The 142962-nt window shown below is 38.6% G+C and overlaps 2 protein-coding genes, 2 long non-coding RNA genes, 1 other non-coding gene and 1 pseudogene across 5 annotated transcripts; 3 read left to right on the top strand and 3 right to left on the bottom strand.

Annotated features, from left to right (window-relative positions):
• The first annotated feature begins 208 nt into the window (after positions 1 to 208).
• Positions 209 to 92554, top strand: LOC135074731 (uncharacterized). The gene is made up of 3 exons (XR_010257886.1): positions 209 to 505; positions 90861 to 90932; positions 92527 to 92554. It is a non-coding gene; the product is annotated as an uncharacterized LOC135074731 (long non-coding RNA).
• Positions 53345 to 54419, bottom strand: LOC135075046 (frizzled-like; annotated as a pseudogene).
• Positions 54607 to 57601, bottom strand: LOC135074774 (frizzled-like). Its single transcript, XM_063969157.1, has 3 exons — positions 57475 to 57601; positions 56883 to 57086; positions 54607 to 55838 (listed from the first exon to the last, which is right to left on the bottom strand). The coding sequence occupies exons 1-3, from the start codon at positions 57599 to 57601 to the stop codon at positions 55291 to 55293; spliced, it is 879 nt and encodes a 292-aa protein (XP_063825227.1). The 3' UTR covers positions 54607 to 55290.
• LOC135075047 (probable salivary secreted peptide) lies at positions 82370 to 83762 on the bottom strand. The gene is made up of 2 exons (XM_063969416.1): positions 83390 to 83762; positions 82370 to 82576 (listed from the first exon to the last, which is right to left on the bottom strand). The coding sequence occupies exons 1-2, from the start codon at positions 83576 to 83578 to the stop codon at positions 82436 to 82438; spliced, it is 330 nt and encodes a 109-aa protein (XP_063825486.1). The 5' UTR covers positions 83579 to 83762; the 3' UTR covers positions 82370 to 82435.
• A 24096-nt stretch (positions 92555 to 116650) lies between the features above and the next one.
• On the top strand, positions 116651 to 123583 carry LOC135074705 (uncharacterized). The gene is made up of 2 exons (XR_010257878.1): positions 116651 to 116972; positions 117896 to 123583. It is a non-coding gene; the product is annotated as an uncharacterized LOC135074705 (long non-coding RNA).
• A 4085-nt stretch (positions 123584 to 127668) lies between these two features.
• LOC135075066 (U4 spliceosomal RNA) lies at positions 127669 to 127745 on the top strand. The gene has a single exon (XR_010257960.1). It is a non-coding gene; the product is annotated as a U4 spliceosomal RNA (small nuclear RNA).
• The last annotated feature ends 15217 nt before the right edge of the window (positions 127746 to 142962 follow it).

A 142962-nucleotide genomic window follows, 5' to 3' on the forward strand; every position in this document is an offset into this window, starting at 1 on the left:
CCTATGTATTACTTTTCTCTATGGTCATAAACATTTCTTCTTTGTTATTATTAATATATAAAAAATGATGTTATAATTAATAATTTTCATTGTTTAAAATAATAATAACAAAGACGAAAAACTGGCAGAGCTCATTATAGCTCAGCTCTCACATGTGAGAGACCTTTACAATTTTTGACAGCGCTTGCGCTAAGTACAGTGGCGCCATCATTCGTTTATTTTCTTCAGTTTTGTAAAGATTTTTGTAGTGACGGGTGTGTGGCTGTCGCCGGTTTTTGTATTGGGAAACGCTTCAATATTTCCATTTCTTTTCGAAATAATGAATGTTTTATGACACAATTAGTTCGTGATATATTTTTTGTGTTATTAATTTCATTGTTATAGTGTAAAGCTCGTGCTAGTGTAATTTATTTGCATTCAATTGCAGTTCAGTGGTTGTGCAAGGATTTGTCCCTTCGTTTTCTTGGCTTATCTGCTGCATTTCTCGTTGTACAAGGCTCATAAGGTAAATATAAATGATCACGATACTGTATAATGAGTTTAAATGATGATTTGATATAGTTTTAAGTCAAGGTATACGAATAAACATGTTATGCTTTGGGGCAGTAAATCTCACCATGCGGGTTTACTTAGGGCCCTTCCCTTTCCGTAAAATGTGAGGGTGATGGCCGATTATGTTTTATTTGCAAAACGGCTTAAGTCACTCCACCATTTCCATGACTTTATTTGAAAATAAAACATAACATTTCAAGTTCTCCAGTCTTTATGCTGTGGACTGTATTTCTTGAATCAAGGTTCTATTTTTGTGACTAATGAGTACCTACAGTATTAATTAACATTTAAGCATATTGATTTGGGCTAGTACTAGTTATATTGCACAGTTTAACAATAATACATTATTTAAGACACACATTATCTAAGATTTTGTCTCTAAAAAACTATGGTAACTTAGCTGAAACTTCTACATATTTAACATAGAAATCATTCCTTAAAAGACTGTTTACTAGAACAAATTTTAATACTATTGCTCAAAAAGTAAAGTTTTTAAGCTTAACTTAGCTATTATAAAAAATAAATAAGTAGAACACTTACAATCATTTTACTATCATAACAATAAAATCAGGACTATTATCTTTCAAACTTACAAGTTGGCTCACATCTTTCTTAAGTTCTAATATGAATTACTTTGACAGTATCCCAATACTTAGGACACACAGTCACTAATTCACTATTTTTTTCAAATCAAATCATTTATTGCATTGCATTACATGTGGTTTGATAGTTGGTGAATGGTAGGGCAGCACATCACATGCACCCTGCAAGGGCATAGCAAGCATTAAGTATACATTTTACAAAATAAAAGAAGAAGTTACAATTTTAGATCAGTAGTAACAATTATTAATTATGTTATTTGCTTACATCATGTAAAATTATTCCTGTATTTATCAACAAATATCTAGTAATTGGATTTCAATGGTCAGTTAACAAGGTCAAGTATCCCTACATCGGTGTTAGTTTTCCATATTAGCATTCAAACGTTTGCCACTCCACTCAGTATGTCAAACATGTTTGCTTTGCATTTTACAGTTTGAGAATACTGATTTGTGTAAACTTTGTGATGGAGGCATCTTGTCTATAACGTCATGTTGGCTACACTTAAAATAATACTGTTTTGTTTATTTACTACCTGCTGTTCATACTTCTAGCTAGCTACCCATTTTTTTATTGCAACATTTGCAACAATTAGGTAATAAAAACACTAGTCACATATCAGTTGGGGAAAAACCACTCAGTTGAAGAAATATTGAATGCCTTTTATAAAAACCTGATTCTATAGAGTGAAGCATATTTCATTTAAAATACCTTCAAGAATACAAAAATCAGTCCATCAACTTTATTTATATTTGTTCAAATTAGAATACCCATGAAAATAGCCATGCTCATTGCTCTGATGAATGCACAATACAGTCATTAGTTACACAAAAGGAAGTTTAAATTAATGCACCATATAATTGGCTAGCAAATAGTTCACCTCTGCAACAGTTGGGAAGAGGTGAAATTGCATTAGGGATGGCAAAAATAACAGCCATTCAGCAACCCAATTCGGCGTTAATTACTACGGAACCCCAAGGCCGCGGCTGCCCCTGGTTACATAGGGGTAACTACTACCCCAGGTCACCCCAGTGAGTCACAAGGCGGGGGTGGCGACGGATTACTTTGTTGTATTTCGTATGGTAATATCACGGGATTATATTTCGACGCCATATTAAAAGAATAACTGATAGGCAGCTATTATGTCTAATATTATTAATAGCACTGGTTGATTTATGTGGGCGAAATATTGGAATTCTATTCTGATCCCTTGATTTGGTGAAAATGTCGAGGGAATAGACGGTGTGGGTAGTAGGTAATTTATCTTTTCTTGGTTCTACAAATTCACAGAATATTTAAATCAGATGGATTTAAAGTTTCGTTACGATTTAAGAAAACGGTTATTACAAACCCATTAAAAAGGTAAAGATTTATTCTCTTTTCAGATCTTTAATATTCGACGTAAAAACCTTTCAGAATTCCACCTCTATTTACTAGGTCTTGGTGAGCGTATTTTCTGCGTCGAATAAAATTCCAAATAGAATTTTCCTTTGCTCCAGCAAACCCTGAATCATGTGGATAATATAGGCTAGATATCGGCATCTGTTTGCCTTACGTAACTTAAAGTTCACGATCCCATTTGAAATCGAAAGTTGTGCTGTGCAACACGATTCCAATACGATCATAACGAGCGTTTAAACTAAAACGGGGGATTAGTTTGTAACTCCGCTTGGCCATCAATTAAAGGGCCGGACTAAAAACAGTTGCGACTTGCGCTTAACCTCGCCTCTCGAGCTTCGTGGGCCGTTGCGTAAAAACTAAATGCCGTGTCGGTTATGAAACCGCGGCGCTAATGACGGGGAAAAATGCCGACGGACACCGTCGTCAAATGTTTTGCGGGGTTAAGAAGACAGGGAGTTATTGCAGCTTTTGTGTAGAGACAGCGTTAAATTCTCTAATTATTGATAATAAAGTTTCAGACTTTAATAGTTTTAAACTTATTTCATTGCTTTTCAGTCATATTTCTGGACTGCCACTCTCTTCCAACCTCTTTGGTCTGAAGTAAATTGATGGTCACTGTCCTGATCTTTGAACTTTTATTTTTTATTCCAAAATTGAAATCAGTTTAACAAATTGCGCGCCGTAACTTACACTTATCGCTCCAGTTCCGTCACAAAGACTAGCTGTTCCGGAGTGTCGATTTGGCCATAAATCACAAGTTGCGATTAGTGGGGGATAAGTTATTATTAGACGCGCCGGCTGTGTCTGTTTGTACTGTCCGTGCTAAAGAGGTTAAAATCCAAACAAGGATACTCCTAATGATGGCATTTCCAACATCTTTAGCCTTACACATGTCAGTCCAATAATTGGATATTAATATCGTGTCGGCGATTGATTGATGTAGGTATAACCACAACATTAATCTGTATTTGATAATGATACCCTCTAAAGGTAAGGCGCTCCGTAAACACATTACCGAATATGACTAACGTAAGTCAATAAAAACCTACTAAATATTTGTTTGTTCTTATCTAATTGAATAAGACAATACATAAACATAATCGCCTTTATCATTGCTTAAACGGTAGACCATATTGGATATCCGATTACTGTCATGAGTAAAGATTTCGTCTTAGGCCAAACAGAATTTTTCGGTGCTGAACGCGAACGTTATTTAGTCTAGGCTCGGGGGCTAAATTTAAGAAAACGCCCTGTATTCTACAAGAAGAGAAGTGGTTCTGGCTAAGAACCCCTTGTGCACAGAGATGTAATGTACGCGTGGTTCACTAACGAGCTGTTGGAAACTGGGCTAATGTTACGCCTTGGAATGTACCTAAGTGACGTCTCGAGCACTCTGCTTGCGAATAGCTTAGGCTAAAAGTCTATTAATGGGACTACTCTTACTAAGCGACAGGATTAGTCATCTCCATGGACTTATCCTTACAGTAGGTATCGTCTGTTTTTGAGACGTGACTTGAGTGAGTCACGTGTAACATGTAAATTATACAGTACTCGCATTATGCATAATCCCCTCAATAATAGGTTAATGTTTTGTCATTCTACAAGAAAAATATTTGAATATGAATTTTACAATAACTCTACAAAAGTAGATAATGATGAGCAATAGAAGACTTAAGTTATTTAAATATTATTGCAAAAATTTATTTGCACAGCACTGCAAAACAGCTCGCAGTAAGCAATTCACAATCGAGCACTGTTTCGTGACCTTGCCAGCGTATAAAATCTCTTGTAGTCCCCCTCATAGGTAGATAAGAGTTCCCCACGTTTATAATGTGGGTATATTCCGCACAGGCGGCAGTCATAACCCAAGTAGCGTTCACAACAAGACCCAAAGCAATCGTAATAAAATTTCAAGTCGCATTCTTGCGCTTCGATCCGAGGGTTGGCTGATTGGATTCGCGCCCAGCACACAATAAAACATTAAAGTGAGAGCACAGTCTATGAGGGAAGTCGATAAATACATTTCCACTCGGTAATTGGACTCTTGTTGGATTTTTTCCTAATGTTCTCTAGATTACGATGGAAGAACAAATGGGATGAGAATCTGGGATAACTGAATCACGATGGAATTTGTAGTCAATTTTAATTGCGATTAAAAGAGCTTTGATTCGGAATAAAATTAATGGGTGATGATGATAATCACATGATGATGTTGATGTAATAGGCATAATGCGAATTAATATTTTTCTAAATTTTATCTAAGTGTGGCAACCGAGTGGGTGGGTGTAGCGTCCGGGATGCATATCGCTGAGATAAACAATTCATTGTTTAATGTAATATATTGTTGTATGTTTGTTAGAATGGCATTGTTCATGAACTATCGCTGATAATTTCTAGGAATGTTTCAAACAACGTTTGTGCCCGCCTAATATCATTGTAGCGTGAACAACAATACAATCTTGTTGATGAAATCATCGGGTCTCGTACGAAGGGCGATGTCCTACTTTGTGGTGTGGCTCTAGGGAAATTAGGTATACACAGGGTTAAGGACTTATTTATGATGAATTTCAATTCTGTTAAAACAGTTTTTGCAGTCTCCCTAGCCATTCGGTAAGCTTCTAATCTTAAAATTATATCGTCAGTCCATCGGGTCAGTAGCGGCGTAAGGGGGGGGCGGTGGGGGCGGTCCGCCCCGGGTGCCAAGCATCAGGGGGTGACAAAAGTCGCGCAGATTAGTACTCACTGGCACATCTGCATGGCAAGGACGGTCGTGATGTCATGACAGGGGGGGTGCCATTCTGGGGTGCCTTAGGCTATAATTAATATTATGACGGGGGGGGGGGGGGGGGGGGGGGGGGGTGCCGCCCCGGGTGCCAACCGATGCTACGCCGCCACTGCATCGGGTAGGTAAGCCTCCCACGCTTCTGGTGCGGGCTATAGGAGAAGGTATAAACGGTATCATTTCGAAAGCGAATCTGAAGTGGAGGTTAAACTACCGGCTCGCAAATTAGCTGTGCTTGTGTTACAATATTACCTGCAAAACGCGCGTAAGATGTACCGCCATCGCGATTACACGCTCCACGCTTTTGATTTACGATTCCGCGTATCGATAAACACGGTGATGAATTCCGATTATTATCTCGATGATTAATTCATGTCAAAATTAATTCCGAGAAGTTTTTATTGCTTGCAAAATTGTTAAGTAATTATTGGTTTGTAAGTACCCTAGCTTGGAGCCTTTTGGAGTTCTTAATTAAAAACATTGCCTTTATTTATTTTCATTTTATTGATCTTTGGAGGAAAATTTTCTTATGTATGTTTCATTTGAAAAAGAATTACTTAGGGGTCAGGTAATTTAGCGGTTCCTCTTTTACCGATGAGCTATAGTTGTTGGTTACCTGTCGATATTTTCAAACAATTTCACGTTTTAATACAATCCCTTAAAATGTCAGCATCCTGATTCAAATAATAAAAAGAACCAAGTAGTTATGTAGCTTTTACATCAAGAGACTAATGCACTTAACTAGTCCACGTTTCTTATTGAAAATGTTCGAAATTTCGGAGCAAAACTTTCTTTAGATGTTCGAGATAAATGGACGATTAATTATTTTTAAGGCATAGTCTCTGTCAAAGAGTATCAAGGGACTAATCTCATTGGCTCTAAAAGAATCTAGTACAAAACTCGAGAGACGATGACAAAAAGGTTCTGATAGAGCTTTACGAATATCTTACGAAATCTGACCAGGAGAGGTATTGTTAACAGGGTACAACTGTATTGTTTTTACCGTACCTGTTAAAACTTAATTGACAATTCAAGTATCTTACTTATTACGTTTAAAATAAGACAACCCTATTACACAACAATGTAGTCTCAGAAAGAAGGTGTCCCTTATGCGCAGAACCTTGAAAATAATTTAAGGGGAATTTTCCGATTTCCTACACTTCCCACTACTGCTGCGTAGAAAGCTTTGCCTTTTACTGCATGAACTGCATCTCGATCGCCAAGGAACACTTACAATAGTGTAAGCAACGTTCAATTTTAGAACAGGAAGCAGCGAGGAGTATAGACAATGCCGGTGACCGGATGCGGCCCGATGCGGCGCGGACGGCTGTCCAAATAGGCGCTGATAGCCGGCAATAGGAAGCTCTATGCTGTATTGGGCAGCAGGTGTGGGCTGTGTACTAATCCGGCATTTCCATCTTGAGATTTGGAATGTTCCTGGCTCCGCCTAGGCTGGCTGGCTAAGCTCTATTAGCTAGTCTGATGCCGCAATAAAGAAAAAACATGCAAATTACTTTATGAATAGACAAATGTTCTCAATGGTGGTTCAGTGTGTCAAAGGGTTTGGAAAGAGCTACGTAACAACAAGACAACATGAGAACTAGGAGCGCCGACAAGTCTAATATTGAAGAAACAAGTAGGCTAAAATAACATTATACATATTGGTAAATAACTTGCCAGTATAATAAAATCGTTTAAAACCGGCTCCACAAGGTCTACTCGCGTTATCACCATGTGTATTGGTATCTTCAAACAACGTGACACGCGGAAATGTAATGCCTCGTATCTTTTCTGTTTACATTATTATAACTTCAAAAGGAGGATGCGATAAATATGCAGGAGCTAACCCACTGCTATGAATAAGCCATTGTAACAATATGAATTGTCATCCTTCGACCGTCAATAGAGGTCATGACAGATTTACTCGGTCATTCCACCGACGGAACTATATTATGAAATACCGTATGTAGCTCACGGAAAGCAATCTGTGAAGCAAAAAACAATGCATTGTTTGTCTCAATTGAGTCTTACTTTCAAAATTCAAATCTATACAGTGTGAGTCACGTTAAAGTGTACATATGAAAATAGATGAAACTAGACCTATTTTTATCGACAAAAAAGAGGTCAAAAATTTTTTGAGATTTTTTTTTAATTTTTTATAGAATTTTTTTCTCCCAATTACTTATTGTAAAGAAAACGTAATAACTTTTAAACTAAGCGATATATCCTGATAAAATAAAAACAGTAATAATGCTAAATAACAGGCGATAATAAAAAAATACATAAAATACACAAAAAAGGCCAACAAATAATAAAAAAATGATACTTTTTGAAAAAAATCTGCTTTAAAATTCGTGTTTTTTTGGTTATTTGATAAATTTCTACAAAAAATGCCCCTATAACCGGTAGTTTTTATTACTTTGTATTATTCTCTATCGTATTACCTTCGTAAAACAAAAAATCGTATGTCTCTATCCCTATCACAACGTTTGCAATGATCGTTTGAAGTAAGCCTCTCCGGGCGCGCCATTCAAAGCTTCGTTATCAACGAAACTAAAAATGGCTTTAGATTTGTAATTTTGATAAAGACAAGTTAGATTTCAAATAAAAACAAAAGATTTCGAAGTAAAATAAGCATTTTGGTTAAAATTAAAATTGTCTCTACCTGTAGCGGAGAATAATGTTGTGGCAGGCCTTTGTTCAAACGATCATAGCAAATGTTGTGAAAGGGATAGAGGCATGCGATTTTTGGTTTTACAAAGATAATATGATAGAGAATAATAAAAAGTAATAAAAACCACCTGTTATAGGGGCATTTTTTGGAGAAATTTATCAAATAACCAAAAAAACACGAATTTTAAAACAGATTTTTTTCAAAAATTATAATTTTTTATTATTTGTTGGCATTTTTTGTGTATTTTATGTATTTTTTTAGTATCGCCTGTTATTTAGCATTATTACTGTTTTTATTTTATCAGGATATACCTCTTAGTTTTAAAGTTATTACGTTTTCTTTACAATAAGTAATTGGAAGAAAAAAAATTCTATAAAAAATTAAAAAAAAAAAACAAAAAAATTTTGACCTCTTTTTTGTCGATAAAAATAGGTCTAGTTTCATCTATTTTCATATGTACACTTTAACGTGACTCACACTGTATAATAAAAGAAAGTCGTGTTAGTTACACCACTTATAACTCAAGAACGGCTGAACCGATTCAGCTGAAAATTGTCAGGGAGGTAGTTTAGAGCCAGGAGAAGGACATAGGATACTTTTTATCCCGTTCGAAATTAAAAAAAAAAGTCTGCTTATTTATTGCCATTAAGGCGGAACAAAGTTCGCCGGGTCAGCTAGTCTATCATCTAAAACCAACAATAAAAACTGCATCATTGTCTGTTTGTCCACCCATTATATCGCTGACCTTGACTTCATTGGTAATCACTGCCCGAACTAGGTTTTAAATGACATCATTCATGGTATCGTATGTTTATAGATTTGAGATCCAAAATTTACTAAAGCTGCTTAGTAAAGAAGCAATAACTTTACATGACTTATCGGCCTCATAACGTAAGACAGTGAACATAAACTTTCTTACCAAAAATAAAAAGGAAGGAAACAATAAAGTTCCTTAATATGATACATAATAATTACGTAATGAATAATTCATATTTATTACAATAATTGAGTTGCGGCTGCATTCAGAGCACGGCCGGGTCGTGCGTAAAGCCACAAGTAAAGCGGCGCGTGAGCATCAATTGACTCTGCTCAAAACACGACGCCCACGCTGCTCGATTCTTTATTGTGTCGTGATTTGCTTGCGAAATGCAATTGCATTACTCTACGGTCATAAATAAAACTTTTTTTTGTCATTTTATTTGTTGCCTTCGAACAAAAAACATGTTTTGATGCAGGTCCAATTTTCTATGGCCTTATTTTGCATTCAAACTTTACTTAAGAACTAGTTTTTGTAGGTGTTTGTTAGAGTTGTTTTGAAAACTTATATCACATTATGATATATTAGCTCAAACATGTTTTTGTAAACTTTGAACGCATTTAGCACCACGAGCCATTGTAAAACAGCTTCAAATGTATCGGATATCTTTCATGAGTCAGGTGGAATGATTTACCACAATAAGCTGAACCGGGTGAAGCCAATATTATAAGTGTACTATTTGCTTCATTTATTATTGTTCTAATGGTGTTGTTTATGCTGCCATTTCCATGATTTACGCACTGAGCGCCAAAGGAAAATCCCTTTGTATGTTAGGTTACTGGGAAAACAGTAAAGCTGTAAATCTATTTCGGACATTTTGTAGCTTTTGTATCCAGCTTGTATATTTTTCTGCCAGCACATATTCAACCGAGCTTACAAACACAATGAAATACATCGGAAATTAATTACCAGTTTCTGTGTTGATGTTTCCTTGTCTATTTGGTAAACACAAATCACCTATAAGAAATATTGAATTTGTTTCTTATTTAATTAGTTCTCAGCAATGAGTCATCTGGAAAGCTCTTCAATATTGAAAACGAATCTTTCGCTTTTAACCTCCTTTGCCTGGGTGTGAGAATTGTACAGTTTAAACTTATTCACTGACTGAGTTAAATAAAGCTACTACTACCGGCTTCGAGAGGAGACCTTAAACTAATAAGAGCTAGCAAGAAACTCGGTAAGGTAGAACTTGTTGTAACTCAATACTAAGTGAGCTATGCAAAAGGAAGCGAGCTTCCTCCTGTTTTATTTGACATGTTTTGATTTTTTATTCTTTCTTAGTTTAAAATTATTGTGTATTTTGACTGAGTAAACGATAACGATCCCTTGGATAATGCACATTTTAATAATACATTTTCAAAGAAGAAAAGTAGACGATAAATAATATAATAAATTACTGTACAACGTGTAAATTCAACAAAAACATACCTAGTCGAAAAATTACCTAATTTGTCTAAATAAACTTGTGCCGAATTCTGAATGGGGCAAAAAGTTCATAGTGTACGAGAAATCCACGAGCGAATTTATCACAAAGTCGGGGCTCCGGTCGACCGCTCGCTCCATTGGACTAATCGAATTAATTGGTCCGCGTCATACTCGACGATCCAATTGATGGTTCAATTCATCAAATGTTACAAATTTTCAAAGAAAATCTATGACGTAACCATGTTATAATATACGTTAAAAGTAAGCCCGATCATGCAGGAAACTCCTATCCCATCCGGTGTTAATGCCCAAAATCTATTTCAAACATGCTATAAACAAGCTTGACAGAATCTCAGCATTCCACCCGTTCGATCTTACAAGGCTCATCATGTACCATCCGTCACCTGAGGACAGCCGCCGCGCGCGATCGCTCCAGGAATGTGACGGATGGGCCCCCGACGCCGCATTAGCGCCTCCATCGCAACTGGCGTGACATAATACCTCGTCATACGTCTTTGTGTAAGATGCTACGGTATTTGGATGATTTAATTGTCGGGCGCATATTTATTTGCAATAGCTGCTCATCGTACCGATGAATTAAATCAAATCTCAATCTGTATGTGACCCACAGATTAAGTTTTTATGAGTTTTTTGCTGTCTGTAAAAAAGTACTTGACGTAACGTGAGTAAAATATTATAGACTTAACAACACTTACTTACTACAAGTAAAACCAGAAAGATACGTAAACATTGTATTCCTTTATTTTCTGTTAACGAATTATTTTAATCTTGGTACTCTATCATCCCACCCATCTATTATTTAGTACGTAATCATCAATCATGAAGGTTAATGTCAAAGGTCACCTTCTTGTCAAAAGGTTTTTATGTTGTTTGTTTCGTTTCCTCAAATATAATTACTGCAGTCCCAACCAAATAGGTATCAATTTTATTTGTGTCTCATTAATTCATTAAAAAGTTTCCACAACAGTCTTAAAATTTAAGTTTATCTTCATTCTATCTAACTTCAAAAGAGATTTGTCAAAAAAAAAATTGTTTAAAAATATGATGTTCATTAAATTATCATAAAGTTTAAAAATAGCGAATGGTGTGTTCATACTAGTTGTACAACTCGGCTTAGTTACATTGGGTAGGAACGAATACGACTCAATCGGGGTTTTCATGTACGCCTTTTGTGCTTAAGCCAATATTGGTTCGAGTTTTACTAGCGTTTTCACGATTGATGGTATGATACGATGGAATTTAAAAATGTTATTTATTTTTGTTTCCAACTCAACACGTCTCGATTCCTGATAAATCAAGCATTACTAAATGGATTTCAGATAAAACATTCCGATCGAAAGAGCCTTTTGAACATTGATTCAACGGTAAATGTTATTTATGTGTGTGCGACAAAATTAATTTATGTTCTGCAGAGTTTCGTTACGATCTTAGCAACATGTTGGGTGCCACTTTCTTTCCACTTTTCGAACGTCTGTTTGTTATAGAATGTTTAGACTCAATACAATATTAATTATAATATGCTCAGGGTTAACAATTGGAAAATAAAAATATCTAAGGCTTGCCGGAAAACGGTAAAATGGTGTGAAAACCGCACGTGGTAGTGCACCGGTGAATGAAGCACGTGGTGCGGGCGCGGCCGCTCGATACCGCGGAGGCTGCGCGCTGAGCTCGCCCGGAACTCTCTCTGGACCAGCCTAGTCTGGCCTTCCCTGCCTCTTTTACTCCGTCAAACATTAGGCACCTCTGAGGAAACTTCCGCGGAAACTGTAGCTCCTCTTTATCTGGTTGACTGAGCATTACACCAGTTCTACCAGGCCCCTCACGCTATTACTACGAGTCTGTGACCGTTGCTCAGCGTGGGTTCTAAATTCGATGGGCGTACGATATGCATATTAAAGATTCCTCTATCTCAGTCTGGAACACTGGTACATAGACTATGATTGGTGTTTTTATTACGTTATAATAATGTATGCGACAGTAAAACTTTAATGTCATAATAAGGACAAACCATTAAAACCGGTTTTTTCCTAAGACATTTGAAATGTCAACTGTCGTATATTTAAATGTTAATCCTTTTTGATTAAAAACCATAATGTTAATTACTTACTAATTGCTTGGATACTCAACTTGGAATAGACTAGCGTCTCGCTTAAGTTAATCTTAAAATAGGCACTACTAATACCTTCCATTTCTACCACCATCGATAGCGAGAGTTACGCCGCTGCACAACTGGAGTCTCTTTGTTTATTTAAGTTAAATCGATTGCCAGAATCTATTTTGAGATCCGATACGTATTTGCTGACAGGTTGTGAGATTTACGCGGTAATGTTTTATTGCATCTGTAGATAATCGGATTGTATTGTTCCATTTCCAGTAAATATTACATTTTATTAAAACGCAGACTATCGTATCTCGTTTGTGTTGAGTGGTTTTAAGTCGTTGTTATTATTTTTGCTTTAGACTTTTTGCAATGTTGTCGAGCGATACGAAAACATGTTTGAAAAACTCTTCACTAAATAAACTTGTGTAGTACCTACATGACATTTGATTGCCATTGGTATGGCAAACATAACAATTGATGGCGCATTAAAATTGTTTGTCAATTCGCTCAATTCTCAGTTGGCCAATTGAAGAGATCTAATAAAAACTAATGAGGCCCCAACCACGCGATGAAATAGAACATTACGAATAAGGACGTTCGCAAACGAGTTGATAAATTAACGAAGTTATCGGATTGTCGCTGGCAGCGTATTGTCTCAGATTCCCAGTGTCCCGGTTGGCTCGGGATATTTTTAGGTCGGCTAGTCGGGAGTCCGGACTCCGAGCGAAGGAAGCGACGCTTGGGGGAAGTCCATCCGCGGCTCTAACTGCGTAACAGGATTGGTAATTCGAAAATGATTCAATTATGAGGAACTTGTTTGTCGCTAGGGCGTAGATTTGTTTGTTTATGAATGATTTGTCTCAGTAGTTTTGGCGTTATAGTTTCCTCAATATACTTTAAAAAGGATTTGCGAGTAAAGATTTTAACCTATTGCTCTACCCAATTCTACGACGGTATTGTTGCAATACGGTGCATTGTATAATTCGATTGCGACATATCAACTGAGCTTTTCTCCAAATGTTTAGGCAGGGTCGGATTTCTTTTTAGTGCTTGCCAAAGACTGCAATGCAGAGAAGTTACGCTGCAAATATCGATATCCAGCTACCTTATCCTCTCAATAATTTATTTCCGAAATGTAAATACTGGATTCAATTTCCGTTCACACAACATTGAACCGGAAAGCGGCACAACTACCTCGACCGCCCTAAATCTTATCTAGACAAATATTGGTATCGGTTCTCACATTGTGAATTTTGGCCTCGATATCCACTGCAAATAATCGCGCACTATCTATCTTAATCCAATTGGCAGAAGTTACAGAATCCCCTAATTCTCTAAAGCATTGCTGAAGTCTGAACGCTCGCAGACAAAATATTCTCTATGTACCTGGAAATAAGGTTGGTCTTCTCGTCTACGGGAAATCGATTAAGTTCAGAGGCGTAAGGTAGAGATGTGGATTGTAGATAGATAAAAGTTGGTGTCCGAGATAAGACGGGTCATTGAACCCTCCGCATCGCCCGCCTATTTCTTATGCTGATTTCTTTTCGATTGAATAAAGCTTTTATTGTATGAGGGACGATTTTGGAATCTCTCGAATGTGGATATTGGTTTTTGGCAGCCATTCTAAGTGATTTGTCCCTGCATAATTTTGAGATTGGGATGCCATAGATTTAGTATGGACCTTATTTGCCAAAAACGAGCTTATTATACATTTTTTCTTATTTAGTGGGTGGCTTATAAGAAGTGTTAACTCGAGCATATGCAGAGCCTTTTAATGAAATAATCATGAATTTTCAGAAACTGGCAAAATTAGTGCTAACAGTATGCAAGTTCTGTTGCTATAAATTCATGCTTGATCCCAAAAAGGATTATAAAACAAAGTTAGATTGGATCGAAGTTATTAAAACGACCGTGTAAATAAGATCAGTAAATTGTGTTATGTTAATTGAAGGAAGACCAGACCAGTTTGTCTGGTAAAGGAATGTCGTTTGGTCTGTTTTGACGTGATTTACTTAGACTATACTTTTCCTCTTTAAGGAAGAATATAAATTGGATTATAAATAGCTTGGCAAAGATAAAATGCAATGCAAGTATGAGTAAAATTATCTTTTAGCTATTTGTAATCTGTTATGAAAATTTTGTTTTTGTCTCGACATTTGAAATTGCACAATACTTACATTTTAGATGCCACTAAAGTAGCTTCAAAGATTTGCGGGAATAACATAATTATGTTTAAACTGTATAGGCACTAGATAAATGTTATGTGCACGAAAGAAATATTCATCATTTGGGTAACATTATAAACCTATTACTCATATCCATATCATGTGGAGATATGCCCACAAAGGCCGCTCTAAACATTTTATTAAACATGAAGATAATAAAGTGGGCTGTAAAACATGTTTTATTACGGATATAGGTCAACCTCCGCCCATTTGAACGCTAAGAGGATCGCGTTTAATATTTAAAGAAGTTAAGCATCTCTCCTTTCATTTACAAATTAGGAGCGCTTACGACAAACGTAATGTAATCTTGTTTAAAGTCCTTATTTGCATCATTCGTTTTATTATGATCATCATCATCAGGTCATTTATTTTCCACTGCTGCCCTCTCTATTTTACCAAGAATTTGACTAGACTCCTCCTGGCTGGCCAGACGGATGGCAAGTTGGGAAGGCACAAAGTTTAATATACATGTTGAGAAACGGTAAATAAAATAATAAGTGAGCCGAGAAACGTAAACATCTGGCGTTGAGGATTCTTAGTCCAATTTGGGGTTTTATAAGCGCCTTTGAAGGCACGGAGCGTTTAATGCTTCCACCATTAAACCACTGGCTCGGAAAACAAGCTTTTGCAGTTAGTTCTGGCGAGAATGTTATATTCTTAAAGGTGATTTGTATGGTTTAATTAAAATTAAGGATTAACTGTCTTGGAGTTTGTTGACTTCTTCAAACTTCTGAGTCTTGTTTTATTTATTCAAGGCTTAACTCAATAGTTGTGGGTTTTTTCTCTGAAGTTGAAATGGCTCTTGTTACATGACCAAATTCACAAGTTCTTTTGCTAAGTTCCAACTCTCATCTTTCTTCAAGAGGTCCAACAAGCAAACGTCTCCTGGTTGAACTTATCTATTCTGTGACGAAACTTATTACATTTATTTAAGTCTAACCTTTCGGAATATCTTGAACTTACAGTTGATCATGAAAGTAGTACTATATTCATGAATATGATTATGATAGCGTGTCGTAGAACGCGTTGTAGGCAATATAATTGATGGGCCACCAAGGCTATAGATTCTCGGCCTCGATATTATTAATTCATTCACGATTCCACCCAGCCAAGGTCGTTAGGAATTCATGGAGGCATTTGTGATACTATCTTACTAATCGTGTAGGCTATTACAGAATTTGGTTAATCATATTCTTTAGATCTTGTTGAAATTACTACAACACGTGCCTTCATAGCTGCTCTGGCTTGATACGCTATCTCAGAGCTCAGAGATAGTTAAACCGGTATCTTAAATTCACCAGTGTGCTTATGCTACGGTAAATATTCAAAACGGCGCGGCGAGATACCGAAACTCGCAAAATGTAAAAACAAAACCAAAGCGAGCCTTTGCGGCGCGGAACAAAACAGCCTCATCTATAAACGGCACGGCATTTCATGTCGAACCAAGACTCCTGCACAATATGACACGCGGCCCCATAAAAAACACCTACCATACATCTGCTGATCCCTGTCGTGCCAATACCGACTTTAAGAAGTCATGACAAAAGATGGATTTTGAAAATCCGCCATTATTTAGCGTTGCATTCCAGCTTGAACTCTGACTCCAATGGGCGAACGACCTTTTTTTGGTTTCCATCATCCCCGTCGAAAGTGAACTCAAAACCGCCTAGTTTAGGTCCACTATCGCGAACTCGCGAGGTTTCTTTGTTACAATTTCTTACCAGAAGTCGGCGAAATCTCTTGTACCCACGTGCGTATTCCTTTTGTTGGAATCATGTCGAGGGTCCACAAACAACTTTCGAGGTAGGTATTACTTGACATTTTTGCTTGAATAATGTAGTATTTTTTATTCGTTTAGTCTGCCGTAAGTCGTAGCCCTTAACCTTAGCAAGGGTTTATTTAATCGCAAAGGAGCGATTGTGAGCTTTTACCCCTTTAAGATTTGCTTTACATTTTCCTTTGCGTTTTTTGTTTGCGTGTCCAGAATTCTAATACGCTGGAATATCTTCAAAAGTAGCCTTATAACCATTTCTATTGTAATGGATCTGTAAGAGTAAATATAACGTGTAGAAACCTCGCAGAAACTAGGACTGTAATAGTTAAACAGTAGTGAGCGAAGTGACCTTTAGGTATCTACCGGTAAACACACCATATTCGGCGTATGTCAGCAAATACTCGTCGGGCCGCCGCCGGGGAACAATGGCGCCCAAATATTATTGTTATGAGCACAATAACCGAAGGCTACATTATAACACTGTCTCTATTGACTGTTTTGAATACTCTATTAGGTACTGCGGCTGTTTTGGGAGTACAGAAATGTGCTCTACGCGATGACTACATCTATAATATGTATGAATGTCTTAATCAAAAGACGTTTAAGGAGTAAGAAATATAGTCACTATTTTATTACTTCATGTTAGTAATGAGATCTTAAATAAAGAGTATACTTGATTATAGAGTTTCAGTTTACATTAAATTATATTACTTACATCTTACCTAGACCAGGGGGCTAGGGGGATCCAATTAGCCTTAAAACAATAACGCTAGGCATAAAAATAAAACACAGCATAAAACTGGACCCGAAAATAAAACGAACGAAATTCATCTAGGCGTTGCGTTCGTTGCTCCAGATATGGAATAGAAATGAATTGCATTTTTTGCCCGACAGCTTATTGAAGACCGCTGGGTCGCTGGAGATACCGACGATATCGGGGACGCCACGGTTTTAGAGATCTGTTTAAGTTTTATTTTTATTGGGCGATAGCAAAGGCGTGGTCAGCATACAGCTTTTAATCGACCAGGCTTGTAATCAGGGTTCGAAAATATCCGATATTTATTATAAATATCAAAATATCGGATATTTATGATATATATCCGATAAATATCAACTTTGATATATATCAATTTTGTATGAAAGCCATAGTATTATTTTATTGTATTATTCATGAATACTATTGCATAAGTGTTACATAAACATGTTTTTAATGTTTTTAAAACTTAAAATCAGACAAATAAAGCAAAAACATAAAATATCTTTGAAATACGGCAAAATAAACTAAAAAAATAAAAATCTTATGTCAAAAAGTACAAATACAGTAACAAATTTTAAAAGTTGATATATATCATCAAAACCGGCTTGATATATATCGGATATATATCCGATATATATCCCTTGATATATATCCTCGAACCCTGCTTGTAATACTCCGTTATTTTTATCAGACCCATCATTATCATTGTAGTAGCGCTTCTTATTTTATGTTAGTTAATATCAAATGTTAAGTATTGGTTTGGACAATTTAGCTGGCGGCAATATACGAATTGAAATAAACTAACGATCAAACAATTTGATTACAAAATATTTGAATGGTAATATTAAAATGCTTGAAGCATAATATAAAACGTGGCTTTTATCCAGCGGGGTTAACCGGGTGAAAATAAGGCTTTCTCTTTGATTAATAGCTGTAGTGGTATTGTGTGTTAAACTCTACCAATAGAGCTGACTTGGCAAACGTAATGTAGGACGCCCTTTTAGGGTGGAGTGAGGAGCTATTAATGTATTCGACACTGCCAAGCTGTAACTGTAAAGAAAACCCGAAGTTTTTCTTGGTATTTCCCAAGCTACAGTCCCTTCTTGCTGTGGTAGAAACTAGTCGATCATTGCATTTTTTCAAAACCTTTTACACGAATAGTCCGGCAATTTGCACTTCATAATTAAAAGCAGCATTGCTGAAAAAATAACATGTAGCTGAAAAGCATATTTTCACTGTCGAGAATGTTATAACTCATGTTACGTATGATAAACTCGTCATTGCTTTGGATGGATAGCCTTATAAATTAAACATTAATACATCCTATCTCAATATATCCCGTTTCAAAGTCATGCTGAGGCTTGTTACATTGATGATTGAATCAGAATGCGTTGTACTTTTAAACGAGTGTGAGTAGCAATGAGAAGAATAATCATCGCTGAGTTATCATTAGTTTGACCTTATTTGTGGAAAGGATAGTGAAAACACCTCAAAGATTCACTGACTTATGATGAGTCAGACGTCATCATGATTGGCACGGAGAACATTGAAACAGAGGTCAAAGTTGAAGACTATCAATCGGCTAGCTAGACCATTCACTACTCACATCGAACAGCCAAGTGTGACTTTCTCTTCTCTCTTATTATTATTGCTATTAAGCTACAGGTACGATGGCAAAAATATTATTATAGAGAACTTGTGTTTAGAAATTGCGCTTATTGTTCAATTAGGTCAAATAATAATGGAGTAAACAAAATCATAATTTCACTCTCCTGATAAATAATGCAATCGTCATATTGTGGGCACTAGAGACTTGATGTGATTGAAGAAATGAAATATCTAATTAATTTATTTTGTAAACTGATTGATTCTGCTTTTTATAAATTGTTAAACTTTTGTTCAAGACAGATGTAAATTATTTTACGCTACGATTAGATAATCTTCGAGTAACAAAATGTGCGGCTTTGTTCTAAAGTTGTTTATCGGTTATATCCATGTTCCTCATCCTCATTTATTACAGAATCCACAGGCTAATGTAACATATATCGAAGTCAAATAAGCCCCCATAACAATAGTATCGTGTCGCGTACCCCGTGTGGTGTAATTGATCGGCTGAGGCCGGCGACCGCGCGGCACGCGAACAGAAAATCCATAAACCTAATGTGAGCATGGCACATTATTGAACAACTGGACATTCCCTAGATGTCGTCCACAAGCCTTTCAATTGCAAACTTAGAAGTTTACCTTAGTAATCTGCAATGAGTATATCCCCTTTATCAACTTGAACTCGTGAAATAAAATAAAAATTTTGTCGTTACAAAAAGTCTGGTGCTCGTCATATGTGATAGAATTTGGTACTGAATTGCGTGCCAAAAAGCTGACGACTCATCTTTGATTCTGCCCCTCGTTTTTAAGCAGCTTCTAAAAAGCAAATACCACAGGATATGCCTCTATCCTTTGAATTTACAATTCGTTATGGTCAATTAAAACATGGGGGTTTTTACAAACAATAATATAAAAGTTTAATGATGTCATCAAACAAAACCGAATGCGCTTAACAGCTCTATTGAATGCCTTTTCTCGTAAGAATTGTCGGTTCTTTCTTTGGTTCCATTCATTTGAATTCAATAAGGTTTTTACCGACGTCACTGGAAGGGCTTTGGTGCACTGCGACGATGTCGCCTTTATGAGTCATCGAATTTTAATTTAATATTTTAAACCATGAGCTTATCTGGATTAAGTTAAAAGTTTAAAACCGCTCCGTGGTTATTTGCAATTTAGGTCAGTCCAATTTATAAATTGTATAAATACAATATTAAAGTATTTTCTTTGTTTAGCGTAATTAAAGTTTGATTGTGGCCTCCATTAAAAATCTTGAGAACTGTCTGGGCTTTGTTTACGTAACTAGAGCACGATTTATAAGTGGAGAAATGTGATACTTTTCGGACCGTAAATTCAGATTTTACAGCAAAAAGTATAACAGTAAACTGTGAAATCTAATTAAAACCGGTCCTTTGTTTACAATTGAGGTCATCTGATTTCACGGGTAGACGCTTTGTGCGGCCCGTTGACATTTATAGTCGAAAACAATTGTTTGCCGGAAAAAAACTGTACAAAGCAGGTGACGGAATAACGGGGAAACTAGTGTTCGCTGATGGAAGAAAATGGTCTGAAATAAATTGAGTTTATTGAAGACTCAATGCAAGTAATTGTTTGCGCCCAGTCGTCTAGAAAACGAACGCTCTCAATGGTCTCAATAACAATATCAAAGCGTTTGATATTGTGGAGCGCTGATTGCACTTTTCATCTCGACGGAAAAAGGAACGATTTTATAACGAGCACAATATTATAGCTTATTTTATCTGATACGGGTATAAAGTTTTCTCAATCAACTGATGGTTCGAATGCTATGCTATTATGTGACTGTGCATGCATTAGCTGTCTGCAATACTTCGATTCTGTATGAACATCCCTTTACTCTATCTTTGATCAACGTAATTTAATTCTACTAAAGTTTAATTGATTTTCCTAGAATTTCCTTTAACGTAACAAACACATCACGGGTGACATAACATACAAAACCCTCGTATCTATTAAAGTTCCACGTTATTGTTTACATAGGCTAGGATACGTTCAAGGAAGCGGACCGCACTTACCGCGAATGCGGCTTGCAATCGATACTGCCCAGGCCGGCAGAACCCGAATAACCTTGGCTTGCATTTTAAAAATGCACGATGAGGAGTGAGATCAAACAATTTTGATCTCTCTATCCTCCGTATTCCATATTTTTGGTGATGAGAGTCGATTAAGTTTTTTTCTTAAAGTTTGAAGTGTGTGAGTAGCACAGTTTTAAATGTCGCATCTAATTTGAATCATAAATATCATAATAGTTTATTTTTAGTAGTAAGTATAGTTGTTCTATGTCCACAAAGACATAAGACGTTATGTTTGAGGTTTGCGTAGTAGAGCCACAGAATAAATACTAGATTGAGCGAACTACTTAGATACTAATAAGCCGTTCGTGACTATTGCAAAAATGGGTGTCTCCAATATAATTATAATTGGTTTATTATTTTTAAGTGTGTTACTATCGTCATTTTAAATGTTATTTAATTTTCGTGAAATTATCACAATGTTAGCGGTTATAACTATGTAATTGTAAATGGAAAAAGTGGACACTAGAATATCATATTTTCAGCTCACTGAGCTCACTCCAAAGTGCCATTCTGGCAAAAAATATCCCAGAATTCCCAGATGCCGCCGTCGGAATAGGATCGTAATACGATTACCCTAGCAAAGAGGCATGCATTTTAAACTGAATATTTTAGGCGTAACACTGCTCTCAAGTGCGCGATAGACTTCTGTGCCCCAGTATTGTCTGCACTTTGAATTAATTTCATACCCTTGAATTTCAAACAGACTTTTTAATATAGTTTCCTTTTATTTAAAGAATAGAAACACGATAGAAATGAGGTAATTCTTTTCAAGTCGGTCATCCTTTGTTCGGGCCTTTTGGAATGACACCCTTGAAAAACAAGTATCTTGTTTATCATAGACTACGTATTAACCTATGTTAATTTTAACTTGTATGTGTGAATAAAATGTATTCTTTATTTTTTCAGGTGCGTGTCAAATGCGGTATTTTTGTGGTGAGAAAGCCCATTTAAATTTTGCATTTTACATTTAAATATTCTAAGTTGGTATCTGGTTCCAATCCAGTTCACCCTTTTTTTCAAATGTTTTTGACTATCTGAGATATTCCTTCCTAAAATGAGTAAAATTTGAAGCCACTAAAAGTAAATCCATTCTGAATAAGTCGTTACGTCGAGTGGCCATGAAACGTGAGGCCTCCATAATAATCCTGAAACGAAAAAAGGTAGAGGCTAAACTCTACCTTGGCTATACATAAATTTTCTCTCATGTTTGGCAATTAAGTTAAAATAGTAGGCATTCTGGATTTATTTTAAATAAGAAAATGTTACTTCTTTTTTAGATTAAGTCCCCAAGGTTTGACAAGAAGGTTGTGTAAAATTTGTCATAGCATTTATCTGTTACTAAATAGTGAAGCCCACCGGGGCGGGTATTAATGATTGCATATTACTTCCATAGTTACTAACTTGTCTGTTAATGGTAACTCGTTTTTCTTAGACCCCCATTTGCATACTCTAGTTTTAACCCCAATTTTTTCCGCTCAACCAGATTTCTCGCAAGTCACAATTGACCCCTGCCTGCGGGTCAATATGAACACTGGCAGAGGTTCAAATTTTCTAACTGCTTGGTATTGCACCTAGATATCGGCGATAAGCAAAAATATTCCCATTGACTTCCATTTCCCATGGTGGCCATTGATATTACACGTTTCACCTAGATATAGACGATGAGCAAATATATTTCCCATTGACCTCCATTCCTGATGGTGGCCATATCGGTATCGTTCAGCAACGGTGTCAATGTCACGGGCCGGTGCAAGGCCTCGGCCGTTCACACCGGCTCGGAAATAGACCGGCCGGCTACAGTTCAGGCACAAAATAAGGTTCAGGGTTTAGGGATGAACCAGGGTTAAGCTAATCATGTATTTGCACAGAATAAATTAATACTAATACTATGCGAGTAGGACTGCTATTTTAGAAGTTCTATTTGCCAAACAATCTGTGTAATAACTACACTGGTCATCATAAAAATCGCCGCGACAAGCACTTTCAAACGTATGCATCCCCACTTCCCACCAATATTACTACACTATATTACCATTAAAAGCCTAGTTCTAAACTTCATTTCATTAAAGGAAAGGTTTTTACCCCAAAAATATGTCTGTAGAAGAATCCAGAGTCACTTCTTCAAAAAATAGGTAGTTACGCTTGAGCCAACTTTTATGGCTATAAAACTGTTAAGTTGGGATTAATCGCTATCCATCTGTTAAAGAGGACACGTGAGATCATTATTTGGTTTTATAACCATAAAAATTGGTCTAATTGATCCCAGAGGTGAGCCCAAAGTGAGGTCTTTTTTCAAGTTTTTCAAGTCACATTTATTGTATATGTTAATCGTTTATTAGAAAATTAAATGTGTTTTTCTTTAAGGATATTTATTGGGCTTTCAAATAACACCAATATTGTTGGGGCACCATGATTGTGTCAGGAGAAACGAGTTTTCCTGTAAAACGTACCTAGGTGGGCCGATTTTTGTGATGACCAGTGTAGTTTGATTACGAGTTATTTAAATATTATTGACCAATCATTCGTAGTTCTAGCATTGACAGCGGGGGCGACACAACACTGCCAGAGTAAACATAAGCTCCGTGAACTTCTAAATTTTAAAAATGTTTAAAGCTATCTTTTTGACGAAAAAATGTGAAAAACATGTGAAACATTGACCAAATATTCAGTGACAGTGTTTGTGGCGAAAACTATAATAGTGTTCTTGGGATAAAGACGAAAATACCGAATGTTAAAATAAAACTCTTAAGTGTGTAAAATAGTGCTAAAACAATGATAAATTACTAATTGCTACTCAACAAAGTCAAAATAAATAAAATAAACTGTTATAATCAAGAAAAACTCAACAAGTGTTAATAGTGAAGGTGTACGAAAAATTAACTCCCAATTCAAAACGTACCAGTAAACGTTTGTTTGTAAACAACTACAGACTGATAATTTCACACACTCGCCTAACGGACTCGGTGGCGTATCGTGTACAGCGACGTGCTAAATCCAGGAGTCGGGTGTTCAAATCTACACCGTGCGCAACTAACTCTTTTTGTATCTATTTCAAGATAAATATTTCTACAAAATGAATTTCTTGGATAATATAACGTTTAGACGCAACCGAAGCAACTCGGAAACGTTGAACAAAACAGACGAAACATCAAAATCATCAACACATAATACGTCACAAGAACTGTCTGACGATGACGTAGATGAAATTCACAAGTTAAAGCAGCGAATTGAGGCGCTGGAAGCTGAGTTAAAAGATGCACATAAAGAAATACAGAATTTGACCGTAGAAAACACATATTTAAAACAATGCAATGCTGACTTATTAAAAACGGAACAACATAACGAAAGCATAAATACAAGACACTTGAAGCCTAAATTGCCTAAGAAAACTTCATCTAGTAAAAAGAGAGTTGATTCATCTATAGAACTAAATATAAATCCACACAATCATGACAGCGATACCCAGATTACACAAAAAATGGATTCACAGAGACCACAAAAACATGCAACGCCTACTAATTCACCAAAAAAGATATGCATACTGAGTACCGATAACCATAATAAAATACTTAATATGGCAGAGAACAACCTAGAGAATTATTCAGAGCTTTGTCATTACCTCTCCCCAAATAGTAATATTGAGCAATTATTATATGGAATTGAGAAAAAATTAGAAAAGTTCACAATGCAAGACTACTGCATAATTATGATTGGTGGCGATGATTTCAAAAGTACAAAGGACTATATCTCCATAGTGTATTACATCCGAGAAACTTTAAGGATAATAAAACATACAAATATTATTATTTGTCTTCCAACCTATAAATATGGGCCACTACAGAGCATGTTTAATTGGAGAGTTGAAGGTTTTAACAATCTCCTGCATCTAGACGTAACTACTCATGAGCATGCCTATATACTTGACTCCAATAAAGAAATTAAATATGACTACAGCATGTTTCATAAGCACTACAGCACTATCAACCACCATGGTATGCAAATCATATTTGAAAATCTCCAAAAACTCATTAGTGATATTGAATATTATCATAACTCGAATACTGAACGATCTGAAGACGAAGTAATACCAACCGAAACTGAGTCATTATTTTTTCGACACTAAGTTCGTGCACATTCTCCATCAAAACATAGCAGGATTACTTAATAAATCGGATTACCTTAGAATAAACCTGGAAGAGCTCTTAGACAGGCATATTTGTGTAGATGTACTCTGCATAACCGAACATTTTATAATGGCGGGACAAGAATCTTTGCTGCACATCACGGACTACAGTTTAGCTGATTGTTTCAGTAGAAGCAACAGTAAACGAGGCGGAGCATGCATTCTTATTAGAAAAGAACATAAATGGAGAGAACTTTTAGAAGTAAAAAAAATATCTTTAATAAATGTATTTGAATGTTGTGCTATTGAGCTAATCGATTATAAAATAATTGTTGTTTGCCTTTATCGAGTCCCTGACTCAAGAAATTTGAACATATTTTTTAATAAATTAGAAAAAGTTTTAATTTATGTTTCAAAGCTAAAATGTAATAATGTAATTATAGCTGGTGATTTTAATATTGACATTTTGAAGAATAATAATATAACATTAAATTTACAATGTTTACTGTTGAATTATAATTTTAAGCTAGCTATTAAACAACCAACTAGATTGCCTAGCAATTCATGTATAGATAATTTCGCACACAATTATAAAAAATCCTGTAAGACTGAGGTGTTAGAACTTGGCTTATCTGATCATACTGCACAAATAATCAAAATACCTGTTAAAAAAATAATAAAATTAAAATACTGGCGCAAAACAATACGGGACTATAGCGTAGAAAACATACAAAAATTTAAAAACTGCATAAAAAGTATGTCTTTCTCTGATATGTATAAATGTAAAGACCCCACTCTAGCATATCGTAATTTCATGGAAGACTTCAAGCTTTTTTACTCTCTTTGTTTTCCATTTAAAAAAATAACCATATACGTAAATAGTAGACCAAGATGGATATCTCGCGGACTTAAATTATGTAGTAAAAAAAAAAGAGGACTTCTTTGGAAACTTAGATTAAAACCAACCGAAGCAAATAAAAACAATTACAAAAAATATACCAAACTGTTTAAAAAAATTATATCTTTGACAAAACGTGCACAAAATAATCATAGAATTAAACAATCAATTAATAAATCTAGGACAACTTGGCAAATTATAAACAGTGCTAAACTGAACGTGCCTAAACAATGTATTGCAAAAATTAAAGTAGACAATAATTATATAACTGACCCTAAGCAAATGGCTGAGGCGTTCAATGATTACTTCATTGACAAAGTTAAACCTCTACAAGGATATGGTAAAAACATAACTAGTAATATTGACCATCAACCAAACTCTATGTTCATGGCACCTTGTCTCCCAATACAAATTTTTAAAATTATTCAAGGTTTAAAGGGAACTAACAGTGTGGGTTATGATGGCATTGCCACAAAAATAATTAAAGCCGTTAATGAAGATATATGCCACCACTTATGCTTTATTATTAACCTTAGTATTCAGGAAGGAATTTTCCCAAGTGACCTCAAAGTGACTATTGTGAAACCGTTATTTAAAAAAAACAATAAAGAACTTATGGAATTTTACCGACCTATTGCACTTATATCCATATTCTCCAAAATTTTTGAAAAATATTTGTACAATGAACTAAATAACTATTTAGAGAAAAAATCCATATTATGCGCAGAACAAAAAGGTTTTCGACAAAAAAAAACTATTAATATTGCTATTTTTGATTTTTATAAAAACGTCATTAATCAGGTAGATAAGACAAGGCCAGTATGTGCTCTGTTTTGTGACATGACACAGGCATTTGACTATGTAGATCATAATATTCTGACAAGCAAGCTTGAAGCCTATGGTATCAGAGGTAACGTTTTGGACTTAATAAGTTCTTATCTTGAAAACAGATATCAAAAAACTGAAATATGCAAACTTAATGTAAAAACAAAAAACGAGGAAATATATTCATCTAAAGAGCGCATCATAAAGTACGGAGTACCGCAAGGTAGCGTTTTAGGACCTTTATTATTTATAATATATATTAATGATCTACCCTCTGTGACATATCAACCAATGACATTATTTGCTGACGACAGTACCGTGACTATTAATTGTAATGACATAAATTCCTATCAATTTGACATTAATGAATCTTTGAAATCTATAATTGCATGGTTAAATAATAATAACTTGAAAATTAATATTGACAAAACGCATATAATGCACTTTAATCAAAGACTAGAAACCCATTCTGATATCATAGTATCATACCAAGACCATACAGTCAGTCAGGTAGATTCTATCCGTTTTTTAGGTGTACAAATTGACAAGAAATTGAATTGTAAAAATCATACTGATGAACTATGTAAGAAAATTAGTACGTTAGCTTATGCACTTCATAGATTGTCTACTGTAGTTAACACGGATGCGCTGCTTACTGCTTACTACGGGTTAGTCGAATCTCATTTAAGATACGGCATAATTTTTTGGGGTAACTCGACCAACAAGGAAATAATATTTAAAATTCAAAAACGATGCCTACGCGCTATGTTTGGACTTCAAATCACTGATAGCTGTAAACCAATGTTTGTTAAGCATAAGATTCTGACACTTCCGTCTCTGTACATCATTGAAACAGCCTTATTTGTTAAAAGCAATCCCCATCTATTTCCTCGAATGTCTGATGTAATTGTACGTAATCGCCGCGGTGGGGACCGTCTTTGCTTACATTTGGCCAAAACCACATTATTAAATAAAAGTATTATCTGTATGGCACCAAAAATATATAATAAAATCCCAGAAAACTTGAAACAATTACATAATGCTATGTTTAAAAAGAAACTTAAACATTTTCTAATTGACAAGGCCTATTATACTGTACAAGACTTCTTGAGTGACAAAATTTGACTAATTTTAATTTTACTTTTATTATCAATTATCAGATGTACCTATTGTTATTATGAATTTTAATGTATTATTTGACATTCTTACTTGACATAATTATCATTTACATGCCAATATCTTGGTAAAACATGTTGTACCTATCACCTGTTAAAACTGTAAGACCAAATCATGTTGCTTTGTAATATGTTTTCACACATGTTTATGTAAATAAATATCTTTATCTTTATCTTTATCTTTATCTTTATCTTTATCTTTATCTTTAGCATGGCTTGGATTGATGCTTCTGATGAACAGATTGAATTCTGGAACCGGGCAGTTTGTTACAAGTTTAGACGTTCATTGGAGTTACGGTAGAATGGATAAATAGTAGGTAATTTAGAAGATCATTAACATAATTCAAACGGTAAAGCTAGACTTGACCTAGAGACACTGACCTATTGTGACGTAAAATATAAACAGTTTAACTAATGACATCCAATTACTGTTACGCAAAAATTTTAGCTATATAAATAAAATCATGATGAGTATTTAACTAATGAATAATAAGACATAACAATCATGATTTTCTTCAATCATTACTCAGTCTGAATGTTTCCAACCCTGATGATATTGGGATTAAAAGCTATCCAACTGCAAAAATTGTAATGAGGGCTATCGTTTTAGCGCTCACCAGTTAGCGCCACTGTAGAGTAAGGTCCTGTCACTTGCTAGTAGCGAAGACAGTGGCGCCAACTTGTGAGCGCTAAAGTGGTAGGAGGACTATCGTATTTGCACTCATCAAGATGGCGCCACTGTAGAGTAAGGTCCTGTCAATCGCCAGGGGTGCCAACTGTTAAGTATAAAAACGATAGCCCTCATTGCATCAGGATACCATTTGAACTGTGCACCACGATTGCAGGTCACAGAACATCCCGGCCCGGGAACCACCCGGTTCACCCGGATATTGGCGCGACGGGAGACGGAAGGTTCGTCCGCTATCGGGTTATGGATTCACTACTGAATGTAATCTCCGTTTGGTAATGCAAACGGAGGTGGTCTTACAGGATATTTTTAAAAGTTTACTCAGTGCAATGAATGTTTGGAATCAAATGATATCTGATATTACTAGTAGAATTTTTAAAGCAATAGGATTCTATTTCACATAAGAAATTATGCCCTTAAGATTTGTGAAAATTTGTGATTTGTCTTTGAAAGTGTTTATTGTAATGACTGTTTTTGAAAAACTGATTTGTGAAACGAAATATAAAATTGACTTGATAAAAACTAGACACAGCTAGTTTTCTACACAAAGAGGTCTGTCAAGAAGTCCTAGTTCGTTGTCTTAACCTGTTCTTTGCGGAACAAAATAAAAAAGTTCAAACCAAAAAACAACAATGAACAGGAGCATTGTTTGACCCCATTGCCTCGCGTAGACAATCAAACCGTAGTACGAGCCATGGTGAATCTAAACACCATTGTCAATGTCAGCCACGGGAGTGCCTTCAGCCTTCACAAGGCCGCCGGTAGTCTCTGGTTAGCTAAGGCCGGACGTTCACCCCGCTGACGAAAATGTTAACCACGTTTTTATCAATGGGTTTGTTTATGGTGCGCTATTGTTTATGGATATTGGATAATAACTATTGTAGAGTTAATATGACTTGACAATTTTTGATTGATGATGAGGAAGTTCAATTTGAAGTTCCTATCACGAGATGCTCATAATCGTGTACAGGCAAAATTCGATGTCTTCATAGAGACAAGTGAACAAAAAGTTGATGATAAGGGTTATGGATATCGAAAATTATGGATATTGTGTTTTTATTGGAATCCATCTAAACAATTAACAAAGCACTAGGCTACAAAAGACCGTTCCGAAAGGCGCCGAAAGTTCGTAATCAACATTTTAAAAGCTCTTTTGATCGTTACATACTTCCAAGCAAAAAGTTATCGAAGCCAAAAAGTTTTAAATGCCAAAAGAATTTTAATTTACATCACAAAACGTGTCTGTAATTGGTAATTACAGACGGTCGGACAGTCGGAGTTCCTGTGCAAGGCCGCCGGACGTTCACCCGACAGACAAAAACTGATGACCACGTGCGTTTGCGACTGATAAAGTCGCATTGTAGATAATATCTTTTTTATATTTAGAAAAACTCGTATATGTACCACTTTTTTTGTTGTACAGTGTGGTTAAAAGAGACGATTTTAGTGAGTTTAGTGACGATTGATTGCGGAGAGATGTCAAGTTTCATAGAAGATGCATATTGCATAGTCTTGCGACAATCGCGATGCAGCGTGATGATGAGGCGATGCGATTAATAGAGTTGTCGCATTTCTCGTAGACTGTGACAGTCTAGTCGCAAGGAATTCCGTTCGTCTGGTCGAGCTCGTTACGCTAAATGCGTCGCGATGACGTAGGACACCACGTCAGACATTGAAATTGTGAGTTAAAATTTATCTCTGGATTGCCTTTAGTAAAGTTTGGTGGTCGAGTCCTAATGACTAGGTTCATCATCACAGGTCATTTAGTATTTACTGCAGGAGCACGACCCTCTAATGTACCAGAGCCAAATGGAGAATTAGGCCTATACTCCCCACGCTAGCCAGACGGGTTGGGAAGGCTATAATGACTAGGTTAGGCATCAGTAAAAAAAAATCTGCCCACTCTACCTCACCATAAATTAAGTTCAGTTAAAATATAATTCCTGGAATGATATGTCAGAATTAGGGATTTCTAACAATGCCGCATTCTTGCAAGGGCGGACGTTCAACCACAGACAAAAACTGATGACCACGTGACGTGCGTAAACGCAGCCGGTTCCGTGCGGTCTACGGGTGGTTGTCTGACTGATGGTAGTAAAAAATACTTCGTAATAATACATGTAAGGCGGTTCAGTATAAAAAGGTATCTAAGAGATCTTCTGAATGATTGATCACTAATTTCCTATTTACGGCTCTCTCTTTGAGAAAATGTTAAGAGGTGCTTTAGTTATCTAGAGAGAGCTGTGTCTCATCTTAAAAATGCGAAAATTATATTTTAACTTGTCTTAAACAGTAATAAACAAAGTTACGATTACGTAACCTGAACTTATGGGTTTACTTTGTGATCTAATCAATCTCTTATAACATCATAGGCTAAAAAATCGCTTATTTATACAAGCCATTCATTATATTGTTCCAGCTATCGATAATGAATTTTAATGGATAAATCGAGGCAGTATCCGTAGACAGACCGTACCAGCTCTTACTTTTTACATGAACGCCTAGGAAGTGTTTTTTGTTGCTGTAATGAATATTAATATACTATTACCGACTAACCGACATTTAACTTCAACTTCCCTTATTTTATAGCTACGTAAAACCTGCTGACTTATATTTCCTAAAGACTTATAAACTTTTTGTATTTGTATGCGAAGTAAAGCACTTCATTTGTTTTTTATTATTGTTTCGTAACAAATTTTACGGCATATCTTAAAACAATGATTCGGATGCAATAAATCAATTGTTTGTTTAGTGTACTATTTTAATTTTAAGGAAATTAACTTTTTAGTAGTTCCAACCTACACGCTACTTTAATAAACGATACTGAATTTCATTACTTTCAATTTTACTTCCTAAAACATTCAGCTTCTATTTTCAGTATGGAATACCATGACTGTATCAAGCTTGGCGCCTTAGTTCACACTTAAGGCATACATTAAAGATAAGAACTCTATTTTCCGATTTAAAAGAAATACCACACATCGGAATTTTAATAGCGAAGGCAAATAGGTTGGAAACATTTCCAAGCCCACGATATGACGGATTCCGATAAGGGTTAATAGCTCTTAAATCAAAAGTTTATCAATAAACAGGCCGGGCTATCTGTTGTTGCGTTGACATTAGAGCTGCCGCACACTAGGCTACTAGTGGCGACGAGAAGCCGCCAGGGATAAATAAATAAGTCTTGATCTAACTTATAAGCCACTGCTAGAGTAGAGAATGCCACATTGCACAACGTCTACAGTTTATCGTCTTTTGTAGAGCAGTAATTATTTGAATGTCATTACAATTACAAAGTACTGAAATAAAGTACTTATTGCTAAAAATAAGTTTGTTTTACTACATGGGAAGAACGGCTTTAAAATAATTTACATACCCTCTCCCTCAAAGGCACCAGTTGAAAACGCTGGTGGTAGTCGTAAGAAAGAATATCTGCGAAGGGGGAGCTGGTATGTTACGTTTCAGCTGTAAATGAAAATGGGAACTTTAGTTCGAAGACAAATAAATTTCGTGCACAACTAACTAGTCGCTAGTGGATGCCATTGGTAGTCTCGTGTGAGGTGGCTCTAAGCAGCAACAAAACGCCTACTTACAAATGGTTCAACGGTAACTTTCACCCATATCTTACCACTTGTTGCCCAGCAATAAAGGCACTAATAAAATTTAGAACCATTTGAACTAGTAATAAACCAATTCTGACGATGCCTTCTGACGTAATGTTACTTAGTTCCGCCTTTACTATGATACTTGGCTCAATGTCAATGTTTTCGGTTTTACAACTGGCAGAGGTGGACAACATTTTACATAATATTGTTTGAGTCACTCTTGAGCTTTTAAAAAATATCGTAGCCAGTTAATAGTTTTATGTAATGAACGATACATTCTCACTAATCGCTTAGGCCTTGACATTGGAGTGCTTGTCATGTTGTTGTTATCACTCGGTGACCATTACCCACTTACTTCCAAACGTAATGTGTCTGAGGTAATACAACTTCGTTGTAGGTTTTATTTACTTTTTAACTGTCTGTTAACTTTTAAATTGCCTTTTCCCCCAATTCCCTTTTCTAATAAACTTATTTTTCCCGTTTTCTAAGAATTATTTACGGTGATTCTTCGTAAACTAATCCAAATATTCCAAATTAATCTTCGCAGTAGCAAGTAATCAGAAAGAAGCTCCATAGAGATTTGTCGTTCTGTATCGCCTAATTTACGGCGACAACTTGTGTCGGGCACTTCGGTAATCCGGGAATTTATTATCTTCCCTACATCCAACAGGATTGCGTCACTTGCGTAATATGAAATTCCTAGTGCGATTTATACATTTCGATTCCCTCGTCGTCAGTTCCGGAATGTACTCGTGGCCCCAGTTTGCAAGCACTAGTAAGCATTTGGCAAGGGCGTTGCTATTCCTCCTACCATTGCACCGATTTTCGATTCCAAACGAGTTTCAACTTCCTATAACTGTAAAATAAATAACTGGCTCAAGTTCGAGATTTGAAATAGGAGGTAGTTTTGCACCCCATAAGGTTTAATTGCTTTTGACAAACTTGGGGTCTTGCCAAGAGCAATGGAACTGAGCATATCGAACTTGAAGAGGGCAATATAACCTCTCAAATCCGTCGTACTTATGATACACCTTTAAAGGAAAAAACGTAATAATCTAGCACGAATGGCTCGAAGCAATAAGGATGTAAAATGATGATAATATGTGATTTTATGTACTAAACAACCGCGGGATGTATCGCAGTGACTATAACTTTTAACCTAGCCCACGTTAGCAATCACAGCGAAACCTCGTAACTCGACCAGTGGTAATTTCAACGGTAAATGACTAGTCATTTCACATTAATTCTAGCTGGGGAGTTCTAACGAGGCTTTTTCGTGTCACACGTGCGCCCCTAATTTCTACTTTATTGAACATACAAGTGGTTTCTAAAGGGGATGTTAAACCCCCGAGGCATCTTTTAATTATATGGGGAGTTGCTTATTAAAATTTGTTTTTACTCCTCAAAAGTCATGTTCAAACTTTCACTTTTTATTTCAGGAGTTGGTATTTTCAATTGTAGATTTCTGAAACACAGCATCTCTAAATGAAGCCACAAAACGTTGTATTATTTACAAAGGAATCTTGAGCGCTCTCTAAAAGTTTATACCAAAGGTTACCAACCGCTGTAGTACATCATTTCCACGAGGGCTTCAAGCGAGCTAGGGTAGGGAGCAATGCTTTCATAGGCCATATTTTTGATGCCGTGTCGCACATTGAGGTCGGGCGAAGGGGCAAATTCGTTATCTCCAGTGGTTCGTTAGTCGCGCCCTGCGAAAGGCGAGCGGACAAAGGCCCATCAGGCACCGCGCATTTGCACGGTTGGAACATTTTTGAATCCGTTCGCAGTTTATTGAGGGTGTTTAGGACTTTTGTAAAGAAATTATATTTTATGTAGAGTTAGAAATGGGATGGCAGAGAAATGAAAACTGCATTGCCTACCTAAAGTTCCGACGTTCTCCCGTAGTTCTCCCGTATTTACCATCATAGTTGCTTTACATATTGAGATAGAACTACTACGAATTATTTAGATTTTACGCAAATGTAGTTTCGTGTAGTGCAAGCTATGGTACATTATGTGCGTTGCTCCAGTTCTCTTCAAAGTCTGCCTTTATATTTATGGAAATTAGTCCATTCATTTATTTCCGACTCCGCCCATCCCTGGGTTAGCGGTGGCCAGAACCCTTGAAATTGATTTAATCAAACATTACACTGAAAATATGTTTAAGGCATGGCGCCTTGTTAATGGAATTATCTGGATTGAATTTAGGCAAATGTTTGCTTCAAAAATAAACCTTTTTTGCCCAAAAAGTAGAGTATGTTTGTTTATCATCAGGATTCGTAGCATTTCACTGCATTAGAGTACTCGCTGTATTTTCGTCAGACGTAATAAACCGTAGCAGAAATTCCGTAAGCAATTTAAACTTCGGCACGTTTGAAGTTCGCAACCATCTGAAACCTCATGTATGAAATATTAAGTTTCATATCGCCTGAATGGCATACAGCCCTCCTAGAAATGCTTGATTTCGCTTTGCCTCGTAATAACGCGCGGGCGGCCGCCTGATTTTCCGATATTCCCCTTGCCTTAGGACTTGTGCTGGATTAGAATTTACATTACAGCTTGCTCAATTTAACGCTGACTTTGACGTTTAGTAATAACCAGTACTCATTCAAGGCAAGATTGGTGTTTGGGTCCAACTTCCCTTTGAGAAACAGCCGGGACTTGAAATATGTAGCTGGATGATGTTGTGACTCTAGTCTAGAACGTAAGCTATTAATGTACTGTCTCGGCCATAGCCACAGTCGTCTGGACAAATTCAAGGCTTTGCGTGACAAGTACACATAAACGGACCATTTATTTTAAATTCACGTAAAGTCAGAATTTCTGACAAGTCAGAAATGTCTTTTTACATTTACGTACAAGCTGAACTTCGTACGATTACATAGTTTAATTCGTGAGTAGAATGACGTGACACTTTTTTTACTTTGATAAATATAAACACAGCGAATAGCGATGCTAGACAATTAGAATGAAATAAGTATGCTCATTGTGTCATACCTACTGTTGGGAAACTCTGCTTTGTTCCTGACTCAATGTTCCCGAGTCGAGTGGAGCGCGGGTAAACTGCTCAAAGCAATACAACAGCTTTGAGGAATACAAGTTTTAGATTAAAACGAGACGGGAAAATCAACTCCAAATATCTTTTTACACATTAAGTACGATTTAATTATGTTTTTATACATGGCTAATCCAGACCTAACTTTATCTATTGGCATAATTTAAAGCAAACACAATTTTATATGTAATTAGGAGTCTTCCAGCGATTTGGCCCACTTTTAGCTAGACCACGGGCCAAGTTGCCGTATTGAATTTTTGAATATTTTTTCTTCCGGCAACTGACTTTAAGATTCTAGAGTAGATTTTTGTCCATTTTGCTGGAAGAAAAAAAAATTATTCAATTTTGCGGCTTGGCCCGTGGACCAAGCTAAAAGTGGGCCACGTCGCTAGAAGACTCGTAATTAGTAAAAACCAGTCAGGAAAAGTTGGAAAGCGGAAGGTCGTGGGTTCGAGTCCCGCCTTAGGCAGTTCGATTTGTTCAAGTTGTTTATTTAAAATTCCAGTCAGGAAAAGTCCTACGCTACTTTAATGTATCGAGACTTTGATATGAACTTTCATAATAAAGTAATATTTGATGGCGACTCGACAAAGCAAGGACCCTCAAAGCGGCAGCGCTGTGCGTTTGTTCAGCAGTTTCCGCAACTGAGCAAAGCAAACAGCGCAAAGCAAATGTACGAGTAGGTACGGTTGATTTTCCTCACAAAACATAAATCACGATAATTAATTGAAACAATTTCATTTGTTGTGGTAAATTTTTAATTATTGTTGTGGTAAATTTTTAATTATCCTTCTCATTTATGATTTATTTAGTACTTTATGTTAAGGCATAGTATTTGATAATAAACCACATGAATATATTTTCCTGTATTTCATTAACATTATGCTGAGATATTTAATAAACAATGAAATTGTTTGAGGGATTCTCTTATTAATGATTGTATTGTCCCCGAGGACAATTGCTACGAAACAATAATAATAAACTGTCAATGACAAAATTTATGCAAAAGCTCCCTAGCGCTTTTAAAAGTGAAGCTTTCTCACGAGTGACTCACATATGAGTCAGCCTCAAGTTGAAATGTGGACTTAACAAGAATGTCTCCGATAAAAACCGGCGCCTTTTAAATCCTACATGTACATTTTTAAATTATTGCACTGTCAGTTCAGACTCCCGCGCAGTTTGTAAAATAAAAGCGTAAATAAAAAAAAGAAAAGCGTAAAATAATCCGAGGTTACTACGCGCTGCAAATTAAATATAGGGAAGAGACAAACACCCCCGTTTGTTTTAATGATTAGCATTACAGTGAAATTAAAATTAGTTTCTGTTTATTAAATAACAAAACTACTGGAAGTTTTGGATTGCATTAGTTAGACTAGTGTAATTTCTTGTAAAGAAGTTGTATTAGTTTTGTACATTAAAAATCGCTATACATACAGATTGCATGCAAAGCACGGAGTGCGGTTTGTACTACGAAACTTTTAGTGCGTCTCTACCTAGACTTGATTTCATTCTGTCAATAATTCTTGGATTAAAGATATAATAAGTTAACTAGCTAGTAAAACGAAAGCGCAAATTAATTAATGTAATTTCAGTCAAGTAAATGTAGAGTTCAAGTTGTATAAGTAAATGGCGTTTCAATCACTCCTAATAAACGCTATTTCAGTTTCCACTGCTAAATTAGTACGTCGTTTAAATGGAGCCGAATCAATCGATAAAATGAATATGACATTTATCGAAAGGTGATCTCGATGCAATCGATTGTTTGGGTCGCGCTCCGTGTGGCGGCGTCTCTGCAATAAACTCGTTAGACGTGACGTCCATAACCGAACGCGCACGTTCCCAGCTGGTTTGATATTTTGAATTTAGAGTCGCTCCTCGCAAAATTCGCAAACATCGATTTGAAGCAGGGAAATAAAGTTGCAGTGAATAAATCAATTACGTAATGTTTGGATAGTACTATAGCTCTAGTTCTTTACTAGTCAGTCAGCGGCAAAGGAAGGGTAACATTGACATAATAATATGACGTGACAGAGCATACAAATCTGTGGGTCTAGACAAAGTGCAAATTATAATCGCAAACCAGTCGAAAAGTGGTCGAAAAGCCCCTTTTTTGTATGGAGTTTTGACGGATTCGATTTTCGATTCGATCAAAAAGTGCGTTTTGGCTGAAGCACATTTGAAGTCTTTATGACGTTTGACACCACAAAAACACGCAGCTAACAGCTTCCATAACTCAGGCACTCAGACTGAACGCTAGACCGAACTTAAATATTGTTTTCGCTATCTATTGCATTATTAACGGTTGAATTTCTTTTGGGATCGTGAGAATAGCTTTCGCTCTCCTTTGTATAGTTAACTGCTTGGACCCATTATTTTTCTTTTTATTTTCGACCAGTGTCTTGTATAAAAAGTGATGTCATGTTTTACCGGTCTTTAGATGATAAAAACGGTACAAAGAGTCCCAAACTGTCTGAAGTTAGTCGTGGTTGAGTAAAGTGGCGTTAAAAGAGCTCCCGGGCGAACGTTTGCGCGACTTCGGAACTTGGAAGTGGACGCCATTGTTGGGAAGTTTTTGAGGCAGGTGTGAAGAGGAATTCACAACACCTATTTTTTGCAGTTTTGATTTGATACTAACGAATGTTATTGTAGTATTATATTATTGTTATTTTCATAAAAAGTAGAGACGACAGATGACGAAACTTTTGAAGATAAATGTATTTGTTGACTACCTTGTGTAAATAAAAAGACAACTCAAAGTATTTAAGAGCTGCAGCTTCCATAAAACTTGACAGCTATCTCAATAAAAAGCCTTGATAAATAAAGAACATTCTTGAAATATCATAGACATAATTTAAAAGACGTTTATGTTATATTACGTCAACTAATCGAAGGTAAATGTCGATGAGGCAATCATCATGATGACGTTATGTGAATACCTAAAATAGAACAGATTTATTCACTAGTATTACTAACTTGTAAGTTAGTAATTTATCACTTAGAATAATCTACTACCTAAGATGGGACTTGAATCCAGGAGCTTACACCTTCCGAGGGACTGTTCTGAAAGGGGTGGTTCAAGTTCCACTTTTTAAGCAGTTGTTTTTCTCGTAAAAATAAATTCTTAATAACTAAGTAACTTCATTAACTTGTTTGAGCCGCGTATGTGTTATCATTTCGTTCACACGGACTTTAAAATATATCATTAAACGATACATTATGTAAGCAAAGATAAAAAGATATTTGCACTAAAGCAAATGCACCGACAAAGTAGCTCAGTTTGCATATTCTACGAATTTTTAATTAATAAAACATTTAGGTACTTTTGTTGGTAGAGCCATGAAAGAAAAAAAACCTCGATAAAAATGATATTACTGGCCAGCATTTGTTTATATTAACAAACTTTGAATTTCTTTTCATAAGCCCTATTTGAAATTGTAATTCGAACGGCGGCATCAAAATATTTTTTCAATTTACGGAGGCGGGCGAAGTGAGCGTTACACTGAGCTGGCTGGCGAGATGGATCGCGTCGTAAATAAGATTGCAGGGTCAAATGACTCCATTCCCTTTATTATTACTCCGGCTCCGATGGATTTTTACGAAGATCCGGGATAAAATGATAACAGAACAGGATAAGGGTGGCGTTTATCATCCAACTAGCGGTATATCTGACGTTTGGAATTGATAGTGGCGTATTTGAGCGTATTTTTGCGGATTCGGTCCAAGGAGTTTAGCGCATTGAAAATACACATCCCATCAAAAACAACTTGTCAAAAAAACCAAGTCTCGCAACTCAGTTGTTCTACGGTAAAAAGTTGTGAGATCCATGTAATACCAAGTCCAGGCCAGGAAATCTTTAACGTTTTACATAAATATATTGACTTGGCCATCGCATGAAAACACGTGTAAATTAAATTATTTAGATATATTGACTTGGCCATCGCATGAAAACACGTGTAAATTAAATTATTTAGTGCGATGGCCAAGTCAATAATTTATGTAAAACGTTAAAGATTTCCTGGCCTGGACTTGGTATTACATGGATCTCACAACTTTTTACCGTAGAACAACTGAGTTGCGAGACTTGGTATTTTTGACAAGTTGTTTTTGATGGGATCTCATTTTTTTTTGTATTTTGTAGACAGCAGTTATGTATCTAGAAAACTGGACCGAAATTGAAAAATTTTACTCGACTTGGCGGTTGCACTACCGTGCCCCCAAATATTTTAGTTTTTCCTTGATTCATACACCAAACACTACTTATATTCCAAATTTGAAGCTTCTAGGTCTGCTAGAAGTGCCTTAGAATTTTGATGATCGGTGAGTCAGTCAGTCAGTCAGTCAGTCAGTCAGTCAGTCAGTCAGTCAGTGAGTGACAAAATTAAGAAACTTTGACCCGTTATAATTCTTAAACTACTGGTTCAAATTGAAGGAAATTTGAAATATACCGTGTCTTTACAATGCCTGCATAGCTAATGAAAATTCAGCTTTCTAGTTTTATCCACAACGAAGTTACAGGCGGTCGAAAATGGCCTGAATTGCTTCGAGAAAAAGATGGTACGGCCGTGCCGCTTTTTTGCTCGACTTGGTGCCGTGCCCCCAGATAAAACAAAAAAGTTTTGTTATTACAGATTTTGTCAAATTGGTATTAAAAACATATTAACGAAGCATGTATGTTTCGAATCAATACGTATTTAATTGTATGCATGGACAATAATGGACAAATGTTAAGTATAATTCCGTTACATGCGAATTTACCATTAAAATGCAGCCTTCAATAAACTTTCAGCTTTATGTGACAATTTGAAGTTCCACAGAAAAGTACTTCACTACGTCCGGCAGAATCAACATTGAGCTTAATGAAATTGGTATTTTATCTGCGTTATTTGCTAGTTGCCGGTAGTTTATCTGTTTTAATTAAACGCTTATGATATTAAATTAAGTTCCTGATAGCTATAGATAGTTTAGATAGTGGTTCCATTCGGCTTGTCACGGAAATACGACATCCCGCATGTCGTCGTAAAACTATTTCGCTGTTCGCTCCCGGCAAAGGACATGATAGGTTATGTTCTTTGAGTTTCTTTGAGTCAAATGCTGACGAAAATGTGATAGTAAGTGAAATAAAAGAAATGCAACCTTATTTTAAATTTATACTAACTAGTATGTCATTTCATTGATAAATTAAATCGTGACGACTCTACAAAATTCAGAAAACACTAACGCCCGTATTCACTAACATTACTGTGAGGTTTCACAGTGCGCGTGGACAGCACAGCGACACACGAACCAATCACAGAGCTCTATTCAACGCTGTGCGTTCGATTTTCTGCTTCACTTAAGCAACTATCGTTTGTGAATACGGACGTGATTCAAACTGCTATTCTATCTGCTATAAAAACGGTGACTGGCTGGACACGCGGCATTGTTTCAACACACACTGCCCTATGGTCGCACAGCGCAGATGTTTTAAGGCGATAGCAGTCACTCTCCAGATGAAAAAGCGACCTCATGTTTGCTCTCTCATTCATTCATTAAGCCCATGGTTTTTCCTGCTGCAGGACAAAGGCCGTACCCTTTTTTCTACCCCTAGCGGTCCGCACATGTCTTATATTTAGTTGCATCGTCCCTTTTACAGGCTTATTTTGATGTCACAGTCGGTAAACTACGATGTGTATGCCCCACTTGGCTCGCCACCACAAAATAAACAGTTGAGAGTACTGATATTTGAATTCGCCCAACGTTTGTAAGGTTTAAATGCTAATTTACTACTGCCGACTGTACTCGTACAGCAGCGGGAGGCAAATTGCCTCTCGTACTATTTGATGGACTGCGACTGGGCTATCTTTGTAGCAGTTAAATTATCGGCTTTAGTTGCATGCTCCATAATTCGTTTGATTATTTCTTAGCTGCTGCATTAAGGTATCACGACTTGGTAGTTTCAAGGCTAGAATCTTAACTTCAATAATAGTAGTTACTATAGTTTACCACCTTCGTGCTAGACGTGTCTCTGGTATGTAATAGTAAAAGTATTACTTGTTAATCTATAAATTTTAATACATGTGTCAAAGTATCTTAGATATTTGGTTAACAAATTAAGAGTATATGACGAGTTGGTGGTTCAAAGCGAAAGTTATTTGTTTTTTTTAGGGCTCAACGAGAAAAAGTAAAAGAAATACTATGAATAAATATTCTTACCTCAGGTTAAGCATATTATTTGCGAATTTGTGTGATGAAATAACGCCTCTTTTGTGTAAGTACAATTCAGGGTGTCAGCAAAATCTCTTTTTGAAACATAAAACATTTTCGTGAGTCATGTTCCCTTCGTGTTTTGCTCGCATAGCTGCACCTCGGTCGTAAATAACATAACCTTTGTGGCGTTACTATCGCGCGTTAAAAGGATCTCAATATATTTAGTGTTATGGACGCTGACATTCATGCCCCAGATCCCTTGGTCAGATAGGACGTACCTGATCGTGATTTGTATCATCAATATACATGTCATAAAAGTGTCGAATAAATAAAAAATATGTGTGTCAACGGGCGGAGATCGTATCTGTTAGGTTCCTACTTGGCTGGGAAAACAACGTGACTTGCAAAATGAAAACTAATTTTATGTTATAGCCATTTTCTATTTCCAACTATGAAGAATTTTTTTAAGATAATCATTTTCAGGAGCAATCCCATTTTGTCCTTGTTATAATACTGAAAATTGGGTAATTATACGGGTTTTTTTCTTTAAAATCGTAGTAGTATACAGGGTTAGCACTAAAAAGCAATTAGCATTATTTTACCGCATGGTATCATTGAAATTAGTAGCTCTACGACGACACGACATTTTCATTACCGATTACGACAATCGCGGTTCAATCAGTCACTGCTATCAAGCCGTATTGCATGCTAAATTAATTTGCAGTACAAACAATACGGCCAATTAGTGTAGTAACCGTCGTATTAATTCGCCTAATAAGCGACGACATATCTCGGCACGTAACAGCTATTGTAGAACTAACGATGTCGTACTCAGGTAATGTGCTTAGCGGTTTGTGCTTAACTAACGCTTTGGCAACTAACTCTGTAATGTGCACTGATCGTTGGGGATACTCGAGTTAATTTTAATTGAAAAAGGCTAAATCGATTGTTCTACTTTACTTATTTAGTAATTGAATTCAGAAACTTGTTTGCACTTATTAAATAAAATTTTGTTACGTGACAAAGGAAGTAGTTTGACATGAATAGTTTGATTAATATAAATGAAAAAAATATAATCTGTTCGACGTGCAGTCTTGTCATAATAATGCATGTCATTAATTGATTGATTCAATTAATTAAAATAACGCTAGTGACCTAATTAAAGTTCGTATTTTTTTTAAACACATCACGTGTATGCTCTAAATTCTAAATGTCAAATTAAAACCCAGATGGATAACTGCTATAATGGTAAAAAACACTAACTTTAAAACCCGTTGACACCCTGTATACGGCCCGGAGTTCCGGGCGAGCTCAGCGCGCAGCCTCCGCGGTATCGAGCGGCCGCGCCCGGGCCACGTGCTTCATTCACCGGTGCACTACCACGTGCGGTTTGCACTTACGCGACTCTATGTAACGTACGGTAATGCACGGAAATAGAGCTTAGGATTTATATCGGTCGCTTTGTGCGGTTTGCAATTACGCGACTATTAAAAGACGATCGCGATGTGCGAAATTAAGCAGTTGGGGCTATTTAGACATTATGGATTGTGGGTTGCCATGGGCGGTTTGCAGTTAGGCGTCTCTATTGAAAGAGCGAGTAATTTGCGGAATTACGCAGCTACGATTAGGAAAGTACAGTTTAGTTAAGATGAAGCCGTATTTTAGTTATCTAGATATGTGTAATTTGTACAAATACAATAAAGAACTTAAAGAATATTGACAATGAAGATGGACAGTAATTTTAAAAGACTTGGTAGAGCGAACACCGGTAGTTGACAAAAATTGGCGCCCAACGTGGTGTTTAAAAATAAATAATTAAATAATGATTGCGATTTATTAAAACGTAGTCAGAATCACGACTGGTATTGTTGACTAGATCAAGAAAATGCTTATTGCTTATTCACATTACATGGCTCTAAGAATTAAAACACCAGACAGAAGGTGTATTTTATATGCAGGTTATTTTAGATTTGTATGTTAAAATCTCGCTGTGATTTTAATTAAAGTTTTCCTTACACACACATGAAAACATAATATGTATTAATAACGCAGCCACTTACGTCATTAAATGCTTTGTTGACGTCATTTGTATTCTGTACCGTAATCTTGCTTTTTAAAGCACCTTCAGACTGTCGCGATTGTTCGCGCTCGCTGCGCATGCGCGGGGTGGCTAATTAATTTTAACGCGTCCGATAAAATATTAGCTGGATCTTAATTAGGGTTTAGGAAGGATCGCGTGGATGCTGTGAAATCGTAATGGGGCAACGAACTACCCAAAAAGAAGGGGTTTTGTATTATGGAATTATGTAAACGCGAACAGCGAACTGACTAAAAAGGAGGGTTGTATTATGTAAACATTGCCTGTGCTTTAGGGATTTACATTACATTTGTTTTTTTTTATGTTTAAACTATGTTTTATAATGTTTTTCTAAGTAAGTTAATTGTAGTAATTCTTGATGAGAATTGAGAAATAAAGTTCTTCTTAAACCGTATTTGTATGATCCTTTAAACATTATTTCACAATAAATACATATACATAGTTATTTAATTTTTAGCGTTAAGAGTCGCATCTTAAGAGTTGGAAGAGCAGTCGCCCGGCAAGCGGAAGGTCGTGGGTTCAATTCCCGCCTTAGGCAGTTCGATTTTTTCAAGTTATTTATAATTTACAAATACATATACAATTTTATAAAAGGTGGCAGAAATGTGCCAGATCTTTGGCTTTTGGAAATAAGGGCTACCCTGAATTTTGCCTGGTTACTATGGTTATCATTGGGGGAGGCCTATGTTCAGCAGTGGACGTCCTGTAACTGAAATGATCATGATAAGGATGTCTCTGAATATAATTATTAAAAAATATTTTATTAATATTCTAACAATTTGAATCCCCAGTTCTTTAGTATCTGCCGCAATGTAACTATGATGTGCCGTGGCCCATGAGTCGTGAGGTCCTCGGGATGTTGAATTTAATTTGCGTACTAGGGCACCGACTCCCGCCCACCGCAATCATGCACTAGTCGCAGACAAAGTTATTATTCTGGACTGTTTCAGAAAGTTCTGGTAAGTCAGAATTAATGGGACCTGACAACGAACACTAGGCTGTACGGTTTCGTGCCGTTGCCTGTGGAACCAATAAAAAGAGCCAAGGAAACGACGAGAGGGAATTCAGGACATTAGTATCTGTTACGAGAAGACAATTTAAGACTGTCAGTGTGTATTAAAACCCAAGGTTGTCTTTTTGGACGGTCTAGCTAGAGTCTATCTCTAGAGTAACGGTTTAGCTAAGCAAGTTACTGTACTTAATCAAAATATAATACTTGAATGTGGACAATTTACCTTGTTTATCCACCGAATTATTTGGAGTATATTATTATGTTTATGATTGTTTCGTTTGTACTTATTTACATGAAAAGTGTCACGTTTTTACTTGGGAATAACGTAATTGAAGCAGTTAGTAAAAATAACACGACAGTTGTTAATTAACTTGCATTGCTTGTTTGTAGAGCTAAAACAAGTAACAAAACTCTGTCAACTTTGTTTAGTTCAAAAGCTTAAAGACAAACACTCAGTTTGTCTTCTTAATCAAAACAGGGGTTCAAGTTGTAGTTAGTATAATCCTTTCATTTGGATTATAAAATATTTACATCTAAGGAATCTTTATAAATGTTTAAGATATAAATAAGGTATAAACGTAAGTAAATGAAATGGAATTTCCAAAATGAGCATAAAAGACTCAGATGTTTTGCAACTCGACCAAAAGTGCAATATGACTGCCACACAGATATGACCGCATGGGCAATAATAATGTCGTTCACCCATCAGCTGGTGGCAGCCGGCACTTTGCCGTTGGATAACAGAGAGGATGTATTTTAGCGAAAAGTCCAGTCTCACAGCGAAATGAACTGTTTTTTTTATTATTTTTTTATTTTTATGCATAACAAGGCAGTTATTTGACCACAATCGCACCTGATATTAAGTGGGATGCAGTCTAGGATGGTACATATCTGCCCTGTAAGTGTATATTCACTCTCGTCTTGAAAAGGCCCGGATTATAGTCTTCGGGAAAGACAGCAGCAGGCACCGAGTGCCAGTCAGTTGCCAGAGTCATCGAAACGCTTAGTGCGAGCTGGTGGAATGTCAACAATATAGGGATGGTACGCTAACCTGCGTCTGGTTCCCCGATGTTGGAAGGGGGCTGGTGGTTTAATTGTTGTTTGTCCTATTAAACTGCCTGCCGAAGCTGATACCTTCTGAAGACAATGCCGGGGCGTCTTTTAGGCACTTTCTCTCTACCTTTACTGGTTTGTATAATATTCAGCAACCTAAAATGCATTTATTTTTATCATCTCATCAGAAAGACAAAAATACATCTAATGCTTTTTAAAAATTAGCTTCTCTGTTAAGCGTTCTTTTCCTAATTTTGCAACTCATATTTTATTCGTCTTACCTTCGACTCCCCTTCTCATTCCCTTTATTTGCAGTGCTCATTGTAGACGCTTTAGAGACAGCTCACAAGACACGACCCAATCTAGTTGATTCAATTGTGCTACCTTGAGAACACATTACAATTTTATTGGTGACTTCCCAAGAGTCTGATGTTGCCAACTTAATTTCATTTGAAACCTTATCTTTATCAAAGGAGTCATAGCGCTTGAATTAATCTACTTCAAATTGTGTTTTCTATTGGAGTGTATGTGCATTATTTGGTTCAGTATGCAACTATTAAGAGAGCTTACTTAGATCACAAGCATTCTAAATCATGTTGAGAATTATGTCACCTAGTTTTTAATTAACTCTTACTTCTTTTACCAAAATATCGTTAATAGCTTAATTATTTTTCATCGACTCGTGCATCTCATCTCATTCATTCAACAATACAATTAAAAGAAAGAAATAGGTTTCATGCCATGATCTAAGCGTCTTATAAAATTAATTAATTTGTCAGTCATATTTAGTAACGTCAGGAAGGATACTAAGGTCCAATTTCCCCAGTTCTTAACTTAGTTTACAATAACGTTTTATGAGTGTTTAAAGTTTATCGTTGCCTTTGGCACAATGTTGCCGATATAACAAAACGATTGCAATGCCCCACTTCCCAATACATTGTCACATTGTCAGTAGTTGCATCACCTTAGGTATTCTAGAATGTCTAGTCGGGTGAGACAATTTGAAAGTGATTACTTACCTATTAAAAGTTACGTAAAAACATCGCTATTTCCATTCAAATGTTTTAATTTGTTCTACTTGTTCTATTGTGTTGCATCTTACTAAAGTCCCTCTCTATCGCATGTAAATGTAGTTTAATGATTGTCTACTCACGGACATTGCCCGCGGGCGGCGTGACCGGAGGGAGCGGCGAGCGTTCGGCGAACGAACTAGCAATGTTCGGTTCGCGAGCGAACATCGAAGAAGACGATCCTGATTCCTGACGCACTCTCTTCAACGACTTTTCACTAAACGGTCTCGATAATCTTGTAAATTTATACCGAATAGATAATTAATTTCAGACAGTCCACTCCTTTTCATTTATAACTTCCACTTGGCTCACTATCGAAGTAACAATGATTCTACTATGTTCATCACTCCATTTTAATTTCGTGAAGAATTAATATAGAGTACATATTAACTAAACTTTAAAAGTTTGGTTATTAAAACTCTACGTTACATGTTTCATGCCACCTCTTTTACAGTTTTAAGCTATGCTGTATTATTTTTAAACAGCTCTACTTTATTACTCCCATTAAAACTGTCTCTATACACTCAATATTACCTTGTTGAAACTAGCTTATATTATATTAATCTTGGAGCCCTATCCTGTATAACGTTGTCATAGTTTTATTAAATTCTCACTGCAGTCCGGCCAGCCCCTAGGGGGGTAATACGCCATATCATTAGTTCGCGGGGGACGGGCATCATTATACAGGGTGGAAGTCGAAACTATGCTTGGGTAATAATGGTCGCTCTATTTTTAGAAGTTTACGACTTACTATAGTTTTTTCAGAAAAGTTGCAGAGAAGTTTAATTAAGATCTGAATGGTGGTGTAAGAACCAAACGTTGAGGCCTAGATGTAATTTTGTGTAATTTAACAGATTTTAATTTCTGGTTATTATTTGTTACAGGTACATGATTTCGTTATCTATTTGACTTCGTGATCGCTTCGCTGTCTACCGAAATATGGTAAAATAACAAACGTAAACTGTTTTATTAAATGAAAACGTTAATGTATGTTTCATCGTCTACCCTAGATTTAACACGTAGCTCTAGGTACTCGTAGTCAAAGCTATGTGTAGAGAAAAGTACCGAAATACTCGTACATCTCTCAACTAAACAGAACACAGCTAATTTTCGTTGTTTCATCTCCGTATCGAACTTCTGTAACGGGACAACTGGAGCACGAGAATTCGCGTCGCTCCGTTGTACGCGAGTTTTTGTTTCGCCAGTCACCGGCCCTTTTTGTGTGCAGCGCCCGGAAGGGGCGTGAAAAATGAATTCCTGGCGCCGTGTCTATGTTTTCGCTGTCATGAACTTGGGAAAAAGGTTGATCTGTATTTTGATGAAGTGGCTGTGTAAATGCTGCTGTATGAGCAGTAGAAGAACGAAGTAAATCGAACAGTTAGTTTAAAAAGTATCATGCTTGTGTGAAATTAATTATCTTCTTATTCTGACGTATTTATTATTTGTTACATCTTTTTATCAAGTAGGATATCTATTTATTTTCTCTGCTTGACCTATGATTGACTGGTAGAAAAAGCCACTTGGCATCAAGTCCGCCACTGTACTTTACTTAAGTGCAATAAGTTTAAATAAATAACACCCGTATTTACAAACGATACTTGCTGAAGTGAAGCAGCAAATCGAACGCACAGCGTTGAATAGAGTTCTGTGAATAGTTCGTGTGTGACAGTGTGAGTCCATGCGCACTGTAGTAATGTTTGTGAGTACGGACGTACTTACATATATCTTTCTTAAGAAACGTTTTTCTTGCCCTTATGTTTGTTTACCATTAGTTTCTCTTCACTACCCCACTCTTCTCTCTTCATATACATATAGCTCTAATAACCATGTAAATTATTTAAATCATCACCAGTTTAATTTGATAATAGTAGTACGAGTACATCCATCACGTAGTCCCACTAACCCAGTATTGGACAATATTGATTGCGAGCGCGGGATGTGGTGTGCGGAAACACCTCGCCTCCACGGATATTGGCTGTGGTGAAGTCTGCCTACAACTGCTACAACCTATGTACACGTGTACTGCATACTGCAAATGTTGTTCCTTTTTTAAACTTTCCTGGTCTGCTGGCTGGTAGAGTTGCGAAGGAATATGCCTTTATCGATGAAAATAGAGTTAGACACTTCTACCGGTGATAAAATGATAAGGCAACGTCGTTTTCTTATTAGAAAGAGAATTTTCGTATTTGTACGACTACGATAAACAATAACTTCTATAAGTTATTTCTTTATATGCCTATGCATTAGGTATAGATTTTATATAAAGAAATAGAAAATTACACTTGACGTGTCCCCAACCAATCATTCATTTCATTTTGTGAGAGGCTTTTCAATATTATTAATTTTCGTCAAATAAAAAGAGCGTTGAAGAGTGGCCCTACTTATCTCCACCGAATACTTATAAGAGTACTGAAAATGTTAGTTCCTATTTTGGCTCTTTTTACGTGACGCCAAGTATAATGCCATGCTTATACCGTTCTGCAACAAGGATGCATTTTAAGTATTTTTTATGCCCCAGTTTACAATTTGGCAGCTCCATAAATACCATACAATAGAATAACAGAATTACCTTGACTTTGACTTATATGCTGGAGCTATTTCATCCAGCTTTACGGTTCCCCCGGCAACTGCAGTTCCAACTTCGGTTAGTTCATTCAGGGACTGGGTAGTCAATGCGAAAAACCGCTCAACGGTTGGAATGTGCAGGTGTCAAAATGTCCATACGGACCGGCTGTTAGTGTGGCAAAAAGTATGAACGTCGAAATGAGCAATGGTTAAAATGATCTGAAGTTAAAATGTCTTCGGGTTTATTTGAACAAGCGTCTTATTGTATAATAGCTAACGTGAACACGTGTTTAAATGCATCAAGGTAAAAATGTCCAAAAAAACTTTATTGACTAGACTACAAGAACATTGAACATTTTGACATTTAATTTTATTAATTTATTCATGAGCACAATATATCAGTTGATCATTTTATCTATCACACCTTTTGTTGTACTTGTATTTTGTGATGTGTACCATTTGTCACTAAACCATTGTAACCATGGTAACAATGTACATTTTGGCACTGGGACTTTTTGACGTTCATACTTTCTGCCACACTAACAACCGGTCCGTATGGACATTTTGACACCTGCACATTCCAACCGTTGAGCGTTTTTTCGCATTGACTACCCAGTCCCTGAATGGGTTAGTTGAACTTTGTTGTGTAATATGCAGCGGTTCCGTGTTAGTGAGCGAATTGTATTTTGAATATTGTCGATGTTTAATGTGTTCCTATTAGAATTAGCAAGACCGAGTTTGCAAGCGTTAAATTTAATTAGATAGACTCTATCTAATTAACTGATATCTGATAGAGTATACATGAATGTTTATGGACCTCAGATCATAGAAGGGAATAGATGTGAAACGGGGGCGTGGCGCGTGTCTCCGCGATATGCCCAGAAACGAACATCGCCCGCGACGCCAGGTTAGTCGCGATTCAGTCGTACTGAGGAAATGTTCTCCGATATTGTTGGATAATGCGTCGTAACGTGCAATAACATAAGTGAAACGAAGAACTACAGGAACAATGAAGTCATTTACCACATGTAAGTATTGCAAATCCATTGGTATTTTGCTTATAAATAAAAAAAACTAAACATTTTTACGAACGAATTCAGTGCCGTGACATTTACTGCGATATCGAAATTAGTGGTGATAAAAATTCAAACACGTTGTACATTGACGATTTAGTTAGCAACCACTTTATGTCATGCGTAACTACTGCGCAATGTATTTTATATCTTCCGATATCCACTGACGCGTGAAAATACACAGTACGGCCGCATGTGCCGGTCGTAACATAGTGCAGGGCTCGTGTTCTAATACGGTTTCCTATTATCGATAAATAGAAGTAAATTATTATTTTCTATTTTCTAATTTTGAATGAAAAAATCATGAGTTGCTTGCGATTTTTAAGTTTTTACAAAAACAATAACAATAGTAGAAGGGATTAGTAACTGTCAACTATGTAATTACTATAAGAGCTAGTTGAAAGCCTAATATAGGCATTATTTTTGATAAACATAGGCGGTACGAATTTCGCCATAATTAAAAAGTTAATGCGCGATAGTAGTTAATAATAATTACAGTGATCCTGTTATTATTATTAAAGAAAATAATAATATATTACCAATATTGTAAATACTGGTAAAAATCGCAAGTACCTACTTAACCCATGACTTAAACTTTGTCAGTCTATAACTTCTATACTCCATCGATAACGACATTGAGCTTTGGTTGGGGTAAATTAATATAAGGTAACTTCATTTAGTCCCAATAATTGATTCTGAGTTTTTCGTCCATACAAAATGGAACTGACTCCTTTATGCAAAAATCGTTAAAGAACATAATAATAACGTATAATAATAAAAAGGTTTTCATACAAGCATTTTTTAAACCAATTTCGAGCCTTGCCCCCAGGATTTAAAGTATCGATATCTTATCGACTCCATTTTATCTTTCTTCTCTCTAATTGCTTTTTTCAAAGTGTGCGTCACGTCACGCGGCCATTGATTGGCCATAAGGCACGCCTTCTGGCCAATCACAGCACTTTTAAGCCGGTTGCACATGTTGTCGTAGACTCTCAGTCGCTTTGTTTTTACACAGTTGAATGTGTGTGTGGGAGCTGTGGTGGGGGAAATGTGGGGACACTGGTTCTCGTTGTAGTTACGCGCGACTTCATATCTATTCTCTTTCTATGATCTGAGTTATGGACTAATGACAGAGAGTAATATTTAATATCTTAACTGTAGAGTTATTCATTATTTTCTTAATGGCTCTTGGCATTCTAGTTGTAGTGGATGTCAAATTGACAATAGCTGTCAGTTCTGTTAATTCCTTCACAAAACACTAGCTACTGGCTTAAATACCCAAAACTGGCAAGAATTAGGCATGGGCCTAATAGACCCAAAGGGTCGAATATACTTGAAACTCGAGATAAAATAACTCGTTTTGTTACATTATTTGGTATAGGTTGCAAGTTAATTGAATAATTCAAATTGTCGTTTTGGTTTGACCATTGAAGTCCTAATATTTTGTGCAAGCTATCCCCTGGTTGTCCGAGTTGGACGCTTTGTGATGTTGTGCTTTCTGTTTGTGTAGGTAGTGCTGAGTTGCTTACGTAGATGAAAGTTGGCTGTGCGCAGGACTCTGTCTACCTCCAGGGCGACCTGCGTGATTCTGTGCTCATCGTCACCTGAGAGAAGTAGGTCATCAGCGCAGAACTGCTCCTCGATCGCTGCGGCCGCTGCGGCTGCCACCGGCAACTCGGCTGACGACCGTGCTGCATCTGGAAGTTGTTGCAAAGCAGTGCGAGTTTCTTGTGCCAAATGCAGTAAGCAGCGTGTTGCAATTGCAATGTGCGGCGCAGGTTTCAGCCCAAAGCTGAGTGTTGTTAATTTGAAAGTTTGAAGCTCATGGTGAGGCTCCTCCCTCCACAGAATGCATTGCAGAGGTTGTTGATCAGCATTTATGTGTATGCAACAAACACATAAATCCCACCAAAAACATTCTGTAAAAAACTAGCCAAGTCTCGATGGAGCTGCTTGTTTATCTCTAAAAAGTAATGAAATCTAGACAAAGTCGTGCCAAGTCTATGGTTCCTTACTGCGAATTCTTTATTATTATAGTTAATGTTGTGTGACTTGGCCGTATGGCTTATCGCACGGTAGCACACGCTGCAGCATGTGCTATTGCCGGAACCCCTCCATGGGAGTTGGAGGCTGGGGTCGTGACCGCCTTCTACAAATGGACGGCGGATCAGAGAGCGCGAGATGAACGCCCAGCCCCGGATGAGATAAACGCCGTAAGGCGTGAAGCTCGCGAGGCGATGTTCCGTCTGTGGAGAGAGGACATGGCCACAGCTGAGTTCGGGCGCCGATCATTGGACGCTCTGGGTCCGGTGATCAACCAGTGGGTAGAGCGGCCGCACGGTTTCCTCACTTACCGTATGGTGCAGGTATTATCCGGGCACGGTTGCTTCGGATCGTACCTGCATCGCATCGGGAGAGAGGAGACCCCGTCATGCCACAAGTGTGGCGCGGCGGCGGACACGGTGGAGCACACCCTCGCAGTCTGTCTAGGCTGGGAGGAGCAGCGCCGTGTCCTTTGTGCGGTGGTTGGCCAGGACCTCTCACTCCCGAGAATGGTTACCGCTATGCTCGGTGGCGACGAGGCCTGGGAGGCCGTTGCCTCTTTCTGTGAAGATGTCATTTCGCAGAAGGAGGCGGCGGAGCGGGAACGCGAGGACGACCCCTCTGCACCCCCGCTTCGCAGACGGAGGAGGGAAGTTAGAAGGCGGTTGTATGACCGTTCGCTTCTTCCTCCCCTTGGTGGTGGCCAGCCGGCTGGAGACGCGGGGGCGCCTCCTCCTGCATTGCACAGGCTACCACCGCCGTCGGACGGGATTGGCCTCGTGGTCCCGGCTAATCCTGTCGGCCCCCCATTAAGTGGGGGCGTGTTGGGTCCCGCCGTGTAGGGCGGGACGTCCGCGGAAGGCGCCTTGGTCGTTTCTAGTACCCAAGGCGCCGACCACTATGCGGCAGAGGGAACACCCCAGGTTTTTAGTGGGTTCGAGCCCCACATAACCTGCCGTCCCCCGGCGGTAGGTATGGATAGGCCATTTTCCTGGGTAAAAAAAAAAAAAAATGTATGCAACAAAACATTTTACGTATGTCGGCGTTAATTACATATTTGTGCAATTGAAAACGTAATAAAATGTGATTTAGTGTATCCTGTTTGATTGTGCCCTTGTGCTATGATTGATATGTTTGGTAATCTTGTCCCACTTATTGTTGAGGGAAAAGGCCCTTGACAACTAACACTGTCTCCAGCACTCCATCCCATGATATATGCTGCAGCTACCATCAAGTAACATACGGATAGGAATATAATAGGTCTTTCTGGATATCTAAATCTATCTATGTCAATTAAAAAAGTTAGAACAGTAAATAAACAGCTCACAGTGCATAGTGTTGCCTAAATACCAATCCACAATCTTGAAAAGATTTTTTCATCCTGACTGAAAAACATGCCATTACATGGTGCACCACAATCATGTTCAATCTTATCTCCAACCTTCAGAGAATATTCCAAATCCAAACTCTTGGGTACTTTAAAATGTACAGGACAAACAAATCCATAATCTTTTGCACTATGCAGTTTAGTAGGATCCCTTTCAATATTCGATTTGAAATCTACTTTAGGTAGCTTGGTTTCTGTAGGTTTCTTTGATTTATGTGTAACATTATTATCACCAACACATATGACATTTTCATCTGTAGCAACCGGGAACCTTGAACATTCCAGATTCTCTGGCCATGGGAAGCCGTAGTCTATCATCAGTTGGTCGCAATTGTGTTTCGCGGATTCACATAAATGACGGCATGGCAGTATAGGAGTATCCAAAATTGTGCAAACAGGTGCATACACTGAACACAAGAAGAATTTGAGGTCTGGAGAACAATTTATTTTGATTAATGGTGTGAACTGATGTACTTCAGGTCCAGCATCTTCTTGTTTAGCATGATAAGAATGTTGGGAAATATGGTTTCATTGTATCTCAGTTGCTGGCAAAACTGAATGGTAATTGGCTCGCATTGTCCATGGTGAGGCAAAGTATCTCCTTGATAGACAGTCACGCGTGATGTTTCAGTGTATACAAATAAATAAAGCACTTTCAAAAGCGATATCCACAATCTTCCCATTCTTGAAGTCTACAAAAAATGTTGCTAAAAAAAACAAAATAATAATATGTTTTGTGTTGTGCTTACCTTTACAGTACTTGCAGTGCGAAGAGCGACAATTGCTCACATTGTGATTGTTGCCTAGGCAGTTTGTACACAAATGAAATGATTTTACAGCCCTATAGCGTTCCCTTGCATTCAGAGCCAAGAAATTGTTACATTGGTTAAGATAGTGCCTACCTTTACACTGCAGACACGAAGGATTTACAATTGGCTTTGAGGATGTGGTTACCAAACTTTTCCGTGCCTCCGGGCCCCCAGGTTTAGTGACATTCAAGTTGTCGAGAATGTCAGCTCGCCTCCGTATAAAGTTTTTGAAGTCCTGCAACGAAGGTAGTACATTAATTTGAGCTTTGGTTTTCCTCCCATGATCGTTGCAGCGAGGAAGGTAATTTGTTCGACATAAAATAAATGATAATTAAGTCCCAATCATCAATGGGAATGTTAAGTGTGTGAAGTGATCGCAGATGTTTGTTTATATTATCAATTAATGCTCTAAGTGACTTGGCATTTTCAGATGAAATGGATGGAATTTCAAAGAGAGATCGAAGGTGATTTGAAACTAGTAAGCGAGGGTTGTTGTAGCGTTCACACAACAGCCTCCACGCCATTTGGTAACCATCAGATGTGTATTCTATCGAATTGACAACCTCGAGAGCTCCGTCCTTCAGACAACTGCGAAGATATTTAAACTTTTGTATTGATTTTAATGAACTCTGATTTATTAAGGCATCAAATGTCTCCCTAAATTCAAGCCATTCCCTAAAGTCACCGCTAAAACTGGGTAATGCAATTTCTGGAAATTTAATGGAGTCAATACATTCACTACTATGAGATGGTTTGGCTTCAGGTTCATCATTGTCGTTTCTAAAGGCCAATCCACAATCTTGAAAAGTTTTTTTCATCCTGACTGAAAAACATGCCATTACATGGTGCACCACAATCATGTTCAATCTTATCTCCAACCTTCAGAGAATATTCCAAATCCAAACTCTTGGGTACTTTAAAATGTACAGGACAAACAAATCCATAATCTTTTGCACTATGCAGTTTAGTAGGATCCCTTTCAATATTCGATTTGAAATCTACTTTAGGTAGCTTGGTTTCTGTAGGTTTCTTTGATTTATGTGTAACATTATTATCACCAACACATATGACATTTTCATCTGTAGCAACCGGGAACCTTGAACATTCCAGATTCTCTGGCCATGGGAAGCCGTAGTCTATCATCAGTTGGTCGCAATTGTGTTTCGCGGATTCACATAAATGACGGCATGGCAGTATAGGAGTATCCAAAATTGTGCAAACAGGTGCATACACTGAACACAAGAAGAATTTGAGGTCTGGAGAACAATTTATTTTGATTAATGGTGTGAACTGATGTACTTCAGGTCCAGCATCTTCTTGTTTAGCATGATAAGAATGTTGGGAAATATGGTTTCATTGTATCTCAGTTGCTGGCAAAACTGAATGGTAATTGGCTCGCATTGTCCATGGTGAGGCAAAGTATCTCCTTGATAGACAGTCACGCGTGATGTTTCAGTGTATACAAATAAATAAAGCACTTTCAAAAGCGATATCCACAATCTTCCCATTCTTGAAGTCTACAAAAAATGTTGCTAAAAAAAACAAAATAATAATATGTTTTGTGTTGTGCTTACCTTTACAGTACTTGCAGTGCGAAGAGCGACAATTGCTCACATTGTGATTGTTGCCTAGGCAGTTTGTACACAAATGAAATGATTTTACAGCCCTATAGCGTTCCCTTGCATTCAGTTCAGAGCCAAGAAATTGTTACATTGGTTAAGATAGTGCCTACCTTTACACTGCAGACACGAAGGATTTACAATAGGCTTTGAGGATGTGGTTACCAAACTTTTCCGTGCCTCCGGGCCCCCAGGTTTAGTGACATTCAAGTTGTCGAGAATGTCAGCTCGCCTCCGTATAAAGTTTTTGAAGTCCTGCAACGAAGGTAGTACATTAATTTGAGCTTTGGTTTTCCTCCCATGATCGTTGCAGCGAGGAAGGTAATTTGTTCGACATAAAATAAATGATAATTAAGTCCCAATCATCAATGGGAATGTTAAGTGTGTGAAGTGATCGCAGATGTTTGTTTATATTATCAATTAATGCTCTAAGTGACTTGGCATTTTCAGATGAAATGGATGGAATTTCAAAGAGAGATCGAAGGTGATTTGAAACTAGTAAGCGAGGGTTGTTGTAGCGTTCACACAACAGCCTCCACGCCATTTGGTAACCATCAGATGTGTATTCTATCGAATTGACAACCTCGAGAGCTCCGTCCTTCAGACAACTGCGAAGATATTTAAACTTTTGTATTGATTTTAATGAACTCTGATTTATTAAGGCATCAAATGTCTCCCTAAATTCAAGCCATTCCCTAAAGTCACCGCTAAAACTGGGTAATGCAATTTCTGGAAATTTAATGGAGTCAATACATTCACTACTATGAGATGGTTTGGCTTCAGGTTCATCATTGTCGTTTCTAAAGGCCATAACCAGGCCCTTGGCCTTGGCTAGGCTCTCAAAGTAAAGCTCCTCGAACTTTTCACGTTCGAGGAGTTGAGAACTGGTGTCCTCGGACAGGCACTCTAATTGCATCTGAATTGTGTCAAATTTCTCATAAGTTGATTTAACATTTTCTATGCGAAACTCAAGGTTTAAAATATCATCTGCAGTTAATGGAGTTGCTAAATTATCTATGAAATTGGTGAATTGGGTAAGTTTACCCTTAAATGCTGCTCTACTGCGTGAAAGTTGAACAATGTCGTTGGGAAAAGTTTTGTCTTGTGACGTAATTTTGAAAAATTGTATAAAATTTGGTTAGAAATTGTAAGTAAGTAAGATTGGTGAAGGTGAAGAGAGGGTTTGGTGTGAAATAATAAAAGGAACCAGCTCACTCTCCTTTAGAAGCTCGAAGTCGTCTTGGCGTGGTGTTGGTTGCACGTAGAGGTTATGCACGCTTTATCTTCCGGCGGCGTCGAAAAATTTATGAAAATATCCAAGCGTCGCACGAAGGAACCAGCTCACTCTCCTTCAGAAGCTCGAAGTCGTGTTGGCGTGGTCTTGGTTGCACGTGGTGCACGTGCACGTTTTTTCTTCCGTCGGCGCAATCGGCGGACGGCGGCGTCGAAAATTGGATGAAGTATCCAAGCATCGCCGTCGGGCGTCGCACGCAGGCACCACGTAGAGCACAGGGGTCACCAAAATTTGTTGCGGAGAAAAACTCTGGAGACGGTTTGGTAAAGTTGTATTTGTACTACACGCAGTAGATGTTGCCTTTACATTGGTTCGAGAGAGAATGTTACAATGGTCGCACTCGTGCACAGCACGGACGGACGTGCGCAGCGCCATCTATGATTCCTTATTTAAATCATTTCGTAAACTGTTAATTGTACTGTTAGTTCTTATAAAACATGATGAATTATAGATGGCGCTTTACAAACATTTGTTTTATAATAATATAGGTAGATGGCGCTAACATGGGTTCGGAACAGATTTTTTCTCAATATTTCTATTTTTTTGTATGAAAAGGCAAAAAGTTTGTTCTAGAAATGAATTCGCCATCTTTTAATTATCCGAAAATGACACCACACTTGCCCTAATACCCATAGTTTTGAAGATACTTAAAGTGAAGCGCGGCAGAAGGAAACTTGCCCCCCCTCCTCCTGCTACCACAGGGGGGGCTCCCGATGTCTACCGACGGAAATCGACTCAGGAGCACCCAAAGAACAACTGGTGCAAAAATGAGCCTTCTATACCAAAGTGGAGGGGTTCTTGCACTAAATTCCCTACTATTTCTGGTTATTATTTGTTACAGGTACATGATTTTGTTATCTATTTGATTTCGTGATCGCTTCGCTGTCTACCGAAATATGGTAAAAAAACAAACGTAAACTGTTTTATTAAATGAAAACGTTAATGTAGGTTTCATCGTCTACCCTAGATTTAACACGTAGCTCTAGGTACTCGTAGTCAAAGCCATGTGCAGAGAAAAGTACCAAAATACTCGTAAATCTCTCAACTAAACAGAACACAGCTAATTTTCGTTGTTTCATCTCCGTATCGAACTTCTGTAACGGGACAACTGGAGCACGAGAATTCGCGTCGCTCCGTTGTACGCGAGTTTTAGTTTCGCCAGTCACCGGCCCTTTTTGTGTGCAGCGCCCGGAATGGGCGTGAAAAATGAATTCCTGGCGCCGTGTCTATGTTTTCGCTGTCATGAACTTGGGAAAAAGGTTGATCTGTCTGTATTTCGATGAAGTGGCTGTGTAAATGCCGCTGTATGAGCAGTAGAAGAACGAAGTAAATCTAACAGTTGGTTCAAAAAGTATCATGCTTGTGTGATATTAATTATGTATCTTCATAATCTGACGTATTATTTGTTACATCTTTTTATCAAGTAGGATATCTATGTATTTTCTCTGCTTGACCTATGATTGACTGGTAGAAAAAGCCACTTGGCATCAAGTCCGCCACTGTACTTATGTGCAATAAGTTTAAATAAATAACACCCGTATTCACAAACGATACTTGCTGAAGTGAAGCAGCAAATCGAACGCACAGCGTTGAATAGAGTTCTGTGAATAGTTCGTGTGTGACCGTGTGAGTCCATGCGCACTGTAGTAATGTTTGTGAATACGGACGTACATGTTTCTTTCATAAGAAACGTTTATCTTGCTCTCATGTTTGTTTACCATTAGTTTATCTTCTCTACCCACTCTTCCCTCTTCATATGAAGCTTCTAATAGCCGTGCTAATTATTTAAATCATCACCAGAGTTTAATTTGATAATAGTGAACATCCATCACGTAGTCCCACTAACCCAGTATTGGACAATATTGATTGCGAGCGCGGGATGTGGTGTGCGGAAACACCTCGCCTCCACGGATATTGGCTGCGGTGGGGTTCCTACAAGCCTACAACCTATGTACACGTGTACTGCATGCTGCAAATGTTGTTCCTTTTTTAAACTTTCCTGGTCTGTTGGCTGGTAGAGTTGCGAAGGAATATGCCTTTATCGATGAAAATAGAGTTAGACACTTCTACTGGTGATGAGGGAAGATCGTTTTCTAATAGAAGAAGGAGCATTTAAGGAATTGCTGCTTCCTGCTACTTTTACGATGAATAGCCTCCTAAGTATTAAAGCTTATGACCACAGTCTTTGGACGAACACTATATGTGATCGCGATCGTCATCAGTGAGGAGCCGAGGAAGAAGAAATATTAAAGATTTTATAATAAGCAATAGAAAATTGTACTAGACTTATCCCTAATCAATTAACCATATTGATAGATGATGAGTAACTAATAATAAGTTACATTTTGTAAGAGGCTTCTCAGTATCAATGCCATGCATATACCGTTCAGCAACCGGGTGCATTGTAAGTAATTTTATGCCACAGTTTACACAATATGTCTGCGCCATAAATACCGTACAATACAATAACAGAATTACCTTGACTTTGACTCATATGCTGGAGCTATTTCATCCAGCGGGACGGACGGAACGGTTCCCCCGGGAACTGCAGTCCCAACTTCGGTTAGTTGAACTTTGTTGTGGAATATGCAGCAGTTCCGTGTTCGTGAGCGAATTGCATTTTGAATATTGTCGATGTTTAATGTGTTCCTATTAGAATTAGCAAGACCGCAAGTTTGTAACCGTTAAATTTAATTAGATAGACTATCTAATTAACTGATATCTGATAGAGTATACATGCATGTTTGTGGACCTATGACAGAGATAGTATTTAATATCTTAAAGAGTTATTAACTTTATTATTTTCTGAATGGTAACTACTCTTGGTGTTCTAGTTGTAGTGGCTGTCAATGACTGACAGTAGCTTTCAGTTCTGTTAATTCCAACACAAAGACACTGGTGATTTAAATGGCTAAAGCTAAACCACATTTTCCACACTTATAATGACATAATACTCTACATTCCTCCAAAAACCATAAGCCTATTAAAACGGCTTCTAATGTAAATTACGAATCAGTAGACTCTCGCGCTATCGTGCACTTACGCCTGCTAAGTGTCATTCATAATGTTAAATGTTTGTAACATTTAGAGAAGGAAATTCACTAATACCAAATGCATCCATACGATACGATGCCCTAAATGTTGTCTCTTTAAATGCCATGGATGGGAAAACTTCATTAGACGTCTGAAAAACGTTCGTTCGTCTACGCCGTAGACGTTTTTCAGGCAGCGTTTCAGCGTAGACTCTACTTCATTCATATCATGTCTGCACTTGCTGTTACGCACTTACTCCATTTCCCTCCACTGTGCACTAAACCACCGCCGTCAGCTGTCACCTTTGACACAAGTCACAAACAGTTACGCACGTCACAAGTTGACACCACACGACCCATCTGTTCATTGTGCACTACATTTAATAGTCAAACGAACTTACCTGTACGTGAAGTTCGACTGTAATTATGCGAAGTTGTTGTCTCGTCCGAAGATGATGAAAGATATGAAAGATAACTAGTGTAGTCCCGGCTTACATCCTCTGGCGTCACACAATTTTAAAGCTAAAATAAAATATTTCTGAACGCAGTCGTACCTAGGTCCCACCACGCCATCTATACCTGTCAACTCATTCAAGTTTAAAGTAATTAGGTTTAATTTTACAACTGGGGCGTTTTGTAATTACTTACTCTTAATTATTACAATAACCAAGGGTTTGGGTGGGACTCATCATCTTCGGACGAGACAACAACTTCGCATAATTACAGTCGAACTTCACGTACAGGTAAGTTCGTTTGACTATTAATTATGCTCGTTGTTGTCTCGTCCTCGATGATGAAAGATATGAAAGATAACTAGTGTAGATGTTCAAAGATAAAAGTTGTAAAATTAAACAAACATGTTCAAATTGTAAAATTAAACAAACATGTTCAAGTAAGAAAAAAAGTATTGTTTTATTCAAACTTTCATTAATTAGTAACTATTACCCTTATCACTACTTAATCAGACATATGTTTCTTATGAGCTAAATAGCATTCATATAAAATTATTAATTTCTAAAAATGTTCACTGCAAAGTGACTATTATTTATAATGAGTCTATTGTAACACCTTCAAAATACTGTTTGTGGATTCCCCAGACCAAGCAGCTGTTCTCCGTATAACATCAATATTATCACCTTTTTTAAACATTGCAGATGTTGTAGCGTGCCTAATGCTATGAATGTATGGTAAAGATTGATGTGTCTATACCACTTTCTGTCATGCACTTCTCTATCCAACGGCTGATTGTGCTGGAGGAAACCTTTTTGTGTGGTTTTCTAAGATGTTTTATTGCACCAAACTAATCACTAAGTGCTTGAGCAGGACAGATCTCTACTTTATCCCTAAAGAAAGGTAATGTAAATGGCTGACACTTATCAGACTTGACCAGAGGTCTTGATTAATTTATTAATTTTAATTTAATTTATCAATTTTAATTGTTACACAATCATCCTTATTATTTATAATATATATAATATTTATAATATTTCAATTAAATTTAATGTTCGCATTCTTTGACATGTGGCTAAAATTACAATATAGCAGTCTATTTTCATATTCCATTTCAATACCTATACTTAAGAACTGTGGATACATCCCATGTATCATTATATTTAGGAGCACTAGGTCTTAAAGAATCCTTTAAACAATCTTTTGATATTTTCATCTGTTTCGTCAAGGTGAGTACCTATAAAATTAATGACAATGCTGATCTAATATAATTCAAATTACCTTATGACAATACCTCATGAAACTTTTTATTTAAATAAGTAATAACATCTGGGAAGCTTGGCTTATTTGTTGATAGCCATAATTCTTGTGCATACTTAGTCCATGCTACAATACATGGTTGGTATTGTTTTAATGTATTAACAGATATAGAAGCTGACATGATCTCGGATCTCATAATCCCACTGATTCCAGATTTTATGAAGGCCTGCCTGATAATACTCCTGCCATCAGTCTAGGTTCTTGTGCACAGGGTGTGGTTCTTTGGAATTTTGTAATATAAGTAAATCTTTAGTAAGTTTCAAAATTGATGGTTTGTGAACTAGCTATCTCATGAACATATGGTGTTCCAATATGGAACTACCCCTATGCCCTTTATCTGAAAACTATTTTTTCCACGGTCTTAAGGATCATGTAGGAAATTAATATGAAACTTCAGTTGATATCAACAAAGTGTAAATGCATCAATTGCAAATGCATCCAGGTCTGGACGCGGTGATACAAAACAATGACATTTCTTGTTAGTCTTTGTTGCAAAGAGATCTATGGATGGTGTTCCTAAGGTTGAAGTTATTTTTTCTAATAGTATTCTCAGATTCATTTACACTATTGCTCCGCCATGTCAAGTCCTCTCTACATTAATTGTTAAAAGAAATTTTGTATTCATATTTATCATTATACTTTTTAACTGCAAGAAATTTTAGTCTCTAATTATTTGGTGTATAAAATACCATATTTTATGGCTAGACATATAGCTTCAAGCTTACTTGGCACATGAACTTATTGTGAACATCACCTTTGACTATAACTCTTTAATCAATTTAAAGAATTTACTTTCTTTTAGTTAGATAATGCTTATTAATGTCATTTGTACTGTATTAAAGATGATGAAACCTTTCTGAAGTTAACGTTACTGTTTGAGAATCAGATCACAATTTTCTTTGTTAACAATAAAACTTTATGTGGATAAGATCTAAAATCATGTTCATATTATTAAAACATAATATAGTCTTTACCAATACCCAGATAATTGTCAATTATAAATAATTGAAATGCAACTTTTCTCTCATAGAGCAGCTGTAATTTGCTGTAATTTTAAAGTCCAACAACATTTACCTAGTAATGTTTTCCTTCATAAAATTAAATAAATACTTTACCTTAAATACTTTTTGACAATAGTCATTTATATTAGTCAGGTAATATGCATCTCTGTGATCTAAAGTTACTAAATAGGTAATAATTATTCTGTATAAGCTTACATACTGTGCGATAATCCTCTAGTTTAACATTTTCAGTATTCACAAAAGTGTTAAGTTTTTCAAATTCAAAATGAAACAATAGGCACCATTTGGTTTCTTATAACAAAGACTGGAGAACAGAATCGATCACTTGTAACCATCATGTTTCAATGGCATTCGTACTGAGTAACAATTTAAATTTTAATCTAATCTGCCGTTGGTCTACCAATAGCAAATTATTGTTTAGGGGTAGAGACCCCTGTTGAGGTAATTATTTATAACCCTGGACACAATATAATATCACAGGATCACTAGTGATTTGCTTCCAATTGTTAAGAATAAAATCTGATTCTGCCTACCTTAGCATTTATTTTTACCCTCGTCTCCTTGCTGGCTTGTTTTGACGATTGTATGTCGGCCCGCCTGACCTCTGGAACCACTGTCATCACATCCGAGGAGGGCCCCACCAGTTTGAAGCACGATTGTTCTCATTCTTAGCACTGATTCCAGGTCACCTTATGAAGTTCTTCTTTTTCTCATTCACTATCACCTTTAATTCCTTTCATGATTATTGAACTGCCCTTGCAGTTTTTATTTTTTCAATCAGATTATTACCAACAAATAATCTCCATTCTCAGTTTCAAGTAATGAGTCCTTAGATTGTTATTTTTTATTGTTGAGAGTGCCAAGTTTCTACATCAATTTGTTTCCAGAACATATAGAATCACTTAGCTGCTAACCCGCTTCATTCAGCTTCTTAATACAGTTTTAGTTGTTAATGATCTCCGATACACATCTGTACAGCATGGCCTACACAGGCCAAGGCTGTGGACATTTGTTTCTGTCGGGTTTCAATTACTTGATCCCTTCTCTTAGCCCTGTCATTTAGAGCAGCGGCAACTTCCTTATTATGTTTTTGAGCACACATCTTGATTACATTCTGGAAGGCTGGATTGTCTTTTGTAACTGTTTCTTTTTCATCTTTTTTCAGTCCTTTCTCCAGGATCTCGCACTATCTCTCAGCAATTTGTTTGAGCAGAAGTGCATTCTTAGGGGCTGGAGCGGGAGCCACTCCTAGTATATTCAGTACTTCATCCCCTAATTCCTCCTTTTTGTTGTAATCCTCGTCAAGGATAAGATCCTCAAGGAATTCTGTTTCAGGATGATCATTCTCACTTTCAATTTCACCTTCAATCTCCAAAACTGTAAAAGAAACACTATTGAATGGAAGCTCCCGGTACTGTGCTGCATTGTACCGCGAAATTTACATGCATTCCCTCGGGATGCATCGAGGTTAGTTTGCCGACAACGTGTGCGTCCATCACAGAAAACATAGTTGCATAGCTTGTCATGCATAAAAGTTGCGTGCATTCCCGAAGAATGCCCTTGGTAATTATTGCCAACCGTGTGTGTTCCCACAGAACACCCCAGTGGTTGCATAAATAGACAAGTATTGTTTTGTCGTAGCGTGCCTTGCCGCCATATTGCGTCATGCAACAAATGCGTACATCGCCGCAAAAAAAGTGCTCTACTTATATCGCCAACCTCGTGTGTTCCCACAGAACACCCCCATGGTTGCTATAAGTAAGTTTATTACCAATAAACCAGAGCCTCGAACAGATTCTTCATTTTTTCATAACCTCACCTTCGTCATCGGATTCCGGTAAACTGATTATTTTCTTTTCCAACCGTCGAATCTTTTTCATTAGAGGAAGTTTATCTTCTCCTTTCCTTTTTCTTTCCATTATTTCGAATATTCAGTACAAAAAACACTCTTATTTATCAGATTTTTCACGACCGCAAACGTGACGCCAATAAACACGGAAAACCGAATGAGTTGACAGGTATAGATGGCGTGGTGGGACCTAGGTACGACTGCGTTCAGAAATATTTTATTTTAGCTTTAAAATTGTGTGACGCCAGAGGATGTAAGCCGGGACTACACTAGTTATCTTTCATATCTTTCATCATCGAGGACGAGACAACAACGAGCATAATGGCGTGAATTGTGCGGTCGTTGCTGTGGTACGCTTTTGAATATGATTTGTGATACCTACAAGTAACATGGAATAGTCACAACATTTTGAGCCGTATTTTAGTAGCACAAGGAATGTGTTTGCCATGAATAATTGCGATCCGTCGATGTAACAAAAAGATTGTGTGCGAAGATGAATACAGACGCAAACTGATAATAGATGGCTTACGAACATCTTACTTTAGAATGTACTTTCTTTAACATTTAAAACACAGTATTTGCGTTCCCAGCACATATGTAGTCTATCCAAAGTCACAGTTGTAGTCTTCTTATTGGTAAATCTGCTTCAGATTTTCTCTTGATACTAATCAAGATTATTTATCGCCCAATTCCAAAGTTCCAAATATTATTCATGTTTCTTAAGAATTGGAGCATGAATCAACTTCCTAAGCACTTTCTCTTTCCCAACTATTGACCAATTAACATGACACATCTCAATGGCTCCACCGTCCATTGTGCGTCGACGCATACTATTAATTTGGGATCGTTTCTATGGACAGATGAGCTGGAAGACGTGAAGTAGATAGCCAGAACAATGGCCCGTAATGAGACGTTGCTTGAACAATGCTGATTGATTAGCACGTCTCATGTGATGGACAGGTAAATTTGTCCATTGTATTTTAAAAGGAAATTAACGGATTTTTGACTGCAGCTATTATTTTAATACTTTAGTATAGGTAGGCGAAATGACCCAGAAGTTTTTATTTACATATTTTGAATTGATTATTGCTAGTCAGTAGAAAATAAATAAATTGTTGATAGAATATGTGTTGTGTTCCATGACAATTAATTATGCCATGATCAATTATTTTAGTTTTGGTGAAGGGATTAAATCATTAGTGATAGATAAAAATAAATGACCATTAAATAGCTATAGACTATAGAGCCTAATATTCTGTCAAAATATACAGTTGTAAAGGTGTCACGGTATCATCATCAGATCCTATTTAGATTCTCCGAAACATTCGCGAATGCATTGTAAAACCTGTACGGTGTATCACCTTATCCTGTGATGCTCACGTCTAAATAATAAAGGTGAATCCTACTGGGATTTCTACTATTTTGCATTGTCAAAGTTGGTACAGTATGTAATCTGGCACACCTGTTCGCTGTTTTGCATTTTGTACGGTAAGAGATGCCAGATAGGCGCCAAGTTACCTATCCCTATCTAGTTATTTCTTCCACTTCATCAGCCCATGTTCTTTGTAATCTTGGCTGGCACATATTCGAGGTTCTTAAACTATACAATCAGGAAAACTTTCTTACGAATGGTTTTAGCAAGCTTTTGCTGGTCAGTATTGTGATTATTGTGAAGCTTTTTATAGCGGCACGGTAGTTTATTGATATTTGGTATAAATTACAGACGGCAAGAATCCAACCCAACCCATAATAATAATAATTATTACAAACTATAATAACACTATAATTACTTACCGAATATCAGTTCATTGCACGTATCCGTATAACAATGAATACGGTCAGCAACAACATTTTATTTTGAAACTGATATTATTTTCTGTAGATCCAGGTCTAAAGTTGGATTGTATTTGACCGTAAAATGGATTCGATATAATCATTCATTCACTTTAGCTTGTGACGCGCCCTGCGACGCATCGACAGCCCTAGCACCCAGCGCAGAGATTTTGACAACCCTACGGCTGCGCGGCCGCACGCCGCACGGACCGAGCTAATATAAGAGACGGCGGCGACCGCGGGCGCCTAGCATTCGCTCGGGAGCCATTGCAACAGTCAGACGTTCGCGCGCGCGTCTATTGTTCCCTCGACTGCATTGCACAGAGTCCCTAGCGAATTGCTACCCACACTGTTCCCACTAACCCTAACTGTTCGACTCTGGCTTGATTCGATACTTCGTTAACTCGGTCAGGTGATCTAATTGTCGATTCGAGACGTTCTATCGTTGATAGCCTATCGGTTCTCGTCCTTACCGAGTAGTGCATGTGATACTCATTCCCGACCTGCGGTAGCAATCCCGCTGCCACCCTTCCTGAACTTCATACCCCCTCGCCACGTAGGTCCGACGCCCTTTCCCAGTGGTATCATACTCATCAGAGGACTTTGGTCTCTGGCTCGAGCTATTGAACCACGTCCTACCCCCCTAGTTATAAGTATCCAAACTAACACTCGCTAAACCACGCACAGGGCGCCGCCCCTCTCGCGGATACGTAAACTAGTCTCGGGACGCGAACCGGGCGCGTCGCTATTCCTCTCGTTGTAATAGATTAGTATATTATTATTGTGATATAACTTGTAAAGTACTTGTAAACTTGCTCATTATTAAACGATAGTAATTTAGAGTCAGTGAAACTAGAATAAGTAAACTATTGTGGAACCTGAATTACAAAGTGCCATTGTGTTATTAATTGTGCGTTTCCTTGGTCGAATATCCCTGTAGGCATCCTGGATAGGTACACATCCCTCATCGCAGAAAGCGAACTGGGACTTAGTACTAAACAGCGGGGTGTCAGACTGAGCTAGCTAAGACGCCCCGTTGCAATGGCGCCCAACTAAATAACCCACGGAACCTACAGGGAACACCAGATCGCTAGACACAAGCGAAAGACCAAAAGGAAAGAAAAACTTCGCACCAAATTGATAATAATCACACATGTCAGAACCGACATCTTGGATATACAAACTCAAGAAGACAGAACTTGAGAACGAGTGCAAAAGAAGAAACATAAAAACGGAGAACAGAACCGTACAAGAACTGAGACAGAACCTCACAGAAGTACTCAGAACCAAGCAATCCCGTCAACCCGTCCAGCCCGCCAGTAAATCCTCCGAGGAACAGTCTAACAGTGAGTCAGAAACCGATTTTGAAGACACAGAGATGCAGCAAGAACCAAACATGTCGTACACCGTAGATCAGACTGAAAGCATAACGGCAAGATGGAACATAAGTTTTGACACATGCAACGACCCAGTGGAGTTTTTAGAGCAACTGGACGAACTAATGTCATCAGGCGAGGTCAAGCCAGATAAAGTGCTCAAAGTGCTCCCCAGATTCCTGAAAGGTAAAGCTGTGCTGTGGTATAGAAATAATAAAAACTCGTTTACTACATGGAACGAATTCATAGAACTCTTCAAGTTGACATTTGTGAGCTGTGACAGTGACCTGTTAGCTAAAATAGTGAATTATAGGCAACATCACCGCCAAAAATTCACAGACTACCTCATTGAAATACAAACACTCATGCGCAGATACGCAAAAATGTCAAAAGATGAAGAAATAAATAGAATCTACGAAAACATGAACGCAAAATACAAGTTTTATATCAAGAAATCAGAAGTCGACTCGATAAGCAAATTGATACAACTGGCAAACGACTACGAGAACGTCACAGCAGAACGTCAAACTAGCTTCACAGAAAGAAAACCACGAAATGATCACCATGAAACAAGCATAAATCAAGAACACAAGGAGACGGCATCATACATACACAATTACAACACAAATACTTGCTGCTGGAGCTGTGGAAAACAAGGACACTCAATGAAAGATTGCAGAAGCAAAAAGGTACTATTTTGTAACGGTTGTGGCAAGATCGGCAAAATGAGTAAACAGTGTTGTAAGAAAACAAGTGAGTACACACAGTCCATGACAATAAACACAAGTCCGCAAATTAAAGATAACCGTCCCTTCGTAGATGTATCGATACTAGGCGAAAAATATCAAGCACTCGTAGACACCGGCGCCACAAGATCATACATCAACGACCAAGTGTACAAGAAATTCGTAAAAAGAAACCTGAAACCGAAAACAGTAAGCATAACAGCTAGCATGACAGATGGGCACACAACTCGAATTAAAGAAGCACTAGACTTGCAAATTAATATAAAAGGAAAAACAATTAACCACCAAGTGTTATATCATCCACAAATCACGGCTATACTGATCGGCATGGACATATTAAATAGAATAGGAGCCAAAATAGAATGGCCCAAAGATAGCACCAAGCAAGAGGAACAAGTGGGAACAACGTCAAGCAAAACTACAGATGTCAACATCGTACCTACATACGAAATGGCCGAAACACCGACAAGTAAGAAAAAACACAAGATTAAACTCGAACACGAAAAACCAATCAAGAAAAAAGACTATTCACGGAACCCTAAAAGTCAAGAAGTAATAAATAAACACGTAACATGCTTAAAACAAGAAACAAAAGAAGACTGGATCCAAAAGAACATTCAAGAAATACAAAAAACCGGAAACAAGGACTATAAAATGTCAAACAGCAAATTATACAAGAAAATAATAAATCACGCATACGGACCGAGAACAGAAACATCATCAGACTGGAAATTATGCATAAACAACAATGAAAAAAACCAAATCCTGAAAGAAAACCACGATACACCAACCGCAGGCCATCTGGGAACAGCAAAAACACTGAACAAAATATCACAGAGATATTATTGGCCCGGTATGTACAGAGATGTGTCAACGTACGTCAAGAACTGCAAAACTTGCCAAGTTAACAACGCACAGACACCCTGGAAAGCGAGGGTAGTGTCTACAAACCCGAGTAGACCATTACCCAGATCATCGAACCGGTCCACTGGCTGGACCGAAATCCTCGATGTCGACACCGTCGACTACCCACAAGACCTGGACTGGCGCGAGTCCGGCCCTGGAGAGGAGCCGACCCGAGCTGAGGACCAGACCAGGAGGCGGCCGGGGAGAAAGAAGAGGCGCGGCCAAATCCAGAACCAGCTGAACAAGGCCAGTAACGTTAATTACTCGTAGCTTAACTTTATACCTAAGTCAGGTTTCTAATAGATAGATACAAAGTACATAGTAATTGTCTAGTCAGTTCTCGTTAAAGTAAATTCATCAATATTAAAAACAAGTCAATAATGTAAAAGTATTAATTAACATTACATAGCAACCCTGTATAATCTAGATCATTCAGTTCTTGAATTTAATCTCGCTAAATATCACATATCAATAACCTATAAGTACTAATTATCATTAGATAGTAACCCTGTATAATTTAAATCGTTAAATTGTTCAATTTAATCTCGTTAAATAACTATTGACGCAAATCGCATTGTTATTTATTTACTCATAACTCGCAATCTAAGCTCACATAAATAACAAACCGGTTTGCTACGCGCCAATAGTACTACCAGTTTCTCGATAACTTTTAAATAGTAAACAAACATTCCATGAACGATTCACCGAGCGAACTCATTTGCATATTATCAGCGTAACGCATTTCTTCTATAGGTACGCCACGGGCGACCAACAGCACTCGCTTACTAGATGAATCATAACTAGATTTTACCTGCCTAATGTTTGCGCGCCGCGCCAGGCTGCGTTCCATTTACATTAAGAAATAATATTATTGTAATTAAAACTTAACCCCTTAACTGCCATTGTCTTGTATAACTTTTAATAATTGCAGAAATTATTAACATTAATCAGATGCCTATTCTGAGTATGCTAATTTAAATAAATAAACTAGTAAACTAGAAATAATAATAACAAGTGCCATGCATACTATTTTTGTATTAAATAAATATTTCAAGTAATAATTGAATACTCGTAATAACAAAGTAAACAACAGACTCGTTTAATTAGTTCATTGGTAAATTGTAAACAAAAGGTCAAAGGTATCTTAATAACATTGTTTCAAAACTAAGTTAACTAAAATTAGCGTTTAATTAGTTCATTGCAAACAAAAAAAAAATTACAGGTATCTTAATAACATTGTTTCAAAACTAAGTTAACTAAAATTAGCGTTTAATTAGTTAATTGTAAGCAAAATAAAATTTTAAGGGTATCTTAATAACATTGTTCCAAGACCAAGTTAGCTAATATGGTTATAAGTAAATAAATGTACTGTCATGTTTTAAATAAAGAGTTATTATTGGGCTATTGATCAAACACAAGTTCAGTCATGTTTTATATTTTAATTTTTACTCGTTATGAAGTTACCCAAAAATAACTTATTATTAACATGAATTATAGTTGTTCATGTAGAACCTTTATGTACCAGACTTGTGATTTTTCCAGGTAAAAATCTCCAAAACAAGGGAGGATGTGACGCGCCCTGCGACGCATCGACAGCCCTAGCACCCAGCGCAGAGATTTTGACAACCCTACGGCTGCGCGGCCGCACGCCGCACGGACCGAGCTAATATAAGAGACGGCGGCGACCGCGGGCGCCTAGCATTCGCTCGGGAGCCATTGCAACAGTCAGACGTTCGCGCGCGCGTCTATTGTTCCCTCGACTGCATTGCACAGAGTCCCTAGCGAATTGCTACCCACACTGTTCCCACTAACCCTAACTGTTCGACTCTGGCTTGATTCGATACTTCGTTAACTCGGTCAGGTGATCTAATTGTCGATTCGAGACGTTCTATCGTTGATAGCCTATCGGTTCTCGTCCTTACCGAGTAGTGCATGTGATACTCATTCCCGACCTGCGGTAGCAATCCCGCTGCCACCCTTCCTGAACTTCATACCCCCTCGCCACGTAGGTCCGACGCCCTTTCCCAGTGGTATCATACTCATCAGAGGACTTTGGTCTCTGGCTCGAGCTATTGAACCACGTCCTACCCCCCTAGTTATAAGTATCCAAACTAACACTCGCTAAACCACGCACAGGGCGCCGCCCCTCTCGCGGATACGTAAACTAGTCTCGGGACGCGAACCGGGCGCGTCGCTATTCCTCTCGTTGTAATAGATTAGTATATTATTATTGTGATATAACTTGTAAAGTACTTGTAAACTTGCTCATTATTAAACGATAGTAATTTAGAGTCAGTGAAACTAGAATAAGTAAACTATTGTGGAACCTGAATTACAAAGTGCCATTGTGTTATTAATTGTGCGTTTCCTTGGTCGAATATCCCTGTAGGCATCCTGGATAGGTACACATCCCTCATCGCAGAAAGCGAACTGGGACTTAGTACTAAACAGCGGGGTGTCAGACTGAGCTAGCTAAGACGCCCCGTTGCAAGCTATAAAAATCCATGGGGTTTTGTGAGGAACGAGTTCGGCCAATTATACAAAGTAGAGTCGATTCCTTATACCTTATTTGAACGTAGTTGAAACTCAGCGTTTATTAAAAGCTCTATTTTATGCACTGAAGAAAGTTCTAAAGGTCCAAAGGGCTTAAAAAGGCGTTTTTTTGCTGACTCACATAGATGCAATTGAGATCGTCTAACGGTGCTGCGTTTGCGCAACGCGAACCTTTCTCCTAATAGGGCACGCTCCTATTAGTCGGTAAAAATGTACGTCATGAATCATCAAAACATCTTGCATATTTAGAAACTGCGCATCTGTTTGCTGTATGATCCTTTTAGGTACGATGGTGCACCTGAACGAACACCTGCGAAATGAAATCAGCCACCCATTTTTGACTTGGGAATAAGGTTTAAGGTTATTTTTTAGACTCTAAAATTATTTATCTAAAATTTAGAATTTTAGAGTATACTGGGTGACACTTTCAAGTATGAGTGTACAATGTACAACTCCGAAATAACACTGACTCCTACTCTGAAATAGCAAAAAGCATAGGCGTCGGGGCTAATTATTATGTTAATGAGTAAAATTGCATCACTAGATTTTTGTAAAACATTTCTCTTCCTGATCAGGAATAGAACTGGTCCTGTGAACAAGTGTCCGGATCCAGTAATGACCCTAACACTTATTATATTGTTATTACCCATAATTATGTCATTTCCATAAAACTCCCGGCGTCGCCCATAAAACGCGTCAATATGAAAATTCGTAAAAAGGTCGCGTTTACAACGCACGTACGAAAATTATTACATTGTTTGTCAAGATTTGTCGACACTTATAAAAAGCAAAAAACTCGGCCCGCGATCGGGGGTCCAGATAAAATTTATTTATTGTTGGAGAGTTTACTGCTGCCCGCTCATAGGGTTGTATAGTGTTCATTAAAACGCGTTTAACAGTCCGAATGAGGCGATGAGTTCGCGCAACAAAGCAAAACAATTTACAGGTCAGAAAGCTGATGTTGATGAGATGGCTAACTCTGTAAGTTCGGACATTGAATTGCTCTAAAATGATTTTAGTATTGTAAGTCTTTATAAACCACGCTTAGGTTGGTTAGCCGTGGGTACTGAAAAAAGAAAATCTTTCTTGAATAAAAGTACATATCTTTTAAAGAAGGTAGAGCAGAGGATGTCAACACATGGAATGAAAGTCTCTCATAAAACTAAAACAACGTTAAATCATTGTGCATAGAACTTATATGTTCTTTCCCTGATCACGCTTCACGATCACGCCACTTTAAACTTGTAATTTTAATTAAATTAACTACTATTAATCGATATCGATATCGCGCTAGGCACATCACTATCCACCGACCTGGCCCGCCGAGGTATTTCAGGTCGCACTGATAAAGTTATAACGGCCCGTGACTGGTGACGCGAATTCAGAGTTCTGATTGGCTTTACAAATTGCCAATTTGGTTCTGAACATCGTAACGTTTCTGTAAATTATTGAATTGGAACTAGACGAGTACTCGCTAATGTAATTCCTTTTGTTTGCCAAAGATTTTGCCTGACAAAGAGCAAGAAATACTTTAACTCTATACCCTTCTCTATACCGTTATCCTTCCATATTCTTCAGTGAATAAAATAAAATAGATTACAGGTTCTGTACTGAATATCGTTTATCGGAAGAAAATCTGCCATTCCTATGTGACGGGATTTTTTAATTCCGCGAAAGTACAACAGTTCCTACGGGATTTTATTCGGTCTGCTTTATGTATTATATTATGTCTCGTAGTCTGTCTGCTTGTAGTTAGTATGTTAGTATTTATAAGGAATGATTTAATGTTATGTGATGCATAATGCAATTCAATAATAAATTATGTACTACATAATATAATGATGAATGTACAAAAATATAAAATAATTAGTACTATTTCTGATATGCACATGTAATGTGAAGCTACACATTTTGATTATGAAAACATAGTTAATTAGATCATGTATTATAATTACATGATACTGGCTGCATGGTGCAACACTAATTAGAATAAATTATGATAAATTAATCGCATATTTATAATTATGAATTCAGTAGCTCTGCGCTAGCGCAGCTAAAGCAGCCACCGGCCATTTCTTCTGACAGAAATTATCATTTGACATTTTACGATGCCATTGCGTTCTAGCTTTTATAGCTTGCATAAAGTAAGCTTTTATAGGATGCAGTAGCTTTAATAAGGTTCATATTCATCTATAGGAACGTGCCGGGTGACTGATCTGAACTTGCCCTCGCGCAATTCAATATAAGGAGAATATTGGGAAATTGCAATAATAAGTCACTAAAATTTAAATATTCATAAATTTTACAAATTCAGCAAGCATAAACAGTAGCTGTAGCTAAGTTCTCGTAAGAATCGTCTAGTTGGAGACATATTTTTGAAGAATTCACAAATAGTAAACGAACTGCATGACTTAGGCCTCAGCCTCGAACTTAGCGGGCAGCGGGGCGGGAGCGGCGGCGGCGCTGGAGCGGGGCGGGCAACGCCGACCCGTTCTCGAAACAAGCGGGCAGCTCGCGCGGCGCTTTAGCGGCGAGGTGTTGTGTTCGGGGTTGTGTTGTCGAGATATTTGTTTTTATTCGCAAACGAAATGTCTGAACAACGGCGACAATTTTATTTCGATTCAAATTTATTCCTAACGCTCGATTTATTGTGGGCAAAAGAAGGAGTGCGCTGCCCGCTCGTTGCCCGCTCCCTCGCCGCTGCCCGCTCGTTGCCCGCTGCCGCCCCGCTGCCGCGCCGCTGTTTTCGAGAACCGGTCTATTTGATTTTACGCATAAGATCCTGCCGCTCCCGCGCCGCCGCCGCCGCCGCCCCGCTGCCCGCTAAGTTCGAGGCTGAGGCCTTAGTGCAATATCGTTCCCGATTCGGTATTGAGGAAGATGAGTGTAATTATTTTATAATGTAAAAAGATCAAACATAAAATATAAAAAATATTAGTAAAAGAATTTTTTCGATATCTCAAAAACGGAATTTTCTATGGGCATTCAAAGTTGGATGTTTTAAAAATCAACTCGCACTTGACCGTTTAGCGCGTGACGTCACACCGCCCGTTACCTCCGCCGGGATGGCATTGCTCCTTCGCGCGCTCATAGACTCGTGCCGTGCAGTCATTTCGAGTTTTATAGAATTATGGAGAAAAAAATACCATGCAGATATTGTATAATAACCCTTTTATACTAATACAATGGTTAGTGCCCCAGAAAAATACTTTTAAAGCTAAGAAAAGTTGAGAAATACATAAATGGTGTAAGTTAACGAAAAGGGAGAAAGCGTTATCTACAAAAACCAGTCGATATTATTGCAAAGATCATTTTAATGCGAGTACCTACCTAAAGACAAAACACCTACCATTATATATTTTTCATTACAAATTTTTTATAAAGTATTTTAGTGACATAGAGAACCAAAACACGAGGTACGCACGCAGATGGGTTACTTAAAGTAAATTGAATCCTTTGAAACTTTAAAGACAATAAGACAATATTTAAAAACTCTACCTACTTTATCCCTTGTTATTGACTATGTTTTATGGTGGTAAAATAATGTTGTCGCTTCATCGAGTTATCGATAAAAATCTATACGAACAAAATGTATTAACACATACTTCTCATTCTTGTGACAATCCGCCTGTGGAAGTCAAAGAGATAATAATACTCTAGAATAGAGTTATCGTCATCATCATCGTCATCTCAGCCACAGGACGTCCACTGCTGAACATAGCCTCCTTCAATAACTTCCACATAATATCGCACAGTTGGTAGAGGCCTGCATCCAGCGCCTCCCTGCTATCTTTATCAGGTCGTCGGTCCACCTTGTGGGTGGACGTCCCACGCTGTGTTTTCCGGTACGTGGTCTCCACTCCAGAACCTTTCTGCCTGGGGCAGAGCTGCGGCAGGTTATACAGAAAACTATGGAAGGAGTATAACTTGCCACTATGCTTGACGTTCGTGGAATATGAGAAGAAGGCCTTCTATTCGATCGAAACTTGGGCAGTGCTGCAGTCTCTCCAGCGGTGCCATATTAATTATCGCTACCGTTGCTGACGATATTGTGGTCATGGCACTCATGGCAGAGTTGCTGGAAGACCTCGGCACAATGCTCAAAGTCCTTAATCGAATATATCGGAACAGGTAGGCATTAGGATGAATACGAACAAAATGAAGCTTATGTCGAACTGCGCCCTACTCAGTTTCGTTTCGGAGCTTGATTCTCGAGATTGTTGACAAATAAAGTCACTGACATAGCCCGACGGATTAGCAAGCTGAAATGGCAATGGGCAGCTAGGGCACGTAGCGTAGTACGCCGAATAGAGTTATCTGCAATAGAAATAAAGACGAGAGATACGAAGATTCAAGTAGAACAGAAAAAGAAAGACGTAACAGACTCAAACTATAAAAATCAAGAAAAACGTTGACGACCCTCGATAGAGTTAGAAACCAGTTTTAACTGTGACAAAACTGACTGTACCTTACTTGCGATTCATGATCGTACACTGATTCCATAGAAAGTTACAAAGTGTATACCTACTAATAACTTTTTAAAGTGAACAAAATATCATCAAGCCCGATGGACTGATCTTTTTGTCAGATGGTTATGGTGGTAGTACTACTGACACATATATTTTTATACTGCCTTGTATAGTTCAAATTTTAGCTGAGATCCAACTTGCACAACAGTTTTGGTTTCCTCCAATAGCACGCTACTTCGGTACAAGCGGGATCTTCACTACGTCTATACATATAACCTTAAAACCAATTAATGCCATTGTATGTTTGCATTCTTCATTGCTTGCTGCAAAACCTCCGCATTCCAGATTTTCCAATTTATTCGTTATCTTCAGCACAAACAAATGTACAATGATATGCCGTAGCTCTAACTTTGTGTTCAGGTGTAACTCTTGTTTTTATTGTACACTGCGGATATAGTATTTTCAAATGAACTTACCCTACGAGTATTACATTATGTCCATAATTCGATAGTTGTACAGTTAGTCTATAACACGACTGGACGTGATCGTCCAACTCTGTAAAAATAAAATATTAAGACATAACGTTGCTAAATTATTGATGGGTATTATTTTTTATCGATAACCCACAGCAATCTGACTGACAGCACTAGTACTTTTACTTTTAAACTAGATAGAACTTTTATAATCTACCTCAAATACTACAAAAAGCGTAAATACTAAATACTCAATTATTTATTGCATCCATAATAATAGGTTCACTTACCTTGCAAGTTTTAGCCCTTGGATTTCTGCAATAATAAAGGTACTTTGCATGTTTTCTGAAAGTATCCACAACCATAAGTAAATCTACTTTCGTAAGATTATTTGGTTGGCATCAGATACGGTAAATATAAATAAAAAATGTATCGAAATGAACGAAAATAAGTTTACAGAGCGCAGCTAGCACCCGCGCCGCCCGTCCGTCGTTGCCCAACGAGCGGTGTGACGTCACCGCCCGTATTCCAGGGGTGCTATCAGTTTTCGCGCGTTCCCATATTGATTTGCTTATAAAATATTCAATTTTCGTGATATCAACAAATTTTTTTCACAGTTAGTCTTATTTAAGCTTAAAGTTTTTGTTAGGGCTGAAAAAGGGGAATAAATTTTGATTTACATCTTCCTCTTTCTGATGCACAAAAATGCAACTCCTGGACTCTAAAAACCAACATTAGTGTTGAAAAACCCTAGTTCGTTTCGTTTCTACCTTCGCAACGGGGTTTTTACACCAATAAACGATAAGCTCTCAGTTTACAGCGAACCGTCGCATTTATTGCTTTAACCGTTAACTTTGCTGAATGGACGGTGTTTATTTAATACGGCTTCTGCCGGACATCCGCCCTTTGAAAACCTTTTTGTGATAGGTATTGAATGATAACGCCGTGACAACTTGGTGTTGCTAGCGACAAAAAAACAAATACCTTCTGCCTTTGGTAGGTATTTCTTTTATTTCAAGTATAGAGTCAGACGATATCATATCAATTTATAGCCTGTGTTATTAGCTATACAACAACGACCATGTTAGGAGAGTTTTTTCTTTAATTGAAGCTGGTAAATCTATTTTCTACAAAAAAATTCTCATTGCAAAAGGAGTAAGAGCGCTTTAATCGTCCCTAATTACTTAATAGTCCAGTCATTATAGTAAGTTCACCTCGGAATTCGAGATACCCAGCTGTAAGTCTGTAAATACGTGTATATTGACACCCTAAAAGTTGTCTCAAAACCTATATACGGTAGGGTGTAAGCAACTATTAAATTTCAAGGTCAACGGTCACAAAAATCGGTTTTTTGCGCTTTTTTTTAGAAATATCTCATTTCCTATGGGTTTTTTGCTATTTGTATTTATTATCAAAATTGTAGAATACTAAATTCTCTACAAATTTTGTTTAAAAATTTTTTTTATACGGTGAACCGTTTTCGAGATAGAGGGCGGAGAGCGTGCGGTCACTGCATCACTTCAGGTCAACTTAAGCGGTTTAGATTTTTCATACAAAAGGATTTTCCCGCTAATTCCCGTGGGAATTTCGGGAATTCCTTGTTGTAACTAAGCTTTAAGTTTACTAAGGTACCAAGTTTCAAGCGTCTAACTTCCGTTAAGCGTTTAGATTTTTCATACAAAAGGATTTTCCCGCTAATTCCTGTTCCCGTGGGAATTCCTAAGTATACTATAACCTGCCCAGGAGTATGAAGAATAATTGTACCAACTTTCGTTAAAATCCGTCGAGTAGTTTTTGTTTCTATAAGGAACATACAGACGGACAGACAGACAGACAAAAATTTTACTGATTGCATTTTTGGCATCAGTATCGATCACTAATCACCCCCTGATAGTTATTTTGAAAATATATTTCACGTACAGAATTGACCTCTGTACAGATTTATTATAAGTACTAGCGGCCGCCCTCTATCTCGAAAACGGTTCACCGTGTAAAAAATGTTTTTGAACAAAATTTGTAGAGAATTTTGTATTCCACAATATTGATAATAAATACAAATAGCAAAAAACCCATAGGAAATGAGATATTTCCAAAAAAAGCGCAAAAAACCAATTTTTGTGACCTTTGACCTTAAAATTTAATAGTTGCTTACTCCCTACCATATGTAGGTTTTGAGACAACTTTTAGGGTGTCAATATACAAGTATTTACAGACTTACAGCTGGGTATCTCGAATTCCGAGATTCTTACCTAATTTAAGCTTAAATGACTGGACTATAAACGATTGCTGTCTCGTCCATCAGTCTAGCATTCAGATTTGCATTCAAATGCGGACTGTACACTGCATATGGTTTGATTGAATAAAATTGCTGATGAACAACTTACTCGTAAGTTAAGGATGAATCAGATGTGACCAGTATTAGGTGTGTATTCATAAACTGGTCCTAGTCTTCATCTTTTTGCTCATATTCAATGTCATTTTGAGTTGCTGCTTGTATCAACAAGTAGAAGGTTTTGGGGAGGATTAATATTTTAATGTAGAGCAAAATATTCATAAATTAGGGTCTTAATTCCCATACTTTGATTCCTAACGGGTTCTCGACTTCAATAACATTAAAAATAAAAATTTAGCATTTTCTTAGTAAGAAAAAGAATATTATAAAATTTCAAGGACCCTTTGGGAAAAGAAGAACAATAGAGTCACCATAGAGCCACAACAATAGAGAACCAGAATAAGTCAAATTAGGACTTATGTTGCAATAAATAATTAAATTGATTACACAATTTTCATAAAGATGAAATCAATGCAGCAGAAACAGATTTTTACTTTTTTATGTAGCAATTAAAGATTTGAATAAAATTACGCGAGATGCCCTTAGGAATACAGGTCTAATGATTATAAAAAGTCAGACGCTTTCCACCTCATCTAGCCAGAACGGGTCCGACTGGTCTGACTCACAGCTTTCATGTAATTCCAGCCCATTTGCATGTATTACGTTGAATTGCTAAAACTAGTGCAGATTGACTATTTATAGGATTTCTTTTAGATGCGTAACTAAATTCTTTGCATATTCAAACCGAAATTAGATTTACAAAACAATGCAGTTCTTGATGACTGACTATTTGTTACACACGAGCTTCTTCGAACTACTTTACAACTTCTTCCTGTTTTATGTACTACATTGTAATTGTTAAACTGAACGGTGAAGGATTGTAAGGTTACGTGGAAACTTGATTCATGTTATTTTGTAATTGATTAATGATTTATTTATTTCATACTAGATGTTACATTTTCTAAAACTTAATTATATAAAACGTTGCTATTAACATATTAAACAATAAAAAAGGCCGATTCTGGTATCCATCGATTAGAAGTTAGGCGCTCGATGTTGCAAAGGCGTGAGTGAGTTAAGCGAGTGAGGAGTAGGCGACCAAAAGCTATCGTATTTTTTCTCTACATTTTAAGTGAATCGACCAAACTCATCCAATTGAAATCAATGAATATTGTATGTCGCAGTATGTGGGATGTTAAAACGTCATATAAATCTGGTTCTAAGTTATTAAATCTTGCTCAAAACAAGTTAGTCACCCGTCGATTAAGGTGACGCATCCTATGATCGGAACTGCGCTTGTCATTAGCGTGACTCCTTTATTTTTCAGTTTGTGACGAACAGGGATGAAAAAACTTTGTGGTTACGGATACGGGAAAATATGATTCATTCTTTAACATCCTTTAGTAGGTATGAAGAGAAGAAGACAATTAGGTAGACAGGTATGCGTGTAGAAAGCTAAAAGCTTTGGGCATATAATACGCATCAGACATTGAAACGATTTATTCTTATTTCTCGAATATCCGATTATGATTGGCGGGCTATTCATGTATCTCCGCTAATATTTTATGGCTTTCTACACGTATCAATCAAATGTATCCTAAATTAATGACACAATTGAACTGGTACTTCACCTTACTTTGTATTATAAATTATAATATAAGAGTTTAAATCCAAAAACTCTTCATTTGACAGATTTAACCCAGTCAAGAAGTTAAAAACTTGTTCAAAAACTGAGCTACTTAACGGGCCAGCAAAATTACACCCCTAAAATATTTTGATTCATAAATTATGTAGATCGGCGAAACATACTTAACTTTGTTCATAATTTTCAGTCCTAAACTGGCTTAATTGATATTTCAATGTGAAACTTGCTCGGAGTGTCAAACTGACGAGGGTAGGGCGTGATTTGTGAAGTATGACGTCACGAAAGGTTCAGGGGGCTTACTAAGTAGAACTATGTTATTTCGATTGTCTTTGTCTTTTTCACACATGCTGCCATGAGATGAGAGACAGTAACCAAGTTGCGTAGTAGGCGTTTGAGTTAGGGACCTAAGTTCTGCGGGCTTACTCCGCTCCACCATTAGATCTGTATCACCGGCTTTTTTGAGTCTGGAGTATTTTAGAATGTGTGAAAGAGATGAAGGGATACCAAAAATATTGCTTCGACTTGCGAATAGGGCCAATTTAGTTTTGTTTGACCCGCCCTTTTTGTTTGACACGATATTGTGTGTGTGACATTTAATTTAACAACAAAGCGTACGTGATTTGTTATTGTTACATAATGTGCGTGTGGTCTTTAATAAACATAATTTACCTAAGTGACACGTTCGTAGGCAGTTAAGACGCGACGTCACAAATACATTGTCAATACAATTGGTTAATTAATGATTTGCTTAATGCGTTTTTAAGTCTCCCCCACTTTTCTTTCCCCTCAATCTGCTTGGCAAGCGTGGGGATTCATTTTCCTCAAGTAAATTAAAGAGGGCCGTATTTCTGCAGTGGAGACTGGAGTTGATTTTTATGCCATCAGCCGATGATGCGGTCAGCCAGTCAAAGTTGTTATCGTTTTTTAAAAGAACAAGGTATAATCTTATAAAAATTTAAACATTTTATTTGCTTAATCATTAAACCAGTTGCTGTACCAAACAGAATCACTGGTAAATCTCGATCACGTAGTCCAGCCGGTAGCTGCGTTGGCTCTTCATACGGAGCGTGACGTGGTTTGTGCCTAGACCACCATCGGTGATGTTCACGGACGCGTCGCTGTTCTGGTAGTCGTAGCAGTAGATGGCCTGGAGAATAGAGAGAGAGATAGAGATCATAACACAATATTTTCCTTTCCAACACAGTAAGGGCCCTCGTCCACGGCGACTTTACGAAACGCGCGACAGCATTGCTACTTAAGCGCGTTAGTCGCATTTGCAACGCACTACAGAAGTGATGCCAACGCGCTACAGCAGCGCGTCTGCATCGCTACAAAAAGTCGCCGTGGGCGAGGGCCCTAAGTAAGCTATCCCTTCGGTTGGATCGAAGGTTGAACAATTCAACTGTCTCTGGTTGGATTTCATTGGTTGCATCCTGGCTGTACAGGAGATGCAGTGGTGGAAATATCCAATAAATCGTGTCCAAGGAAATTTACTTACTGTCAGCGACACGACATGGGACTTTAATGACTCATATAGGTAGGTATTTGGATGCCGACATGAATTAGATTAGAATGACATTATTGCGTCGAAAACATCTTCTGTTGATATGGCTTTGTTTATTATGATAATGTAGGGAAAACACCATGTTCAAGTTTGGCTACATTAGTTTAATCGATAGTAAGGTTACATAAACATTGTTGGCAGAGGTCAAAGTCACGATCGTAATTACCACAACATTTTGATAACACAACATTTAATGTGGGTTTTGGTTTCTAACTAAACCTTGTTTTTTTAAAAATAAAAATCGAGAGTTTTAACTGCCGTTTTTTTCAAATTCTTTGTAGAAATGTGGGGCATAAAGACCACCATATCGTGTGTCAATTTGTATATGGACTTTTGCAAATATCTTGACAGTTTTTAGAATTCAGTAATAGTGAAGTAACTTTAGCTTTTTGTTACCTTGATTACCAAGTTGTTCGGTCCGGCGTATTCATGAAACTTCACCCGCTTCATCAACGGTATAGCTTCGTAGAACACTTTGTTTCTTTGCACCAGACGCGTCGTCGGCGTCCTCTCACCGAAGAAGTAATTAGTACCAGAGACGCACACCAAAACACTGGCCACAAAAACGCACGTGAGAGTCCGCATTATTGATATTAATAGTTGTTGTCGATGTTACTCCACTCGCGTCACATCACTGACTGAGATCAAACCGTAAGAAAGGTCATCTGTATACTGTATACGATAACGTTTAACGGACGACTCGATGTGGTGCAGCTGAACTTTTACTGCGTATCTGTGGACACCTTAAAATTAGAGCGGCCTAATTGAGTAAAGTGTGGGAGACCTCTCGGTGTGACGATGGCGCTGACCTATGACGCCAGTACAGATGATGTAGTAGGTTGGCGATACGGTGGAGTGGGTGGACAGATAAGAATATCGTGTCTGTGGTTTCACTTTTGTTAAAACTAGGAGTGCTCTATGGTAATTCGCATTTCAGATATTGTGCAAGTTATCTTTTTAAAAGTAAGTGATATTTTATTGATTAGATTAGTAAAGGACTATAGAAAGGCAGACAGGGAGACAAAGATAAGCTGCTGGAATGTATACAACAATGGTAATCTGATTATAATTAATACAAGTGTGTCTAGCAGTGTAGGTGTGGAGGATTAGTAACAATAGCCTTTAAATGCCATTTAATTCAAAGGTCAACTTCAGGCCAATGCGCTAACGATCTGCTAAGTTACATGTTTTTGTTGCATACCTCATTAATGTTATATTATTAGGAGTAGGTCATTTTTTGTGCTGGAGATAAGTTTTTGGGAAAACAAGTCGATTAGCATGACGCACGATATTGTTGCAAAAGATTGATTTATTACAACGTCGATAATCATGATACACAGTTGAATTAAGTTACCGTTAAGTTAGGAATGCATTATTGAAGTCAAATTATTTAGGACGAAAATTTTAGATTTTGAGAGTGTTTTTTAGCCAAAAGACATTTGATAAGATTTTCTGTGAAACGTTGGAATCAAAGAGATCCACGTTAGTATCAAATAGAGCCACGTTAGTGTGCCAAGATCTTAATGAAACTCAACTAATCCAAGATGGGTTTCGCCTTACGAAATAAACTTCTAACGGCTGTCTATTTCAGCATGTCTGTGGTTTTCGTATGATGTGTTTTAATTTTAATAGAATTTGGTAAATTGACGATGAAACCTATTACAAAACATAATGGCATAACTTGACAATGGCTTTTAAATTGATTTTGGACGTATATCGGAGTTTGGGGCGCCAACATTTGCAAGTGTAATTGATAAAATGGAGTGCTGTCAATAGTTATCAGCGCTGAAAGCTTTTTACGCGTCAGTCTGAGTGATGTGATCAGTTTTTGTCAGCGCTGTCGTGCACACGTCACAACCTTTAGTGATTAAAAGCTTTCAATGAAAATATTTTAATATTTTCTATTGGGATTTATTTGTCACTACATAACGTTTGTAAAGTTCTGTCGCTTGTGCAGATGTAAATAACAGCAAGTCTGTTTGTAGATAAGTACATGTATAGTCACGTATCCTTTACAGGTAGAGTTTAAACACCTTATAATAATAATAATAATAAGCCTTTTATTTCCGAAATATTTTTACATTTTTACATTTGACGCTTTCTGAATTTAGGATAACACTTATATAGAAAAAAATGCTTCACTTAAAATAACTTTCACAAAATGTCTAAGATTTCGGTGTGCCTATTGGCAAAGGCCTCCTCCAACTCCTTCCATTGCCTTCTGTCCTCCGCCACTCTCATCCATAGAGGTCCTGCGGTCAACCTCAATTCATCCTCCCATCTTAAAGCCTTGCGACCTCGGTTTCTGGCGCCATCTCTTGGGTACCACACTGTCAACCGTTTACACCACTTCTCCTTGTTACAGCGTAGCATATGTCCCGCCCATCTCCATTTGAGTTGATCGATGCGTGTCAGGATGTCTGTTAGTTTCGTTTTGCACCTGATATCTGTATTTCTGGTCTTGTCCATTAGTTTCAATCCTAGCATGCTCCTTTCCATTCCTCTCTGACACCTTGCTAGTTTGTCCCTATGGCGTTTTGTCAAGGCCCAGGTTTCGCAGCCATAAGTGATGCAGGGCAAGATACAGGTGTCAAAAGTCTTCCGTTTTATCCTGGTACCCAGTTCCTTACTTTTCATTATTTCTTTTAAAGCCCAGTATTTTTTCCATCCTGTCGCAATTCTTTTGTCTATTTCTTTTGACATTTGGTTATTTGGCGATATTATCTGGCCTAGATAAACATAATCCTCTACGTATTCAAGTTTTTGACCATTGATGGTTATATCAATTTGTTTTGAGTTTGTCATCATTTTAGTCTTGCTTGAATTCATTTCTAGACACCTTAATTTAATCTAAATCGGTTCAGTCAGTTCAGTTTGCAGGAAAAACTAACATTATGACTAGGGGTTGCAAGTCCCGGTACTAAGGAGTGTTACTGCATTCCCGGTACCAGGTCTAAGCCAGTACCGGGAAAACCGGGAAATTCGGGAATTTCGGTACCCACGTGAATGGTTATTATTTATTAAAAGAAATTACCTAATTTGTACGTAATTTTAATAAAAATGTAAATAGGTTAACAAAAATATTAAACTTTTTCTGTTCAGTTCAATTGGTTTGTTACCTTAATAATAAATCAGTCCAAACAGTTACACAAGACGACAAAACTAGTTATAAATGCCTATTAAAAATCATAACCGCCATATTCATAAAAAGCAACAATCGTTTAATCAACCTATTTTAGTTAAAATATGTTTTCTCACTTTCTATCAATGTCAAATACTGGCAGCGACAAGAGTTAGAGTAGGCGCACACCGTTGATTTTTAGTTGGCCGATAGTTGTGCCCGATTTTAATTTGTAATACACTCGCGAGCAAAAGTATGGAATCACTTACATGAAGTTGTTTCCACGCGATCTTGTGTACTAACGAATTTGTTAGTAACAAAAAAAGTGGCACCATTTCAAACATTAAACTTTTATCTTTAAATTGATACCAAATTCATTTAAATCACATCAGTATTTAAAAAGATATCCCGGCTGATGTGAAGAAGTAACGAAAAAGACATGTATCAACTGTTTAATACATCGCGAGTTGCGGCCTGTTTACCCCCTATAAAAGCACGCGTTTTCGGATTTTTGTTTTCACACGTTGATTCATACACATCTCCGCTTCTTTTGACAATTTACCTGGGATTTTACACCTTCAGAAGCAGCACAAATCGTTGCACTATTGCAAGAAGGGCTCAGTCAGCGGACTGTCGCACGTCAGCGCCACATAAGCCAGTCCTGGGTTTCGAAAGTTTTAAGACGCTTTCGGGAGACTGGTGGCTTTATCCCGAGACCAAGTTCTGAACAGCGCCGGTGCACATCGCAGAGAGAAGACCGTTTTTTCATGTCAACCTCTCTATGAAATCGTCATTTGACTGGAATCGACGTCCAGCAAAAGCTCAGAAATGTTCGTAGCATAGCTGTTAGCGAGTGGACAGTTCGTCTAAGCTATAAGCAATAGAATTTGACTCCAAAAAGGCCTGCGACAGGCTCTAAACTGACGGCAGGTCACCGATAAGCACGTTTTCAATTTGCTCGTACACATGTCGATGGGAAGTCAACTGCCCGACTAAACTATCGGCCGACGAAAAATCAACGGTGTGCGCCTACTCTTAGGGACAAAACATAAATTAACTAAATTAGGTTTATAAAAAAACACGCTGTTGAAAGAAATAATAAGTAGTATCTAAGTACAATCAGATAAAACAATCAGTCTTAAAAGGAAGGATAATGAATTAGGAACATAATTATATTTTTTCATTTGTTGATAGTGTGTACGTAAAAATATGATGGCATCTAGTCAAAAAATTGTTATTAAAAATAAATTATTGAAGTCCCGAAAGTACCGAAAGTCCCGGGAATTGCATCGTCAGTACCGGAACTAGATAAAGGATTAGATTATCGGGAATTCCCGGGAAAAATGAGTACCGGGATTTCCCGGGAGCAAACCCTAATTATGACACTCTCAGTGATTCGTTCGTAATCGTAAATCTCAGTTTACCTACAACGGAAAGTTATACACACTTCATAAAGACTTTATTCCAATGATGAAGCATAGAAACTCTAATTAACATTAAAGTGTATCGGTAATCAACAGATTGTACGATTCATCAAATCACTTTACGTGACACCGATTTGTTTGCAAACGCTCGCAGGTTTGTTTGGAAAAAGCCATCGGTAAATTAGCTAATACATACATAGTTAACTGATCCACTTTGTTTCGGCCGTGGTTTCGATCCAGTATTAATTACACATTTTATAACTACGGCTGTACTTACTGTTGTGTTAGTCAAAATTAAATAATGATAAGTATGTACCTATTATTTTTTTAATAGTATAAGTAGTCGTCATTAACGATCTCCAGCTAGAAAACAAATTATGATAGAATTATTTTAGTCAAAACATCGTTAGATGTAGCGTTAATTTAATGGCATTAAATTGCACTCATTAATGTCTATGATTCAATTTTAAAATAGATGCTAATGTAACATGTTAATTAAAACGTTGTCAAAACGTTGAGAGATTCATGTTTTTTGTTTGATTCTTCCGACAAATACAAATGTCACTTTTTTTTCAGCAGATTTAAAGGGGCTTCTAAGAAGATGAAGTTTCAAGTATTGGATTGATATGAGTGGCAATTAATGTATCAACTCCTTTCTTTCAAGTTTAAAAAAAACCTTTTTTTGACCGTTATAATTAATTAATACTGTCGGTTCGGTTCTAATCGAGATTATAACGGTCAAAAAAGGTTTTATTTAAACTTAAAAGAAAGAAAGGAGTTGATACATTAATTGCCACTCATATTATGAGCTTTTTCACACATTGAGACACTATTTCTTCTTCTTTTTTGATGATGTTGGCAATGCACGTCGAGGTCGACTTCATTTGTGCCATTTATTGAGACACTATTTATAGCCTGACCAGGAACATAAAAACCCTGGCATAGAGGCGCTTCAATTGCATTTGATAGTGCAACACTGAGTACAGTCGTACCTGTGTTAAATTAATAGGCTAACTTTATGTTTCAGGATTCAGGATTACGGGCTAATTTGATATTTTCATAAATAACGAAAAAATATTATTATAGGTAACCTGGTTTAAATAAATTAAATGAAACCATCAATCGAACTAGTAGGATTTATTTTATTATTCATCAATAATCAAATTCAGAACTTGAATATTCAACTGCAATGTCTGCTCATGAACGCTTCAAACTCAGTACTTCTTTCCCAATTCCATAAAATTAAACTTTTAGAAAGTGACAAAAAACTTTAAAATAGGTAGTTGAAACAAACCACAGCTAATTTTCATAGTGGACTGTACTATACGATAAACATGTCAGTCAATTTGACAACCTTTATTGGAAACATTTTCAATGAAAATATTGTCCGAACCCTTGGTATTTCTCTTCGACAAATACTTTAACACATTGTGAACCACTTTTCTTTCACGACTATAAAAAGATTTTAGCAATTTCATTCACAAAATCAATTGCGCACATTTAAAATAAAGTTTGTTTACACTTTGACAGCAATAGACTGACATGCAAGGTGACATGTCAATGAAGTTTTTAGTTACTGTTGCCATTAAAAGAAATTAGTACCATTAGTTTTCCGCAACATGGCGAGGGTTTTTATGTTCCTGGTCAGGCTATAACAAAAATATTCACTTTCTTCCAAAAAGTTTTTGTATCAACACGCGCGTCTTTACCAACACTTATCAGCTGCCAGTCACATCGGCACTGTCTAATCTGTGCATTGGATAGGCGGCAGTAGCGCCGCGTTCCCACGCCGCAACTCAATTATAATTAAAAACAATTGTGCCACAGACTGCATCACGGCTCGCGATGATTGCCGCCAATTTGTGCGGCATTATGGTTAGCGGCATGCAACTGTTCATTGCTTTGCATCACAATTTTCCGGCTATGATTTCGTCGCGTGAATTAGTGCACAGTATAAAATGAGATGAAGCAGTATATCGCAATGGAATCGTCTATTGGGTAAAATAGACTATTCCATTGCGATTGCGACTAAGCTAGAAGGATCCTTTCGTAGAATCCTTCATAGCTAAATGTCAATAAAAAAGAATACTAATTTCCGAATCAAAAGTATCATTTTTAATCATCATGAATAAAAGCGAATGTAGTTTGTAACACGATCTACTTAATTTGCTGATGCGTTGTGGTTACCGGCTTGTTCCTAAGCGTTAAATGCAGCTCGACACGTGTCGCACTATGACACGTTGGGTTGGGTTCCCATACTAATAAACAATCTTAAGTTTGAGACCGATTAGGCATTCGCATGTCATAATAATTAGTAATTGAGATCCAACAGTCAGAGAGCTAGAGTCTGAGGTGATAACAGACTGCTGCATTAGAAGTTTACTGATTTCATGTTTCATCTGGACACGACACTTATTTCTTAGTCCAACATTTTTTTTGTTAATTGTTCATTTAAAAAAATGGTATTTGGTTTTTGTGTTGGTAGTGATTGGGTTTTACTCGTATTTCCTCAATATGTATGACATTGGCCTGGCAGTAACAATTTTTATGAACCAATTTTCATCAGGACATCTGTAACAACAGTTCATCAAGTTCCGAATCATTAATGTAGACTGAAATAATGATTATTACACGGTAATTTAACACAACTAGGTATAAATAATGGCCTGTTTAGCGAACAAACCGGGCCACACACGGCGACAGATAATTAACATGCAAATGCGACACTGGCCTCCAAACGCTGCCGATATTATGCTGAATCCATTAAACTACAGCGCCTTGCACGAAACTTGTAAACTAAGCATAACGTGGTAGAGCCTTTTAAGAAAAGATGCATTGATTACACAAAGGGACGTAGTCTACTTAGACCTTAGAGCATCCGCCTGATAAATAGTACCTGCACGAATAGTACTTGGCCAGGTCCACAAAGAGTGTGGGTCCATCTACGTCCTAAAGGGCTATGAACTTGACGATTTAACGTCATCAACGAGCAATAGGTTTCTGCTTTAAAACTGATGTCTGTTGGGGAAAATGAGGTTTAATTACAACATAATTTTAATAATTAGCCCTCAATCGCCGAACTTGATACTTTTGACTAACCAACCGATCCCAGCGCACATAGCGTGTTAACCAAACATGACTCCTATTTTCCTCAATTACAATAATTAACCAAAATTATTAATTATCACCGCAATACTTAATTATCGCTGATATTTTCATGCTCTCGGGTCAACATGATAAGTGAATTTATTCCAGGTCAGTTATACTCGTAAATGTGCGTTTAAACTTGCAGTTTATTAACGAATGTTTCTAATTGTTACAGATGTGTTCACGATGATCCAGCGAATGACGGAGGCAATGGCGTCGTAGGGCCACCACTTATTTGCTCATCGAGGTGAGTACTGCTTTAAGGGTCTAGTTCTAATATGACAACAAACAGAACTACCAAAGAGCTAATGCCCGTTTTCACCATCAATCCCTAATTTTTAAGTGACCCCTTTGAAAATAAAATTCCTTTTATGTGTATCACATGGGGTTCACTTAAAAATTAAGGATTGATAGTGTAAACGGGCATATGAATCGAACTCAACTCCATAACGCACTCGGAAGCTTCTTCTTGACTTAAGTTATCAAACTAGGCTTATAAAATTTTGCTCGTAAATTCAGAACTGTAGAGTCTAATTTTATTGTCACCAACTAAATAACGTCATCTTCCCAAAAATAAGATAATTTATCAACAAGTGCGTATTACAAAATGTTATTTAATTCACACAGATCTTGCATAACCAAACATCTTTCATGAACTTGGTTCTCGTTAAAATAGATTGTAGTGACCCGATTTTTTGTGCGTCATCTGGGTCATTTATTATTAGTAGTTTAAGTTTAGTTCATTTTAATTTAAGTTAGTTATACAATGTATTTTGTTTTTGGACTAAATAAATGTTCAGCAGAGGTTGTCAATCTCATGCGCTATGAGTTAGAAAAAGCCTTTGTTCATTCACAAAACCGTGAAATAACCGTGAAGGCGAGACATTTATTTCATGCCAGCAGCATTTCTAGAATTTCTTACATGAATTATAATTACGGGCACACAAATAAGATTAACTGTGTCTGATGTATCTCGCTTCTTAAGAAACTGTTTATTCGAGTTCAAAGAACTCATTTAAGTAAGCTTACTTGCACCTAAAATGGTAAAAGAATTTTTACCGGTGCGAGAGAGGTTATCATAATCATATCATTCAATGTCAAACAAAACTGCCACTCCGAGGCGAATCGGGTTCAAAAGGAGAAGGCCTAAAATAACATTTTGAAGAATGAGACGTTACAAACAATGTGTAGGCGCATCTGGGGAGCAAAAGCTGTTGCGCCAGATGACGGCGGACGGCTCGATTCATTCGCGATATATGGACGCCTGTAGAACTCATTTGTGACCTTCTTTTTTGTCGCACAGTGCTCGCTCATTAGTATCTCTATAAGAATTTAGGTACATTGCTTTTTGATTAGGTTTTTCTACATTTAACTATTTAATTGAACAGATACTCGTAGCATAATACTAGTATAGAGCCTTGTGAATTTTTATTAATGCTTCCGTGTTGCTAAGCTGTTTTATTCGATACCTGTTCAACGAATATGCGTTCCTAATCAGGAGATTAGGAACGTACTTAGGAAAGTAGCATCTTAATTTTTCTTAACTATTGCTTACAGGTTTTTTGCGTGTCTTTGCACTAAATTACGCTTTGATCCGCGATCAGTGTTACATTGACTTGCCAAAATGTTCAGTATATTGTTTCTAGTGCTGGATTAGTATCTTAGCTGAACCTGAACGTACAAATCTCTAGCAACATTTGTACCTATTGGTAGTCTTATTGCTGCTGCCAGAAAGTGTCTTTTCATGCCCCAAATCAGGTTGTAACTTTTGCCAAGTGCTAAGCAAGACATGTAACAAGAAAGCTTACAGTGTAATACATACGTCACATTGTCCCTTCCAGGTGTAATCGTGTAAGGTCGCGATGGGCGCGTCGGGCGTATCCGACGAGTACACGCCGCCGCGGCTCTCGCGGCTGCTGCACGCGCTGCCGCACGTCAACGTCACGCTGCACCGCGTGAACGACACCTTCGCGCCCAACTCGCCCGTCTACCTCGAGGTGAGGACCTACCATCAACAAGGCGCGCCGGGCGGGTCACGAGTACACGCCGCCGCGGCTCTCGCGGCTGCTGCACGCGCTGCCGCACGTCAACGTCACGCTGCACCGCGTGAACGACACCTTCGCGCCTAACTCGCCCGTCTACCTCGAGGTGAGGACCTACCATCAGCAAGGCGCGCCGGGCGGGTCACGAGTACACGCCGCCGCGGCTCTCGCGGCTGCTGCACGCGCTGCCGCACGTCAACGTCACGCTGCACCGCGTGAACGACACCTTCGCGCCCAACTCGCCCGTCTACCTCGAGGTGAGGACCTACCATCAACAAGGCGCGCCGGGCGTGTCACGAGTACACGCAGCCGCGGTGTTCTGTCTACCTCCAGGTAAAGACCGACCATGTCTGGTGAAGAGACACTGACACTGGTACAATCACCCTGCTATCTTCTAGTCGGTAATGTGATGCTGTAGCGCGTCAACGACATCTTTGCGCCCAACTTTCCCGTCTACTTCAAGGTAAAGACCTACCATCACAAGACCTGGTCGCTGACAGCTGCTGCACGTCAACGTCACGCTGCACCGAGTGAATTACACCTTCGCGCCCAATTCGTCCGTCTACCTCGAGGTACGGACCTAGCGCCATATCTGGCAAAGATAGAAGATATCTGTGGGCGTCATATCATAGACGTGTGACATGCGACGGGAGTAATCATCTGCCGCTGACGACGACGTTGCAGTGCGGTGCTTCATAGAACATTGTGTTTATTCGTACGCTCGACCGATGTACGCGACCGACGTCAGCGTAGGAGGAAATCAAGCCTTACTCGGCAGTTTACTACGAGTTGCGGCAACATTGGCAAATCGAACTCTAGCATTGACGACGCGCTAAACTTAAGGTACAACCATCCTGCTGCCCTAAGGATGCCTACGTCTTGTGTCCAGCAGCATGACGATGCACCGCGAGTCTGAATTAGTGAAAGAAGTCAGTCATTGAAGGCTTGAAGGTTATTTGCTCATTACAACGTGATTTATTTGTCCTTTTTGTGTACTGAAATGATACCGTATTGTTTCCAGAGCTTGGGCATACTCGGCTCCATACCTGGCGCGTGGCTGATCCTGACACTGACGGTGCTGCTCATCTACTTGCTCACGCGATGCTGCGACAGGAAGCCCCGACCACCCAGGAGCATCACAGCTCTCAAGGTAATTTCCACCTTAAATCATCCATGTTAAGGGTTAGACTCCCTTCCACTTGTCGGGTAGTTAGTTTACCATGTCAGGTAACCATCCACCATGACGTCAGGTGCACACGTGCCTTAAAAGCCTTAGGGTTGTAGGCATAATGCATGGTTTTTTACTTTCAGCCTCTGACTCTATTATCTTCTCTTGATATTGCGGAATAAGTCCTTAAATCTTCCGAATGTGTTCAAAAATCTTGTAGACATTTTGGAGTAAAGACCAATCATTAGACTGCTCGAGTCTTAAGTACTTTTGATGTAATAAACTCGGCAGTGTTCATAATCAGTGGTCTGTTAGGTTAGAACCGTTTGTTGGTAACAGCCACTTGACGTTTACATCGTGTGTGATTAGTTGATCACTGACCTCTCTCTTATATCGCTCAACGCTAGCAAATTATTAACCACGATATTATTATATTACCAGTCAGTCGAGTGAAAGATAGAGCTGACCGTTTTATTGGGTGTGAATAAATCATAAAACGCTCGAGAGGGTAAGGCTGCTATAAATAGCGACTGCGAACGGAATCTCGATGTATATCTCACACGGAGTTGTGATATAATCGCCATATGGACTATGGATGTGGCTAATCGTCTATTAAACGATTTTTCATCGATAAATATTGGAATTTTGAAATGCAACATTCTTTCATAATGAGACGAATGATTGCTTGTTAACTAACACACTTGTTTGAAGTGCCATCGTCAAGTGTGTCACCACAACAAAAATAATAAGACCCAACTGTTTTTGCGTGTTTCAAGTTTAGTTAGAGGAGAGGTCTTATGAGATTTTTACGAGTCGTTTAATGTGTCTGTTTTTCTTACGAATTGAATTTTTTTTACTTGTTTTTACCCATCCCTATTATTGAATTTAATGGGCTGCCGAAAGCCAAGTGTGTTTTGATGATCTGAAGTCAAAGTCAAAGTCAAAGTCAAAATTTCTTTATTTGTTTGGACTAATAAATAGTTCTTACAAATCGTCATTTTGCTCTTAAGGAGCCTCTACATGTCTCATAATCTTTTTACCCTACCAGCGCTTCGAGACCAACATTTGGCAAGTGCTGAGAAGAAGCGCCGCAACAAACTCAGTCACCACTGTCTGCCGGTTAATATAAATAAATAGAAATAGCAGTAGTAGGTACATTCGATTCAGGAGCAGTTCACTGAATTTACCATGCATTCTTGTATGGTGTATCTTATAAGAATGGGTATACAAGATTGCGTGGTATATTAAACAAGGTAGTGACGTGCTAATATCTAGACTTACATATTAAGATACTAGTAGAAATGACTCGCATACATAAATTTGAATAACTTGGATTGACCAGTCCCCGAAAGCAGCGCCTGTTCACAGACATGACGAGTTTAGACTGAAGGTTTTATAACGGGGACTATGTCATCGAACCACGGCCACATGTGCGTCTGGACTGCCATGAGGTTTAGATTATTGTCGGAGGATGAGGTCATTGACAAATGATATCATATTTGTAATAATATACCGATATAAGAGTCTGCTTGCAATAAAGATGTGTGTGTGAATAAAAGCTAAACTGATCATAGCTCTATTGATGATTTAACTTGCTTTAGATTTTTGCAAAGGGTTTTGAGAGAAATTCCATGAATATTTTTCCTTTTTGCCATCAGATTGGTCGAGTTATCTGCATCTGATATCAGATCAAGATGACTATCTTTTATCCGCCCCATCTAAGAAGTTGTAACAAGATCTAAAGCCCTCGTTTCACGGTTAATCTGATTCACAATTTGCGATAAAATTCCTTAGAGAAAATGTTTAGTAGACATATTTTATAGGTCGATGTTCAGCACTTTAAATGGTTTGCAGATATCCATTTTGATAGCGGTTTGCAAAAGTGATTGAACATAATCAACACTGAAAGAATTGGAGTAGAAAGAAATCAAATCGAAAATGTAACTTAGAACGCATGGTTTCTTGTGCTGATTTTTCTTCCTTCTGCTCTACATAATAGGGATGTTTCCTGGGTCAAAAAGCAAGAGTTTTAATTATTCCGTCAGTTAACTTTTCAAAAAAATACTCTACACGTATTTTTCACTTTTTCAAACTAATGAAAATTTAAAGAGATAAAGCGCGCCAAAGTTCATAAGAAGAGGCCCGTGACGTCAATGAGTGCATAAAAGTGCTGCACTTTGTGACGTGGCGCGGAACTTCAACGCACCATAACTATGTAATTATTTGTTAGATTGTCAAATAAAAATATATGTGTCCAATATTTTTTGATATTAAACATGACGGACTAAAAATTTTTTTTAGGAAACTAGCCTATTACTGTCCTCAAGCTCTGTAATAATGGAAAGTGCAAAAGAGCTTTTTAAACGCCAAAAAGCTTAAGACGTCTTGGCATGTCTCGCCATGCCAGTGAATAGTTGCTCCTTTCAAAGTTTAAAGTGACATACAAACGCAGATGGTCACGCATTGCTCCAATTTGGTTTGTTACTAATAGTCCAGTAGAATTAGCTTTTAAATCGGAAATAATTCCTACAAAAGATTTTATTGTTTTAATGGCTTCATTGGTTGCCCATTAAGACTCTCCTAAGTTTTCGACTTCGACGGAGTTGTGCTTAAGTGGTGGGGGCCCCCGAAAGGGGCATTTTTTCGGTTTTCCGGTTATACCGCGTAAAGGACTTACCCTATCAAAAAGTGGTCTTCATGACGGTTGAAGGGCACTTAATCCTACATTGAATAAGACCAAATTCATATGTTTTGGACAAACCGTTCTCGCGCTAAAGTTCGGCAAAGTAGAAAATATACGTATAATTAATGACCCTCTCCATGTCCAATAGTTTGTTACCCACAGGCTTCCAAGTCTTGAAAAGGGCTACCTCAACCAGTGTAACCCTATCAAGGCTTACGAGCTTGATGCGCCTATCCTTGTTCGTCCCAGCCGTTCCTTAACTGCGGTTGCTGCACCTCTTCCTGGCACTCACCTGAATGACTCTGTGTTACCTACTGTGGCTGCCCCTCTTCCTTGTATCCTCCTGCATGACTACGTTGCCTAGCCGTATGCCTGGTCTAAGGTTCGACGCCAAAAATCAACAACAACAAGTTCATATTAAAACGCTGAAGAGTTTTTTGTTTGTTTGTTTGAACGCGCTAATCTTAAGAATTACTAGTTTGATTGAAATCATTATTTTTGTGTTGAATAGCTCATACATTGAGGAAGGCTATAGGATATATACAATCACTCTACGACTAATAGAGGCGAAGCAGTAAAGAAAAATGTTGCAAGCACGGGAAATAGTATTTAAACTATTTTCACTCGTACGAAGTTAATTTTGTGGCGTCGAACCTTGGACCAGGCATATGGCTAAGCAATGAAATCGTACAGGAGGGTACAAGGAAGAGGGGCAGCCACATTAGGTAACACAGAGTCGTTCAGGAGAGTGCCAGGAAGAGGTGCAGCAACCGCAGTTAAGGAACGGCTGGGACGAACAAGGATAAGCGAATCAAACTCGTGAGCCTTGTTAGGGTTACACTGGTTAAGGCGACCCTTTACAAGGCTTGGAAGCATGTGGGTAACAAGCCATTGGACGTGGAAAGGGTCATTAATTATACGTATATTTTCTACTTTGCCGAACTTTAGCGCGAGAACGGTTTGTCCAAAACATATGAATTTGGTCTTATTCAATGCAGGATTAAGTGCCCTTTAACCGTCATGAAGACCACTTTTCGATAGGGTAAGTCCTTTACGCGGTATAACCGTAAAACCGAAAAAACGCCCCTTTCGGGGGCCCCCACCACTTAAGCACAACTCCGTCGAAGTCGAAAACTTAGGAGAGTCTTAATGGGCAACCAATGAAGCCATTAAAGCAAAAAAATCTTTTGTAGGAATTATTTCCGATTTAATCAATTTTTGTGTTTAATTCTACTGGCCTATAAGTTGTATTTTACTATTTACAGATTACATTGATGATCCTATCGGTGCTATGTTGCGGCGCCATCGGCGTCGGCCTGTTCGGGAACGATGATCTGCACAACGCGATGCTGCAGAGCATCCAAGCCGGCAACCAGTTGGCGGCCCTCGTCAACACGGTGAAGAATCAGGTAACCTGCCGATTTGAAAGAAAGAAAGAAAAACATTATTTTGGCTCTTACATAAAATGACACTTTTCAGTAAATAGGTACGACGAATATCCTTAGAATCAAAAATGGCAACCGCACAGCTTTATGTCATGCTCTGGAGTGGAACTCAGAAGTTCAGAACACAACGCTGTTACTTGGAGATATGACCTTATTGAGGTGGCTGGAAGCTACTGGATGCGGGAGACCGCTTCCAACTGATGAACTGACCAATCTAGAAATCATCGGGGTAGCAGTCACATCTCCTATGGCTGAAATGACAATGATGAGGATCTTACCAGATGCAAACTCTAGTCCTCTGGACAGTTAGAGACGTCCCATATTTGATGAAGATGATGATGATTTGAATCGCTGGCGCTCTAACTTCTGCTAAGTTTAAAAGCTGATGGTAGAGTGAAAAAAGTATTCCTTTGTACTTGTTTTGTCACTTACTGTTATACTGTTACATAAGGCAGTGCCTTAGTGCCCACAGACAAGTCATTCCGTTGGTTTCCATTACTATTCTTCCCGGCCAGTATTAGTCAGCTTTGAATTATTGGGTTCAACATCTTTTTTATTCATTCCAGTCAAGTATCCTGGAAGAAGCGATGGGTTCTCGCGCCCGCGCTCCCTTAGCGCGATTGGCAGACGCGTTGGACGCGCCGATAGCAAACCAAACAGCGCTTGGTACGCTGCTAAGAGCGTTGTCAGCGCTGCGAAACAATGCCAGCGCTGCAGCCTCCGCCGCTGACAATTTGAGGCGGCCGCTCGCAGCGCTGAATCTGGATGCATTCATGAAGGTATATTTAGTTTTTTTTTCCTATAGGGATATAGGATAGTCACACAAGTCAAGTCCGGTCACGTCATGTAGACCATGATACTGGTGCATGGACAAAAGTTAAAGTTTAAAACCTAGATCAGGCAGTCCATGACTGATCGTTGTGGAAATCTTTGGGGGAGGTATTTATCTAGCACTGGATGGTATTTGGTTGAAACGATAAAGCTTAAATGCGCGATGTCGTCTTATGACAGCTACGGTAGACCTTCGGGTTTCGAGATAAGATTCTGTGCATGCTTCGATTGACAGACAGACTACTTTACCGTGTCCTCTAACCTTTTTTATACTCAGTAGTTGATCTATGACCTTAGTACATGGTCCTTCGAGCCGGATTTAATGCTACTTTTCAATTTCAGCGCGTATGGGTGACTGACTATACTTCACCGTGTCCTCTAACCTTTTTTATACTCAGTAGTTGATCTATGACCTTAGTACATGGTCCTTCGAGCCGGATTTAATGCTACTTTTCAATTTCAGCGCGTATGGGTGACTGACTATACTTCACAGTGTCCTCTAACCTTTTTTATACTCAGTAGTTGATCTATATCCTTAGTACATGGTCCTTCGAGCCAGATTTAATGGTACTTGTCTATTCCAGCGCGTATGGGTATGGGAGGCGGCGCGCTGGGCAGGCGGCATGGCGGGCTGGTGCTGCGGCGGCGCCGTGTGCGTGGCGCTGCTGGCCGCCGCCGCGCGCCGCAGCCGCCGGGCGCTGCTGCTGCTGTGTGTGAGTACATCACTAGCCGTGACGTCACACCGGCGCGGCGGGCTGGTGCTGCGGCGGCGCCGTGTGCGTGGCGCTGCTGGCCGCCGCCGCGCGCCGCAGCCGCCGGGCGCTGCTGCTGCTGTGTGTGAGTACATCACTGGCCGTGACGTCACACCGATGCTTTGGCAGGGAGGTGTGTGAGTAAGTGAGAGGGAGAGTCGCATTTCAGGGCCGGAAGACGCATTATAAGCGGACTACTTGGTGGACCGATGATAATAGGTGTACCTGGATGCAGGCAGCGCAGGACCAGTCGCTGTAGAATTCGGTCCCGATGTCTTTGTCTCCTTTGTCTAGCATTGGACGAGTTTGAGAAATCCTTCTGTAAAGCAGAGTGATCTTAGTTTCTTTCCGTGTCTTTTTTTCAGCCAGTAATATTGGCTTTTTGTAGATACCATGCAGATACGTCACTATTCCCACCTCTCATTTCCACCGCTGCAACTCCTGTGTCGCTGCCTCCAGCTTCATTGCCAATAAAAACCCAACCAGTGAAGGTCAATTCTGTCCCGGGGGAAAGTACCATTCACATAGAAATGTTACTTAATCCACAGAATAATAATAAGTACTACGTACAGAAGTTTTACTTCGCGAAGGTATTTAAAAAAATGTAATTGTCATTAACAATATGGTGTAATATAGCCTGTCTCAAGAGTCAAGCACCATTTTGTTGACAAAAACGTCAGTGATGGGCACTGCGCCGAAGCTATAGGGCTGACTTCGGTAGAATGATGTGACGTGAGGTGCCAAACTGCGGAAAATGGCGGAGGAAATACATGATTTAGCATGAATTATCATGAATAATATTAACTACTTATTTACCTCTCAGTGTCTTGAGGCAACTTAAAAAAGTACATTCTGTGTTTTTATTATTATTTAGGCAGTTAAATACTGCACAGTATTAGTACACCATTTTCTTTATTTTATTTCGTCATACACAAGAATACGCGTGCGTGCGTGCGTGAGTCAATGTTCGCTCGTATGTGAGGCCTTGTCGAATAGTATCCTGTAGGTGGGCCATCGTGCGTGTTTTGTTTTCGATGTAAACTCGCGGAGATGAACAGGCCTGCTTAATCTTACCGTCACTAATCCATTGTTTCTCCACAGGTGGGAGCCTTAGGCGCTTTGGTAGCGTGCTGGGCGGGCAGCGCGCTGGTGACGGCGGGCGCGGTGGCGGCGGCCGACGCCTGCCAGGACCCCGCCGCCGCGCTGGCTGCCCACGCGCCGCACAACCTGCCGCAGGACGTGAGTGGCTGGTGTCTTAGCTGTAGGTGGTGCTAAGGTGCTAATGGGGTTCCCTGACCCAAGCTTTGGGACCTTCATACTAGCGTCTTCCGAGCGTAGTAGTCTTACCAGCGCCTGCGCAGCGCTCTCGGGACACACGCGCCGCACAACCTGCCGCAGGACGTGAGTAGCTGGTGTCGTAGCTATAGGTGGTGCTAAGGTGCTAATGGGGTTCCCAGACCTAAGCTTTGGGACCTTCATACTAGCGACTAGCGTCTTCCGAACGCAGTAGTCTTACCAGTTCCTGCGCAGCGCTCTTGGCGCGTTAGTGTTAGCGTCAGTGGCCGCGCACGCGCCGCACAACCTGCCGCAGGACGTGAGTAGCTTGTGTCATAGCTATAGGTGGTGCTAATGGGGCTTTGAGACCCCCCCCATTAGCGAGTAGTCTTCCGAGCATAGTCTTCTTATCGGCGCCTGCGCAGCGCTTTAGGCGCACAACCTGCCGCAGGACGTGAGTAGCTGGTGTCTTAACTATAGGTGGTGTTAATGAGGCTCCGGAATCCAAGCTTTGGGATCCCCTACACTAGTGACTGGCGTCTTCCGAGCTTAGTAATTTTATCAGCGCCTGCGCAGCACTCTTGGCGCGTTAGTAGCGTTCTGACCGCGCACGCGGCTCACAAGCTACCTCAGGACGTGAGTAGCTTGTATTACATCTGTAGGTGCTAATGAGGCTCCGGAATCCAAGCTTTGGGACCTTCAAACTAGCGACTAGCAACTTACCAGCGCCTGCGCAACGCACTAACGCTCTAGACAGTGCTAATATGGCTCCCAGACCCAAGCTTTGAGCCGCTGGCGACTAGCGTCTTCCGAGCGTAGTCGTCTTGCCAGCGCCTACGAAGCGCTCTTGGCGCTTTAATGGTCGCGCACGCGCCGCACAAGCTACCTCATGACGTGAGAAGATTGCGTCATATCTATAGGCAGCGCTAATGAGGCTCCGAGATCCCTCACACTAGCGTCTAGCGTCTCACCAGCGCTCTGGGCGCGCTGGTGGCGTGCTGGGCGGGCAGCGCGCTGGTGACGGCGGGCGCGGTGGCGGCGGCCGACGCCTGCCAGGACCCCGCCGCCGCGCTGGCTGCCCACGCGCCGCACAACCTGCCGCAGGACGTGAGTGGCTGGTGTCTTAGCTATAGGTGCTAATGGGGCTCCCTGACCCAAGCTTTAGGACCCTTCACTAGTAACTAAAGCCTGGTCCGTGAGCACGTAGAATTTTGTCCAATGACCCCAAGCTAACCATCCTTATCGCTCGCGCGTAATTATTTTGCTGTCGCGCTCGCACACTCACTGCGGGCGCCCGTCACACAGTCGCGACAGCAATATAATTACGCGCGAGCGATAAGGATGGGTAGCTTGGGGTCATTAGACAAAATTCTACGTGCTCACGGACCAGGCTTTAGCGTCTTCCGAGCGTAGTCGTTTTACCAGCGCCTGCGCAGCGCTCTCGGCGCGCTGGCCGCACACGTGCCCCACATCCTGCCGACGTACTACTGTGTGTGTGACTGTGACGTGAGTAGCTGGTCTTATAGCAATAGACAGTGCTAATGAGGCTCCGGAATCCAAGCTTTGGGACCCCCATACTGGCGACTAGCGTCTTATCAGCGCCTGTGCAACGCACTGACGCTCTAACTCTAGATAGTGCTAATATGGCTCCCAGACCCAAGCTTTGGGACCCCTCAAGTTAGCGAGTAGCATCTTCCGAGCGTAGTCGTCTTACCAGCGCCTGCGCAGCCCTGCCGCAGGATGTGAGTCGCTGGTGTCATAGCTATAGGCAGCGCTAATGAGGCTTTGAGACCCCTCACACCAGCGTCTAGCGTCTCACCAGCGCTGTGGGCGCGCTGGTGGCGTGCTGGGCGGGCAGCGCGCTGGTGACGGCGGGCGCGGTGGCGGCGGCCGACGCCTGCCAGGACCCCGCCGCCGCGCTGGCTGCCCACGCGCCGCACAACCTGCCGCAGGACGTGAGTAGCTGGTGTTATAGCTATAGACAGAGTTAAGGGTACCCCGATCTAAGCATTGAGACACTCCATACTAGCGTCTGCCGAGCGTAGTCATCTTACCAGCGCCTGCGCAGCGCTCTGAGCGTAATTGCCGCGCACGCGCCGCACAACCTGCCGCAGGACGTGAGTCGCTGGTGTCATAGCTATAGGCAGCGCTAATGAGGCTCCGAGACCCCTCACACCAGCGACTAGCGTCTCACCAGCGCTCTGGGCGCGCTGGTGGCGTGCTGGGCGGGCAGCGCGCTGGTGACGGCGGGCGCGGTGGCGGCGGCCGACGCCTGCCAGGACCCCGCCGCCGCGCTGGCTGCCCACGCGCCGCACAACCTGCCGCAGGACGTGAGTGGCTGGTGTCGTAGCTGTAGGTGCTAAAAGGGCCATGCTAAAAGACCAAGCTTTGGAACTCCCTACACTAGTGACTAGAATCTTCCGAGCATAGTCGTCTTGTCAGCGCTTGCGCAGCGCTTTGGGCGCGTTAGTGGCGTGCCGCAGGACGTGAGTAGCCTGTTATAAACAGTGCTAATGGGGCTCCCAGACCCAAGCTTTGGGACACGCCTTACTGGTGTCTTCCGAGCTTAGTTGTCTTTAACAGCGCCTGCGCAGCGCTCTCGGCGCGCTGGCCGCACACGTGCCCCACATCCTGCCGACGTACTACTGTGTGTGTGACTGTGACGTGAGTAGCTGGTCTTATAGCTATAGACAGTGCTAATGAGGCTCCGAAACCCAAGCTTTGGAACCCCCCACACTAGCGACTAGCGTTTTATCAGCGCCTGCGCAACGCTCTGGGCGCTCTAGAAAGTGCTAATGAGGTTCTCAGACTCAAGCTTTGGACCCCTCACGTTAGCGAGTAGCGTCTTCTGAGCGTAGTCGTCTTACCAGCGCCTGCGCAGCGCTTTAGGTGCACAACCTGCTGCAAGACGTGAGTAGCCTGTGTTATAGCTATAAACAGTGCTAATGGGGCTCCCAGACCCAAGCTTTGGGACACCCCTTACTGGCGTCTTCCGAGCGTAGACGTCTTACCAGCGCCTGCGCAACGCTCTTGGCGCGTTAGTGGTCTCGCGCCTCATAACCTGCCTTAGGACATGAGTAGCTTGTGTCATATAGGCAGCGCTAATGAGGCTCCGAGACCCCTCACACTAGCGTTTAGCGTCTCACCAGCGCTCTGGGCGCGCTGGTGGCGTGCTGGGCGGGCAGCGCGCTGGTGACGGCGGGCGCGGTGGCGGCGGCCGACGCCTGCCAGGACCCCGCCGCCGCGCTGGCTGCCCACGCGCCGCACAACCTGCCGCAGGACGTGAGTAGCTGGTGTCGTAGCTGTAGGTGGTGATAAGATGCTAATGGAGTTCCCTGACCCAAGCTTTGAAACACCCCTTACTGGCGTCTTCCGAGCGTAATCATCTTATCAGCGCTTGCGCAGTGCTCTGAGCGCAATCACCGCGCACGCGCCGCACAACCTGCCGCAGGACGTGTGTAGCTTGTGTCATGGCTATAGGTGGTGCTAATGGGGCTTTGAGAACCCCCCCATTAGCGAGTAGTCTTCCGAGCATAGTCTTCTTATCAGCTCCTGCGCAGCGCTTTAGGTGCACAACTTGCCGCAGGACGTGAGTAGCCTGTGTCATAGCTATAGACCAAATGGGCCCTACATCCAAGCTTTGGGACTCCCCTACACTAGTGACTGGCGTCTTTCGAGCTTAGTAATTTTATCAGCGCCTGCGCAGCGCTCTCGGCGCGGTGGCCGCACACGTGCCCCACATTCTGCCTTAGGACGTGAGTAGCTTGTGTTATAGCTATAGAGCTAATGGGTTTAAGAAGAGAAGTTAGAGAAAAAGCTTTGGGGTCCCCCACACTAGCGTTTAGCATCTTCGGAGCGTAGTCGTTTTACCAGCGCCTGCGCAGTGCTCTGAGCGCAATTGCCGCGCACGCGCCGCATAACCTGCCGCATGACGTGAGTTCATTGTGTAAGGGCCTTGCCACACTGGCGGATTGCAAGCGTTTTCTGGGCGGAGCAGCGGCGCGGCGTGTTACGCAATTTTGCAAGCATTTTGCTGACCGCGGCGTCCCCGCCGCGCGCTCCGCTTGCAATCCGCCAATGTGGCAAGGCCCTTATAGCTATAGACAGTAGCACTCTTTTCGTTTTCCCAGACCCAAGCTTAGATACCCCCAACCTACCGATTAGCGTCTTCCGAGCATAGTCATCTTACTAGCTCCAGCTGTCGTCATCATTAGGTCATTCAGTCTCCACTGCAGGCAACCTTACGGACGACCCTCTTTAATTTACCAAATAAAACTAGCAAACAGAACCTTTGACATAACTCTTCCTCATGTCCATCGGGTTGGGAAGAGCATATGGTCGCATATTTCTCCCTTTGTCGCCTCTTACGACATCCACGAAAAGAGTCATAATATTCTACTCTGCTGGATCCACACAGAATCCACGCCATCAGAATAGTTTTTTTTAACTACCATATCCCTACTTTCTCGCAGATGGTGCACTACTACTTGTCGTGCAAGGTGTCTCGCGAGAACGTGCTCACAGCAGAACTTCGGAATGCGCAACGCGCGGTTGTGGCCGTGCGCCAGGCGCTCGCCGTATTGGCTCGCGGCGCGCCGCAACTCTTCAATGACCCTGGTCAGTATAAAATAGCACCTATTACAATGAATTAAGAGCTATTTAGTTAGCTTCGTAATGCGCTACACACGGTCGTGGCTCGATAAAGGATGTTTTCGTCCCAGCCAGCGGGAGGGGCCCACTCGCACATCCCAATTTAGCGCCCTCTAGTGTGATTTCGTGAACATGGACTCTTCGTGAAACCGATAGGAAGAAGATTGACGCATTGGAGATGTGGTGCTGGAGACGGATGCTGGGAATATCGTGGACCGAGTTTCGTACCAATGACTCCATATTAAAAGAACTCGGCATCAGACAGCGCCTATCAACCACGGTTCAGTCACGCATTTTAACCTTCTTCGGCCATGTATCTCGGCGCAGTAATGACTCCATAGAGCGTCTCGTAGTGTAGGGAAAAGTTGAAGGCACCAGACCACGTGGTAGATCACCAATGAGATGGACGGACCAGATCAAGGCCGCAACTAGAAGAGAGTGTGATTTCATTGGCGTTAGTTTGAACGTAGACTGCGTAGTGGCAATAGTGCCATATCAGATCACGCGACCTGTCATTGGCCTTTGATCGCGCCGGGGATAGCGATCAGCACGCGTTGGTGTGGTTGAAGCTTAAAGAAGTTGGGCGCACGCAGATATCTGATAAAAAAACGACATTTCCTTCCATCATTATGTACTTTAGTTTTTTCTTCTGCTTCTTCTCAGCACTGCAACTGGCCCATTTTGTTCCGTAGCAGTGGTAGCGTTAATACTGGGTCGGGTAAAAGTGCTTTTTAAAAGCCTATATGCAAAAATAAATGAGTTTTTTAAGTTACCCATGTTAATGGAGTCATTGATTTGAAGTTGAAAATCTACCTCTAAATACTTACTTATGTCTAATACTTTTGCAGGGCTGCAACCAGCATTGGGCGCCCTAGGAGCAGGCACAGCGGAGGCCGAGCGTGCATTAGTATCTCTGAGCAGTGCGTTGGAATGCCGCATGGCGCGCGCTTACTTCGTAGCCGGCGCGCGCGCAGCCTGCGACGGCGGTCTGCAGGTAAAGAATAACAAGTGTTAATAAACACTAAAGAAAGGATTTTGAAACCACAAGTGGCAACAATTAATAACCCAGTATTGATAGTGGCAATCCTCCTGTCAATTCATAGCTGGGACAGTGTTAAGGAACATTTCGCAAAATTTGGCACAGAGGGCGCTACAGGCATTGAGCTATAACGCTATGATGCCAACATTTCCACTAATTAATAAAGGAACGAGTTCTAAGTTAACTTCACGCAGCAGCAACACGCCGCCGTATTTTTATGAAATGCTTTTGTTGCTAGCGGCACGTCTTCTAAAGCTTTTTTATAGAAATACGCAGCAATATGCGAATACATGCGCTTCGAACTTGTACCTTTAAGTTATGGAACATTACGTAAATATGCCGCATGCAAATTCGTACAATTTGATTGATAGTAAAAAACACTAGTATTATTTTCCTAAAGATTGTTATAATAACATCATTTATTTTTGTTTCCAGGCTCTATCGCTGCAGCTGCTCGCGGCTATCGCAGCTGGATTCCTTTTCACTGCCATCGTACTAGTCGACTCACATGCCTGGATCTACATCAATACAAAGTACGTAAAACGTAAACGAAATAAGTAACTTATTTCAAACGTAGATATTTTTCCTTCAATGTATAGCGTCTAAGAATTTGGATAAAAATAGGGCAGTAGATTAGCAATATCATAGACTGTTTTTTGTATAGATATAATAAGGCTGGGTTGCACCATCATACTTTATCTTTGACAAACGTCTAAAATCTGTCAAACTCCATACTAAAAGCACCGGTTATATATTTTTTATTTTATTTATTTCATCACCAATATTCACCAACAAGGTTACATTATACAGGGTGTTACTTTGCATTCTTGCCATATTTACAGAGGTTACTATATTACTGATACTGAACACAAATCAGCAAAAAAATAATGCCCGAAATTTTTTTTTTTTAATCTTGAGTATTTTATTTTATCGACAATCTGTTAAACACACCACTAATTATCGTAACGCATGCACATCACTTGTTGGCGATGGCGATGGAGACTTTTTTACTTTTTATTGTATTTTTAAATATCTATTGCAATCTATTGCCTTTAAAATGTCTTTTTGACACTTGTAAAAAACTGAGAAATCCATCAATCACAAATCGCGTTATAAATAATACAAAAATGTCTGAAGTGTATTCAAACAACGAACAATTTAATCAAAATGGTGCTTGGAGTGTCTGCAAGACGTCTTAGACGAAATGCTTGATGACGTACCCTTAGCGTTACACCAAATGCTCTACTACCAGCAGGATGGTGCTCCCCCACAATAAGGACGTCAAGTGCGCGAATAATACGTTTGGTGAACAGTGGATTGGACGAGGGGGTCCAGTAGCTTGGCCACCACGATCGTCGGACCTGACACCAATGGATTTTTGGAGTGACTTGAAACGACTGGTATGCGCAGAAGAGATAAACAGTGTAAACGCGTTACATGTAAGGATTGTTTTAGTGAAACTGTGAGACAAAACGTTTATGTGTTGCGAAAACTAAAGTGAAAAACCTGCGCTTCGCCGTGCTAGACTGTGCCTTCATCAGATGATCTGAACGGAGGACACTTTGAACACTTGCTTCGCAGTACGTAAACTTTGTAAGTAGGAACTTATAAATAAATAATTAATTGTGAATAAGGTGATTTCATTTCATACTTAATTTATTAATTTGTAAAAATAGGGTACAATGTTATAAATTAATTAAAACCCTAATAATTATTACGTATTTTTGACGGTCCTAAGCCCGTAAAGTAGAAAGGAAAATCTGAAATCAACTGAAGAGTATTTTAAAATAATTATTATGTATGACTGGATAAAAAGGCTGGCACCCATAGCCATAAAACAACAGATTATTAAGAACTAGGCCACGCCCACTAGGTTTATTCCACTTGCACCTGTAGAACGTGCGAGACAAAATTGGTTTATTCCAATTTGTACTGAAAAACCAAATTTACTAAAATCTTAGTGTACTTTCTTTATGGGAGTCTCTTGTTTATCTTAAATAATAGGTATTGTTCCCTACTTTTATCTCTGTGAATATGGCAAGAATGCAAAGTAACACGGTGTATATCGTTCACACAAGTAACTTAAAATATATTATCGCATAGTTACCGTTAGTTAGGTGGTGCAACTCAGCCTTAGTATTGTATGATAGCATACTATAACATGAAGGGATTTGAATTTGCTGTCAGGCTATACCTGACTTGTAATCTGCATTCACAATCACGCTTCAGGTGACTGGGTATCTAGTGTAAAATATAAATCGGTTGCACATATCCTTATCCCCAGGCGGAGTGGCACAGGAGAGGAACAGGCGCCATTCCTTTCCTCTGGAGGAAGCAGTGCGGCTAGCAGGACCCTGCCGAGACCGGCGCCCTTCCCTAATGGCAAGCCGCCGTCTTATAGCGCCGCTGTGCAGCTGATGGATTTGGGAGATAGGGAGCGGCCGAGGTACGGGTGAGCACAGTTCTCTCTCCTAAAATACTTCATCCTTTTTTGACGGTAGTAGCAAAATTGGGAGAACCCTGCCAAAACCGGCGCCATTCTTCAATGGCAAGCCGCCGTCTTATAGCGCCACTGTGCAGCTAATGGATTTGGGAGATAGGTGAGCACATACAGTTGTCTCTCCTAAACAAGTAGAAGAATAAGTCCGACCTTTAAGGGTGAAGCTAGAAGGATCCTGCTGAGACCGGCGCCTTTCCCTAATGGCAAGCTGCCGTCTTATAGCGCCGCTGTGCAGCTGATGGATTTGGGAGATAGGGAGCGGCCGAGGTACGGGTGAGCACATACAGTTGTCTCTCCTAAACAAGTAGAAGAATAAGCCTCATCTTTGTTTGAGGCAGTAGCGACGTTAGAAGGACCCTGCCGAGACTAGCGCCCTTCCCTAATGGGAAGCCGCCGTCTTATAGCGCCGCTGTGCAGCTGATGGACCTGGGAGATAGGGAGCGGCCGAGGTACGGGTGAGCACATACAGTTGTCTCTCCTAAACAAGTAGAAGAATAAGTCCGACCTTCAAGAGCAGCTGCGAAGCTAGAAGGACCCTTATAACGCCTTATAGCCGTTTTATAGCGCCACTGTGCAGTTAATGGACCTGGGAGAAAGGGAGCGGCTGAGATACGGGTGAGCACATACAGTAATTGTCTCTCCTAAACTAGTAGAAGAATAATTTCGACCTTTAAGGGCAGTAGCGAAGCTAGAAGGACCCTGCCGAGACCGGCGCCTTTCCCGAATGGCAAGCCGCCGTCTTATAGCGCCGCTGTGCAGCTAATGGACCTGGGAGATAGGGAGCGGCCGAGGTACGGGTGAGCACATACAGTTCTCTCTCCTAAAATACTTCATTCTTTTTTGACGGTAGTAGCAAAATTGGGAGAACCCTGCCAAAACCGGCGCCATACCCCAATGGCAAGCCGCCGTCTTATAGCGCCGCTGTGCAGCTGATGGATCTGGGAGATATGGAGCCTAGGTATGGGTGAGCACATACAGACAGTGATCTCTCTTACTCACAGAAGATTACGTTCCATCATTCTTTGAGCAGTAGCTGCAGCTTGCAGAAGTATGCCTACACTAGCGCCATTCTTCAAAGGAATATCAGCGGGCTCTGAAGGACCTAGAAAATTCGGAACACCCCATTAAGAATTGTAGATTTATTTCTCGTGTTAAGTTATTACTCAGGTGGAAGTTAGCTTATTATTTGTATATAGTGTAAGATATTTTTCTTGATACAATAATGCAAATTAACTGTTTGATTTGGGGATTTTTTATGTTTACAAATCTAACTTATTAACACTTATTTTTCTGTGTTTATGTCTAAATTGTGTTAATTTTTATCTTTAAAATCTTAACACCAAACTAAACTTTGTTAGAAAAACTACACAATATTTATTAACTTTTTCTGTATATTTAAAGGAGTTATTACGCGCCAAATCTATATTTTTTGCGTTATAACATGTAATAGGTACATTCACAATTCGCAAATAAACATTTTTGAGTTGACATAAAATGGTCAACTTCTTCAACACTTTAGAATACTTTTTCAGACATGTATACTCTTTCTATTGTACCTACCGTGCTTATAAATACAGTGTGAGTCACGTTAAAGTGCACATATGAAAATATGTGAAACTAGACCTATTTTTATCGACAAAAAAGAAGTCAATTTTTTTTTCTATTCTTCCGATTACTTATTGTAAAGAAAACGTAATAACTTTTAAACTAAGAGGTATATCCTGATAAAATAAAAACAGTAATAATGCTAAATAACAGGCGATACTAAAAAAATACATAAAAATTTGTGCACTTTATCGTGACACACTGTATAAAACGTTGTAATGTGTTCGTAGGTCGGGCAGCGCCACTTTGGGTCGCGGCGCGGGCGGCGAGCGCGCGGCTAACGCGCTCGGCACCTTTGGCGGCTCGCACACGTTAGATATACCTTATATCGTTGGCGGTTCTGGGATACCATTTCATAAACTTAACTAGGGCTTTGTTTTTTTGTCCTTAGATAATGAAAAGGGACTGACCTCCGATGGCTCTAAGGGCCAGAACAGACGGTAAAACGCAACTGCAACGAAACTGCAACTGCTAGTTACTTTTGAGTTGCATCAAGTTTCTGCCATAGCTTCCGTTGAGAGACCACACATGATGCGACCAGTTTGAAACTCAGTTTTAGTTTCATTCATAAGAATCATCAGAAAGTTGCAGTTTCGTTGCAGTTGCGTTTCACCGTCTGTTCTGGGCCTTACATGAGTCTTTTTGTCCTTAGAGTATAATAACTGATTCTGGCTGTTCTGTTTTTGACCTTTATTGTTATGTATCTTAAAAGTTTATAGCGGTTTTGAGCTCGCGGCACGTTTCGATGAGTCTCGTGTACACACTGTCTGTCAAATATTGTGGGTAAACCTAAATGCAGTAAAATAACGGTGTACTCTTCTATTGGACTATTTGCATCCCTGCAACTCTTTGTAGCCAAATTCTACAGCTTGTCTGTCTTAAGGGTTGACATTCGAGCAACAGTTGACAGTTGTGCAGTCTCTTTTCATTACATGAGGAGAAAAAAAGCTAGTTAGTTAAGTTTAGAGAGTGGTACACAACAGAGTCGCCAACATTAAAAAAATGTGTGTTTTGTAGAATTGGGACCTTTTATACTCGTCAAGTATATGTAATGTTTCTTGACGAATATTACTATTTTTGCATTTAAAAGCCGCTGATTTTAAAACAATTGCAAAAAGACAATGTAATTGATTAAATAAAAGTTATTTCCTGTGTAAAATATAGTAATTTGCTTGCATCAAAAAAATTAAAGTAACGGTTGCGAGTTGAGTTCATTTCACGATGTCTTAAATCAAATCAGGAGTTTTAAAGTAGATGTTTCCTTGCTGTATGTAGATAATGTAGTACATAATATATTGTGTTTTGTGATTGATAGCCATAGCCTTGGGATGTTAAGGCTGATTCACACGTGTTAAGTAGATAAGTAGGTAACTAAATTTTAATTTGATTTTTCTGTCAAAAGTTGGTGGGCGGGGCTTGTCACTTGACACGTTTTGACAAGCAGTTTCATAGTAAACAAGAGCTTGATGTTAGGAATTAAGTTAAAATTTAGTTACGATGCAATTTTTCACTTAAAATTCAGTTAAATACTTAACTACTTGTGTAAATCAGCCTTTAGCGAAGATGGTTTGAAGTCAAGTGGCGTTTCAGATCAATGGTCAAGTTATTGCATGAAGCTGAAACTATGGTTGCATGTTGTTATTCGATGACATCCCAAGACTATTGTTGTCCTTGTCGTGTGCTAGCCGTAGATGTATTTATAGCTTTATATTGCCCGTATTTTATGTCTATTTTATTTATTTATTTATTATTTAGGCAGGTTCAATGTTACCTAGCTTATTCCGCCAAATTCAACCACATAGGTAAATATGACGCTGTTTTATCAAAATAATCTAAGATACAGTCATTTGGTTGCATGTATCCAAATGATATACCCAGACTACAATAAAGCTATGACTCGTCATAGCTCATAATATACATCTCGTCTCGACGAGATGTGTAGATTAGGGCGGCTTAGCAGGTAGATTATTTCCACCAAAGCGGAATGAAGCGGAGATGTGCGGAGAATTCTGAGAGGTCTCATCCTTGCTCCGCTTCTTCCCGCTCATTGTGACGTATTTTGTATGAAAACTCCTCACATCGTTTCTCTGTTATGCTCGTCCGTTTGCATTAAGAGCGAAGAAGAGACTTACCTACAAATAACGAAGATTTGACCTATTTATAACACCTTCGTATTTCGTCTCGTCTTGCCTTTCGCTTTGGTGGAAAAGGAGCCTCAGTGGACAGTCAGTGTCAAATAGTTCGAGACATTCTTAAGTGGTCACATCATCATCATCATCATCATTTCAGCCATAGGACGTCCACTGCTGAACATAGGCCTCCCCCAATGCTTTCCATGTTGATCGATTGGCAGCGGCCTGCGTCCAGCGCTTCCCTGCTACCTTTACGATGTCGTCGGTCCACCTTGTAGGTGGACGTCCCACGCTGCGTTTTCCGGTACGCGGCCTCCATTCCAGAACCTTTCTGCCCCATCGGTCGTCAGTTCTGCGTACTATATGCCCTGCCCATTGCCACTTCAGCTTGCTAATCCGTCGGGCTATGTCAGCGACTTTGGTCACAACTTTATTCGAATTGTAACAAAGACGTGTTGTGAACTTTTTGGCTACTTTGGGTGTCACGATCTATTTGACGTTGACTGGACATAGGTATAGATGACCCACGCTGAACTGTCCCACCAAACTCAATGACAAGGGGGCGCTACCATCGTTCAACTATATGGTTTCCAACATGGCAAAAATTGTAACTAGCGATCCGGTATTGACGGTGGCGCCCCACTGTCAATGTCATGCATAGGACAGTTCAGTCACGGTAATACCACAGAATAATAATAAGTACTACGTACAGAAGTTTTACTTCGCGAAGGTATTTAAAAAAATGTATGCTCAATGTCATTAACAATATGGTGTAATTTAGCTTGTCTCAAGAGTCAAGCAAGTTTGTCAGAAGTTTTGTTGACAAACGTCAGTGATCGGTACTGCGCCGAAGCTATAGGGCTGACTTCGGTAAAATGATGTGACGTGAGGTGCCAATCTGCAGAAAATGGCGGAGGAAATACATGATTTGGCATGAATTATCATGAATAATATTAACTACTTATTTACCTCTCAGTGTCTTCAGGCAACTTAAAAAAGTACATTCTGTGTTTTTATTATTATTTAGGCAGTTAAATACTGCACAGTATTTAGTACACCATTTTCTTTATTTTTTTCCATCATACACAAGAATACGCGTGCGTGAGTCAATGTTCGCTCGTATGTGAGGCCTTGTCGAATAGTACTCTTGTAGGGGGCAATCGTGCGTGTTTTGTTTTCGATGTAAACTCGCGGAGATGAACAGGCCTGGTAATACTATCTATACAGTATTCCAACTCGACCATATTTTTGAAATTAATGTCAACAGCCGCGCGTTACGTCAAGGTATGACAACATGCGATAGGGCTGCCCACCTGCAGACCCTATTTTCATTACATCTGCCTACTTATAATTTCTATCCAGTTTTGTAAATGTATTTTGTGATTGTAATTTTTTTTATTTTGACAAACTAAGTACTTTGAAATTTGAAATTGAAATAGGATAAAAATGGATGTTGTTTTGTGATTAGTAGATTTAATTAAAAAAATAAATTTGTGTTAAGATTTAGTAACAAATCTTATAAATCTGCGACCGTAAAATGTATGCGCCTCAACTGAGGCGTACAAAATGCTTGAATAATATACAGGGTGTTAGGTAAATGGTTTTATAAGCCGACACTAGCCCATGTTAACATGTGCATATAAATGGTATGGTGAAGTCAGAAAATTGATATCATCATTTTAATAATTTTAATTTTCATACAAATCTGATTTTATAAATTTTATTTTGTATGAAAATTAAAAAAAAAGATGATATCACTGACTTCACGATACCTGTTGGGAACCGATTGGTGGACCAACTTCTTTTTTATATTGTCTATGTTTTTTATACTTTTTTTATTACTTTTGATACCTTTTGTTTAGTTCTGAAGTTGATGTTTTTGATAGCCGTTGTGGGCATATTTTGCAGGAATACATCTTCATTTTAACCGAAGGTTTTTCTTATTTCCGCAAGCCCGAGCGGCTGTCCGCAACAATACCATTATTTTAATGTTAACATGGGCTAGTGTCGGCTTATGAACCCATTTACCTAACACCTGTATAAATAGGTACTTGTAATTATTTTTATAAATATAAAAAAGAGCGCTTACTGTTTAAAAAACAACACATCGTTCGTTTATTACTGTGGCACATTCGCGACACCCCCGACTTTTGCATGTCGAGCGCATACCGAGATTTGAATTTCGAAGGAAAGCTCGCGTTTCGTCCGTTTACATGAAGTTACAATACTGTATGATAGTATTACCGTGGTTCAGTATTTTGGAACTATACAACAGCTAAACGCCTAGATGAAAAAATATGTCTTCTCGTATCCGCTTCGGACATCTCCCCTTGAATCGAGTCTGCTTATGGCCGTTTTCACCATCAATCCCTAATTTTTATGTGATACTTATAAAAACAAAATTTCTGTTATTTGTTACCATAGGGGTCACTTAAAAATTATGGATTGGTGGTGAAAACGGGCATTAGTCTTCATTCTGGTTAAAATCTTAATTAATTTAAATTCCCTGTAAATTAGATTTTTGGTTGCATTGTAATTGAAATAAGTAGTTTATTTGAGTTGACAAAATAGTGACGTCACTAGCTAGTATTTCCATACAAAATCGAGGAGTTCTTGTCTCTTCTTGAAACTTTTTGACTTGAACTCGTCTTGAAAGTTTTAAAAAGTACATGGCGTCAAATATCCTATTTGAATATTAAGGGGGCCTTGTTTCTAAAAAAGGGTAATTGCAAAATATGTTTTTGTAACTATTGTGCTTCTTTTTGGGCCCCTTCGATCGCGTGCTCAACACGAGCCCAGTAGAAAACAGGCGACTTTATTTAATATCCTTCTTATCCCAGATCGCGAATGTCGGGCAGTGCCACATTAGGTCGCGGCGCGGGCGGCGAGCGCGCGTCTCTCGGCGCTTTAGGCGCGAGCCACACGCTCGGCCGGCCGCACAACGGCAAGTACGCCACGCTCAGCAAGCAGTGCAAGACGCTGGAGAGCAACGACTTCTACTGAGACCGGCCCGGCGGCGGCGCGCCCACTGACAACGCAGGTTTGTGACTTTATTCATTTATTTTCCCTCGGCGCTTTAGGCGCGAGCCACACGCTCGGCCGGCCGCACAACGGCAAGTACGCCACGCTCAGCAAGCAGTGCAAGACGCTGGAGAGCAACGACTTCTACTGAGACCGGCCCGGCGGCGGCGCGCCCACTGACAACGCAGGTTTGTGATTTTATTTATTTATTTATTTATTTATTTATTTAAGCGCGTCTCTCGGCGCTTTAGGCGCGAGCCACACGCTCGGCCGGCCGCACAACGGCAAGTACGCCACGCTCAGCAAGCAGTGCAAGACGCTGGAGAGCAACGACTTCTACTGAGACCGGCCCGGCGGCGGCGCGCCCACTGACAACGCAGGTTTGTGATTTTATTTATTTATTTATTTATTTATTTATTTAAGCGCGTCTCTCGGCGCTTTAGGCGCGAGCCACACGCTCGGCCGGCCGCACAACGGCAAGTACGCCACGCTCAGCAAGCAGTGCAAGACGCTGGAGAGCAACGACTTCTACTGAGACCGGCCCGGCGGCGGCGCGCCCACTGACAACGCAGGTTTGTGATTTTATTTATTTATTTATTTATTTATTTATTTAAGCGCGTCTCTCGGCGCTTTAGGCGCGAGCCACACGCTCGGCCGGCCGCACAACGGCAAGTACGCCACGCTCAGCAAGCAGTGCAAGACGCTGGAGAGCAACGACTTCTACTGAGACCGGCCCGGCGGCGGCGCGCCCACTGACAACGCAGGTTTGTGATTTTATTTATTTATTTATTTATTTATTTATTTAAGCGCGTCTCTCGGCGCTTTAGGCGCGAGCCACACGCTCGGCCGGCCGCACAACGGCAAGTACGCCACGCTCAGCAAGCAGTGCAAGACGCTGGAGAGCAACGACTTCTACTGAGACCGGCCCGGCGGCGGCGCGCCCACTGACAACGCAGGTTTGTGATTTTATTTATTTATTTATTTATTTATTTAAGCGCGTCTCTCGGCGCTTTAGGCGCGAGCCACACGCTCGGCCGGCCGCACAACGGCAAGTACGCCACGCTCAGCAAGCAGTGCAAGACGCTGGAGAGCAACGACTTCTACTGAGACCGGCCCGGCGGCGGCGCGCCCACTGACAACGCAGGTTTGTGATTGATATCTAACTTTCTAACTCGCTTTTATGTTCATAATTAAGGTAACCTTTCGAAGCGAGCGTCTATAGGCTGGTTTTAGTGTCACGCGGACTGTCAGTGCGGATCGCTCCGCACAGCCCATTTGTATGAACTGCTAGGGAGCGGAGCGGTTCCTCCGGACCGCATTACTCTAAAACGCTCCCTAGAAGTTCATACAGATTGGCCGTGCGGAGCGGGACTGTGACGCCGCGACAGAGAGACAAATAGATGTTCTATGCAAATGTATGAAATTCTAGGGAACGTTATTCGAACGCAGCGACACTGTCGCGGCGTTAGTGACGCGGCTTTGATGGCACTATAGACCAAAGCTAAAGACGCTGCGTCTGTGACGCTTAGTTCGAAAGGCTACCTTTATTATCATCAATCTTAGCATCTTTATCTCGTGATCAATCTCAGTATCATAGTTACAGCCAATGGCAGTCTACTGCTGAACTGTCACATTAAAATTGTCATTTTCTAACCCACTCTAAATTACTTCATCATCATCAATATTGAGCAAATGACAGTCCACATTTGCCGGGCTAGGATGCGCACTGTGAATACTTTATCAACGTCAAAATGTATGGGCAAAATCGACAAAATGGCGTGATTACCGCTTATTGCGGCGCGCATCGTAGGCCTAAACACGATCTCTCACTTTTTATTGAACATTGTGGATGTTGACTAACAATTTTATCAAAACGCCAGCATGCTAATCTACTCGTATAAATCACACAGTAGCAATATGTTTGACAAATATGTCTTCGCATAATGAGAGCATTTGTATTCGCCGCTAGGGGCGCTTGTGTAGATCACTGAAATCTAATCCTTAAGCCGAAGCATAAGCGGTAGCCCTCATTGACAGATATTAAAACTGTATTTTGTCCCATTCCAGCCCAAGCCGGGCGCGCGACGAGCCTGAACCGCTTCGACCCGAAGTACGCGTCGTTCGGGCCCCGCGCGCCCCGCCCGCGCCCCGCCGCGCCCCCCTCGTTAGCTACATTCGCCCCGCCCGCCGACAAATACGCCACAGTACGGGCCCCGAGGCGCCCTGAGCCGCAGCCATTATCCGCAGCAGCCCTAGAATACCGCTCGCTGCAACGCCCCCGCCGGCAACAACCGAATACGGCTACGCAGCATCGCCGACGACCCGAACGCCCCGAGCGCGCGGAACGCCCCGAACGCCCCGAGCGAGCGGAACGCCCCGACCGCCAGCATCAAGACCACCGCGATCTATACGCGGTGACGGAGCTGTAGCGAACAGGCCATGTCAGGTCAGTCGTCGCGGCCGATGTGAACTGCTCCACGTTCGTTTGTAACGTGTGACGGACTTTTGATACTTTTAAGTGACAGAATCGGATGACAGACGTTTAAACTTTAGAATACCGCTAGCTGCAACGCCCCCGCCGGCAACAACTGAACACGGCTACGCAGCACCGTCGACGACCCGAACGCCCCGAGCGAGCGGAACGCCCCGAACGCCCGGAACGCCCCGAACGCCCCAACCGCCAGCATCAAGACCACCGCGATCTGTAAGCGGTGACGGAGCTGTAGCGAACAGGCCACGTCAGGTCAGTCGTGGCTGCCGATGTGAACTGCTCCACGTTCGTTTGTAACGTGTAACGGACTTTGATACTTTTAAGTGACAGAATCGGATGACAGACGTTTAAACTTTAGAATACCGCTCGCTGCAACGCCCCCGCCGTCAACAACCGAATACGGCTACGCAGCACCGTCGACGACCCGAACGCCCCGAGCGAGCGGAACGCCCCGAACGCCCGGACCGCCAGCATCAAGATCACCGCGATCTGTACGCGGTGACGGAGCTGTAGCGAACAGGCCACGTCAGGTCAGTTGTCGCGGCCGATGTGAACTGCTCCACGTTCGTTTGTAACGTGTAACGGACTTTATACTTCGACTTATTAATCTTGATCCTTTTAAGTGACAAAATCTGATGACAGGCGTTTAAATCAATATTAACAGATGAAGATTTCTTTCAAGTAGCCGCTTACACAGACGTGTACGGTGTAAGACAAAACGAAACCTGAATCTCAAAGCAACTGACAATATGACATGAAACCAATTAAGTGACACATAGAACAAAACGCTTTATGAGACTGAAAAAGCAAAGCGTTTATGTTAACAAATGGTGAGAAGTGATAAGAGTTAAGTGGACGGATTTCGAAATATAGTCATATGAGTTGTGACCACTGGCCATTCAAACATTCACTATGCCCATCATAGTAGAATACTTGAGTGGCAGCTATTAAAATATTAAGTTATGGAGACAAGGTGACGAAACAGTTTCGTGGGTTTAGGATATAAACTGTAATTTGACAGTCCCAAAGCTCATGCTGTCTTTCTTTAACGCTTAAGAGTTCAAAGGACAACATTACTTATGAACTGTCAAAATATTTGACGTTTGTGTCGAAATCAATAATTGATTTGTAAACCAAGCAAAAACAAATATGTAAAGAAAAGAATTAAGACTTTTAAATCTAAGTAGATTTAACTCTAACGGCAATACATTTTTAATGAGAATAAAATTACATGTAAAATCAATTTTATTAAATATTTAGTGAATGAATTGTGAAAGGTATTAACTGTTATGTATGTCAACTTTGAATATGGCAAAAATTTACGGCACATGGTCAAAAATTGACAAAACTTTACTTATTGACTTCCAGATAATACTGATGGTTATTTGTCTGTATCTAAAACAGATAATTTACAATAATAGTACGTATTTAAACGTCAATAAGTATCAATTCTATGCAGACCTCTAAAAATAATTTAATTAAAAAGACTACAGCAGAGTGAATATGTGTCAGCACCTGTTCAAATTTGCTCAAATCTTTGTAATTTTATCGTAAATGGTCTACTTTTGTATGCGATGGAGTGCTAGTGAGAATGTGTAGGTAATTATATTCCTTTACACCATATCTTAAACTTTATTTAGTCAAATTCGAGCGGACTTGAGAGCTGGCCTATTACTTTTTATTAAAAAGTTTATGCTAAATAATATTCTTCATGAATATTAACAAATAAACTAGGCACATAAAATTAGCACAATTTTTTAAACTGATTTTGGTTAAAGTGTGCGCTCTTTCCAAAACAATGTCCATACTAAAGGCTGTGTTAAAGTGTTTAATAAATAATGACCAATAAACCCAGTTCGTTTAAACATTTTATTAAGAAATACTTGACTGTGACCGATACACTCTTTTTACTCAGTTTTCGCTCAATCTAGGTTTAGGATACCTGAAGAACGGTCTACTATCTAGCCGTTTGTTATCAATGGTTGATAACTCTTGATGCTCGTTCAAGGTATGGAAGAGATGCCAAATCTTAGGGAATACAATTTTTTGGCATTTTCTTAATATAAAACTAACGTAGCCCGGCTTAAGTCCGAGAAGACACGTTTGTATTGTATGTGTATACAATAATTTCAATGTATATAGTAATTAATACGATTATCTATCTATACATAATTTTATATAGTCTGTTTATGTGTGATTCGAGTTTTTTAATACTTGTATATTTGAGTCAAACGAATACACAGGTAGCAAAAGTTATCACAAAATATATTTAGAATCTCGTTTCGATTAATGCTTTAAAAATGTAATTAAATTTTAATAATTTCAAATTGGTAGGCTCAATGCTGTTGCAATAGCGTGGACCTAATGTATATAACTTAGTAATTTACTATAGTCTTGGCTAATTCGGTTTATTTACATACAGCTAATTTATTCGGTTACTGTAAAAATTAAATATGATAAGTGAATCATTCCAACGTGTGTGAATTAGAAAAGTGGAATTGTTAGAATGCAGTCGTACGAAATATATCTTTAATATTGTGTACATAAGGTGCAAACCAGAACTGCCATTCGACGAGCGACATTCGGAATATCTGTTGTTGATAAATTAATATAGCTATTATTATTCCCAGAACAGACGGTCAAACGCAACTGCAACGAAACTGCAACTTTGTGATGATTCTGATGAATGAAACTGAAACTGAAAGTTTCAAACTGGTCGGGTCATGTGTGGTCTCTCAACGGACGCTATGACAGAAATTTAGATGCAACTCAAAAGTAACTAGCAGTTGCAGTTTCGTTGCAGTTGCGTTTCACCGTCTGTTCTGGGCCTTACGGAAAAGTACTGCTCTTGCTATAACACCACAAATTGTAATTGTATATTAAAGTAAAGAGGATTATCTTGAGAATATATCACTGTTACATTCTGAAAGTTTACAAGTCAGGATGATACTAAATGTACTGTACATAGTGTTTCTTGTCTTGATCTCTTACTCATCCTGCAATAGAAGTTGACTAACTTTAGTAGACAACTAAATTGAAAAATAAGGCTAATGGAACGTGTCAGTTTTACCAGATGGCTCGCAAACCCACTATAATTGGACCCTTTTATTCTACAATATTCCTATTACCGGAAAATTTCCAAGGGGTTTTATCTAAATTATTCCCCAACAGACAGAAATGTCTTGAATGAAGTATCCTCCATCTGGTATTAGGCCGCTTTTACATTAGGGCGTGAGAAGCGCGACTACGACGTTTTTATAATGTGAAGGCAGGCATGCGCTGTCATATAGTATGAAATTATCGGCAGCGCGTTGTCGTGCTGCTAAAGTCGCCTAAATGTGAAAGCACTCTTACTGTTTCCGCAAAAATGGTGTCAATATAAGTTACTGGTCAAGAAAATTCTGTTTTGCAAATTTGATATGCTTGCATCATTAAGTTTAACACAAGACTGTTGTAAAAACAAACTTAGATAGCGTAAATCTGCTACAAAGTAATTCAAGAGTGTCGTATTTTCAAGATGGTGTTTCTAAAATAATAATCTTGATAGCTGTATATCTAAATGTAGTATAATTAAGTGTAAATGGTACCAGTTTTATTGATATGCGTGATGCGTACAGTTTTGTAACTCAGTATTAAAATAGGGAATTTTGTGAGACTTTACAACGACGTTCGTACGTTTTTTATGATCAAGGTGTATTTTTATTTCACTCGTATAAGTTCGAAGGTACCGTAAGCAGTGTATTCGCCAAAGATAATGCATAATTTAAGTAATTACGCCTAGTTAGTGTTAAGGTTGTTTTAGAATGATGTAGTTGACTAGTGACGGACGTATTGCAGGACTTAGTTTTGGACTTTTTTTACATTATCATTGAGTTTCTTTTACAATAACATCGAGAAAAATTCAGAGCTGTTTTCGTTCACTTATTTTGTTGTATATTAAAATAAAATATTAAAAAACTACGCAATATGTCCGTCCTCTCTGTAACCTAGGAGTTGTATACTATCGGTTTCACGAATGAGAGAACATGTAAAGATTTCGCTAGGAACGTTTATTTATGTGAATTGAAGTTGATTTGAGACAGTATCTTAAAAAAAAGTATGAAATTGGTTAACTCTTTATAATCTCAGTTTATTTTTATTACTTATAATTAATAGTTTCTTCATTTTCTAGAACTTTTTTGAACAAATAGTGTTCAAAAATCTACTATAGTTTTTTAACTACTTATTTTCTTCTATTCTATTTCTTTCTCATCGTTAAAAAGCTGTCGATTGGCATTATAAAGAGTTGAATTATGCAATAACGAAATTATATTAACTTTACATTGTAAGTTCCACAATTTTTCAAATGTAAATCTCGCACACTATTTATAATTATTAACTGTATTAAACACGATTGTAAAGTATGATATTATGGTTATCAAAACGACTATTTATTTCGCGGGCAATTTTTAGAAGCATTGTGTTATATCAACTAAATATTTGTACATAAAGTCGCGTTATTTAGCCAGTGCTAAAGCTACCTTATGTACTATACACAAAACAGATTTTGTTTTGGTTAAAAATCGTATACAAATACATATAGCAAGTGCAATACCAATTTGTTTTTCCAAACTGTATGTTACACCCCGTATGTTTCACACTTATCGATTAAATAGTTAAATTATTTTCAAATGATTGAATAAAGGTTTGAATAAAGTTCACTAGAAGCAAATCTGATTTTATGCTTAGTATGAAACTTAATAATAATCTATCGAAGGTTACCATAGAGTGGGTACGTTATTTAGTCACTGCCCTGGTGTGTTTAATTTTAGCATTCGTGCCATAAACTATGTTGTTGATTCTCTATAGGCATGTGCAGAATCGGAAACCACTCGGAATTGCAAGTTTTGTTTTTAATATATTATTGAAGGAATAGTTTTTGTTTTAGTATGCTTTAGGCATTGTTTTGCTTTTTCAAGTCAATTATGGTGCGCCCGAGTATGTTAACATTAATAGCGTATGGTATTTGTGCATTGTGAGGTACAATTGTAAAACTAACTAGTCTATTATTTTCTGTATCATCTATAGTTTTCTTTTTTTCCAAGTTCGACTTGTTATCAAAAGTAAGTATTTATTATTTATTTAGTTAAACGTACCATACAATGTACAAATCCTTAGTTAAGTCTCATCTCGTGATGTATGACGTGTATAACGTAAATTATAAACGGTTGATGAATAGATCAAGTGTATGAGTTTACAATGAAACTAATAAATGGATAAAATTATTTCTTGCATTTTCATTTAAATTCACTCATTCATTACATTTCGAGTTCAATGAAAGTAAGGCCCATTTACTACTAACACTACACATAAAGGTATAGGTCGCTTAACGAAAGTTAAGGCGAACGCTTACAATAGTGTAATTATTTGATTACAGAACACTTACACAATCGAGTTCAAATATCAAATAGGGTAGACCGGGGACAATAGTACCATTTTTTGGAAATTGTTCAATATTGAGAAATCTAATGAAATATAACTTATTCTGTTAGTATGCTGTAAAAACTAGACTCCTTAGCTACAAATTTAAGCATGCAGAGTTGAACTATTCTTTCGAATACTTAATGAAAAACGAGTTTGAACTGTACGATGTCTCATGTTACAATTGACCCCTACAACGGGTCAATTGTACCAATAATATATGAGGCTATAAAAGTCGTTATGTTTATCTAATCATCACCTTTATTGGTATTCTGTACTCTTAATCTCCTACAATCATCATTCTTTATTAATTGAGATCGAAAATATTTAGGAACAAGTATGAAAAATCAACACTAAAGTTTAAAAACAAAACAATAACTTTTCTTCCATAAAAACGAAAAAGCTAACTGTTTCTACATAATATGTCATTTATTTGGCTCGGATATTGCTCCTGAAACAACAATAAGCATAATAACAATGATAGAATACTCAAAACTTAAAAATATATTTTTGTATGAGGGTACAATTCACCCCTGGTACAATTGACCCTGATTTATTTATACCTACTAATGCTTCGCCCTTTTAAAAAATTTTCATAAGCCTGTTCATAAAGGAATAGATCCGTTGATCCGTGATCAGTACTTTTGACTCTACGTCGAGGCATCTAAAACAAAACGTTCAAATACTTAGTTACTTACTGAATTAAGCTAAAATGTACATATTCAGAAGGGTTTTAGAAACCTATATTAAAATATTTTAAGTAGGCATTTAGGTAGGTACTTATATCACCTTTTTATCGACATCTACCTACTTATTTAATAAAACACATTAACTATTTTTTCAGTAGGTATGCCTATAATTGGGTCATTGTCAAATTTTGCGCAGGTAAACGTGTCCCTCGACATTTTTTATTTTTTTGTTAGTAATAATGTCAAAATCCTTTACGAATTATGTATTAAATACAAAATACATCGCATTAGCGAACATCCACTATTGGAATAACGACTCAAGTTTCAATATTTTTATTTTTTTTTAAAGTAACAGAGTGGTCATTATTGGTAACAGAAAGGTTTTCCTTACAAATTGTACCTGTCCCATGTAGCATTCCGTTACAATAAACAACAAATAATTGCATTTTCTACTATAGTAACCTTCTTAAAATAAATTATCATCGTAAACAGAGTATTATAAATATTCAATAAAATATGTTTTAAAATCAGTCAGTATAAAATGTACTTTTTAAATAATTTTCTAAACTTTGTCCCACGTACTATCTGGAACCACCTGGACCACTATGTTACTAACTAATTCACGACTCAAAATGGAAATGGCGGTATTTTGGATATTGTTTAATCTTGGGTGGGATGTCTGCATTCGTCGTGGGAGTTCGTTAGATCGGGAGGAGAGGTAAGTCGCTCGGCAGTCGACCGCAAGGTGTTGAACGTGCTGCGTGTTTTTATTGCGCATCCACTTTGTTACCTACCTATTCACGTAAGTAAATGAATGTTTTTTCATTAGTTTACGTTCAGTATATTGTCTAAGGGGTAAATGTGTTAAATGTGAACGAAATATTTTGCTACACGCTTTATTTTTTGACTGGTGTATAATGGAATGTAAAATTTACCACTCTGTTGCTGCAACTCTGTTACTAGCGTGTGGTAACAGAGTTGTTTTGAAAGTAACAGAGTTGCTTATGCCATTATATTATTCTTTAATTTTGCTAAAATATTATGTTTCAATTACTGTTTTTTAATCAGTTGCAATTTAAAAAGTTCAAGCAATGGGTAACTTTGTTTTATACAAATAAATCGAAATAAAAAATATTAATAACCCCAAAAACTCATTGTTACGTTATTAAAATGCCTCTAACGCCTGCTGAGAAGCAGCGACGATACCCGAGAACGCCGTAGAAATAATCAAGAAAAAGACGTTAAAATAATGTTTTTAAGGCAATTGACGATAATGCAACAAAATTCAAATTAATTAAGTGATTTATCCTATGAGGCTTTTGATAATTTACTTGCCGTTGTTCCAGAACCTAAAAAAGTCTGCAAAGGTAAAAGAGTATACTACCAATTTCATAATCCCTTAGTTAAACTTGAGAAATAAGTTATTTCAAATTTTCAGCTACTCTTCCAAGAAAATCTAATTTTTATTACTATAAAGATAAGGAATCTATAAGAAAGTAAGCTCTTGATTGATAAATTACAGTCATAAGTTAATGTTTTGATGAAGTGATTTGGATCTCAAGCTCAATAAGTGCAAATTATTACATATTATTCAATAAAAATAACAACTATGTTACTGTGTTACAACTCTGTTACTTTTCTGTCCCAAAGATTAAAGAACATAGTAAGATTTTAAAGAAAAGCTAGTCAATATAATATAGCAAATATCGCGATGCGTTAATTTATTAGATATTTTTACAGTATTATGTTCCAGTTAGCTGCTGATAAATAGATATTTGGAGGACTTAAGTAGAATTTAAGGTATTTTAATATTCAAGAAGTAACAGAGTTGTTTAAGAGTTTAGATTGATGATTGTTAAACTTAAAAAAAGACTGTTATGATTCTAAATATATGTAAAAGATATAATACTGTTTAATATTAGTCCCAAAATATTTGCGACTGACTTGTTTAATTTCATAATAAAAGCTAAAACGTAACGGTAACAAAGTTGTATTTTTTTTCACCCTGATCCATTAAATCTGGAATAAATCTTAAATTATTGGTTAAACATCGCGGCAAACTGTAATAGATAATAATTCAGTTGTTATAACGGACACGGACATAGAAAAAAGTAATATCTAAGCATATATTTATTTTGAAAAAAATATGATTTTAAGTTACATTTACCTGCGCAAAATTTGACAATGACCCAATTATAAAAATATAATTGTAAAAATGTAAAATAACCACGTGAATGTTTTATAATAACTTATTTTATTATAAGTATAGGTACTTTAAAACCAATTTAAAATATTAAGTATAAAATAAGGTTCCGGGGGTTAATTGTACCACGGGGTTGATTGTACCGCTACAATTGACCCCATGGAGACTGGTACAATTGTTCCAAGTAGGTAGTAAAGAGAACTTCACCTAAAATTCAGTCATTTTCACAGTGAATGCCAATAATTCGCTGTCGATACAAAGTTTAGAGCCTGGATAAACTATTGACAACAATACTTTGGTAACAAATAGCATATTAGGCAACTTATGGGCTCATATATTTGACATAAAAACTTACTGCGGCTGGGCAAAAAACAAAAATCCTTCCTGTACACCTTCGTTTTTCAGCGCAAGCGCCGCCGACTGGTGAGCGGATGGAAACACAAAAAGCGCATATTCTGACGCTATGCACACAATCTAACGTCGCTTGTATGAAGAAATATCGCCGATGGTACTATTGACCCGTGGTACTATTGTACCCGGTCTACCCTACACTAGCTACCACGCTCTTGTTAAATATCTGTAAGCTAAAAAAAACACTTGTCAAGTTGACTAAACGATGCTTACTTAAGAGAAGCAACAAATCGAACGCACAGCATTGAATAGAGCTCTATAATTAATAATAAAATTTCGTGTGTCACCCTGTGCGTCCACGCGCACTGTGAGACCTCATAGTCATATTTGTGAATACGGGCGTAAATAAGACGTCAGCGCAGACAGCGTATACTGATACAAAATCTTTACTTGTGTTGATAGCCTCAACTCTCGTTGGGCGACTTATACTAAGTCTCAAAAGTAACCACCCCTAAATGAAACTAATATAATATAAAACTACAACACTAATAAGCACAATTAATTTAACAGTCGTATTATTAGATTATAATATTGATACAATAGTCACAACGCTATTAAGTTGGTAAGTTGAACTAACTTCCAACGTAACTTTGTGCAAAGGCAATATCGTAACCAACGAGATTAATCCGAGGTGCGATTATTGTTAATTGAACTTTCAACGAAGCTTCCGAAGGCTTGATAGATTAATGCCGCTAGATACGGTCCAAATGGCCACCCATAAACTTTGGAGATAGCCACCAATTGCAAAACTTTCTTAACCTTTTCAGCGCCACGTTCTATAGAAACAAATGATTCCGTGCCCTCCACGCCACGTCTTCTACAGAAGACAATATCTAAATCTAACCACATTATTTGTTTAATAAAAATACACAAACAAATCTGGTGAAGGTCGCAGGAGGTGCCTGGATGTGGGCGGCGCAGGCCCGGTCTTTGTGGAAATTCTTAGGCTCCGCCTTTGTCCAGCAGTGGGCGTCATTCAGTTTAAACGAACGAACATAAACAAATGATTTCTTTATTTTGTGATTGCCTACAACCCTAAAATTATATAAAAATATTTAAATTTCAATAAGGGCCTTTGTTTATTTTTAAATCAGAAAATTAATTTTCTTACTGTTTCAGGCGCCCATAGCTTAGCGCCTGGGTAGGACACACCGCTTTTGATATGGGTTGGCGGCTAACAGGTTAATCGTTGCGAATGCAAAGGTCGTTCTATGCATTCAGTAGTCCTATTTATATTTCCACTTGAACGTAAGTTGTGTCGGTAGCGTTTGCCGAACGTTTACTGCTGTAGGCAAGAGTTAATTTGATAGCATTAAGTATTCAGGAGTTTTGGCCCGGTGCAGGCATCGTCATGGAGCTACGTCCCTGGATGTGCTACGGAAGATTTTTCAACTTGTTGATGCTTAAAATATTCAAAAATTTATTAGGGCTATTAAGTTATAAACACACGCCATGGCCATTCAATTTTTGAAACAACATTAGTTGAGATTTAGGAAAAAAAACGTATTCTTTTTTTGAACTCATGATTTTTGAAGAGTTAGATTTTGGAAGTTAGGTTTTGGAAGAGTTAGGTTTTGGAAGAGTTAGGTTTTGGAAGAGTTAGGTTTTGGAAGAGTTAGGTTTTGGAAGGGTTAGGTTTTGGAAGAGTTAGGTTTTGGAAGAGTTAGGTTTTGGAAGAGTTAGGTTTTGGAAGAGTTAGGTTTTGGAAGAGTTAGGTTTTGGAAGAGTTAGGTTTTGGAAGAGTTAGGTTTTGGAAGAGTTAGGTTTTGGAAGAGATAGGTTTTGGAAGAGTTAGATTTTGGAAGAGTTAGGTTTTGAAAGAGGTTTTGGAAGAGATAGGTTTTGGTAGAGTTAGGTTTTGGAAGAGTTAGGTATTAGAAGTTAGGTTTTGGTAACATTGGGTTTTGAAATTTAGGTTTTGGAAAATTTAGTTTTTTGAAGTGTTAGTAGTAAGCATTTTTTGCCGCAAACTAAAGTCGAATAATTGTAATAAAAAAATTTGATTAACACCGGCAGTAATTGTTTTATAAGCTTCGGTGTGTACTGTTGAAATGTAATAATACTAGAAACACATCAATTCAATTATATTTAAAAAGAAACACATCCAGAAACCGTTCCACATCTTTACCAGTCGTACATTTTGAAAAATAATTGTCCGCTCTCGAGCGCTTTTTGCTGAAAGGAGTGGCAATTTGTTACGTCCTTGATGGAATTTATTTTTAAAGCGGAGAACAGTGGAGTAGGCACGTGTTAAGTGTTTCCCAACAATTATCACGGAGCGGAGCGAAACTTTCAAGTTACTTTTTGTAGGAGAGCGTGGAATTGGAAACATTGTTTACGGAGCTGTGGAAAAGTTTACAGCTCTTTGTATTGGTATTGCTGAAGTTGCTGGGTACAGTCAGCGTCAAATAGTTCGTGACACCCAAAGTGGCTAAAAAGTTGAAAACACTACCTTATTCCAATTGTAATAAAAAAGTGTAGCGAACTTTTAGGCTACTTTGGGTGTCACGAACTGTTTGACGCTGACTGTACTAGATTTTTATCATGACAAATAGTAACGCGTGTATCATTCCCAAAGGCATATATTCGCCCTTATAAGATCGATTACCTACTTAGGAAGTATTTACTAAAAATCTTGATCAATCACAGCACACTGAATGGCTGGCAACTTAAAGTAAGTACCTACCTACCTACTTATCTACATTATTGGCGATGAACTGTTCAATACTGATCTGATAATGTATGTAACTTTTTTTACTGTAAAAGCAGGCTAAAGGCAGCCTGTATCGTAGCCGTAAGTCACTATTTACAGGCGTACAAAATGAAACTGACGAAGTAGTTCATTTGCACAGGAACTGTATAATACCCTCCAGACCCCTCGACACTCGAGACCGTTTAAAAGCTTTTAAAAATCCGCAATTCCAAGTTCCCTCAATAAAACCTCTATCTACAGGTACAAGTGCTGCGTAAAAGGGTTGTTTTCATCCCCGCGCACAACTCGAGTTTAACGAGTTTGGATGGAGCAGCCCAAAATGGCCGCCCCTCTGAAAGAAAACTACTTAAACTCACCTAAATCCTTTTTAAATATACCCGGACGAGGATGTCTCGAAATACATCAATAATAGGTGCTTCGTGAAGAATGTTCTTTAATAAGTATTGTGAACTTCACGCATGAGATATTCTTCTTTTTTTGTAGTTGTAGGCTGTAACAACAAAATGATTATTAGTATGGATTTATGTATTATGATGAGAATATTAAATTGTAATAGGCATAAAATTACCAGAATTCATTTAAAAAGCCACCTTTGTTAAAATATTTGGTAGCAAGGTGTTCATGAAGTTATAACTTTTACGTTTCCAGTTTTGGCGGTAGAAGTGACAGCGGTAGATTTTTTGACGCACTGCCACAGATGACGTACCTTCTTCTTCTTTTTTGATGATGTTGGCAATACACGTCGAGGTCGTCTTGATTTGTGCCATTTTCAAGTATATAATTGATACGAGTTACAAAATGAGATCAAGTAATGATATAATGAAGGATGATAGATGATACCCCTTCCCACCCTTTGAGTCTCAGTAAAGTTGTGGTGCTTTACTGAGACCTCCTATGGACAACTTGAGACAACCAGAAGAATCACGATGCACTGTTTTGCTTCACTTGCCCACACCTATGCACGTTCACGAACACTCAATGGTTATTAATCCACCATTATTACACATTAATAGCGCCACACACGAATTTGAGGAAATAAAACAAAACCGCTAACATGACGCTTCAGATTCCCGCCAAGAAGTCCAGATGACTTCTTCTTCTTCTTTTTTGATGATGTTGGCAATACACGTCGAGGTCGACTTGATTTGTGCCATTTTCAAGTATTTATGTGATACGAGTTACAAAATGAGATCAAGTAATGATATAATGAAGGATGATAGATGATACCCCTTCCCACCCTTTGAGTCTCAGTAAAGTTGTGGTGCTTTACTGAGACCTCCTATGGACAACTTGAGAGAACCAGAAGAATCACGATGCACTGTTTTGCTTCATTGGCCCACACTCATGCACTTTCACGAACACATAATGGTTAATAATCCACCATTACTTGCGCAGTAATTTTAGTACTTACTTAAGTGAATTACAAGAACTTAAGATTTAAGTACAATATCATTAATCAACCTTCAACGTCGTAATTAATTTTCGCTAATTGTAAAGTTCAAATTAATTAAGATCAGAAGCCTAATAACTGTCGATTCGCTAACTTAATCCCTCGAGATGACTTATCCATAGTTTTAGGCGACTCTGACGTAATTATCACAGCCGAGTCCTACCACGTCCTACAGTGAAGACAAGGTAGCAGGCTCACTTCTCAGTTGAGTCTAAAACATGGGGCCCACCATGAACAGTTTAATTTTTTTTATCCCAATTTGTCTTTTGGGAGTAAATAAGTGGAATTTTTGAAGACCAGGACAGAAGTTACCTATATGGCACTCTGGATGGCTCTATGATAGGTATTACTTTGGTATGCTGTATGAAGGTTTTTTATGGCCTACCATTTACCATTTGGAGGGATGTTTTGAAACTTTATTTTTAATACATATTTATATTTAATGGAATTATAACACACAGGTTGATGGAAACGCGCCTAGCTCTGCGAAAGTATTGACTTACTTATTCTATGTACGATCCAATGAAATTCGGTTGACAATAAAAATTCACAGAAGCGCCTACCTTCTATAGCTGCACTATGATTCTACCTTAATGAACGAGCAATTGCTACTCAAAGAAACACAGGAGCACTATCTAACAATTATACCAAGAACTTTTAGGTCGAATATCGCGTGCGCCTACTTGTCCTCAATAGTACCAGCCGCCCATTACACTCGATGACACTTCAAAGCAATCTCACCTTTGTCGTTCGCCCACTTTGATCTTGTGAAGATCGATTTAATTTGAATTTTCTTTAATTAAACTTTGGCGGCCGTGTGAGAGCGACTGTTTTTTCAAAAGCAAATAAACGAGATTTATAAGAATATTAATTAATGTCTTTAAGATCTAAAACATACCTACTACTGAATATTGCAAGAGCATTTACTATGTTGGTGATACCTTAATTCGTTCGTTCGTTCGTTTCAGCCGAAAGACGTCCACTGCTGGACAAAGGCCTCCCACAAGGATTTCCACAAAGACCGGTCCTGCGCCGCTCGCATCCAGGCACCTCCCGCGACCGTCACCAGATCGTCGGTCCACCTAGTGGGAGGCCTGCCCACGCTACGTCTTCCGGCTTAGGTACTTACTTTACTTTATGATTAATTTTCTGCACTTACAGACGTCATATTATTTTATATTTATTGTCAATACCTAACTATGGCCGCAACCACGCGGGGCAAAGGTGCGACTGATAAGGATAATATTTATTTTGCAATCATTTGTATCTAATTTTATAGCGACTATATTATTACAGTCTTATTGAAAAATTGTCGAAATTAGTTTAGTGTGGGCACAGTCAACCCTATGTTAGTGTTAGAAAAAATTAAACAAAATGCGTTTTTTAGTTGTTTTGGAAATATTTTTCAGTCAATGAATCATTAATTGGTTTCTATTCATAAACAAAATATGTTAATACATCGGTGTCCTCAAAATACAAAGCTTTGATAACGAGTATCTCATAAAAAGTTGTAAACAAATAGATTATTTTAATCATGATGACATCGATTAAATTATTTTGGAGTAGCCTACAGTTCAATTGAACCTATTTTGCACTGAAACAAAGATGTTTTTTACTTTTTACACAGAAAATTCTTAAGGTGGGGTCTTCACAGGACAAACCTACTTTTTAATTATTATCGTACTGGGTTTTGTTACTTTATAAACTACTAGCTGTTCCCGCGACTTCGTAAGCGTGAAAATAGTTTGAATAGCTGTACTTAGTAGCTGTAGGGTGATGTATGTTCAAACAAACAAACACTTTTTAATATTAGTAAAGATATAAAAGCGAATAGATTTTTGATGCACTAATAAAGTCGGTGCATACGAACGCAGGATATCTGTAGGTCATCTTTTTATTATTTTGCATTACTACGAATATTAATCAGTATAAGCCTTTACGATTTAACCGATTGCATGACAGTAAAAGTGTGTTCGATAAAAATAACACCGTGTCATACCTAATATCAGACCTACACGAAAAGATAAAAATAAAATAAGTACATAATAAATTGTTTACACGTTGTAAAATAATAACGTAATTAATGATATCAATGCAGCATGGTAGTTAGTTAACGAGATCAATATAAGTCTATCTAAATATTTGTTTAAAAAAAAAAGTTTAAAAAAACTTAATAATACTGAAGGATACGTAAGGATAACATTCATTTGGTAAAATACAATAATGTATGTTACCGAATCCGCGACCGCCATTTATGTGTACTACCTTGAAATAACAAAATGGCCGACGCGAGCGGTCGCGCGGAACACATTCGATTATGCACGAGTCAATAGGGTTGTTCGCGTTCATCGCTCGCGCCACAGAACCGAGCTGAGCTGAGCGAGCAAGCATACAGGTGGCTGCGTTGTAATGGCCGCTTTTAGGCTTTAACGCTGGAATTCCCTAAAGCGATGTTTGCGAACATTTCTGGAGGGTTAGTTAAGATTGAAAGGTGCTGAAATATTTTGATCGCCAAGGTCGATCTGATAAACAGTGACCAATATAATTGGTATCTACATCATCATCATCATCATCATTTCAGCCACAGGACGTCCACTGCTGAACATGGGCCTCCCCCAATGACTTCCACATCGCACGGTTGGTAGCGGCCTGCATCCAGCGCCTTCCTGCTACCTTTATCAGGTCGTCGGTCCACCTTGTGGGTGGACGTCCCACGCTGCGTTTTCCGGTACGTGGCCTCCATTCCAGAACCTTGCTGCCCCATCGGCCGTCAGTTCTGCGTACTATGTGCCCTGACCACTGCCACTTCAGCTTGCTGATCCGTCGGGCTATGTCAGCGACTTTAGTTCGTTTACGGATCTCCTGATTTCTGATTGCACTTTGAAATTCAGTCTCCAAATTGATAGAGAAATGGTAGAGTCCAAACTTTAATACTCTTATGTCATTAAGTCGTTGAGCATCTTCAAGAAATTATGACTTAATTATGCAAGACATAAGAGGCTTATGTTAAGCTTTATAGCTCGAAAAATTATTTAAGACATAAAATTCTAAGGCTAATATGAAATTTATTATAATTTTAAATCTAGCAACTCTATTAGATTTATGCCCGTTTTCACCACCAATCCCTAATTTTTAAGTGACCCCTGTGCCGGTATGCACAATACATATATGCACAATACAATATATAATGGTAACACATAACAGCAATTTTGTTTTCAAAGGGGTCACTTAAAATTAGGGATTGATGGTGAAAACAGGCATAAGTGAAGTAAATAATGAGAATACCCATTAATAAGTTAATGATTAATGTTTACACCAACACCATAATCGCTCACACTTATTTAAAAACACATTTAATTTTGAATGTAATCCCAAACAGATTATGAAGAATTTAATTTACACGAAACTTTTGTGCTCTAGATTTTCACGTAGCTTTATCTACTTGCGGGATTTTGTTATTTGCTAAAGGTTATCGGATAAACATAATTTTATATGAGACAGATTCGCAATTCGCTAAAAATGATGTAATTTAGTACAGACAGTTTGACCTAACCACGTTTGAGCTAATTTGTGGGAAAGTTGATTTTCTCTCTTCAGCGATGAACTTAATCCGATAAAAACTTTGAGGAAGATCGACTTTGAAGTGATAAGCGATCAATCAATTAGATTCTGATCTAATCTAGATCTTGATTGAAAGGTAGATTGAGGCTTAATTGAATCTAGTTTAAGCTTTATTCTGCAACACTGAGTCTGAGTGTCTTGCGCTGCTTCTTCTGGCTGACAATAGTGTCTGAGTTTCTTGCGCTGCTTCTTCTCAGCACTGGCCCATTTATTGTCCTGAAGCAGTGGTAGGGTTAATACTGGGACGTGTAAAAGTGCTTTTTTAAAGCCTACTTACAGAAATAAATGAGTTTTACTGAGTTTTACTGAGTTTTTACACGATATAGGCTTAGGCTTAGAGATTAATTAAGCTTAGATGGATAGTAGCGCAAGAAAAGAGTGGCATTTCAAATAAGATACTATTGGATTGTCAAACAACTAGTGAAAACGTTACTACACTACACGAAGCGCTTGCATGAAGACTGTCCATCTAGTCTTTATTATAATCTAAAGGTGAGTATTGACTAGGCAGCGGTTCCCAGACTTATTTTGTCTACTGCCCACTTTGAGAATAAATTCTTTTTAGCACCCCCATTTGTAGTCGAGTGTCGAGTGCTCAGTCGGTGTCTAAGAGTCCTCCTAGTAAATGACGCCTCCCAAGCCTCTACAAAACGTCCCGATTTTTTTTTCTGGGTCTCTTACCGCCCCCCTAAGCCTGCAGCGCCCACTTTATCGTCCACTTTGGGAAAGACTGGACTAGAGCATTTCTAATGTAATGTAATGTTCTTGCGAAATGTAGTACAGGTAAAACGTACGACGTTTGATTCGTGAAAGGTTGACACTAGAATATCTCATAGGACGGCTCGTTGTTCTGTTACAAGTAAATGCACCAGTCTACAGGGTGGAAACGATAAGTGATCTCACTCGATTATTTCAAAACTGTACAAGATATCCAAAAACTGGTTACTGATCCTGAAAGTGCTTCACGAGTTCTATCCAACGGTACCAATAATAGGTTACAGAATTAACTGGATCTATCCGAAAATTCAATGTTTTCAGCCTTATCGTTTCCACCCTGTATACTCAACTTAAGGACATAGGTAGATGTGTTAAGTATTAGCAGGCAAAAACAAACAAACACACGGTTTTACAATGTTCGCTAGGATTATTCGCGAGACAGCTACGAGTACAGCCGGCGGCTAGTACTTACAGGAGAAACTTAATTAAGCAGCTGCTTTGCCAAACATTTTCGCAACTAATTCAGAGTGAAAGCAATATTGTATAATAAACGGTTATTAGGACAGTAACTCCGCGAAGACGGTGTTCCAACAAAGAAATTGTGTGAAGGAATATTTCTCTTAGTGGAGTTGGTTGGAGTTTATTAGAAGATCATTTCGGTAATGAAGTTTCATGAACTCATCAATGTCTAATAGATATTCCTTATCGGTAGTCATTAAGTTATTATATTGCTAGAAATATCGATATGCGAAAAACATCCGTCTGTCTTAGGTGGGACTGTTCACTGACGACTCTGACCAGAGTTCGAAATTGCAGTATTTTATGGTGTAAGTCAGCATCATTACAGAAACATCAACTTAAATTCGCACAATCACCTAAAATCATCATGGTCATTTCAGAGAACGAATTGGAAAATACAGGAGTGCATGGATTTTACTGCCTCTCGCACTTACTAACTTGTAACAAATACAAAGACAGACAGACAAAGGTACACCGCGGTATACCGTTCGCGGAACACTGTTCTAGCAGATATTAAACTGTTCTGAAGGGATGGTAAGGCAAAGTACTAATTTTAGGAAGTTTTACTACTTCAGAATTTGAATATGTAGGTCGGTAGGAATTCGAATATATGGAGGTAATGTATCAAAATGTACGTTACCGTAGCCTATAGAGTCATTCGGGTCAAGAGCACGCACTTTTTTTTTGACGGCCTCCCAGACCTATAAAGAATTATATAATTGGCATGTTATGATATTAAATCTGTAAAATATTTAATAAATTTTCACTATTTAAGAAAAATTTCCATCAAGATTAATTAGTTTTAGCCCTACATAGGCTTAACTGAAAACTTTTCCAATGCGTACTCTTGACCCGATGTGTGGGTAAAATTACGCAAGTCTTAGGGTAAAGTTACGCACGCGGGGTAAACGTACGCATTCAGATTTCTTAGAGAATACAATTAAGATTGGCAATAATCAATATTTATTTAATCTTGTAAATAACATTTTAAGAACTATAACATTAAAAAAAATAAGAACTCTTTGTATTATACAGGGTGGAATTTTGTAATGCCACCTGGAGGGAAAGTACTCTTAATATTGTAGATAGAAAATTTTACTCAAATAAAACATTCCTTAATTTTTGAAAACAAAGACTCCATTCAAAGATTTTTGAAAATTTTACGAAAATTCACTATCATACCATACATTTTTTTGTAAATAATTAAAATAATTTAAGATTTCATGATTTTCCTTTCATTTAATTTAAGCAAGTTTGTTAGAGAGATTTCATCCATAAACTTAACCCTAACGATCGATGCAATAAAAATACAGGGTGTCATTTTTAACAAATTTTAGTTGGTTCGATTCCTCTACATTACTAAGAGTACTTTCCCTCCAGGTGGCATTACAAAATTCCACCCTGTATCTATTATAATGTGAATCTTGTCTTAAATTATTTATATTGGCAATAGTCACACTTTGAGATCAAAATAATTGGCCTTCATTATTTGGTCATCTGAGATGAGATGAGGGTCCGCTGAGGGGCATTCCTTATGTAATTTCTCGGCATTTTGGTGTAGGTATTCTGAAAGATTGAACAATTTTTGATATTTTTATTTCATTTGGGGTATAAGTGCGCAACGGGGGTAAACGTACGCGTGCGTACTATTAATCTCGTACTCTTACCCCAATCGGCAAATATACCAAATAATCAGTCACAACACACACGTTAAATACTTTTTACGAATATGATAAACTTAGATCAAAACTACATTAAATGAACAATAGAAATATAGTATACTTACTGGCACAGAGCTATCCATTTAACTACAGCACACTTTTCCGTGCCATAAAAATTAAACGAATTAAGCGTGCTACAAGTATTCGGCGACGTGTCGCGACCAGTACTTAGATTGCGTCGGCGCGGCGCGTGGCTCCTAAATGGCGACAGTAGCGCCACTCTATTTTACAAACACAGACCTCGGTCCCCCCACCCCTGTCGGAGATCGGACCACCGCGTACTTTTACCCACCGCGTGCTGTTACCCCGAATGACTCTACTCGTGTTTGTGTCTCCAAGTCAGAAGCAAACAGCAAAGTTATTGCTTCTAAAATCAGCGGGTAGATAGCAAGTGCGGGCATGACGGGGAATTAATTAATGTGTCCCCGGACGGTAATGAAGTCCCATTGTTGCGCCATTTATCACTGAACATGTGTATCTTGACTGGCCGCTGAGGTGCGAAGATTTCTTGGGTGGACGAGGCAAAATACTTTGATGATGATGATGACCTAAAGATATCCTGGTAAATCTTGCTTTGCTATAAATATATTGGTAAATCTTGCTATAAATATATTGGTAAATAAGCTAATGTGGGTGTATAACCTAGAGCAAACCTAACACATGCTGAGTGGCTGCCATTTTGGTTCAAAATTAAACAAGTTATGCACACGGATCTCTGTTTGGACTAAATATTTATTTTATTTCTTTCTTATTGGTTAGTCTTTATGGCAATGTGGGGCAAAGCTTGTAATGGCGACTACTGAAGTCTGACACAAGCAGTTGCAACGGTCTGTTTGGTCAAAGAAGAAGAATAAACATCAGTATCACTCTTCCTAAAACCTGACTCACCTAAACCACAGCCTAAACACCTTAAAATACACATCTACACACCAAGATTGAGATTAAGAGTAAATCTATCGAAAAATCATTATTGTTCATTTTCATTATGCTAATTTCATAAGATAATTAGACTATCAAATAGGTTTTTAAATTATCTTTTAGTTTCAAATCAGTTATTAAATTAATCACAATTCCTGCGCATGTTTTTTTTAGTTAAAATAACTATTAACTGATTGCTCTTTATGAACAAAATTAAGAATACACGGCGAAACTGTAACAATTTAGAACACATCCTAAAATCTTTAAAAAAGTTATAAAAAGCTTCAGTTTCATAACAATAGTCAATAAGCGACGGCAATCTTAAAACTAAGCTTTTAAGCTCCAATACCAGCGGTAATCCGCCACTTGATAGCTTTAAAGTAAGCCGCTTATCGGGCGAGCTTTTTGCCGCCCTGCTGGCTTGGTAGAGGTAGCGAGCTTTTTAAATAACTATCGGAATCATTTATCTTTAGTAATGTTGGAAATATGGGAGTTAAAAAGTGAATTTAGAAGATTAATAATTTGAAAATCAGTCAAAATAATTGTCCCAGGTTTATAAATATTAACTGAATTACAGTGTACATTAGTTTAGGAGCCAGGGTTTCAATATAAAATGTTACAGTATATTTACATCAATATAACTAAATATAGTATTTTATAGGGAAAACACTATGTATGATCACATAATAAGCAATAGGTATGATCTATACATATGAGCTACGCTTCAGCTAGAGCCCAAAACCAATGCGAGCGATGCAGTGCATTGTTGATAATGATAAGAAATAATATTTTATATACTAGCTTACTAAGAATTTGATGAAAATGAAGATTTACATCAGTTGGTTTTTTTTAACGTATTTTTGTTAAATTAGCCTGCCTAGACATGACAGACTTTTCCCCGGGACGAACTAGAATAGTCTCGTGCCTAAACGGGACTATTCTCACCTCTCGTTCCCACCGCTGCAACTCCTGTGTAGCCAGGATCTACAGTTTGACCGCCAATAAAATCTAACCAGTGAAGGTCAAGTTTATCCCAGGGGAAAGTTAAACTGTCATTGGACCCGCAACGAAATTAATCAGAAGAATATAGGAGTAGTCCGAAGTTAAGTTTCAGTCTCGTGCCTAGGAAAAAATATCTCTAGGTATTTCCAAATGCCACATCTTATTCTTACCTATTCAAAGTCCCCACGGCGGTGCGGTGTTATCTTCGCCTAATGCTTCAGTATTGTCCGTATAAATTACAGTTACATTTGCCGATAGCTATCGCATAATGGTGCCTTTACATACAGTTAGTAGACCTAAAGCCAGTAAATTTTCTTAGTGAAAGAAAGAGAGGCAGAATTATAATGATGTGTGAATCAGTCCACTGTCAGACGAAAGCCTTGGCCTGTAGTTTTGATATTTGGATTTTGAATTTAAGAAACTCTACTTCGTCATCATCAACATCATTTGAGCTACAGAACGAGTTTTTAATGATAGATTGGCCAGTTGGTAGCGGCCTGAATACAGAGCCTAATACCACGGTAATACTAGGTGAACTTATCTCAAACTATTTTTGAAGCTATATCAACTGCTCTGTATTATCTAAGTAGGCATATTTAAATGACTAAGTATGATATTGAATAAAAAAACCCACTGTCATTAAATTTCGCAGATAATGAAAGTCCAGATCGTTGGTCCACCTAGTATGAGGCCTGCCCACGCTACGTCTTCCAGCCCGTGGTCGCCACTCGAGAACTTTCCTGCCCCTGTGGAAAACCTTGGGGGAGGCCTTTGTCCAGCAGTGGACGTCATTTGGCTGAAACGAACGAACGAATGAAAGTCCCCGGACAGGCCAATACAAAGATTTTATTCGTCGGACGTCCATATTTATGTACATAATTTATCTTTGAGTAACTTCTAAAAATAAAATAGATCAGATTTCAAATAATAATATCACATTTTTGGAAATCGCATCATGAATGACTCAACATTATATGTTTATACGTTTACTTACGTTATCTATCAATACGTAAATTAATGGTCGTCAATAAAATTTCTAGGTATAATCGTTCCATCTATTGCCATTTAGCGATATAATTTTATGTAAGGTAGGTATGCTTTTATCTTAGCATTATATCGATTTATCGACATTTGAATACAATTCTTACTAAAATCGATATAATGCCAAAATAAGTATTACGCAGATTATCTACTTAAATCCATAAATGATTACTTAATTATGAATTATTTTGTTTGTCATTAAGTTCGGGTTCGATTTAATAATTTAATGTAGGTATAAATCCCCGTTTTCCGTTCCCGTTTAACGTAATCTTTCCTGTTTTAATACAAATAGATAGTACTAATGTAGTGTTTTTCCGTATCGCAATTGAAAATGATCAACCAACCAGGAGAGTGAGACCATTTTATTATATTTCGTAGTATTATTAAGTCCAAGTTTCCGAAGTAATTTGCCAGTAGGACGTACCACCGTTCCCACTCATCCGATTTTCATACTAAGACCTCTCAAAACTTAGGTATTTCAGACAAGGATAATCTGCTGACCGATCAGGCGACAATGAGCTTACAGTTGCTGAAATAAGGACTAGCCTGAAAAATTTAGCTGGTCAACTTATCGTGGTATTTCACCGTGGGTTCTCACTTTCGAGAAGTTTGCTGGAACCTTCTAGAAGTTTAATGACTAATTACTCCCCCCTTACCCGCGGCCGAATGAAACTCGATCGGGGATTAAAATTATGGACGCCATTTTGGAACTGCCGTCAAACTACTGCGCTTTGAGGTTAAGGTTTTTTTGGTGGGAAAAGTTTGGAAAAGTTTTACCTACCTACAACACGTGGAAAGTTCATAATTTATATTTTAATTTCCAGAAAAAATATTAAATAATTCAAATTCTGGTTTGGCAGGCATATAAATGAATAAATAATATAATTGTAACTCTAAAATAAAAAAAGATTTTCGAATTCTTTTGAGCTTACTTTTTTTTAAAGCTTAGTCAAATTTTTGTCTATACTTTTTAAATAACAACTAAAGTATTTTGGGTTTTAAATCTTAGGATTGATACACAATTTATTAAAAACTGAGCGAATTATTAAATGATGCAATTTACGAGTAAGTAATGCGTCACCAAAGCAGATCGTTGTAATCTAACAAGGTAGGTATTGTTTTTAAAATCAATCATAACAAAATAACTCCTGCGTCAATTCAACCATTATTGCCGTGATAGCAATCAATATTTAAAGATTAGGCATAGAATCATTCCTATGCCTAATCTTAAATCTTGATTTGGAACTTCTTGTTTGATTTGGTAGATTTTTGATTTGGTAGATTTTGTTGACGTTCGTGCCTATAAATACTACATCAAAAAAATTGTGAATAATATGTGTTCGAGTGATTTTTATTTGACTATTCCTACTAGCTCCAAAAGATAGGATAATAATTTCTTATCTGTAGTGGACCGTGGGAACAATCAATCAGAAGCTTCTTGATTTTTTGTAGTTAAGAAAAAATATCACAAAATGTAATTAGATATAGTCTGGTCCGTGAGCACGTAGAATTTCGTCAAAAGTCGCACAGTCGCGACAGCAATATAATTACGCGCGAGCGATAAGGATGGGTAGCTAGGGGTCATTGGACAAAATTCTACGTGCTCACGGACCGGGCTTTAGTTTATGTTAACTTCCCTTTTCCCCTGAATAATATAAACGGAACAAAAATCTGAGGTTGAATTTGAACTTATTTTTATTTGCTTCATCCTCTACTATTTATCTACTATCTGAAGTAGCAGAGAATCAAGCAAAAACTTCAGCGCATCTTATATTGTTGACGAAATCCTACATTTGCGTCTGATAAATTAGAGAGGGCTTTTTTATGTATCAGGAGGCAAACGAGCAGACGGATCACCTGATGGTAAGTGATTACCGTCGCCCATAGACACCCGAAGTCTCAGGGGCGTTACAGGTGCGTTGCCGGCCTTTATGGTGAAGATACGCTCTCTTCTTAAAAGCTTGCAGGTCGTATCCGTCCGGAAACACCGCAGACGACAGAGTCCATTCCACAGTTTGGTTGTACGGGGCAGGAAGTTTCAGTGGAGACTAAATGACGTTGATGATCTTAATTTGTTGTAATAGTTCTAATTTTGCTAAAGAAAGTTACGAGTTTGATGTGCTGTCACTGTACCTAATACCATACAACAGGATTACGTAAGACGTTTACGTTTGCTGT

This window comes from Ostrinia nubilalis, chromosome 9, assembly GCF_963855985.1.
Source record: "Ostrinia nubilalis chromosome 9, ilOstNubi1.1, whole genome shotgun sequence".
In the NCBI taxonomy this organism is placed as follows: domain Eukaryota; kingdom Metazoa; phylum Arthropoda; class Insecta; order Lepidoptera; family Crambidae; genus Ostrinia; species Ostrinia nubilalis.

Bases quoted from the DNA above. Each gene is read 5' to 3' on its own strand.
- LOC135074774 (XM_063969157.1), bottom strand. From the start codon at position 57,601: ATGCTTGGATACTTCATCCAATTTTCGACGCCGCCGTCCGCCGATTGC. The intron at 57,087-57,474 runs GTGAGCTGGTTC...AGTTTCGCATAG, and splicing joins CTTCGAGCTTCTGAAGGAGA to AAAATGTTAAATCAACTTAT. The intron at 55,839-56,882 runs GTATTGACTCCA...AACATTCTTATC, and splicing joins ACCATCTCATAGTAGTGAAT to ATGCTAAACAAGAAGATGCT.
- LOC135075047 (XM_063969416.1), bottom strand. From the start codon at position 83,578: ATGCGGACTCTCACGTGCGTTTTTGTGGCCAGTGTTTTGGTGTGCGTC. The intron at 82,577-83,389 runs GTAACAAAAAGC...TCTATTCTCCAG, and splicing joins CGAACAACTTGGTAATCAAG to GCCATCTACTGCTACGACTA.